Raw genomic sequence first — 122,180 nt, forward strand, 5'->3', positions numbered from 1 at the left:
TTCCACCATAGCTGGCAGAACTCTGTGTGCACCACTGTAAATCTTCAAGTTTCTGTAGAACTAACAATGCTCTGGGGAGCACTTGTAGACTTGAAGGAAGTCTGTAAGTAGCTCCGGAAGCTGGGTGGAGTTGGCAGCTCTATGTTCTCGTGGTGCTACAAGTTCCTCAGATCCTTTTGCCAGATGATCAGAAGATTTTTCCATGGATTCTCACTTTAAAAAAAAAAAATTTTAGACTAAAAATCTAGACTTGAGATTTCATTAACTCCAGATGTAGGAATTCTCTCCATTAACACGTCAGAAACTTCTCTGTAACTCATAGTCTGGGTGACCTGCTCCAGGGCCTGAGAGGTAGAGGCATTTGGCCCAAGAAACCACTAAACCAAGGACTAAACCTAGTCCAAATGAATGCTCGGAAGGACCTATTTGTACAAAAATATAGCAGCTCTTTTTGTGGTAGCAAAGAATCGGAAATTGAGGGGATGTCCATCAGTTGTAGAACTGATAAACAAGTTGTGGCATATGATTATAATGGAATACTATTATGCTATAAGAAATGATAAGCAGGATGATTTCAGAAAAGACTAGAAAGACTAACACAAACTGATGCAAAGTGAGCAGAACCAGGAGAACACTGTATACAGTAACAGCAATATTGTATGATGATCAGCTGTAAATGACTTAGCTATTCTCAGCAATACAATGATCCCAGACAATTTCAAAGAACTCATGATAAAGAATGCTATCTGCCTCCAGAGAAAGAACTGATGGAATCTGAATGCAGATTGAAGCATAGTATTTTTCACTTTCTTCATTTTTTCATATATTTTTTTCTTTTTGTACGTTTTCTTTTGCAACATGACTAATATGGAAATATGTTTTACATGACTACATATGTATAACATATCAAATTGTTTACTGTTTCAAGGAGGGGGGAGGTGAGGGAAGGAGGGAGAAAATTTGGAACTCAAAATGAAAAAAAAGAATGCTAAAAATTGTCTTTATATATAGTTGAAAAAAATTATTAAACCTCTTTGCCTCAGAAGAAAAAGAAATCCTCAGATAGGGCCACAAAGAATCAAACATGACTGAACAACAACAAATTCAATTTTCCAAATTTTAAATTCAGTTCCCCCTTGCACTCATTATGTGTGCAATAGTCATTTCAGGTGGTGACTACCTGGGCAAGTTAGAGGCTGCCAAAGACAATCTGTGAAATATTTTATGAGCACACAAACCTGTATATAAATGGGATGTTAGCTGTCATCTTATCCCTGTGGAATACTCAGAGGAAATATGTCTGGTTATATGCCTGTTACGTCTGTGCCACGGCTCTCACAAATATGTATTACCTGGCTTTAGTTTTTAAAAATATTCTGAATACCAAGTGAAATGAGCATTTCCATACACATATACACAATGGAACAGAATAAGAACATGGTACATGGAGCTGATGATCATTATATTGTGTGGCTTGCCCTTCTTTGAAAATATATAATATATTTAACCTTTAGCTTTTCCAGCTTTTCTGTGGTTCTTTCTGGTCTTCATTCAGTTTTTCTTTTCTGCATTTTTTTAAAAGTTGCCTCCATGACCCTCTTTTCTTTTCCCTACACTGTCTCTATGAATCTTTCCCTTTCCACCCCCAGTCTTCCAAATGGAGAAAAAGTTTTTTATAATAGCCCTTGTTATAAATATTCATAATCAAGCAGAACAAATTCTGTCTTACTTTACAAATGCATGTAGATGATATTGTGATTAAAAATATAAATTTATTCAAAAGTGTTACCAGATACATAATCACTTTTGTCAAGCATTTTCTCTATCAATTCATGCTAATAGTTCTACAACTATAAGAGGGGGAGGGGTCGCAATTCAGTTTATTTTTTTATGTTAAAAAGGACCTAAACTAAACATTTATCAGCACACTCACCCTGGGGTGTTCTAGGAAATGTTTTATCACCTGGCTCCTCAAAGTAAAAAAGATATTCAGGGAACACTTTTAAATTTAATTGACATGAAGATTTCTTTCATTATTTTCTTCAGTCTAGACAATTCACAAAACAGGCCTTGATTTGCAGCTGTTGCTGGTTTTTGCTATGTAAATATTCGCAAGAAACATTTCTGGGTCCAGAATGTCCCAGGACAATAAGTACCACCCATCTGTAAGAATTGTCAGGTTCTTTCCTGCTCTGAATACTAAAATGCAAGGTTTTAAACCTGTGTGTGTGTGTGTGTGTGTGTGTGTGTGTGTGTGTGTGTGTGTGTGTGAAAGACCTCTTTACAGTCTAGTAAAACTTATATGGACCTGTTCTCAGAATAATAATTTTAGATAATTGAAGGAAATATTACATTTTAGTGATGAGTGAAAATAAAGATGTAATTTTTCTTCCATACAAGTTTATAGATTCCCTGAAATCTATCCAATGGGGACCAGATTAAGAGTTTTTGCTATCCTATGACCAATAATTAATTTTATACATTATGACACTAAAAATTAATTATTATAAAATATCATATGTTAATGTTAAATATGTATGATAATATATAATTTTAGTTCAGCTATTTTTTTTGGTGGTCATGACTCCATTTGGGGTTTCTTGGCAAAGATACTGGTTTGTCACTTCCTTCTCCAGCTCATTTTACAGATAAGGAAACTGAGGCAAATGGATTTAAGTAACTTGCCCAGGGTCACACCAAGTGTCTGGGGCCAGATTTGAATTCAGGAAGACGAGTCTTCTGATTCCAGGCGCAGCACTCCATACACTGGGCCACCTAACTGATCATATATAATATTATAGTATAGGTCCTATGATCCCGATTCCTTTAGAGAGAGTAATGAGTTTCATCACTGAATAATAATAATAATAATAGCTAGTTTTTATATGGTTCTGAAGCCCTCTACAATATATATGTAATATATATTGTAATATACAATATACATCGTGTATATAATATATATTATGTATAATATACAATACCATATACAATACATAACATTATAAAGCAAAGTGCTTTATGTCTATGGGGTATCCCGAAAGTTTCAGTGCAGTTTTAAACGTCAAAACTTCTGGGACACTTTGTATCATTCCATTTGATGACTGACCTAGAACTAGAAGGAAACTTACAAAGTTATCCAGAACCATCTTATTTTAAGAGGAGGAAACCCGGCGGAGTGGGGCGGTGAATAGTGCTGGATCCCTGACATGAAGTCAGGAGGGAGACCTAAGTTCAGATCCTGCCTCTGACCCCCCTTAGCCCGGTGACCTTCTCTGTAAAAATGGGGATGATAACAACAGCGTTGTGAGGCTCTAATAAGCGAAGGCTTGGAAAGCTCCACTGCACCGCGTGGAGGAGGAGGCTGAGGAGGGGGAGGGGGAATAGGTGAGGCGGATGACGTCATGGGGCGCTGCGGAGGCAGGTGTGGCTCTCCCCCCTCCCTCTCCGCACAGCTGGAATGCGGCTTAGAGCTCAGGCCTGGGGAGCTCGGGGCCTACCCGAAGCCCCGACCCAGGGGAGCCCCGGGGAGGGCTGGGGGTGGGGCCGGTAAGTGTTTAACCACTGTCTCTCCCCGGAAAAAGTAGGGAGGGTGCGCTTTGAAGTTTCTTCTGCATTACGTAAAGCTCCAAGGTGGTAATTAATTTGGTAATATTTGTGGAGCGCTTCATAAACGCCGGTACCCCTCTCCACCATTAGTAACATTTCCTCCATCATCAGCCTCGAGCCCCGCTCGGTGGATTTGCCGCGCCCGCCAATTTCCGAGGGGTAAACGCTCGCACTTTAAATTTAACCACGGGCTCCCCAGAGCCCCCACCCCCAACCCCAGGGGGCGCAGGCGCGGGTTGCGGAAGGCCGGGTCGCCCCCGAGGCATCATAAAGTCAGGCGGAGAAAGCAAAGCCAGGAGAGTGGGCGGACAGAGCCGAGCAAGTTTGGGATGGCTCATCCGCCGTAAGCAGCGCCGCAGCCCATAGAGGGCGGGGGAAGGGAGGTGTGGGCGGGGCTTCTCGGGCCCCGCCTCCTCCGTCGGCCTCCACCTTCTCCCCCTCCCTCCCCCTACGGCTGCGGGTTCGGGGCGGGGCCGCGGGCGCGGGCGCGGGCACGGTCACACCCAGCGCGCCTCCGCCGCTGTCGCTGCCCCTGCCGCGCCCGGGAAGCGCTACGCCGCCTGCCTCTTCCCTCCGAGGCTTCGCCGCGCACGTCTCGCTCTTGCAGCCATGTCCGCCGCGGACGAAGTTGACGGACTGGCGGTGGTCCGGCCGCACTATGGCTGTGAGTCCGGGGTCGGGCGGGGCCGGGAGGGCGAGCCCGGGGAGGCCCAGCCGGCCCAAGGCGGAGGTGGCTCCGGTTCCCCTTGGGGCCGCGCCGCGCCGACCCGGAAGGGCAGGGCGCGCCCGTTGTCCGGGCTCTGGGGCCGCGGCCTCGGCCCCCTCCCCGATCACGCCGGGAGCTGGCCGTCCTGGCACTTCTGTCTGTCAGCTGGAGCCGGGCTGGCCGGGCTCGGGGAGGGGGTTGGCGGGGGTGGTGAGGGTGTGGATGGCCCCCAGCCCCTCGGACCCCCCGGAGGAAACACCCATCCTCCGGTGGAGGAAACTGAGGCTGAGGAGGCCCGCTCGGCAGCGCAGCCCCGTGTCCCGCGCTGGGCGGCTCCGAAGAGCGCTCCCTGCCAGTCCCGGACTGGGGGGCCCGTGAACTTACCTTTTTTAAACCATCTTGCTAAATGTTTCAGTGCATTTATTTCCTTTGTCATCTCACGTATTTTATACATTTAAAAGCAATTTGAAGAAGGGTGTCCACAGGCTCCCCACACCGACGTAGGAGTCCCTAACACCAAAAATACAAATAAACATGAGGGAGAATTGAGAATTTATGGGAGGCACGTTTTGTTGAGTGGAAAAGAGCTCTGGCCGCGTGGAGTTTAGAGACGGGGCATCTTGGTGTGGTGAAGGAATGGGGCACTCTTGGAATCAGGAGACCCAGGGCTCTAACCCACTTCTGCTAACTGTGGAACCCCAGTTGGGCAAGTCAGTTTTACTTAGGCCTCTGTTTCCCTTTTTTTCTAAAATGAGAGAATTGGAGCAGACGATCTCTAGATCACAGGAGCTGTCTCTATTCTGTGTTCTAGGTCTTTAGGAAAGATAAAATGTTATTGATTTATGTCCCCTCTCTCCTTCTGAGGGCCATCACTTCAATCAAAAAATAACAAAGCCAGGGGAAAAAAATCAGTTCAGCAAAACCAGCCAATATATGAAGAGTTTTATGTTATATGCAGTGTTCTGCACCATAGTTTCCCTCCCCTCCTTTCTGCAAAGTGGGGAGATTGCCTTCTCAAAGCTCTCATAGATCCAAGCTTTGTTCTGAAGTGTCCTGAGCCTTTCAGGGCTATAGTTTTCTTTTTACCAGGATCTTGAAAGTAATGAAGGGGAAGGGAAGGAACTTGCTTCCTTATTCAATCTGTCAAGTAATTCTGCTTTCTTAGGGTTTTGGACATTGTTACATCTGTTCTACCAGGGAAAAGGGAGACCCAGCCCAGTTCCCTTTTTTTTCCTCCTGAAAGAGGCCCTGCCCTTTGATGATGTAGGGGTTTTAGTTTCAAGTTATGCACTGGAAATAAGGTTCTTATAGATTAGCTTGTTTCATTAACAACAGTAAGATGCAAAGTCAGATATATGCTTATGTTACTACGTTTTGATAAAAATAATATAGGTGGGGCCCAAAGTCCTTGCAAGAATAAGGTCATTATATTATACCTGGCAACACTTGTTGCCAAGGGGAGTGGGAAGTTACCAAACTGAGTCAGGATCAACTGATCTGGCTTTCTTACATCTCTATAGATGTAAGCTACAGATTTCCATATTTATATAATTTCTCTTATTTTGTAGCTGTCTTGGATAATGAAAGGCTCACTGCAGAGGAGATGGATGAGAGGAGACATCAGAATGTGGCTTATGAGTACCTTTGTCACCTAGAGGAAGCAAAGAGGTAAGGAAAAGGTGGTTGGCAATAAATGGAGACAAGGATCTTGGTTTGTGTGAATTTCTCTTTGGTACTTGTGTCCGTGGGAGCTTAGGTTTGTAGTGAGGGCAAATGAGCTTAGGGCTAATTTGAAGGAACTTGGAAAATCATTTAGTTCAGGCTCCCACCCCTTACAGGACATCTAGATAACTAGTTAAGGGCAGAATTAGGGCTATATTCCAAGTCTCCTCCCTCTGAGATCTGTGCTTTTCAATGCTTAACCATACTTTATTCCCTTCAGAACATTTTCTTTTCTATCCGGTCTTGAACTTTTAGCATAAGAGGTAGCCCTTTTTCTTCTTTTTTCTGTCTTTTTTTTTAGTTTTTAGTGTAAACTTTTATAAGATTTTGAATTCTAAATTTTTTCTATCTCCATTCCCCTTTCCCCAAGACAGCAAGCAATCTGATATAGGTTATTCCTGTGCAATCATATTAAACATATTTCCACATTAGTCATGTTCTAAAAGAAGAATCAGAACAAAAGGGGAAAACCACAAGAAAGAAAAAGACATTAAAATAATATGCTTCAATCTGCATTCAGACTCCATAGTTCTTTCTCTGGATGTGGATGGCATTTTCTATCATGAGTCTTTTGGAATTGTGTTGTATCATTGTATTGCTGAGAAAAACTAAGTTATTCACAGTTAGTTGATCTTCACACAATATTGCTGTTACTATGTACAACATTCTCCTGGTTCTGCTCGCTTCACTCAGCATTAGTTTATATAAATCTTTCCAGGTTTTTCTGAAATCAGCCTGCTTATCATTATTTATAGTACAATAATATTCCTTTACATTCATATATCACAACTAATTGAGACATTCACAAATTGATGGGCATCTCCTCAATTTCCAATTCTTTGCTGAGGTGGACCTTTTTCTATGAAGTCGCTCTTATGTGTGGTCCTTCAGAGGTTTACTCCTTTCAAATTGAGCTATTTTACAAAGCTGTTATAAAAATGTTTCCTAATGCTTACCTATAAGCAGTCACCTCATTCTGGAAGCTATCACTGCTTATGAACAAATTCTCTTTTGTGCATAAATCCATCCATTCACTAAGGCTGTATTATTTGCAGGGCACAGGGGATGCCAAAACAGATTATGACTTAACCCCTCTTTCAGACTTAAAATCGAAGTGGGGAAGGAGAGCCACACAAATAATTGTTGTAAGGGAAAGTAAGGTAAATTCACAGTGCTATGAGAAATTTGAGGAGGATGAAATCACCTTTACTTCAGTGGATATGGAGTTGGTGAGGCAGTAGCTGAATTGAGCATTGAAGAGAGGAATTTTAGAATGTGGAAATGCTCCAGGGAATCTTTTTGGTGCATAGGGGAAAGCATGAGCAAAGCCATGAAGACTGGAGGTGGCTAGAGAAGAATGGAGAATAATAGTCTCCTTTGGTTGGAAGAGGAGAGAGGCAGGATGAGCAGGTTGAACTCAGATTGTGAAAGTACTTGATCAGGATTGTTGATTTCATTTTGTAAGCAAGGGAAAACTATTTAAGGTTTTTGTGTAGAGGAGTAACATTAGCACAGTTGGGCTTTCCCAAAACAGTTGTGTTCATACTTGGGAGAGAAGTCCAGGTAGACCTGCTAGGCAGCACCAAGGACAGAGTTTTTTTCATTCTTACTTGGTGGTCCAGCCCCTACCCAGAACTAGGAACTGCTTTGTGAGACACTGAGTTTTGCAGATCTGAGAAAAGCAGGGTCTCTCTAGGACTAATTTTTGGAGGGCCTGTGGTCTCTGAGTATCCTGTCTTCTTGAATGAATCTATAGTAACATCTAGAAATCTTCAAGTGGAAGTTTGTAAGATGGCTTACGGTGGTGGTCATCGAAGTCAGGCTCCATGAAAATAAGAGTTAAATTACTTAAAGATTGAAGTCTGTGATACCATGAAGGTATGGGTAAAATAAACTAACTCATTCGTTTGTATACTATCAGAAGTGGTGAGTGTCCCATAACATTTGGAGTAGGAGAGGCTTCTTTACACAGTAGGGAGTAAGTGACCCAGGTATAGGCTTATAAAGCTGGAAGTGACCTTTGAGGTAATCTGATCCACAATCTCTTAATTTCATCTTGGAGGAAATTGGGGATCAGAGAGATGAAGTACTTGCCCAAGAAAACTCTCAGGTTAATGACACAGTTGGGACTGGGATGCAGGCTGAAAATATAGCCAGGCCCAGAAGCGTTTCCATAAGTTCGTCTGTTCATGGCAATGAAGGAGAAGCATAGGAACAGATTTCTAACCTTGTAGGCTGGTGTCACTGAGAGAGGCTGCCGTCTTCTCCTGTGAAAACGTATCTTGGTGCCCTGGCTGGTCAGAGCCGGTATAGATTGCTCTTACCTGCAAATAGAAGCTTCAAGTTCATTTGCTGTAGAAACAGTGTTTTTAATAAGAGTTATTAAATGTTGTGTCATTCTTGATAATTACAAGGCATTTTACAGTTATCTTAATTCTTACAACATCTGGGTGAGGGAGGCTGAACAAATACCATTATCCCTATTTTACAGATGAAGAGACTGAAGCTTTAAGGAGTTCCATTACCTACCCAAAGTCACATAGCTGAGAGCCACTGTTTGGGTCCCCAGGTGGTTAGGTTCCCAAGCTAGTTCAAAAAAGCCTGTTTAATTCAGTATAGCTGAAATAGTTTTTCAGTAGACAGTAGTAAAAAATTTTATTTATTGCAATACTAGTAATTCTACTAAAGGCTTGTTTCCATGCCTCATCATGACTGGAGGTGACCGTGGGTTCTCAAAGGTAAAGCCAGTGAGGTACATGCTCTGGCAGAGCCTATCTGTCTGGAAAGGATTTTAATGTGGGTCTAGTGACAGACTGTCATCTAAGAACCAGCCGAGTTAAGTTTGGAGAGATTCAACTCAGAATACTGGCCATCGATACGGAATTTTTTTGTCATTGTTGTAACAACTTGTGAAGCTATCTGTCAAGGAATGGAGGGATTGGAATCAACTTTGGTGGAAGTTAAATCATAGAATTTTACTTACCTTGCATACTGGTGGTTAAAGAAAAGCAGGGTTAATTAGAGGACAGTTAGGAGGTAGATAGAAGTTTTTATAGAGAATCCAAAGGGCATTTCTGGGTATTCAAAGGTGTTTATAGGTTGATTGTGAGGGTTTGGTGTCGTAGGAACATAAAATAAGGTATAGTGGTGGGAGGTACTTTGGAGAACATGTAGTCTAACACCGTTATTTTACAAGGGGAAAAACTGAGGCCTGGAGAGGTAAAGTGATTTGTTCAAGTGTCAAGCTCTTAAAACAAGGTTTCAAAACAAGGCTTTTTTACTCCACGTTCATTACCCTCAAATTTAATTTAAAATTTACGACTTTTTTTGCAAGAAGGCTTATGTGAACTGAGGCAGAGTGAAGTAAACAGCATTATGGAAGCATATCTCCAGTATAGCAAGAACCAAAACAAATGAAACTGAATTCTTGTATTTATTATGATTATGCAGAAGAGAAAATTTCCTTCCTTCTCTCTTTTCCTTCCTCCCTCCCTCTGTCCCTTCTTTCTTCATTCCTTTTCCCCCCCAGAGAAGGTGGATAATGAGGCAGCATTATACTTTGATGTCAGACTCTGTTAATGTGTTGTTTAGTTTTTCTGTAGCATTTTTTCTTTTCTGTTCTTTGTTACAAGGGATACCTCACTTTTTAGGGGAGGGGAAAGGGATATCTTCTGAGATGAGGATGTTATAAAGTCAAAGGTTATCAATAAAAATTTAAAATGTTAAAACTATCTTTCCTATAGTGGAGGCATATTACTACCACTTTTCTTATGTCTGGTAGCGGTGATCACTTATTTTGTAAATGGAACAAAGAGAGGGAGAGATTTTTCCTAGGGTAACTGGGGAAGAGAGAAAGAAGAAAGGAGTCGGGGTATGGGGTATGTGTGTATGTGAATGAGAAAGAGAGACCAACATACACACAAGATCCTGTAACTTACTTAGACCCTCATTAAACACAGGGGAAAAGGATATATGCTTCATCTACTTGAGGGAGAAGGAAGGAGGAGATAGTTCCCATGTATTAGTCATGAGGTGACACAGACAACCCAAGGCAGCTTGATGACTCTGGAGTAGCTTTGGAGTGGGTAAGGGTAGAGAGGTGGGTTGTATTTAATAGGCTTTGGGATATATGAGATGTTAACATCCCATATCTAATGTGCCTATACTAGGTTTGACCTAGAATTCTATGATATTTCTAGTGCACTGATAAGGCCCAGACACTTGACTAGGAATTGGATTTGTGTTTCTTTGAAAATCTGCACTGTTGATTCGTTTTTCTCCAGTAGGCTGTGGTTCTTTAAGATAAGGATATAAATGTGTTTATCAGAGCTGTTGTTGAGAGTACTTCGGTTTTCCCTTGTAGAATTTTATTGTCTTTCCTGTTTGATTCCTGCTTCTCTAAGATGGGGTGTTTTTTGGGTACTGGTACCTCGTTCGGTTTGGTGATGTACCTGTTGTGTCTGACCTTTGACAAATTCCTAATTGTTTCAAGTTGAGGCTGCTTCCTGAACTCCCTGACAGGAAGTGTTTATGCCAGATAGAGTTGGTCCGCAAAGTGAGTCTGGCTGGAGGTGACTCATGATGGTTGGTGTTCGTTTGTTTTGAGTCTTTGTTGCTTAGAAACCATATCTGTAGCTGATTTGCAGGTTGTGCCACTTGGAGAAGAGCAGCATGACGCTTTTGCCTGGCCAGATCGGGGCCCTTCACTGTGGCTTCTGCTTTTACAAAGCCCCTCCAGTAGGGTGAATCTGTGGTTTTGCAGAATGCAAATTAAGGAAACTTTAAAAACTTAAAGTAAAGAATTTGGTTAGTGGTTTGTTTTGAAGAAGAAAAGTTAATTTTCTTAACTTTGGAGCTCACTGTACTTTTATTAATACCAAAAACTGATGATAATTTGCCTTGTGCTATTTGACAGTAGCCTAACTACTAACATATTTGTACATTTTATCTCTGATTTATATTACCAAGAAGCAGTAAAAAGTGATTACCGATTTGTGCAACTATGGATTGTTTGTATCTTGCTGTCAGAGCCATCAAATTGCTGTATAGTTTCATTGATTTTTGTCCATGAGGTTATACTATTGAAATAAAAAAGTGAGAATTTTAGAGTTTTGTGTTAAAAAGCCCTTTTAGCACACTTTGCTCAACCTTCCTGTGAAGAACTGATTAATTTCTTCCAGGTTAAACACTTTCTAGCTTGATGATAACCAAAACTTTTAAAGCTGTTAGAAGTTTTCAGTGTGGTTTCTATATACAAGGTCTCATTTGAGACTCATACCAGCTCTGTGAGGGAAGCTCTACATTTATTTATTCCCTCAGTTTCACAGAGGAGGAAACAGCTATTCAAGAACTGAATGACTTGCATAAATGTTGACTGACAAGACTTGTTTTGTCAAAGGTGGTTTTGGGAATTAGGCCTTCCTGGCTCCCAGGCCGATCCTTGAGCCAGTTCATTGCTCTGTTTGTGAGTTCTTAAATGATATGACTGGGGAATTGGCTTTGAAGGAATGTTGAGTCCTACCCTCTTCTCTTTATCTAGCCTTATTTTATCCATTTATCAGAGCTTCACCAATTCTGTCAGGCCTTTGAGCCTTTTCCTAGCAAACCCTATTCACAGGGATGTTATCTTTCTTCTCATTCCTTTTGTACTCATCCATATCATATGATTCTATGTTTTAAGAGTTGGAATGGACCTTAAAAGTTGACTTCATGGCCTGAGTGGCCTTATCTGCATTTTCTTGTGAAGCACCAGAAGCCTAGAGATGCCAGGTGTCCTTCTAGAATTCATACAGCTACAGTTTTAGTGGTGGAGAGGGTATTGAAATGTAGAGTTCTTGTTTATTTCCACCACATTATGCCTTCAATATTCTTTCCCCTATGTTGTACTCATTTTGTGCTTTTTTTCCTCTAATTTGTCACAAAGGGAGTTGTGTTAAATTGTAAGTTTCTTGTGGACACTGATCATGTTTCCTTTTTTTATGCCCTAAAGTGCCCAACAGTACCAACCATAAACAAAGCATAAAGGTACTTAATTAAAACTTAATACATTGTTCAAGTTTATAGCATGTTTTTATAGTACTTTCTGATTGACTGGGAAAAGATTGTGGGAAGTGGTGGCTATAGGGACCCTAGTACAGAGACACCTTGTCTTTGAATGAGATGTTAGAAGGGGATTTAGAGGTCATCTTGTATCTGAACAAGAATTCTCTCTTAGGTCATCCACCAAATGGTTATCCAGCATTTTCGTGAAAACCTCCTTTGGGGGGGATCTAATATATCCTAAGGCAACCCATTCCCTTTTGGACAGTTTTAATGACCAGGAGATTTTTTCTCACATCAAGCTCATATTGGCCTCTTTGCTACTTCTACCATTGTTTCTCTGTGGCCAATCAGAACATATCTAAACCCTTTTTGACATGAATGCAATTCAGATGCTTGAAGATAGCTATCAAGTATTCCTTGAATCTTCTCATTTCCGGTTTCCGAGCTGGTTCTGAGATGTATTTGAAGAGTTAACTTCCTTTCTCCTTGCTTCTCCTGTTCAACAAGTATCTCTCTGGAAGTAGCTGTAGTGGTTGCTTTTTTCTGTGGCAGGTAAGAGGGGCCCCTAATTGCTTTGAATAGTCTGGGGTTTTTTGGCTCCTCTCCTTTAGCAGAAAGATTCTTCTCTAGCTTCTTGTTCTTTGTTAACTGGTGACCTCATACAGACGGGAGTGGCAATTTGGATGGGAAACTGTTGGATCATGTGGCAAAAAACTATATTTTGGGGTTGTGGGTAGAGGAAAAGCCTTGTCTAAAGGGCTCTATTTCTCCTTTACTCTGAATACCTTCCTGTTGAGTCACTGGAAAGAGTAACTAAAAGCAGGAGGAGTGATGGAGAGAGGCAGCTGCCAACAAAGGGTTTGGCTTTTGCCAGTGGCAGATGTTTGGGCCCTGAGAAAAGCTCTAGTCCTTTCACAAGCATCATGGAGTTTGATGTAGAGGAATTTGATACTATTGAGATATGTAATTGTTCTCAAAGTAAGGAGAGTTGTCAGTAATTCTGTTAGAGGTCATGAATTTTGTTTATGTAAAAGGTTTCCTACTAAGTTTCATGTGGAAAACAACTGAGCAATGAAAGAAGGGATTAGGGGAAAATTAGAGAAGAAAGATGGGAAACAGAAAAAACACATGGCATGTTAACTTCAGAGATGGAAAAGTAATGTAAAAATCCAAATCCACATATTAAATGGATCTATATACATAGCTATTACACACCAAGACATAAAGGACTGGAGGTACACTTGAAATAGACCCTGTAAACCGTTGCATGGTTGCTGTGAGGAAAACATTTTATAAATCTTAACATACTGTCTCCATTTGAATGATTATAATTGCTTCAAAAAATGAGAATGACACTCCTGAAGTTTTCTGGGAAGATCCTTGGTTTTTAGGTATCAGGGAGGGTTTCTTATAGCCTCTGTTTCTGCCTTGTAGCAGAAGGAGAGCTGAGCTTGGAAGTAGGAGCCCTGGGTTTGAATCCTGCTTCTAAAATGACTGTAGGCAAGTCTCTTCATCCCCTTGAATCTGAGTTTCCCCTTCTGTAAAATGAGGATTATAGTATTTGCACTTCCTTTTAGGTTTATTGTGAATAAAGTGTTTTGTAAACTTTAAAGTGTTCTATGAGAATTGTTGATTTTCTGTGCTGAGCTTGAAGAATTTCTTGCAGAACAAGGTGGCAGTCACTTTTTAAATTGTTTTAGAAATGTAAGGCTTAAGTATTCCTTAGTGACATTAATTGGAATTTGCCAGACCCCTTTTTTTTAAAACATTTTGCAAAGCGCATTAATGTGGCATCTAATTTAACACCGTCAATAACCACATGTGGTAGGCACTGTAGATTTTTTCTTTTTTGGTAAATAGTACTTTATTTTTTCCATTTACATGTAAAGATAGTTTTCAACATTCTTTTTTAATAAGATTTTGAGTTTTGAATTTTTTCTTCCTAGTGTCCTTTCCCCCTCCCCAACATGGCAAGCAGATATAGTTTATACATGTGCAATCATGTAAATATATTTCCACATTAGTCATGTTGTGAAAGAAGAAACAGAACAAAAAGGAAAAGCCACAAAAAAACATAGGTGAAAATAATATACTTCGATTTGCATTCAGGTTCCATAGTTCTTTCTGTGGATGTGGATGGCATTTTCCATCATGAGTCTTTTGGAATTGCCTTGGATCATTGTATTGCTGAGAAGAGCTAAATCAGTCATAGGTGATCATCACACAATATTGCTGTTACTGTGTGTAATAGTCTCCTGGTTCTGCTCCCTTCACTTAGCATCAGTTTATGTAAGTCTTTCCAGGTTTTTCTGAAATCAACCTGTTCATCATTTTTTTAATAGCAAAGTAGTATTTCATTACATTCATATACCACAACTTGTTCAGCCATTCCCCAATTGATGGGCATTCTCTCAATTTTCAATTCTTTGCCATCACATGAAAAACTGCTATAAATGTTTTTCCCTGTTTTATGATCTCTCTGGGATGAAGACCTAGTAATGGTATTGCTAGATCAAAGGGTATGCACAGTTTGATTGCTCTTTGGGCATAGTTCCAAAATACTCTCCAGAATGGTTGAATCAGTTCACAACTCCACCAGCAATGTATTAGTGTCCCAGTTTTCCCAAATTTTCTCCAACATTTATCATTTTCGTTTTTTGTCGTGTTAGCCAGTCTGATAAGTGTGAGGTGTTACCTCAGAGTTGTTTTAATTTGCACTTAAAAAAAATTTTTTTTTATTATTTTATTTGTTTTCAGTGTTCTACAATCACTTCCATATAACTTAGATTTTTTTTCCCCTCTCTTCCCCTTCTTACCCCCTACCTCCCCCCCAAGACAGAATATAATTTTATATAGGTTCTACACATACATTCCTATTAAATACATTTTCACCTTAGTCATGTTGCATAGAAGAATTAAAATGGATGGGAGAAATCATAAAACAAACTGAAACATAATACAAAAGAAAATGATCTGCTTCATTCTGTGATTGGATTCCATAGTTCTTTCTCTGGATGTGGAAGGCATTTTGCCTTAAGAGACCATTGGGAATTTTTTAAGTCCTTGCATTGCAATGAAGTACTAAGTCTACTAGAAAAAATCCTTGCACACTGTGGTTGTTGCTGTGTACAAAGTTCTCCTGGTTCTGCTCCTTTCACTCAGCATCAGATCATATAAGTCTTTCCAGGCCTCTCTGAAGTCTTCCTGTTCATCATTTCTTATAGCACAATAGTATTCCATTACATTCATATACCACAATTTATTCAGTCATTCCCCAATTGATGGGCATCTTCTTGATTTACAGTTTTTGACCACCACAAAGAGAGCTGCTATAAATATTTTTGTACATGTGGGATCTTTTCCCATTTTCATGATCTCTTGGGGATACAGTCCTAGAAGTGGTATTGCTGGTCAAAGGGTATGCACATTTTTGTAGCCGTTTGGGCACAGTTCCAAATTGGTCTCCAGATGGTTGGATCACAGCTCCACCAACAATGAATTAGTGTTACAACTCTCCCACATCTTCTCCAACATTTATCATCATCCTGTTTTGTCATGGTAGCCAATCTGATAGGTGTGATGTGTTATCTCAGAGTTGTTTTGATTTGCATCTCTCTAATGAATGGTGATTTAGAGCATTTTTTCATATGACTATGGATAGCTTTAATTTCTTCATCTGAAAACTTCCTGTTCATATCCTGTGACCATTTATCGGCTTAGGAATGTCTTATATCCTTACAAGTTTGACTCAGTTCTCTCTTTTTATATTTGAGAAATGATTGCCAGGCCCTTCTTAACCTATTCAAGGATGATTTGAAATAAGAGGTTCATAATGTTTGGTAAAGTTGGCATTGAGGAAGCAGCTGTGTTTATATTGAACAGATTCTGGCAGCTTTCTTGGGAGGCGTACTGTAAGGAGAGTGATAGTTGCTGCTTGTCTTAAAGGAGAGTCAGGGTTTGAAGTCTGAAAACCTTGTAGCTTGCTATGTAACAGAGTAGTGGATTTGGGGGAGCATTTCCTTTTTGTTGGGGCTGAGGGGTGGGCTGTTGTTGGGCAAATTACAACGAGGAACACATACTTTTCACAATCACTTTTTATTTATCCACTTTGTTGATTATCTGTAGCCTCTACTCTCCCACAACTCAGACTGCAGGTTAATTGACCTGGTCCTAAAGGAAATTGGTTATAGAGTGCTTAAGTTGGTAAAGGCATTCTGAAGCAAAATATAAATGATTTTGAATAATCTTGTTCTTGAATTACCTAGTTTCTTCTCTCCTGTAGTGTAGATAATTGAGAGTTGACTCTGAATGTTGATCGTTCAGATGTTTTTACTGGCCTTTCTTAACAGTGAAGTTTATTCATGTTTCTTTTGCAAAAGTGCATTATTGTGTGATTTTTTTTTTTTTTTTTGGCAAATGCCTTTGCTCATTTGCCTGCTACCTCTTGTGAGAGATTTGGTAATCAAGAAATAATTGTTGAGCACCTACTAATGCTCATCATTATGTTAGGGCCGTGAGCGATAGAGTAGTGTCTGAAATGTGTTTTTTGTTTCTAAAATTTACATTATTTTTGAGGAGGCAAGCCTCAGAAGAAGTAGGAAGAGAACAAAAAATGAGACAATCAGGTGCTCAGTTGTGCAGTAAACATAATAAATTCATTATGAGTTTAGAAGAGAGAAAAATCAAGGTGTGATTGGTTGGTTGATGAGGGGGCAGCATTAGCAATAACAGAGAGATGATAATGAATGTGGAATGAGTCTGCAGTGAAAGACTTGTTAAGAGAAAAAAGAGCCGAGGACCCAGCACTGGCCTTCGAGCAGGGCCACATTTAGGAAGAGGAAGCAGAGGAGGAGCCAGCAAAGCAGGCAGAAGAATGGTGGAGGTAGGAAGAAAGCCTGGTTGGTGCAGTGTGATGAAAGGTGGAGGAATGCCACAGAGATATCCAGGAAGATCAGAACTGATAAAAGACTGGGTGTTGGATTAAAAGCAAGCGCTGTAGTGATGGAGAAGAGAGCTGCTTCAGTCAATGGAAGCCAGGTTGGAAGAGTTGAAGTGGGGATGGAGAGTGGGGCAGGGAAGGCTTTTTCATTGGGAAGGAGAGAAATGAAGTGATGATTAGAAGAGGCAACAAAGTCAAGATTTTTAAGGTAGAATAGACTTAAATGCATTTAAATATAGAAGAGAAGGAGCCATTTAGAGATAAAAGAGATTGGAGCCAAGGGAGGTCCTAGTGACAGAAGATGGGAGGCGTTCTAGATTTCGGATGAGTTAGAACACAGATGTAACATTTATGGAACTTCTGCTTTGTCGATAATGAGATGCGTTGATGAACAAGACAGAGTTCCTGTGGGTCCAGAGGCTTTCACATGTAAAGCATGTGTACCAAAGTGTTGTGAAGCAGGAGGTGATGATTGTGATAGGAGGGCTGTTGATGGCGGGGTTGGAGGTTGGAGTGGTGGGAATGATTTTGACAGGTAGAAATTTATCAGAAGCATGAGAGAAGCTGGTATAGAGGACCGTATGTATGAGCTAACGTATTAAAACAGTGATGCAAACCTTAAGTAGTTTTATAAATGCTAACTATGGTTACCATCATTATCATCATCATCTGTTCTGGCGAGCCTGGCCTGATCATAGGGTGTGTGAAGGGAAGTAATGGGAGATAAGATCTGCCAGATAAGGTATGATAGGCCTGCTGGTGAATGTTAGGCTAACAAATTTAGAATTATTTCTGTAAGTAGTGGAGAACCTTGGAAAACTTGAAGAAAAAGGTGCTGTAATCAGTGTTGCATTTTACTTACTTAGATTACTCTAGTAGAGTGTAGCGTGTATTTTCAGATTTCTGCAGGGGTGTTTGGGGAAACAGAGAATTCCTCTCAGAGGTTGGGGGTTTTGGTTTGCCCCAACACATAGATTGAAGTGCTTTAGATGCATTCTGTCTTCTGACCTTTCCAGGACCCCTGTGATTTCCGCAATAAAGGTGTTAATAGCCCCATTTTGTAATAATGAAACTGGTTGAGATAGGTGAGGAGTCTTTGCTTGGGGAGGGTCACTCAGGAAGTATCAGAGGAGGTGAGATCAAAGCCCAGGCCTTGTGAAACCTCAAAGCTTCATGTAAATGTGAGTTGTTGCTAACAAAGACCCCAATAATAATCAGAAATCAACTGATGAGTTAAATAACTGATATACAATACTGAGGGCTCAGCTGAGGGACCTAGCATGGAACCCAGTGGAATCAGTTGATGAATTTCTTTTTTTTAACCTATTGGTTAAAATAGTAGATAGCATAGATGTTGGACTTGGAGTTGAGGATTAACATTGGAGGAGGGGGCAAGGAAGAGTTTGGAAGGGAATATCCCAGGGAAGGGATTCTAGGATGATTCCATCCTTGAAATGGCTGTCCATAGGGTCCAGCCGAGTGGGGAGGTGACTAAAATCTGAAGCATGGTGATAAAAGAGGAAAGAATGAAAGTCTGTAGTAGAGTCATAGATTTAGGACTGGAAAGAACCTTATGTTTTAACCCCCTCATTTTATAGACCAGGAAATGTAAGCATGAGGAGGTTAAAAGACCTCTCTACTGACCACCTCCTAATAGAGACCCTTATTTCTGTGCTCCTGGAGTATTTTTTTTTAAATTTATTTATTTGACATTCATTTTAACAAAATTTTGGGTTCCAAATTTTCTCCCCTTTTGTCCCCTCCCCCCCCAAACACCGAGCTTTCTAATTGCCCCTATCACCAATCTGCTCTCTCTTCTATCATCCCTCTCTGCCCTTGTCTCCATCTTCCCTTTTGTCCTGTAGGGCCAGATAACTTTCTATACCCCTTTACCTGTATTTCTTATTTCCTAGTGGCAAGAACATTACTCGACAGTTGTTCCTAAGACTTTGAGTTCCAACTTCTTTACCTCCCTCCCTCCCCACCCCTTCCCTTTGGAGGGCAAGCAATTCAATATAGGCCAAATCTGTGTCGTTTTGCAAATGACTTCCATAATAGTTTTGTTGTATAAGACTGACTATATTTCCCTGCATCCTATCCTGTCCCCCATTACTTCTGTTCTCTTTTGATCCTGTCCCTCCCCATGAGTGTTGACCTCAAATAGCTCCCTCCTCCCTTTGCCCTCCCTTCCATCATCCACCCCACCCTGCTTATGCCCTATCCCCCACTTTCCTGTATTGTAAGATAGGTTTTCATACCAAAATGAGTGTGCATTTTATTCCTTCCTTTAGTGGGATGTGATGAGAGTAAACTTCATGTTTTTCTCTCACCTCCCCTCTTTATCCCTCCACTAATAAGTCTTTTGCTTGCCTCTTTTATGAGAGATAATTTGCCCCATTCCATTTCTCCCTTTCTCCTCCCAGTATATTTCTCTCTCACAGCTTGATTTCATTTTTTTAAGATATGATCCCATCCTCTTCAATTCACTCTGTGCACTCTGTCTCTATGTGTGTGTGTGTGTGTGCATGTGTGTGTGTGTAATCCCACCCAGTACCCAGATACTGAAAAGTTTCAAGAGTTACAAATATTGTCTTTCCATGTAGGAATGTAAACAGTTCAACTTTAGTAAGTCCTTTATGACTTCTCTTTGCTGTTCACGTTTTCATGCTTCTCTTCATTCTTGTGTTTGAAAGTCATGTTTTCTTTTCAGCTCTGGTCTTTTCATCACGAATGCTTGAAAGTCCCCAATTTCATTGAAAGACTAATTTTTCCCCTGAAGTACTATACTCAGTTTTGCTGGGTAGGTGATTCTTGGTTTTAGTCCTAGTTCCTTTGACTTCTGGAATATCCTATTCCATGCCCTTCGATCCCTTAATGTAGAAGCTGCTAGATCTTGTGTTATCCTGATTGTATTTCCACAATACTTGAATTGTTTCTTTCTAGCTGCTTGCAATATTTTCTCCTTGACCTGGGAACTCTGGAATTTGGCCACAATGTTCCTAGGAGTTTCTCTTTTTGGATCTCTTTCAGGCGGTGATTGGTGGATTCCTTGAATATTTATTTTGCCCTCTGGTTCTAGAAACTCAGGGCAGTTTTCCTTGATAATTTCATGAAAGATGATGTCTAGGCTCTTTTTTTGATCATGGCTTTCAGGTAGTCCCATAATTTTTAAATTGTCTCTCCTGGATCTATTTTCCAGGTCAGTTGTTTTTCCAATGAGATATTTCACATTATCTTCCATTTTTTCATTCTTTTGGTTTTATTTTGTGATTTCTTGGTTTCTCATAAAGTCATTAGCCTCCATCTGTTCCATTCTAATTTTGAAAGAACTATTTTCTTCAGTGAGCTTTTGAATCTCCTTTTCCATTTGGCTAATTCTGCTTTTGAAAGCATTCTTCTCCTCATTGGCTTTTTGAACCTCTTTTGCCAATTGAGTTAGCCTGTTTTTCAAGGTGTTATTTTCTTCAGCATTTTTTTGGGTCTCCTTTAGCAGGGTGCTGACCTGCTGTTCATGCTTTGACTGCATATCTCTCATTTCTCTTCCCAGCTTTTCCTCCACCTCTCTAACTTGATTTTCAAAATCCTTTTTGAGCTCTTCCATGGCTTGAGCCCACAGAATATTTAGTCTGGATGTTTGGGATACAGAGGCCTTGACTTCTATGTCTTTGCCTGATGGTAAGCATTGTTCTTCCTCATCAGAAGGGAAGGGAGGAGATGCCTGTTCACCAAGAAAGTAACCTTCTATAGTCTTATTTCTTTTCCCTTTTCTGGGCATTTTCCCAGCCAGTGACTTGACCTCTGAATATTCTCCTCACACCCACCTCGCCTCTTGATCCTCCCAGCCAGAGCTTGGGGTCTGAGATTCAAATGCTGCTTCCCAGCCTCATGGTTTCCGCAGGGGCGGGGCTGCTATTCAGTGTGAGATTAAGTTCAAGTACTCAGGTCAGGGCAGGGCCGCCTCTCGGGCTCAGTTCCCTCAGGGGGTTTATGCAGAGACCTTCAACAGTGGATCTGAGCTCCTGCCTGCTTGGGGAGCCCTGGTCTGCTGCTACCTCAGCTACTGCCTCCCAAGGGGGCCTGAGTTATGGGGGCACCCCACTCCCCTCTCGACCTGCCAAGAAGACCCTCTCACTGACCCCCGTCACCTGTGGGTGGAGGGACCCGTGCGGCCGCTGGAGATCCCGTCCCTGAAGCCTGCTCAGATCCACTCCTCTCCGTGCTGCGGCTGCGGCAGGGCTGGGCTGGGCTCCGCATCCGCAGCGCGACGGACCTTTTGCGAGAGATTTGCAGGTCCCTCTGGAACAGAAATCTCCTTTGCTCCACTGTGCTGTGGCCTCTACTACTCCCGAATTTACCGTGAGTTCCTTTTTGCTCCTGGAGTATTTTGATGGTTTTTAACAAACCAGTGAAAAGAAGTCGGAGGGAAAATGATCTTTTAGAAAACTTGATATGAGATTGAACCAAACCAGGATGAAACTGGAAGGTGGACAAGGGACAGATGTGAAATGGAACAGATTTGCCAGCATTTCTCTAGCAAGCTATTCTCATCATTGATGACAGTGGAATTTGGTCTTTCCAAAGCATAGTACCTAATATGAGGAAGTGAAAGTGACATTTAAAAAGATAGTCAAGAATGTTAGTTGGACCTGACAAAATACATAAAAAAGAAATAGATGCTGAAGGTGAGAAGGTTTTAAAATCATCCAGGGATCAATTTTTAAGATATTTTATGGAGGGGAACATTTCCTAAGAAATGGAAAAGATTACATGGTAATATCATTAAGAATGGTCATTTCAAAGACTTGTGAATGGAAGTTGCAGCAAATTTCCAATAATGACTTGAACATAAGTCATGCAATAGATAATATTGAGGAAGTGGATGATGGGAAAAGGAGGTGGGCCAGTCAAGATTGGGAATGAGGGTTTAATCAATGGACCAACAGCCTTTGTGTTACCCTGGTATCTGTAGGAACTAGAGGAATATATTTAATTATCTGAGTGGATCTTCTATGGAAGATTTTTCTACAAGGATGTAGACAGTTCAGTTCAGCAAACACTTCAGTACTATCTGTGTGCAAGGCAAGGTCAGCAGGAGTAGTGAAGAGAGGCAGAGTCCAACGTGAGGAAGACCATTGGGTCAAGTCCTGCCTGTGGCAGATAGGTCCTTTATGTTGTCAGCCTTCCAGGTGATTCTCTGAGTGGCACATGGTTTTCTGACATGCTTTGGCAGAGGGAGTTTTCGCACATGATATTCTTTACTTTCATGGAATCACAGGTCTTTGAAAATGTGCTAGGTGCTTGTGATATAGAGACAACTGAAACAGTCACTGTTTTCAAGGAGCTTTTATTCTACCTTTATATCCAGCTGATAACACAAGGATGTAAGGGCAAGGTAATTTAAAGAAGGGAGAGAGGGAGGACAACTGAGGGGCATCAGGGGATTCTGTGAAAGAGATGACACTTGGTCTGAGTCTTGAGGGTAAGAGGTAAGGATAGAGAGCATTCCAGGCCGGGAGGAGAATGCATCCTATTTACATGTAGGGGGTGAGGAATGGAATGTTGAGTAGCCAGTTTACCTGGAACGTAGAGTACTTGAAGGGAAATAATGTGAAATGGGGCTGAAAAAGTAGTTTGGGACCAGATTGTGGAGGGCTTTAAATGTCAGGCTGAGGAATTTGTACTTCATCCTAGGTTGCCCTTTGAGCAAAAGAAATATGTATATTTTGGGGAATAGAGGATTAAAGATGGGATAGAGTTGTTGCTTTGGGATGATGAGATACTGGCAGAAAAGTGGCTCAATTCTTAGCTTAATTCTGTGCTTTTTTTTTTCTGCCAAGGAGAATGCCTTGGGTCTGGGAAGGACGGAACAAAAAAAGACTAGCTGGCCAAGCAGCGATTAAGAGAACATCTTGCTTCCCTTGATGCCTCATCCCCTTATCCAGATAAACTACATCATCAGCTGTTGGGAGAACTGGTTTGGGATTGCTGAACCATTCTCAGTAACATATGAAAGATTGTAGAGAACAAGAGAGATCAAAGGACTAGGAAAGAAAAAATATTGTGCTTTTTTTTTTTTTTAAAGTAAGTGAAATGGAGATAGGTAATTCTTGGCCAATGACCTTGGCTTTGATTCCTGACACAATTCTAGAATATGTTATTAAAGAGATGGTTAGTGAACATCTAGAAAAGGAAATTGCTTTCACAAAGATTTAGAATGGATTTACCAAAAAATAGCTAGACTAACCTTGCTTCCTTTTTTGATAGAGTTATTAATAAGCTGATAGATCAGGGGAATGTTGTAGTTTACCTAGATTTTCTCAAAGCATTTCTCAAAGTCTGTCATGCTGTTCTTGTGGAAGAAATAGCAAGATGTGGACTAGATATTGGTTTAGTGGATAGAACTGAAGAGTAATCATTGATGTTGACTTTAGTTTGGAAGGAACTTTTTAGTGGAGTGCCCAGTAGATTTGTGATTGACTCTTGTGATACTTAACATTTTTTAGTGATGGTTTGGATAAAGGCATGTGTATCAGAGTTGCATGTGATACAGAGGAGAGAGCAGTAACTAAATGTGCTGGTTGACAGACCAGTTTGGGTCAAATGGAATAAGATAAAATTTAATAGGAATAAAGTCTTATTACTTGGGAAGTTGATTATAACATTGAGAGTATAGTTATTTAGTAGTCTTTCTGAAAAAAACTTTGGTGTTTCAGTGGATTTTAAACTCAATATAAGTTAATAACATGGTATCACAGCTCCAGAGACTAATGTAGTCTTGGACTCCATTGAAAGGCTTAGCCTCTGGGATTAAGGAGACAGTAATCTGCCCTACTCAGGCCGTTTCAATTTGGGCACCATATTTTAGAAAGAACATTGACAAGATGGAGAGAGGAGACTATACAGGATTGTGAAGGACTTGGAGTTTATGACATTGGGGATTGGTTGGAGGAACTGTAGGTGTTTAATCTGGAGAAGGGAAGACTCAGAGGGATGTTCCATGTATTTGAAGGGTTAAGGTACCCCAGAAGGCATAATTAGGAATGGGTTGAAGTTGCAAAGATACAAATATAGGCTTGATACGAGGAACCATTTCCTAACAATTAGAACTATCCAGAAGTGGAATGGACTGCTTTGGAAGACAGTGGGTGCTTAGCTCTTCACGAAAAGATTAGATGCTTTTTATGGCGAAAGGGATATTTTCTTTTGCTGGCATTGGTTGGACTAGAGATCCCTTCTTACTTGGAAATTCAATGACCTTGCAGGATTAATGTGGGGATCAGATGAGATAATTATGTGGAGTATTTTGTAAACTTCCATCAGGATGAAAATGTGAGAAGGTATTTTCTGTAAAGCTCAGACTTTCTCTCCCATTTTTTCTTCTTATAGTGTATTTTGTCACTTGAGCGTCATTTGAATATGTTAGAAGATTTGGAGAATAATAGCTTCCCTCATCTGCATGCTAGAATGATTTAAATCATCTCACCCAGTAGTCGTTAGGGATTCTTCAGCTTTTTTGAGCAATAATTTGGGAGAAATTGGTGTGCTGGATTGACTGCTGATGAGGAGGGTGCCTCTTGGGTAAGTGACAGCCTCTTGCAGGTGTCACAGAGAGAGAGAAAAACATTGATTGTAGTCACTCTCTCCGAACCTGAAATGAATACCAGGGACCTGCCTTGAAGTTGGAGATGGTTCTTCTGTTCCTTGGTTAAGCATTTGAGAAGCTGCAGTTTTCCAGCAATCATGGCTGTGGGACGTAGCCCCTAGGAGAGGTAGTCCCTAATCTGGAGCTCTGTCATCAGACGGTTGAAATAACAGAAATGCATTTGGGTTTTGTCTTTGCCTGAAAGCAGTGCTTGCTTATTGCTGCTCAGTTGTCTCAGGAGCCAGTGGATGACTGCAGGAGGGAACTCTGGAAGGGAATGGGCGCTGGGGATCTCAGGAAAGGGTGATAAATGGCTGAGGAGCCCTTTGGATCTTGGGAGGTAGTTGCTGTCTTCTAAGGAGTCTGGTTTCCAATTTATTTTCGGTCTAGTAACACTTTCTTCTTTTATTTTGTGAAATCTATACTTGCAAGGAAAGGTGCTATCAGAGTATGAGGTGTTCACGTTAGCATTAAGGGAGATCAGGAAAGGCTTTTTTTTTTTTTTTTAAAGATGGGCTTTTATCTGGGATGTGAAGGAGGTCAGGGGAGTCAGGAGATGGAGGAGAGAATTCCAGGTAGAGGAGACAGTAGTAAAAATAGCTGAGGCAAGCCTCAGAGCATCTTGAGAAACAGCAAGGATGCCACTGTCCCTGGATCTGAGGCCTGGTGGGAGTAAGGTGTAAGAATGTTGGAAAGGGAGGGGAGGGACCAGTTTGCGAAGGACTTTGAATACCAAAAAGAGCAATTTCCTTATGATCCTGGAGGGCTTAGGGAACCACTGCAGTTGATTAAATGGGAGAGTGCTGTGCTAAGAAGTGTGCTGATGTTAGGAAGATCAGCTGGACTGCTGAATGGAGGATGGCCTGCAGTGGGGAGAGAGGCTGGAGGCAGGCAGAGCCCCCAGAAGGTGATTGCATCAGTTCAGATCAGAGGAGAGAGGCACCTGCACCAGGGTGGGGACAGTGTCCAAGGAGAGAAGGAGGCCCTTGAGGACCTCATTGTGGTGTTCTCCATGTGTGTTTGTTCCTTATTGCTGAAGAATACCATGCCATCAGAGAAATAATGACATGACTTGCACTTGACTTTATTTTGAGTGAGGGAGGGCTGTACAGGTCACCAGCCTCACTTCTCCTCCAGAGCCATCTGAATCCAGTGACCAGATATTCATCAGGATGACTGGAGATGACCCAGGATGAGACAATTGAGCTTAAGTATCTTGCCCAAGGTCACACAGCTAGTGAGTATCAAGTGAGATTTGAACTCAGGTCCTCCTGACTTCTGCATTGGTGCTCTATCCACTGTACCACCTAGTTGTTCTCCATGTACTCTAAAAATGTATCGATACTTTACTTTTAACCCCATTTCTGTCACTTTCCAATATTGGTCTGCATATAGCCCTCTCTTCACAAGGAACCAGCCCTGAGGAGACTGTTCGTAGCAATCCCTACTCATACAGGTCATAGATTTCCACCTGGAAGGGACCTCAGACATCATCTAGTCCAGTTCTCTCATTTTACAGTTGAGAAAATAAAGACTATAGAGGTGAAAGAATTTATCCTAAGTCGAAGGCACTAAAGGGCAGGTTCAAATGCTGCTTCTCTGACTCTGAACTGGTCAGCCTTTCCATGATAGGAGGGTAGGAAAGTGTTACCTTATCAGTCCTCCTGCTGTCCAGTAGGAGAGGAGGGATACAGCAGCCTTCATCTCTTAACAGAAATGTTCCTAAATGCTTTGCGCTGAGAGTGTTTTTAGGATGCTTCTTATACTTCTCTTCCTCTGCCATCCCTTCTTGCTACTCCATGTCCACTTCTGATCTGCTTGCTGCCTTTGTATGCAGTGAGTTTGGGTATGGGCCTTAGATGTCTAGTCTCATCTAGGTTTCAGAATCTTGAATTTATGGCTGATCTGTCTATGTGCCTGCCCATGCACAGGGTGCATATACTTCTTAGTTCTTGACTATATTGCTAATCATTGAACTTGCAAGCAGTGTTTGATCTCTGAATAAGTGGGACCCGGTTATTTTTTTTAAGGCCATGACAAATTTTTTGTTTTGGATAAATTATTTGGTTATATTGAATCTTCCTGTCTAGGAAGATTCCTTCCTGCTTTAAAACAGATTAACCCTTGTAAACATACAGTGTATTAAGTTCGGAGATAAAAATGCGGTATGGGGAAGTAGGACCCCTATTCGTCTTTTTAGGATAGAGAGAAAGCAGAGGGCTTTTGTTTTTTTTTAATCTTGAAGGAATGTGATCCAATGTATAAATGAGAATGATGTATACTATTGACTCAAGATGGGATAGGAACGTTGTTCATTGTATTTGACCCAGGTATGGATTAACTGTTGCTTGTGTGTGTGCACACACACATTTAAAAAGATTACAGTATTTTTACCCTGGGAAGGATTTACTAAATAAGCTACAACATTTATTTGTAGGCTAGGGAGCAGAGGATTTAGCTTGATGAAATAGATTTTTATACTTTTACAGAGGTAGGAGAAATATTAGAATAATGATAAAGGGAAAGGGGTGGGGAGGTGTCAAGAAATGTCATCTTTCTAAAAGGGGGTCAGTTTCTGGGAACTCACTTGTTAAAATACCTCATAAGATTTTGGGGCTATCGAAATGACATCTTACAGAGTAGTTAGTTAAGGAGATCTGAACTGGGATTTTGATGGTACTGTCAATCAGTTGTCACTCAACCAGCATTTATTAAACACTGTGTGCTAGGCACTTTACTAAGTGCTGGGTATACAAAGAAAGACAATCCTTCTTCCTTTCTTCTCTCCTCTACCCTTCTCCCCCAACCAACCAATCAACCAAACAATAGAAATCTGGATTATAAATGCTTTGAGGGCTGTAGCTGAAATTTTCTTTGTCTCTGCCTCAACCTGGGCTTTTTGTGCATCGAAAGCAGTCAGTAAATGTTTGTAGAAGTGAATGAATAGTCTTTGCTTCTTATTGATTGTTTTTTTCAGTTTGGGAAACTGTTAAGAATCAGGATTTTAGGTGCACAGTAAGTCAGCTGTGCTAGGTGGCACAGTGGGTCAAGCACTGCCCCTGGAGTCAGGAAGACCTGGTTTCAGATTTGGCCTCAAAACTTGAGTTGTCACTTCATCTCTGCCTGCCTCAGTTTCCTTAACTGTAGAATGAGGATAATAGCACCTAACTCCCAGGGTGGTTGTGAGGATCAAATGAGATATTTTTGCAAACCTTAAAGCATTATAAAAAAGCTAGCTTTCATCACCATTATTATTAAATAATAGTATTAGAAAAACAGAAAACTTTTATTATATGTAAGATCATAGATGTAGAACTAGAAGGGAATTTAGAGGTCAGTTTAGGCCAATCCACTCATTTTACATATGAGGAAACTGAGACCTAAAGAAGTTGTGATTTAACCAAAGTTAGATAAGTAGTAAGTAGCAGAAGGAAGATTTAAACTGCGGCCCCTCTACTACAAATCCATGTTTTTTTTACGTTGTACTGTCCTAACTGTGGCTTGGGCTTAAGTCTGACTGAGGACTTTGACGTGTAATTGTCTGTAAAAATTTAGATTTTGACCAGCACTGGTGTATGGGCTGCTCCTTGTGGAATGAATTATATGGCCATTTCCCCAGCGTAGCAAGTTCACCTATTGCCACACCCTTGTGGTTCACAATTTCTGTCTCCTCCCTTCCAATCCTCGCCTCCCCAAATCCAATAAAAACTACTCATTGCTAGCTATTTAGTAGGTTATAGCTGTAGAGAGCTCAGGGAGGGAGGATTGATAGACTTAAGTCCAATATAGTTTGGGAGAGTTTTTCTTTAATGGTTAAAAGTTTATTGTATGCTCTGCAATATACTACTTTAGCTACTGGCAAACATAAAATGGATTCAGTTACGAATGCTGTGTATTTGAAGCTATCGCTTCCTTTCCCAGACTCTTAAATTTGAGGATCTAGAAAATGCTGGTTGAAATTAATAGATATTTATGGAACCATAATCACCCTTTTTGGAACTTGGTTATGCTTAATCAGATTTAGTGCAAATGGATTGATAAATCCTATCCAGTTTAGTTTATACAGGAGTGTGTCTGTATTTGGGTAAATCTGTTAGGGAGGAAGGAAGATGAATTTTTCCTACTTCTTTGATATTTCTCTTCTTCAGACTGAAAATTTAGGTTGGTTATGTTTAAACATAGATAATAGCTTCTTTTAAAGAATTGCTAACAAATTACTCAGGCTGTATAGTATAGGAAATTGGGCCAAACAGGAAACTTAAAGATCTCAAGATGTTCCATTATTCATTCACCCTAGATGAGAGAAAAGGCAAGCAGCAGGATTGTTGCAGGAGGAACTGAATCTTAGTGGTTTGGAATGGGCATTTCCGGCATTGGTCCGTTCCCTTTCTGGATTGCATGAAACTGGGAAACCACTTTCATTCATCACATGTTTTTCAGAACTTGTTACACTGGTTTCTTCTCCTTAGCCCCCAGTTCACATTCCAGTCCTTCATTTTTGAGTTTCTGCTTCTGGGCTTGGCTTGTTTTCTCTCTTCACTGGTAGCTTTCTCTGATCAGTCATTTCTTTGTCTTGCTGAAGGTTAGGATGGGCGGGGCTAAGCCTTTACTTTCTTAAAAATTTTATTTTTGATCAGTTGAACAAAGAAGGAAAATCTTGCCTAAGCCATTTGATTTGAGTATCAGTGCTTTGACAAGGATTTCTACCTGGGGATGCAGGAGAAGAAATATTAGTTGTGACGCATGTGGCCATCTGGGTAGAGAAAAGCAGAGTCCTTTTTGTGTTTTGGAAAAAGAAACCCATATGCAGATAATTTTTAAGATATATCAAGGTTTAAAGAGCTCAGGCAAAAAAGGTTACAATTTCTGTTTATGTTTAGTGTTAAGTACAGTTATGAGCGCTTTGAAGCTAAGAACTATTTTAATTTCATTTTTGTATCTTCAGGTACTAACCAAGACTAATAATTTGGAATCAGTTGATCAACAAGTATTTATTAGGCACCTGTTCTGCGTCAGACCCTATGCTAGGCCCAGAGGTCACAAAGACTCTCATGCCTTGAAAGCAGCCTGTATCTCTACAAATCAGTGTAGAATATATTTCTGTAAATAAATACAAGGGAGTTTAGGGAGGAAGCACATGGGCTTCGGGGAAGGTCAGGGGAGACCTCATGTAGATGGCTGCTGTGGTACTAAATGCGGAAATGAGATAGGGATCCCAAGAGAGGGCTTCGGGCTGTTGTGTGGTTCAGGCAGTACAGAGGCCTGGAGACTGGAAGTGGAGAGTTGTATGTAAGGGATGGGAGGGAGAAGGAAGTCACAGCAAAACTTTGAATGCCAAACAGAGAACTGAACATTTAATCCTAAACAAGCCATGACATGGTCAAACCTGCACTTTAGGAACATGGCTTTGACAGCTTTGGATGGTGAATTGGAGTGGGGAGAGATTTGAGACAAATTAGGAGGCTGCTACAGTAGTCCAAGCTAGAGGTGATGGAGGCCTGATGTCAGTGATGGGGTAAGTGGAGTGATAGAGATGTTTATGAGGGGGAAGGCAAGGAAATAAGCATTTATTAAATGTGCAGACTGTGTGTGAGGCATGTACTAAGCACTTCACAAATATCTGATTTGGTCCCCCAAAACAGGTGAGGTAGGCAGTATTATGGTCCCTATTTTACAGTTGAGGAAACTGAGGCAGACAGAGGTTAAATGACTTGCCCAGGGTTATACTGCTAGTAAGAGACTGAATGCAGATTTTAGCTCTGGTCTTCCTGACTCCAGGCCCAGAGCCCTATCCATTGTGTCACCCAGCTGCCTGAACTTAGGTATATGAGAAGTGCTGTGAAGGTAGAAATGATAAGATTTGACATTGAGATTGTGAGCCTGGGTAGTTAGGAAGCTGTTGGTACTCTGGATAGTAATAGGAAAGGTGGGAGATGAGAGGAGGGTTTGGAGCAAATAATGAATTCAGTTTGAATGTGTTGAGTTTGAAATGCCCAGGGGACATCCAGTTTGAAATAGCTCAAAGATAGTTGATGATACAGGATGGGTACTCAGGAGAGGAGTTAGGGCTGGATATGCACATAGATCTGGTTATCTTCTGAATCTAGATGATAACTGAACTAGGAATGGATAAGATTACCTAGGACAATAGCATAAAGGGAAAAGAGAAGGGGCCCAGGACAAAGTTTTGGGAGATGCCCCTGGATAGAACATAGATGATAATCCTGCAAAGGAATCTAAGAAGGGGCTCACAGACCAAGAGATCAAGCAGGAAGATGATCCAGAGGAAAATGGTGTGGGAGGAGAGCTGACTACTGATGGTCAGTACAGTATTGAGTGAGTACTGAGAAAAAGTCATGGCATTTGGCAGTTGGGATGAGGACTTTCTTACTACCTTCTGCATTTCAGCTGTAACAGTTAACTTTTCATTTATTCTTTTAACCAAAAAGAGAAAAAGAAAGTAACTTTAAAACACAAGTTCAGAAAAACACTGTATTTTTAACCTCAGCAACATCTTTAATCTTTAATTATTACTTGGACTAATCCTAACCTTTCCCGTGAAATAATGAAATGATCCTTAAAATCTTAAAGAAAAACTCAAAAGTTCATCTTTTATTTTATGTCCTTTTTTTTTTTTTTGTGCAGGTGGATGGAGGCTTGTCTCAATGAAGAGCTGCCTCCTACTACAGAATTAGAGGAGGGTCTAAGGAATGGAGTTTACCTGGCCAAACTTGGAAACTTCTTTTCACCCAAAGTGGTGTCCCTGAAGAAGATTTATGATCGGGAGCAGACCAGATACAAGGTGTGAATTTCTTATTTTCTAGGCTTAAAAATGCCTATAGACTTGATAAAGAGAAGGCTAGAGTGACTGATGGTAATCTGAATTGAGAAATGTGGATATTCATTTGTAAGGGAGTTAATTTTGACCAATGACCTTCTGGAGTTGGAGGGGAATGTTACCATGTAATTACATGCTATTAAGTTGTTAAACTAACTAAAGAACTATCTGTGTCCTGATATGTTAAGATTCCTTCTTTGAAGGAATTAAAGAGTAATCTTACTGGAGTAGCAGAACTTAAAATAGCTAAGCTTTAGGGACAGAGTTACAATTTTAGAAGAGTCCAGGCTGGGAAGTAGCTAATGGAAAAAGTTAGGCTTTCAAACCAGTTCTCTCTATCAGCAACTTGCATAGAGGAAAATACTCTATTGAACAGTTGGAGAATCATTTAGTGAAAGAATTTGAGTTGAGGTAGCAGAGAAATATATAGTTATCCCTTCCATATTGATATACTGTGAGTTGGCATAAGAAATGGGATTTTTTTTGCAGAAGCCACAGACAATATGTGCAGGCCAGCAGATGACACAGAAAAAGTTTAGAAACTCAGAAATGCATAAAACGTATGTACAATAAGATATTGTAAACATCTCATAAAAGAAAAAATATTCAGACTTCTCTGATATGAAAAGAGGGCTAAAAAATTTTATGAAGATTTTCCACATTGCGGGGGCACTGGGTTCCTAAACCCTGAGATATGGAAGGGACAGGATAATGGTACTTTGTCAGTCACAGATAATGAGTGACACAGTCACTTGAGGAAAGAAGCAGTTTGCTGTCCATGTAAATGTCTTTCTAATAGCTAATGGTGTCTACTGGCAGATTATTAATGGGAAGAACACTGGTAGGGGCTTATGAGTCTTATTGTAAGGAGCATAGACCCATAGAGTTACCCATAAAATCCAAAGGAAACTCAGTCTAGGAGGGCACTCCAACGGGGATGCACTAGCTCCTGAAGCCCTTCCTGATACAGAGCACTGTGCTGGGTTCTTCAGGAAGATGGGAAAAATGCTTGAGGCAGGCAGCAGAAGGTGGGGGAAAGAGCTCTTGATTCTTCAGTAAGAACCTAGATTCAAATGCGAACTCTGCCAAGAAAGAGAATTGTGACCTTAGGCTGATCACTTCACCTCTTGTGGCCTCCTTTTCCTTATCTGTAAAATGGGGGGATTGGCCCAGATGACCTCTCTAGTTCTAAGTCTGGGGTACAAGGTCTACTACAGAAGAATTGCTGAACTGCCGTCTATACCAGAGGCGTCAAACACATGACCCAAGATGCTCCCAAGTGTAGCTGGAGCCAGATTAAAATGTAGTTGGGAAATATCTAACAAAACATTACATTTGAAAGCTAAGTCAGTCTGTGACCTGCAAGGTAGCATTCTGTGGAATGTATTGCCTCCTTTTCTATTTGCGTTTGACTTCACTGCTCTCTACTATCTTCCTCTCTTGAGTCTCTTATTTCCTTATCAGTATTACTGATCACACCTTGCCAAGCCTCAGCCTTATATCACCTGTACCATCTCCCTCTTTTGCTCCTACACACATGCTTCTGAAAAAAAGTGGATCAAATCATGAAATTATGCTGACTGGATCCATTGAAAATATATAGGTATCCCTACTTTACAGATCAGAAAAATGAGACTTTGGAACATGAAGTGACTTCAGGGTTTTAATCTCCTTAGCTTCAAATGTAGCCCTTTCTTCACTGCTGCTCACTCCTCTACTTTAATGGTCCCTAGTCTGGTGGAGTTCATGATCTCCTTGGGAACATAAAATGCAGAGGCAAGAGGGAAGTAAAAGTACCAAGTGCTAAATAAGTAGTTGTAGTAGCAGGAGATGAGGGCTACTAAGAGGTAGAGGGAAGGGAAGGATATAATGTGCTGTTGTATATACATAATAATAGCACATGTAAAAAGGCTTTTACTGACTAAATGTATATGAGAAAACCAACTACTTGTGTTGTGACCAAATGGAATTAAGACTTTCTGGTTTGTTTTCCTTGAAATGTAAACGAGACTATAGACTGGAGAGAGTTAATGTGTAATGTTGCACTTTGAAATTAAATTGAAGTAGGCCTTGGGGTGCTCTTAACTGAGATTTTGGAAGGAACAGCGTTTATTTGGAATTTGTCTTGGTGTAGCTTCATTATGTTTAATGTGTTTTGTTTTGTTTGTTTCAGGCAACTGGCCTTCACTTTCGGCATACCGATAATGTGATTCAGTGGCTGAATGCAATGTCTGAGATTGGGCTGCCTAAGGTAGATATTCCTGAGTGTTTGCACAGTTTTTTATCTTAGAACTTGAGTGTGTTTCACTTGGTAAAGCACTTCATGAAATTTCTTATCCTGCTTTAAGTCTTTAAAAAAAGATTTCTAAAGTCTTTTCAAGTTAACATTTTGTTTTATTTCCATTACTTTCATTTCCAAATATATTCCTCTTCCCATCTTTGACCTGTTGAGCTTCTCTTGAAACAGAGAATAAAAAAAGAGGAAAAAGCATCTAGTCTGAAAGGATGTACAGTGGTACACATCTGTAATCTGTCACCTCTGCCAACCAGAGAAGGAAGTTTCTTTTCTCAACTCTTTTCTTGGTCAAACTTGTTTGTTAAATTGAGCATATAGTTTTTTCTTAAAAATAATTTCCTTGATCTTTTAAAAAAAATTGCTGTCACTTTCCAGTGACTATCCATTCCAATAGCACTGTCTCCTGGAATGAAGAGGTATGATTAAGCATAGTAAAGAAACCCATTGACTATGTTTTGTACTTGTAGCCTGCTGAGAGGGAAAAGATGTCCTTTGCCATCGGTGTTCTGAAGTTATGCTTGGTCACTGTATTGATCGGCATGCTGATGAAGTCTTTTACTATTGTTTTCCTTCTTACCTTTCCTGTTACTGTTGAGGGTACCATCATCCTCCCAGTCACCCAGGCTCCCAACAACGTGTTGTCCTTGACTCTTCACTCACACCTCCCTATGCCCCATCCAATCACTTTTCAGGTTCTTGTTGTTTTTACCTTTTTTCTATCTCTTGTATATGATACCTTTTCTCCTCTGACACTGTTGCCACCCTGGTATAGAACTTTATCATCTCAAACTTGAACTACTGCTGCTTGGGGCAGGGGGAGGGGCAGGCTTTCTTCAAATCTCTCCTCATTCCAGTCCATCCTCAAAAGCACAGGTCAGACCATGTCACTGCACCCTCCTCTCCTGCTCCATCTCCAACTCCATCTGTTCCCCAACCCTGGTCATCTCCAGGGTTCACTCCATCAGTAAGCATTTATTAATTACCTACTATATAACAGGCATTGTGCTAAATGAGGAGGTATAGCAAAAAGCAAAAAAAAAGTTCCTGCCCTCAGGAAGCTCACATTCCAATGGGAAGAATATGTACAAAAAGCTATGTACGGGATAAATAAGTAATTAACAAAGGGAAAGCACTACCATTAGGAGTGATTGGGAAATGCTTCCAGTAGGAGGTAGAATTTTGTCTGGGACTTGATGTACATTTAGGGAAACCAAGAGGTAATGAGGAGGCAGAACATTCCAGGCATTGGGACAGCCAGAGAATATGCCTGGACATAAGAGAATGCAGTATTTTGTTTGGGGGAACAGTCAGGAGGCCAGTGTCACTGGGTTGAAAAGTATGCAGTGGGATATAAGAAGACTAGAAAGGTGTGGAAGGCTTCGGTTGTGAATGGCTTTGACTTCCAGTCAGAAGATTCTGTAATTGATCCTGGAGGTGATGGGGAGCCACTGGAATTTATTGAGTAAGAGAATGAGATGGTTGGGCTGGCACCCTCGGAAAATCTCTTTGGTGACTGAATGGAGAATTGACCGGTTTGGGGAGAGACTTGTGTCAAGAAGATGCCCTCCAAGCAGGTTATTGCAATAGTCCAGATAAGGGAAGATGAGCACCTGCAGCCTGAATGGTGGCAGAATCATGGAGAAGGGAAAATATGTCAGAGGTGTTGCAGAGGTGAAATCACCTGGCCTTGGCAAGAGATTGGATATCAAGGGTTGAGAGAGAGCCAGGAGTCAGAGCGAACTTAGGCGCCTTGGAGCCAGGATGTCCCTGATTCGAGATGGCGAGAAAAGATGAGTTGAGTTCAAGCTGTCTCCAGAACATTGAGATGTGAGAAGGGAAGGTAAAATCTTAAGTTAGATTTCTAAAGCACTTCATAGTCCAACCCCTTCCTACCTTTCCAGGCTTCTTATCCCATACTCCTGTCCAGGTGCTCTGACCCAGCAACGCTGTCATCCTGGCTGTTCCTCAAACAAGATACTCTTATCTTCTGACTCCAGTCACTTTTCCTGACTGCTCCCCATTCCTGAAATGCTTTCCTTTCTCAGTTCTGCCTCTTATCTTTCTTCAAGTCCTTCCTTCTGCTAGATGCCTTTCTCAGTTCTTTGTAATCTTCATGCCTTCTCTCTGCGATTATCTCCAGTTTATTATATATTTGTTAGTTCACAGTGGGTGGCATATTGTCTCCCCCATTTAGACTCTGAGTTCCTTGAGAACAGAAACTGTTTTATTGCTTTTCTTTGTATCCCCAGTGCTTAGTATAGTGCCTGACCCATAGTAGGAGCTTAAATAAATTCTAGGTGTCTGAATGGTTATTATCTAATTTAAGTCTTCTAAAATTATTAGATACATCTGAAATATTTTATGAAATATTATTTAAACAGTACATTATCTACTAATTTGCCTCAGTTTTTCCTTTCTTTTATTCTGTATTCCTCATCTTAATGACCCAGTAATAAATCTCTGCTGTCCACCTTCATTATCTTACACCACAGATGCATGTGTAAGTTTGGTTTTAACAAGTGTAAGGACAATTTTGGAGACCTTCCAATGTAACACTTAAATCTGGAGGTAGAAAATGTTTTTCCTGTTGGATTCCCTTTCCCCCCTTCCTCCTCCTCAGGCAGTTCTATGATGACCTTTGCTGTGAATTCTCTTAGCTTGGTGATAATATTACTGAATTGCCTGTGTTTTATGTGTGGTATTAGGGAAATGACACTTAACTTCCCTAGTTTCCCCTGAAATCCTCAAATGCCATGTTGTGTAACTTAAAATGCAAATATAGGTTGCAGAGTATCACTGAAACTAAGAGCTTTATATTTCCAGTATGGTAGAAGTGAGAAATTTAAATAGACATGAGCAAATACTTAGGGCCTTGTTTCGTGCTGAGCTTTGGGTTTTCTGAATCCCTCTGCTGCTGCTGCCTTTCTCCCTAAGGTTACCTTTTGTCTCTTTTCTGTTTATCTCTCATAACCCTATTTATGCACATATTGTTTCCCTCATTAGAATCAAAGCTTCTCCAGGGTAGGAATTATTTTTGTTTTATTTTGTATCCAGTATGCTTGGTACAGCTCCTCACATGGTCAGTGCCTTATAAGTATTTAATTGATGTTCTTGTGGCATTAAAATTGTAGTTGTGAACCTTTGCACTTTCCACAATTGTATCAAGGTTCCTTTCTGTGCAGTTGTTTGAGGGAGAATTAAGAGAATTGAGCCCCACAAAAGCCAGGAAATGCAAGCGTTGTAATTTTTACAGCAATGCTAGCTTGGCCTTGTTAAGTACCTGTAATTTCCTGTTCCTCTTTTTTTCTTGTTTCCTATATAGTGTCCCCATTGGGCAAAGATTTGCTAGCTCTTCGTGGAGTGACATGAAGAGCACTGTTAATACTTGCGATAGCTATAAAATACTATGATTTAATTGTGCTCCTGAGCTTTTATTGACAGCAGAATACTCTCTTGAGTCACATACATGATTTCTTGAGAGCATTCATTGTCAGTTATATAAGAATTCATATGTTTACAGTGAGATGTTAGGCAGGCAAGAACTTTGAATTATTTGGATTAAAAGTACTTTCTTGTGGTGCTTCAAAAAATAATTCCGTAGTGTCATAGATTTAGAGTAGAAAGAGACCTTGGCAGTTATCAAATCCAATCCCATCATTTTACAGATGAAGAAATCATGATACACAGAGTTTATGTCATTTTTCCAGTGTCATACAGCTTCCGAGGCAGGATTTGAACCAAGATCTTCCTGATACCAAATCAAATGCCATATTTGCTATGCCGGACTGACACATCATTTTGAAGTATAATAATAATTCTTGATTTTAAAAATTTTTTCATCAGACTTACACAGTGTATGCATGTATACATATGTGAATGTTGTGTTTTTACATTTATGCATATGTATACATATGTACCTGTAAATAATCATTTTTATTGGATTCTAATAGACCTCTCAAGTTGCTCAGCTTAGACTGTTAACTCTTATGTAAATGAGCCAGTTGTAGAAATAGCCCAGTCACTTTTATCTGTTCTTGTTTTCCTTCATCTCTCAGATACATTCAATAAATACTGTTTAAAACTCCTTCTATGACACTCTTTCATTCTGTTTTCTGATACTATATTATAGTATCTCTCCTCGTAAATACTCAACCATTTCTTTTTTTTATTTGATGGTATCTTTTCCATCTCTTACTTTATAATTGTGTATATTCCACAAATCTTTACTTTTTAATCTAGTCTATCTTCATTTTTTATCCTAAGTCAGCAAGAATGTATGAAGTGCCTCCTATATGCTAAGCATTGTGCTAAGTGCTGGGAATACAAAACAAGACCCCTCCTCACCTCCTATCCCCAATTCCATCTTCTCAAAGAGCTTACAGTCTGATTGGAGAGACAGCATGCAGACAATTGTGGAAAAACAGGCTGTGTACAGTATAAATTGAAGATATTCTCAGAGGGAAGGCACTAAGATTAAGAACTAGGAAGGTCTGCTAGCAGAAGATGGTACTTGAAGGAAACTGAGATAAAGTGAGAGACTGTTCTAGGCATGGAGGACAGTCAGTGAAAATGATAGTCAGAAGATGGAATGTCTTGCTTGAGGAACAGCAAGAAGGGTGTGCGAAGATTTTGCATTTGATACTGCAATTGATTGAACGGGAGGGAGGGTGGAAAAGGAGGAGGAAATGTGCCATGGTCTGAGCTGTGCTTTAGGAACATGACTTTGACAGCTCCTGGAGGGTGGACTGGAGTTCAGAGAGATTTGTGGCAGGGAGACCAACCAGCAAGTTATTCCAGTAGACTAGTATTGAGGGGATAGAGGCCTGCACTAGGGCAGTGTCAGTGTTGTAGGAAACATGGGGCACATTCAAGAGGTAGAAATGTCTCCTGATGAAGGTAGAAATGACAAGGACTCGCTCTTTCTGTCTTAGATTCATTGAGACCTGGTTTTCTCTTGAAAACCCAGTTTCCCTGGCCACCCTTTCCATCTTTGATTGTACTTTCGTTCATATCATTTTCTCCTCTGTTTTTTTGCCAAGAGGGGAGAAGGAAGGAGTATTTAAGGGGTGGAAAGGTTTAGAAAAACAACTGCAGTGAGTGGAACAGTGAATCAATACGGTGGTATAAAAGGATTGCCTGGGCACACACAGTGAGGACACGGTTGATGTTATGTAACACAGATTTGTAGTGCACTCAGCACAGTTATGTGATTTTCTCCATCTTATTTCCGGAGCACATGAATATAAATAAGTTGAGGAATTGAGAGATTAAAGTATTGAGGGGCTGTCAGTATGTGTGTTGAGCAAGAAAGGGAAAGACTTAAGATAGAAGCCAGCTTGAGCTTGTTATCTGTTGAGCAGGCATTCTAGAGAGCACAGTTGAAGGGGTGGTGCGTAGCTTCAGAGTGGTGTGGATTGAGGCAGATAGGGTAAGGAAATATCAAGGGCAGAACACAGGGTTTAGTCAGTGGCATTTGGGATTTCATGATTATTAGGATGGGTAGGGAGGATATGATTGGAATGTGGAAGTATGTTAATCATTAAAGATTTCATTCATGTGGATTATCATTGTCTGTAGAAATTTGGCCTCCTAGTGCAGTTGTCTCAGGGCAAACAGCCAAGGGTGAGGAGAGATATGGTGAGGAGCAGAGGGTGCCCAGATGGGGAGCAGGCTGCTGCTGTGGAGTTTTAAGTGTCCAGAGAAGGTGTCTAGAGCCTGATAGCATCAGGGGAAAATAGGCAACTCCCCTCCTTTCAAGGTAGGTGGGGGCAAGAGTGTCGATTTTTTTAATGACTTCTGGCTTTTAACCATGTTGACGATTCTTTCATTTTTATCCTCAGTTCTCTTCACTCATTGAAACGTAAAGTTTTTCATTTTCATTTAGGTATCTTGATTTCACTTCAAGCTCATCATGCCTGAAATTGAATTTAACTTTTTATCGATTATAGCCTCTATGTTTGTGAGTGGCTGTACTCTTTGACTAGTGACACCCATCTGCACACCTTGGAGTTCTTTTTAAGGCCTTTATGGCCTTCTTTTTTTCTTTATGATTATTGGGCTTCCTTTTGGCTTATGATCTTGATGGTTTATGTTGTTAGGCCTTCATGATCTTATGCCTTAATTATTTTAATAGACTCTTGGTTTGCCTTCTTTTCTTACCTCTGTTCTCTTCTCCTTCCACTATTTCTTGTCAGTTACTATCAGACCAGTTTTCCTGAAAATTATTCTCATGTCACTCCTCATTTTTTTTTTTAGAGCAGAGATAGGCAGCCTGTGACTTTGAGGCCACATGTGGTTTTCTAGGTCCTTGGGTATGGCCTTTTGACTGAGTCCAAGTTTTACAAAACAAATCCTTTTAGTAAGGGGATTTATTCTGTGAAGTTTGAATTTAGTTGAAGAGCCACACTTGAGGATCTAGAGGGCTACATTGACCTCAAGGCCACAGGTTTTCCACCTATTTTATATAGTCTCCCAAAACAAACCAAAAAAAAGGCCTACAGTGATGTCTTCTGACCTTTTGTATCAAGTTAAACTCTTGTCTGACTTTGAAAGTTATCCATAGTGTGATTATATGCTCCCCATCCATCCTGTATTACAGTTACAATGTGTTCATTACTGTTTCTTTGTATTTCCTTATGTTATTTCTTTTTTCAGTAATATCTTTTCCCCTCCTTTCCCTCCTGAATAGTGCTTCAGGGTCCCAGTTAAGTCAAATTTTACTTTTTTTCCTGAGCACTGTCTTGATTACTTCCGCCCTCATTGATTTTCCTTTCTTCCAGCACTTATAGACCATACTACAGTTTAATATGTAATGACATTGATTCTTATGGTTTATTGTTTTCCTGTATTTTATTCCTATCCCATTAGGTGATCAGTTCTTAGGAACCATGTCTTATATTTCTCTTTAACACTTACAGTGGTATGTGAATTAATTAGGACAAGCAGTAATGTTGATAGAATTTCATTTTGCAACAGAGGTGGTCATTTGTGTGTTTCTTGGTACATTAGGCTAATTGAGGTCTGACCTCAATCAAATGGAACCACATTCCAAAAGACAAAGTACGGTGGACAGATATGATTTGGTGTGGTAAGGGTGAGGGTTTGGCCAGAGACTCGTGGACCCTTAGCTTACATCTAAGTCAGTGAAACTAGATGACTAAGAATGAGGACCCTGCATGATACAGGTAGATTGGGCATGTTCCATTTGTATTACTTAGAGAATAGAAGACAAGCAGAGTTTACGTGCTCCAGAAGTCAAGATTTAATCTGGAATTCTGGTCTTTTAGAACAGAAGTTGAGAACAAACTTGTGGCTGAAAAACTCCTGAGTATGGGCCTGAAACAGATTAAAATATAATTGGGAAATGTTTAACGAAATAAAGTGTAGTGCAACACAGATAAATCTTAATTTGATTTTCTAAGTCAGTGTGCAACCTGCAGGGATCCTTTTCTATTTGAGGTTGATACCTCCTGTTTAGAATGTTAGCACAGTCTTACCCTAAGGTCTTCTGGCCTTTGATAGGTCTGTGGGGCTTCTAACACTGATATCAGGGAAGGGGAGGCCAGACAAAGAGGAAGATGACTCAGAATCTCCCTTGCTATGAGATGATGATAGAGGTAGGCAAGACACATCGATACTATGAATAAAATGACTGGGAGGGATATTTAGAATATCTAGAAAACTTTGCTGTTGTTATCCCACATAGGAAATGTGGGTACATTTTGTATTATTGTTGGATGTTATAAGATGAAATGACTACTGATTTATATCTTACTCTGCTTTTATTTCTGGGCAGATTTTTTACCCTGAAACCACAGACATCTATGATCGAAAGAACATGCCGCGCTGTATCTACTGTATCCATGCACTCAGGTAACCAGTCTTCTTGAAAAAAAGAATGCAGTGGTATCTTAGAGCCTAAATGAAATAAGCACATTATGTTCCATGAATGTAGAACCAAGGAGCATGAAGCATCAGCTTTAAAATTGGGAAATGAGTAGAAATTGACTTGGCAGGAGAAAGTTCTTGTAAATCTTTTCTGTCACTTGTTACCGTTCTCTGTCTGTCTCTGTTTTTCTCTGATTCCTGCTTCTCTCTCTCCTCCTCTCCACTCCTTTCTTTTTCCCCTTCCTTTCCTCCCACCTTAGCCAAAGTTGCAATTTCATTAAGTCTCTTTTTAAAAATGATTTGTCCGTTTGAAAACTTTTATAGATACTATTTTGTTATAACATGGCAAATTGAATCATAAATTCAGAATTTTTTGCTGATTCTTTAGTATTATACTAAATTTCGCCAGAAACATATAACTTTCTTTGAAATATTTGTGGAAGAACCAGTTGAATGTATGGATGTAAAGTATCAAAGCAGTCAAGTTGAAACAACTTGGTTTCACTTTGGTTAGCTCAGTAATTTTGGTCTAATTTTGTGCTCGTTAGTTGACTCAACGCACACAGTACAAAGTGGTGGCATCAGGTCATTTCTTTATTAGTTAACACTTATGCCAACCCAGGCAGCCATTTGGTGGCAGCATCTTTATCCCTTGTGTGACAGATAGTATGACTGAGCTACTCCATATCCTCCCGAGTCAGTGAAAGATGACCTGCTTCCATTTTCTAGCCCTAAGCCAAATTTAAGATGATAAATAACTGATGAGGGAAGGAGCGGTGTAGCAGTGACTCTCCCATTGTGGGACATATGTTTCACTTATTTGATGGTTAGTTTGGTTAGAGAGCACAGAGCTGTGATTGAAACGAATGAGGTAGAAAAATGGAGCATCACTGTCTTATTCTCATGTCTGTTCTAGAAATGTTAGTGGAAATAGGTGTGTGATTTTAATCCACACATTTCTCTCATTTTCTCTTATTGATCTGATGAGAATATGTAGCACAGAAATCTAGTGGTGAAGACACATAAGGAAGAATAATGCAGATGCATGAGTAGAGCACATAGTCTCCTTTAAAATCATGGATGTTTCCCCTTTAAAGACAACTTGCTTGTGACTTGTGATTGGAAGGAAGAGATGCTTGGTTGAGGTGTTGTTCATGTGCTTTTCTCTTTATGAGCTGTCCTCTCTGTCTTCTCCACCTGTTCAGATCACACCCACCTTTCCAGACTCAAGCTCAAATCTTGCCTTGTTTATGGACACTGGCTATTCTGGTACGCTCTCATCTGTGCCTTTTCTGAATGCCTGTGGTACTTATTGGCTATAAAACAGTCATGGTAGCTAGCATGGCCCTTATATAGCACCTTTAGGATTGCAAAGCACTTTGTGTAAACTGTATACATACGAGTGTGTGTGTGTATGTATGTATGTGTGTATGTATAACCTCCATATTCTAGATGGAGGCCTATTTGAGACAGGATTCCCGCCCAGGTCTTTCTGTCTTCATCTTGTCTTTCTGTCCACTGCTGCCTAACATGTTTTAGCATTTAATAATGGAATGTTCTTTATTTCATGGGTCTTTGTCTTTAAAAAATAATTTTTTTTTTTGCTTATGAACTTAACACCAAATAAAATGGGCACATTTATGTAGTTCCCCCCCTCACCCACACGCAGTTAGGTTGTTATTTCCTTAAGGAGAGGGATTTTATTCTTAGCTTTCTTGTCTTCCTTTGTAATTCTCAGAGCTCCTGGCACAGTGTTACACCAGAGATCGAATGAGATGATGTGCATGAAGCACTTTAAAAAACCTTAAAGTGCGTGCTCTCTACATAAATGTTTGCTATTATTATTAGTAGTAAGTGTTTAGGAAACTCTTTGAGTTAGTGTGTAGGGCAGGAGTTGCAGCTCCTGAAATACCTCCATAGAGGAGAATTTCCAGATGGACTGGGTCTGGGTCCAGATTGGACAAATTCTTGGTTACATGATTCAGGTTAGGGATACACCCAGGCCTCCCTGGACTGATAAGCTGGTGGTGGCTGTGCCTGAGGAAAAGCCAGCAGAGGGTCACTTTGCTTCTCTGGGCTTGTCCTTTCTGCAAGGTAGACTGAAGTTCAGGCCCTGCTGTGTTTAGGTAAAGCTCACTTCCCAAAGCAGTGTCTCAAGATGAGATTTTTTTCTCATTGCTTGGCAGCTCTAGGCAGTTCTAAGAAAATCTCTCTAGAGTTGTGTTCTCCAGTGTGTGAATTGTGGTCCCTTTTCTTACGTCGCATTTTTATGGAAAGTGAGCTGACCATGGCCAGTAGTGTGTCAACTGAAAGGAAGCAAGTGTTAGAAACTCTTGCCCTCATCTAAAATAAACTAGGGCACAGAGAATCTAAGCAGTTCTTGTATGTAGTGAGGACTTTGTTTGGGAATGAGACATTTTTTTTCCTCTTGCTGTCACCTCTGTTTTTTTTTCAATGTCTGACATTGGTGTAGCTCTTCTGACAATAATGAGGGAGTGGTTTGTAGTCTGCTTCCTGAGGGCCTATTGTTGATTTTATTAGATGGACTTGAATAGCTCCCTTTTCTCTGCAAGAGAGCACATGAGTTGAGTGCTGGGCCTGGAAGCAGGAAGGCCTGACCCTAGACACTTATTAGCTGTGTGTCTCTAGGCATGTCACTTACTCTCTGTCTGCCTCAGTTTCCTCAGTCATAAAATGGAGATAAGAATAGCACCTCCCTGCCAGGGTTGTTGCGAAGATCAGATGAGAAAATATTTGTAAAGTGCTTAGCTAAAGGCCTGGCATATGATAGGCCTTTAAAAATGCATGTTTTTTCCCTCCCTTCCTCCCTTCTTCATTTTATCATTTTCTCATCTCTTTTCTAAAGGAAGTTGTGAGCAGGTTATGCTCCCATGTCCTGGTTACCTGCCACTTTCTTGCCTTGTATTTTTATTTATCTTTATCCCTTCCTTAAAGCATAGTTATTCCTGACCTATATAGCAAACACCTCAGTTAATTTGGATTCAGATCTCTAAAAATTTTATCATATTTGTGTAATTACCTCTGTTGTTGAAAACTTAGACACTTCAACAAATTATGATTTCATTGGTGTGTAATGGCATTGTAGAAAATGAGTGTGAGGTGGGTAAGAAAGTCTTAATTGATGATGTAAAACACAGACTGAAAGCATTTAACATTAGTATGCCTTCTCTGAGGTTGCTAATGCTTCTCCCCAACAAAATTATCTTGAATTTATTTTGTATATACTTATAATGTATGTTATTTCACCAAATAGAATGCGAGCCTCAGGACAGGGACTGTTTTATTTTTGTCTTTTTGTCCTCACTGTGCCTAGCATGATGCTTGGCATATAGGTACTTAACAAATACTTAATGATTGAACAAACTGTTGATCAAACCAGAGTGATGTCATTCGATTGCTTAAAGTCATGTTCTAGAAGACAGAGTTAAGCCAACTGACTGGCGAGAGAGGGGAAATTGAGCATTGGAGCCTGACTCTTTAGGTGTGGACCTGAGTGACTTAAAGGACCATTGTACTCTCAGCAGATAGACAGGAAGTTTGGAGGAGAGAGAGACCACAGTAGAAGGGAAGAAGATAATGGGAATTCCATTTTGATTTGGGGATGCTGATGGGGCACATCATGGTATTGGATCTCTGGATCTAATAGGCAGTTGATGATGCAGCATGGATGTTGAGGATATTAGGGCTACATGTAAAAGTAATATTTGATCTCATCAGAGAAAATGTAGAGGAAGAAGAGAAGGTGGCGTTGGATAATACTCATGTATAGGATAGGAGATGGATAATGATTCAGCCCAAGAGTTTGAGAGAGCCAGGAAGTGAAGAGAATCAGGAGGTGAGCAGTGTCATAGAAGTTAGGGGTACAAAGAGTATCCAGGAGGAAGTCGTTAACCATACCAGAAGGGTCAGATTGCAAGTAGGATGAGGATTGAAAAAAAACCAAGAACTCAAAAACCACAGCAACATGGAAGCCTTTGAAGTATAGCGAGAAAAAACTCCACATACTTCAGGCTTGAAGACTTCACCATAGTATAGTCCTGTACCATTATGTTGACCTTCAATCAGTAAGAAAAGTTTGTTGTTTTTTTTTTTATTCAGTAGCCTTTATTTAAGAAGAGAGAGAAATTTATAACTCATTTCAGAAAGATTTTCTTCTAAAACAGTTTAAACAAAAACCAACATTTTTGGATAGCTAAAGTTTTACTGTATGTGACTTTAATAATAAGCTTCTTTTTTGAGCAGGTAAAGATACAGTCCAGAAATAAATTGTACTTTCAAAAAGCCATGACATAGGGAACTTGAATTTTTAAAGGTTACCTAGTTCTTTTTCTAATTTCCCCTTATCCTTTAATGCTTCTAAGAAAAGCAGGTAGCAGCTGCATGTTAATAGCAATGTACAGGTTAGAGCAAAGAGTTCTAATTTTTCCTCATGTTTTGTCTTCTAGCTTGTACTTGTTCAAACTGGGGCTGGCTCCCCAGATTCAAGACCTATATGGCAAAGTTGACTTCACAGGTAAAGAGTTTTACTTTTGTGTGTGGATTTGGTTGATTTATGGAATAAAGGAAGTATAGAAATCATCTCAGCAGTCAGCTGTGCCCATAGTCATGTACCTGGAATTTAAATGGTTCTGATGTGGGGTGAGATTGGAGTGGGGCTGGAAAAAAAGGCAAAAAAAATTTGCCTTTTATTTATATTCCTACTTAATGTTTATGGAAATGTATGTTTATGTGGTATTCTGAATATATTTACTTTGGGCAAATATATGCTCATGTTTACTCAGCGCAACAAGTTATATGAAAGCAAGAAAGAAGAGACAGGATTAGCAAAGAGGTTGTGTGTGGGGGGGAATTGTATATGTGTATTGGAACTGTAGATCTGTTGTAAGGAATGACTCATTGTTATTCTATATAGGGGATTTTTTTATCAGAGGTAAGTGAGGATATCTCACCATTAAACATTGCTTCATTTTTTAATCTTTTGACTTATTATATTACCCTAGAAGTAGGTCATAATTACAGAATCTTAAAAAATCCTTCCCTCCAAACTGATACCTGAAAGTAATGCTTTTTATAGCACACCTAAGAAGTGATCATTCAGTCTTTCCTCAGATTTCTAGCTATCTCCCAAGGTAGCTGATCCATTTTTGGATAACTTCACTTGTTAAACAGGTCTCCCTAAAACACCCAAATTTTCCTCTTTTCCATTTCTATCTGTTGTCTCTAGTTTTTTCTTCTTAGATGAGGGGAATAAGTCTAATTTCTTTTCTTCTACATGGCTGTCCTTTGATAATTGAAGATAGCTGTTATGTCCCTGTCCATTCTTTTCTTCAGGCTAGAAAGCCCCAACTCTTTAAATTCTAACATGGCATGATCACTTCCTGATTACACTTCTCTGGACAGTGTCCACCTTATAAATGTTATGTCAAGATGGGGGCCCCTACTTGAACACAGTGGTTAGGGTGTTGCTAGAGAAGGCAGAATGCAAGGGATCTCTGGCTTCACTAGGTTTGCTTTGGCTTTTGCACCTGCCAAATCACATTGGTGACTCACTGTACTGCTACCAAGAGCCTTCTTTTCCCAAGAGCCCTTAGATCTTTTGTAGATAAACTGAGTTTTAGCCATGGTGGATCTTAGACTTTCGAAGTTGCTTTGTTGAAATCAGGTATAAGACTTAACTTTATCCCTTTTAAAATTCATCCTATTAGATTTAGTCCAACATGCTATCTTATCAAGACATTCTTGGATTTTGACCCTATTATTGATGACTTCGCTATCCCTCCCAGCTTTGTGCCATCTGCAGATTTTATAATCTCAGTTCTACATGACAAAATAATGTCATCTATAACTTAATATTTAAGTCATTGACAAGAATATTTTATAGTACAGAGCCAAATATGGCTCCCTTGTGTATATTCCATTGGAAATTTCTTTTCAGGTTGACATCAAACCTTTTGGTAGGGTCATTCAACCAATTTGGATACATCTCGTCTAGCCCCTTCCTATCTTCAATTTTTTCACATCGTGATAGATAGACTTTGTCAAATACTTAACAAAAATCTATGTAAACTATATCTGCAGAATTTCCTTTATCATCTATCATTCTAGTCACCCTACCAAAAAGGAAATAAAGTTGTGATCTCTGCTACATTTTTTAGATAATCACCAGCCATTCCTTTAATAGTGTTACAGACTTTTGCCAGATATTAAAATCAAGTTCGTTGGCTATGCTTTGCATTTGTCATTCTCTGTTTTTGATGCTATTTTCCCTTTATAATTCAGTGGTAGTTCTCTCATTCTCGATTCTCTTTCCCAGAGTTCTGACAGAAGTTGAGCAGTCCCAGCTGCTTGTTCATTGCCTCTTCAACTGCCTGCCAGTACATTGGGCTGTAATTTTTTGTTCGACCTGGTGACTTAAATTAACTAAGGTCAACTGTATGCTTTCTTCCTTTTGTTGTTCTTATTGGTTCTCTGCTGGCCATTTTTATTCTGTTCTTTGTAGTCCAGAAATCGCTTTCTTCAACCAGAAGAAAATCAGAGGAAGAGTCAGGAATCTTCACTTTTTCTCCATCATTTTTATTATAGTGTTACTCATCTCAGGCAGAAGCCCTATCCTTTCCTTGAGCCTTCTCTCTTCCACAGAGTGGTTTAAAAAAAGACAACAGACCTTTTTGCCTTTACCCTGTGAGTCTTAGCTTATTCTGAGCTTTTTCACTCCCAACGGGACCATGCCACACATTTGTCATTATACTGTGGCCCTCCTTTGCTTTCCCTCTTCTGTGTATTTGTTTTAAAAATCTATGTTGGTCAGTCAGTTCAATTTGTATTCATGTTGGTTTCCACAGTTATTTCCCTTCTTGTTTTCACATTGGAATTGTTTTCCTTTTGTGTCTTTTAAGCCATTCACCTCAAGTCATATAGCTAGTCTTATCAGATGTGGGAATCAAACCCAAGTCCCTTGACTGTAAGCCTAGGATTCTCTCCACCATAGCAGATGAGAAATAGTAACTTGGGCTGAAAAAGTCCAAGAGATGAGATATGTAATTTGTCATTTGGTGTTTGATGTATCTCCCCTTCTCCCTTTTCCCCTCCTCCATCTGCCCCATTCCTGCAATTTTTTGTCTATGGCAAACTTTGTTGCATGTCTTCTTTTTAGACTAACCTCAGTTGTTATTAGGATTTTTTGATGTTCTTGAATAGGTGAAGATTTGGTGAATGCCCACTACCTTTATTTCCTGAAGTTTTTTATTGGCTTTTTTATAGAAAAGGGTGTGAATCAACTTTTTCCTTCCATCTTACAGAGGAAGAGATCAACAATATGAAGAGTGAACTGGAGAAATATGGGATTCAGATGCCTGCCTTCAGTAAAATAGGGGGAATTCTGGCAAATGAGCTGTCTGTGGATGAAGCAGCATGTAAGGACAAGGGATTTTATGTATTCTGGTGGGATTATCAAAACACATTCAGATAGTTCAGATTGTTGTGATAATCATAGAGTTTAGGATTTTGAAAGGATCTGGTGAGTATTTCAAATTCATTAAGCAATTGGATAGAGCAAAAGGCTGCCTTAAAGATTCTCTTTAGAAAAGTATTTCCTACCCATGAATCAAAATCATCCAAGATTTCTTGGGAGAGGTAGCAGTAGAAATAACCTCTGAATCATGAACATCAGGTGAGGCATCACATCAATTGATGTTTGCCTAAGGTCTTTTCCATCCTGATGGAAAAGATCCTGCCTGGGGATGGTGGGTTGGTCTTGATGTTTCTGTTGGTGGATGATATTGTATTGGTGGCCTCAAGCTGTGGGCATTGGAAAGATTTTTAGATGAGATTTTTAACTATCAGAAAGTTTGGCTTCATTTTTCCCATGTGAAAGATGAAAGTGGATGATATCTGTTACTCCAATTATGATATGCATTTGTAGGGGCAGCTAGTAAAGCTTCTCCTTCAGTCCATATCTGAACCAGACTATATAGGATAGTGCTTTGGCCCAGATTTGAACAGGAGGAGAATGGCGTGGTACCTTCAGGAAGTTACTGAGCTCCTTCAAGGAGCTGCAGTACCTCTCCATATAAACTTAACATTCTGCACTTTTATTTTTCCAGTGCATGCTGCTGTTATTGCCATCAATGAAGCCATTGAACGTAGAGTTCCTGCTGATACGTTTAGTGCTTTGAAAAACCCCAATGCTATGCTGGTGAATCTTGAAGAGCCATTGGCCTCCACTTATCAGGATATTCTTTATCAGGCCAAGCATGACAAGATGGCAAATGCAAAAAACAGGGTAAGAACGAAGCGTCTCTATTTAAGGACTGATCTCTCCACTTTAGGCTTAGGGATTGACTGTTGGTTATTAACATTTCACCTAGCCCTTGTTTAGAAAATTTTGCTACAAAACTGTATTTAGGCTCTGAATGAAGGTCTTGAATCTGTTTTATTAACTGTGAAAGGGCATTTCTGGGGAAAATTAAATTTTAATATACCTTTTCTTCTTTTTTAGCCTTTTAAAAGTTTGAGATGACTGTGCATTGTGGTTATGCCAAGGCATGTTAATTCTATAATTAACTTTGTTTTTAAAATTTTTGGTGTGGATATTTGGTGGACTGTACAAAATGTATGAAAACTCAGTGAGGAGTTTTTGTATTTACTCTCCATGTTGGGAGTCTGTAATTTGAAACTTTTCAACTTTGTGGACTAGTTTCTAGATCATGACAAAATGAAGCTAATTCTAATTCTAGAATTTTCCTCATATGTGTTCTCCTACAGTAACGGTTAGTGACTCCCAGCATAGGTGCAAAAGATGGAATACAGATTGGTTACTGCTACCAAGAGCCTTTCCTACTGCTTTTGGGTTACTGTCAGCAGTTAGAAGGAGGCAGGGTGTGTTAACCTTCTTACTCACTTGTCTGCACCTGAGGTGAAGGAGAGGAGATGTCCCCATCTTGCAAGTTTTGTGCCGTCTGTTGCTCAGGGGCCCCATCTCACCAACAGCAAGCTGACGACATAGTGGGAGATAGAATAGCTAACCTGTCCTCTAAGCTTGTTCCTACAAGCCCCCTCTACTCTCTTATTCCTATTAAGTCATTTTAAATATGGAGTTGGTTATAGATTGCTCTTTTTAGTCCATGTGTTTATTATAAATGAGTTTCACCTTTGTTTTTAATTTCTTCTGGGTGTTCTTGGTAGAGTTTAAAAATGGTGTTTTTCTTAGCAGAAGTACTTTTGTACTTGAGAAATCAAATGTATGTAATCATTTTTAGAGTAAATCTAGGCACATGCATAAGCCATATTTATAGCCCCAAGAGGGGTAACGGTACTTTGTAACCAAGGAGGGAAGAACCTGGGCTGATTTTGCTTTGTCTCATCCTCAGACAGAAGACTCTGAAAGAGAAAGGGATGTTTATGAGGAGTTGTTGACTCAGGCAGAAATTCAGGGAAATATAAATAAAGTCAATAGTAAGTATATCGCTTTGACTCCTTCCTGGCTTGGGGTAGAAAGGGGTTAATTGGTTCTGTATCTTGTACTCCTTTTCTGGTCAGGAGTCCTTGTTTTCTTAATATCTTACATTACCTTCTGTCTTTCTTGCACTCTCAGTCAGGCCTCCTTACCTCACACCACATGACTGCAGTTGCTTCCTGATTGGCCTCTTGGTCTCCCATCTGTCTCTCTTCTAGTTTGCCCCGTACATCATTACCAAGTTAGTTTTTCGTAGGCACTTTAGACTTCAGTTATGTCATTTCTCTGCTTCTCCTATCCAGACTTCTTAGTTTGGCTTGAAAGGATTTATCCCTGGTGCTGTCATTGCTATTCCTCCATTACACCTTCACAGAAACTCTACTCTCGTCAGGCCCATCTCTTTACTTTCCTGTGAGGGGCTTGCTGCTCCTCACTGAGATGTCCTTTCATGCTCCTTTCCTCCAGGCCAAACCTTATTATCTCAAGTCCACTGCTGTGAAGTCTGCCTTGATTCACAGTGTTCTTTGCTTTATTTCTTAGAACAGCTTGAAGTAGAAAGTTAGAGGAAGATAATTAATGTTATTGTAAAACCTTTCTGCCTAGTTCAGTGCTTTGTATTTAAATATTTGCTGAGCAGTTGAACTGAACATACGTAGCAATGTTAAATACCTTGAAATTATATATAACATGTTGGCTGAGAACATGGTGATATAATACACATACACATACACTCATTTTAATTCTCATGTTAGTCTTTTGTACTGGGGATGGCCAGGTATAGCCTCATTTTGAATAGAGAAACTGAGGCATTGGGTAGCGATTTTTTTTCATGGTGTCAGAAAATGGCAGTAAAGAAGCCATATCTTATGACTGCGAGCTTAGTCTTTTTTCTATCAAGTTTTCCTGAGGATGTGTACCCATCATTTTATATTACATTAGAGTGAGATGGTGTATAGACTAGATTTCAGGGGTCTTAGACTGGTATCATTTTGTCATGGAGATAAGTGATCATCTCTTCCTCTTCTCCCTTCTAGCGTATTCCTCATTAGCCAACGTTGACCTGGCTTTAGAGCAGGGAGACCCATTGGCCTTGTATCAGGCACTGGTGGCCCCAGCTTTGGGCCTTCGAGCATTGCAGCAGGATAACTGTGATTGGTACTTCAAGCAGCTCCTAAATGAGAAGCAGCAGAAGAAACAGGTAAGAATCCTTTAGCATGGGGAGAGTCTCTCTGTCTGTTTGAATCCTTCATTTTAAGGGGGTTCCATTTTGAGGGTTTTCCCCTTTACACATTTCTTTGGCTGGAGGGTGACTAGAAGCTCTCAGCTCCGAGCTTCAGAGCCAGAAATGACCTTTGAAGCCTAACCTCTTCATCTTTGAGGTGAGGAAGCCAAGGCTTAGATAGGTGAATGTCACACAGGTAGTATGTAACAAAGGCTGGATTTGAATCCAGGGCTTCTGATTCCAGGCCCTACATCTTTTCTGTATACCAGATTATTGTACATGTAACTCTGTGCTTATGAAGCATGTGGGTCATGGACTGAGAAGGTTCCTGTTTTAATTCATGTATTAAACTTTTTGAAATCCCAGTATTTGGGTAACTGTGGATCATTGGTTGAGAAGAGCCCCTAAAAGAAGCTTGGGTTGAGTTTTTTCCTAGGAGTTAACACTCAAAAACTTTAGATAACTCCATTTTTACTGTTCAGGTTGTCTTATTCAACAGTAGGCTCAAGTGTTCAGATGATGTCATTATCTTTGATTGTTGGATCTTTGTGGATTCTCGCTGAGAATACAGGGTCCATGGAAGACTTACGTGAATGTTAATTTACTTTCTTCAGAGTGGAGTGATTGGTCCTTTGCAGAAGGAGGACCTGCAGGCTGGAGTGGATGCTGCTAACCGTGCTGCCCTGCAATATCAGAGAAGTAGGTGCCTTCATTTAGGCATTGGTGTAGGGAGCTGGGGGTGGGGAGACAAACTGTTGCACCAAAATGCCATAGGACAGTTTCAGGTCATTGTATCCTCCCGAGAGGTGTTGGAGCCAGATGGCACATGGCAAAGCAGTGAGTGTCCTTCAGGGGTCCTGGAGATATTCCTGGATCTGGAGAGTAGGCTGGAATTAGATGAAGGGCTGCATGATGGCCTGCAGCCACTCCGTGGTCGGTCTTTGTGCCCTCCTACTCTGGAGGTAGGGAAGCTAGCTGGATTCTAGACTCCTTTGTTTGTTATGTTTGACATTTTTGTACTAACTTGGAGGTTCTCTGAACTAATGAGATTCTGATGGGTATCTAATAGTAATAACAATAGCTAATATTTGTATAGTGGTTACTATGTGGCAGACGCTGTGCTAATAAGCAGTTTACGATTATTATTTCATTTAATCCTCACAATAACCTTGAGGGGTAGGTGCTATTATTACTCCCATTATACAGATGAGATTACTCCTATTATACAGATGAGAAAACTGAGGCAAACAGAGGTTGAGTGATTTGCTCAGGGTTATGTAGCAAGTAAGTTTCTGAGGCCAGATTTGAATTCAAGTCTTCCTGACTCTAGGCGCAGTGCTCCATACATTGTTGCACGTAGCTGCCTCTAATCTAGGATTAGGCCATAATCTGTTGTTGGGATAGCCTTGTAGTCTTAACAGAGCTAAATATATTTCACTATTGTTGATGCTGTGATAAAGTGAACATTTATGTGTTAGGTTCTCCACAGGAGATTCTCCTTTTTTCCTCTGTATGACTGTCTTAATTTTTCCCAAGAGGTATTTTAGATTGTTCTTGGAGGTGAATTTCAGAGAGGTAAACTGGGTGAACTGATTTAGTAGATCCTTAAATCTTCTTTCATGCAAGCTTTCCATTTTATACCTGGCCTGAATTTATCCTCTCTCTATTTAAAGTATTTTCTTTAGTGAACAAATATTCCTTTCCTTGGGCACTGTCTCAGGAAAGTGGAGCTAATTAGCCAAAATGAGCTGGAACCTACAGATTTATGGTCCCTCTGAAATCTAGGTAATTTTCCAGAATATGAACACACCCAACATACGTAGGTCTGTTCCTTTGCCAGATTGTACACTGCTCCCCTCTTCTGGCCCTCCCTACCTGGAGTACTCCTTTGTGAATTCTTTTCTTTCGTTACTGCATCACAACCAAGCTGTCCTCTTGGCTGCTGTTGCCACCTGATGGCAGAGCAGGGGATATGCCTCACCACACACCTTCCTTCCTCCGTGCACCTCTGCCCCCCATAGGTTTCTGCAAATGTTATGTATCTTCCTTTTCCTCTTGTCTTTCATAGCTCAGTTAATTCTTTTGGCAGTCTCTTCGGTATAATAAATGATTCTTATGCACCTACTATGTGCTAGGTGGGGGCCAGGCGCTGGGACAACAAAGACAAAAGCAAATTAGCCCTTGCTCTCAATGATCTTATGTTCTGTTAAGTAAAATAAAGAAGCAAATAGAAAATATTTTGAGGAGAGAAAGGTATCATTAAGCTTAGTTACTGTGGGGAAGATATGTCTCTTTAGTGAGCCATGAAGAAAGATGAGGGTTTTGAGGGTTACACATGAAGAAGGAGTATATTCTACACAGGAGGAATAATTTGTGCAAATGAAGAAATGGGAAATGGAATGTTAGATGTGATAAATAACTAGTGGTCCAGTGTGGCTGACTTGTATAATACATGAAGAGAGCTAATGTGATGTAAGTCCAGGAAAGGTAACTGAGTCAGATTACGTAGGGCCTTAAGTGTCAGGCTGAGTGCTTTGTATTTTATCTTACAGACAATAGGAAGTTTTTTAAGTTTGTAAAGTAAGAGAGTGATGTGGACTCATTCTTATATAAAGGTGCCTTTAAAACTGCAAGACATTATACAACTATAAGGGGATATATTATGTTGAATATTTTGAGCAAGAGAATGGAAGTGGTATTTTAGAAATTTTAACCTGGTGTTGGGGATAGTGGATTGATTGAAGGGTGAAAAGAGTGTTCATAGGGAGACTTATTAGAAAGCCAAACTTCAACAGTTAAAGAGTCTGCCCTACAGTTTATCAGCTCATTTTATCTATTGACTTTAGACAGTTAATAAGTATGTATTAAGTCCCTATTCTGTGCTAAATTATGGAGATACAGAGAGTGGCAAACAGAAAGGAGAAAGGAAAGCAAATGGCCTGAATTTCTGTAACCCAGATTGGGCATTTTTATTCTTTTAAAGTTGCAAGCCTAGCTTTTCTCCTCTTTTGTTTATTTCCCAGGGTTGGCAGCAGTGACTTCAATTAATGCTGCAATCCGCAGGGGCATTGCTGAGAAGACTGTGTCAGAGCTGATGAATCCGGAGGCTCAGTTACCTCAGGTGTATCCTTTTGCTGCTGAGCTTTACCAGAAGGAGCTGGCTACTCTGCAACAGCAGAGCCCTGATGTAAGTCACTGAACCTGTGCACTTGGTGAGGAACAAAGCATAGAAGTGGTCTTCAGAATCATTAGGCTAATTCAATATTGTTCCTCAGTGTAGCTGGACAGCCTGTTCTTGACAAGTAATAAATGACTTCCATGTTGATTCTATCAAATACATCCCTCCCTTGATAATATGTAATATTCTTCACAGCTGTTTTCCCCTCTCTTTGTTTGGTTTAGCATAACCTCACCCATCCTGAACTCTCAGTTGCAGTCGAGATGTTGTCATCAGTGGCCTTAATCAATAGGGCTTTGGAATCAGGAGATAGAAACACTGTCTGGAAACAGCTGAGCAGTTCAGTTACAGGCCTTACTAACATTGAAGAAGAAAATTCCCAGAGGTGAGTGACCAAAGAAGGAAGAAATTTAGAAACTTGTTGTAAATATGAATTTTGTATTGACATCTTTTATTTGGAAATCTTCTAAATTTCCCCATACATTTATTCCCCTTACCTCTCCCAAAGAGCCATCCCATGTAACAAAGAATATGTTTTAATGAAGAAGAAAAAAATTAGCCAGTAGCTCAGTATATAAAAACAAATCTGAAAATACATGCAGTGTTTCACACCTGGGGACCTCTCACCTCTGCCAGGGAGTAGTGGGATGTGTTTTCTCATATCTCTTCTTTAGGGCCAAAGAACATGTTTTTTCTTTTTAATTTGCAGCATTCACTTTTAATTGTTTTGTGGTTCTTTCCTTTTACATAGTTGTAGTCTTTGTTTATGTTGTTTTCTTGACTGCTTTGCTCTTCATTTTTTCATGTGAATCTTCCCATGCTTCTCTGTATTCCTCTTTGTCATTTCTTACAGCACAGGAATATTTTTATTATATTCATATACCACAGTTTGTTTGATCGTTTGCCATTTAAAAGGCATCTGCTTGGTTTCCAGTTCTTTTCTCCTACAAAAAGTGCTACTTTAAATATTTTGGTGAATTTGGACTTTTTTAATCTATGATCTCTTTGGGGTCTGTGCTTTGTAGTGTAATATGGATCAAAGGGTATGGCCATTTAATCATTTTATTTGCGTAATTCCAAATTACTTTCCAAAATGATGGGGGCACTTCACAGCTCCACTGACAGTGGTATGCCTAACTTCCCTTGTGGCCCTTAGAACATTGATTATTGCTTTCTTTGCCACTTGTGAGGTGAAACTTCAAGGTTGTTCTTTATTTCGATTTCTCTCATTATTAGTGATTTGGAGGATTTTCTCATGGTTAATAGTTTGCAGTTCTTCTTTGGAGAGCTGTTTGTTCATATCCTTTGATCACTTATCAGGAAATGGCTTTTGGTCTTACATAGACATAGACAGACGGACACTTACATACACAAATATGTACATATATAACTTGCATACCAACCCTTTTCAGAGAAATATACAAATCTTTTGATAAAAAGAATTTTTCCCTCATTCTGCCTCTTCCCTTTGTATCTTAGATTTGTCTGTGCAGAAGCTTTTCAGTTTTGTGTAATCAGAATCTACTGTCTCTTTGTTATTGTCTCTTACCCTCCTTTGGTTAAGGTGACATCTCCTACCTGTTGTTGTGAAGTGTGTGGTCTGGTTTGGAGAAATGAGATCTAAAATATCAAGGGAAATAATTACAGAAGAAGGAATGAAGGGGGAATAGCAGTTCCAGACCTCCAACTCTGTGACACAGCTGTCATCACTCCTTCTGGTGCTGGCCAAAAAGAGAAGTGGGTCAGTGGAGCAGATTAGACAAAGGAAAATCAGAAATAATATCCTCAGTATTCCAGTGTTTGATTAACCCAGATGCACCAGTTACTTAGGAGAACTCCCTCTATCGTGAGAACTACTGAGTGAACTAGAAAACAGACTGGCAGAAATCAAGCTTCTATTACAATCTTACATAGAATTCCACACGAAATTCCAGTGACCTAATCATTAAAGATCATGAAAAAATTAAGAGAGAAGATTATGTACTATTCCTAGTTTTGAGTAGATATATCTTTAACCAAAGGATGGGGCAATTACAAAAGAAAAACTTTCATTTGTTAGCTCCTTTTTGTAACTCCTTTTCAGTCTTATATGGAGACATTGTGATTTATGGATTGTCTCTTTTCCTCTTCTCAGAAGAGTTGCTAAGTGGGGCTTTTGGTCCCACTGTTTTGTCTTCTGGGGAACCTGTACTGTTGTATTTTGGCATTTGATCTGCTTTATAGTTTACTTTGCATTTTTACACATTTTTCAAGGTCCCAGCGAGCTCTTTAAAAAGAATAAGCTTAGCTTCACATTTGTTGTTTGGGAATGCAGGACTTAATTAATGATCTCTTATCTCTCATAAATCTTTGTCCCCGTCTCCCTTTATTGTCTCTTCTATGTTATTTCTGAGGTCTTGCTTCTGCTTACACTAGGACTTTCAATTTCATTTGCGGGACAGGTATATTGATGAACTGATGAAGCTGAAAGCCCAGGCACATGCAGAGAATAATGAATTCATTACATGGAATGACATTCAGGCTTCTGTGGACCTTGTGAACATGGTGGTACAAGAGGAAAATGAGCGTAAGTGTGCTTGTATCCTCCCAAATCTGAAAGAAAGTGCTGGTGCCATCACAGAATTATCCTTAAGTACTGTTTTTAGAAAGGTTTTTGGTGAAAAATGAATGCGATAAAGCCCAAGAATCAATCAGTCAATCTCTTCCCCCCCTTTCCTTCCTCCTTCCCTCTCTTTCTCTCCCCTTTGCTTCCCTCTTTCACTCCCCTCATCTCCCCTCAGATGACTGAAGAAAGGGAAATGGAGGCATCTTAATGGTACTGTTTGCCTAAGAAAGAGGAAATAGTTTTGTGCTCTCTTTCAACAGACTGCTAATTATTATTATTTTTAAAGGAATTTAATTTTGAAATATGTAATAGTAAAGAAAGATTCTGAAATAGGACAAATTCATCATTCATTCAAAAATTGCTTGGAGTAAAGAGACAAAATTTAATTGATGATGATACATCTTTTTTATTTGGTGGTGATTATTTGACCTGCAGATTTGTTTAGGCTTTTAAAAAATTATATTTTTTGCTGAGCATAGAAGTAATTGAATTGTATTTTCTGTATTCTAAAGTACCTTTGGAAAAAAATGACTGTTGTATAGAAAGAGCTTTGGATGTGGTTTTGTCTTTGACTTAATCTCTCTGAGTCTCTATTTATTCATCTATAAAATAAGGGGATTGGACTAGGAGGACCTTTTGTGGTCCTTTCAGCTGTCAGTCTGTGATCCGGGGATCACTCTAAACTTTTGGTTGGATTACACCCTCCCTCCTACCCCCCAACAATTAAGGAGTTAGTTCAATTTAGTAGTCTTGATGAAATACTATTGTGGGTAGAGCACTGTGATAGGAGTAAGGAGATAAGATACTGTATTTCATGAAAAGTACATTGGAGAATCATAGAACAAGGCCAGTCCATTAGTGTCTAAAAGGGTGATGATCACTGATCAGGGATGTCAGGGAGAGCTTTGTGGAGGGAGTTAGCATTTTTCAAAATCTTTAATTTTTTCCAATTACATGTAAAAACAATTTTTAGTATTCATTTGGGACTTAGCATTTGTATTGGCTGCACACAGCAAGTACTTAAGAAATCAATCAGCAAACATTTAGTAAGCACAGCTACTGTGCTAGGTGTTGGTGGATGCTACAAAGAAAAAGCAAAAACAGTCCCAGCCTTTACAGAGCTTACATTCTAGTTGGGGAGACAATGTAGTAAAGCTGTGCACACAAGTCTAGAATATATGGAATGGAACCTTACAGGGGTGGTCCCCAGCAGGTCAAAAGACTGGGAAAGGCCTCCTGGAGGAAGTGATACTTCAGGTGAGTCTTTTTTTTTTTTTAAACATATTTCCATATTAGTCATGTTGTGAAAGAAAAATTAGAACAAAAGGGAAAAACCACAAGAAAGAAAAAAAGAAGATTGTATGCTTTAATATGCATTCAGACTCCATTGTTCTTTCTCTGGCTGTGGATAGTATTTTGTCTCAAGAGAGTTTTGGAATAGTCTTAGATCATTGCATTGCTCAGAAGAGCTGAGTCTATCAGAGTTGGTCATCGCATCACGTTCAGTTAAGTCTTAAAAGAACCCAAAGATTTTAAGTCAGAGGTTGAGAGGGAGGGAGGAAGAAGAGTGAGAGAGGGAACATATCAGGCTTTGGGAAGAGCTAGTGCAAAGGTATAGCTAACTACTGAATTAGATTAACTTTATACTGCCCTTAAGGCAAAGGCACATAATGTATTTGACTTCTTTTTCTTTTTTGAATAAAACTTTTTCTTCTACACATTGGAACATAACTGAAGCTCATGACAAAAAGCCATTTTTCTCCAGTGTCACATGAGATTTAAAACAAAACAAAGAAAAAACAGTTTGGAGTCTTGTAAAAGTAACTTTTTGTTCATTGATAAATGAAAAATGCATATATTATGTAAGATTTAATTTTTTCTTTTAAAAATGGTTATTAATATATTTTATTTCCTTCATTTTCGTATATACATCCCTCCCCCTTCCCCGATCAGTCATCCTTATATAAAAAAAACAGCTACATAAAACTACTTAAAAAAAGAGGGAGGGAAGAGTTTCATAAAACTCACCTGTTTAATAAAACCATGTATCAGCCAAGTTTGACGGTATATGCAGTGTTTCATACTCATAGTGTCCTACCTCTTTAAGGAAGTGAGGGATAGGTAAGGGATGAGGAGAGAGGGAGACAATTCAGAGCCGAAAATAAAATTGAATTAAGCACAAAAAATAAAGAATTGCGGGAGACATTTTTGTTATCTCTTCTTTGGGACCAAGTTTGGTCATTCTAATGACCCAATTCATGTCCTTTATTTCTTTTTAACTTCCCTTCCTCCCTCTCTCCTTGGTTCTTTTCCATTTCCATTGTTGTCATTGTGTATGTTGTCTTTCTGGTTCTGCTTACTTTACTTCACATCAGTTTCATATATGTGTTTCTATGCTTCTGCGTGTTATTCTTATTTCTTTTGGAGCAATAATATCACACTAGATCTATGTGCTACAGTTTGTTTTACCATTCCTCAACTGATAGGCATATACTTTGTTACTGGTTCTTTTCTATTATATAAGTGCTACTGACAAGTATTTTGGGTTATATTAGGCCTTTCTATCTTTGACCTTCTTGGGAGATAAGCCCAACTGCATTATCTTTGAGTCACATTTTAGTCATTTAGCATAATTCCCAATTGCTCTTCATAACAGTGGGATCATGTATAATTTAATTTAGATTAAGTAAATCAAGAAATATCTGAACTGAATTACAAATATTATAATGTAGTAACTGCTAAAAACTGAAGTTTCAGTTTTGATTGGTTTATTTTTGTGAATGCTGGTTTTATATGGAAGAAATCTTTGAGCTTGGAGTGTGGTTGGTCCATTCTGAACTGGAACCTGGCTGAGTCAGAATTTGGTCTATTCATAATTTTTCTCCTCTTTCATTGATGTTTCATTACTTCCTTTTTAGGAATTTTAGCAATTGGGTTAATTAATGAAGCACTGGATGAAGGAGATGCCAGAAAGACCCTGAAGGCCTTGCAGCTTCCTTCAGTCAAACTGGAGGGAGTGAATGCTCACGTTGCCCAGCATTACCAAGATACACTGATTAGAGCGAAGCGGGAGAAAGCTCAGGTGAGTTACTGGGCTGAGGGCCTCTGTGAGTCACCAGACTTTGGTTGTGTTAGTGAGAGACTGTAAGTTTGTCTTAAAAGTTTATTCAGTGGTTAGCTGACTGCCTCGTCACATGTAAGGTGCTTAATAAATGTTTGCATTAGATTCAGTAATAAACACCCACCAACTTTCTAGACTGGGCAAGGTATTATCCTAGGCTTTGTGGAGGTTATAAAAATATATGAAATGCAGCCCTTGTCCTACTAAGTACAAAACCTTACTCAAGCAGTGAGCAGCTTAGAAAGTAGAATACACCAAATTGAGGTTAATGACTCCATAAAAAAATACACCAAAATACCAAGAAATGTTACAAGTCAAAAGACTGAAAAAATAGAAGAAAATATAAGCTATCATATCAAAAACAGCTGACATTAAGGAGAGAGAATTTGAAAATGACTGGATTATCTGAAAGTCATGACCAAAAAAAGTCTAGACATTGCATTTTAAGAAATCATAAAAGAAAACTTCCCGTATCTCTTTGAACCAAGGGGCAGAGTAAGAATAGGAAGAATCTCTCCATTAACTTCTGGAAAAAAACTTTCAAATGAAAACTCTCAGGAGCCTTATAGCCAAAATCTAGAGCTTTTAGGTCAAAGAAAAAAATACTGCAAGCAGTAAGAAAGATTTCATATGCTGAGTTACCATAGTCAGGGCAGTCACCACTACAAATCTGTTCCACACAGTGACCGCTGTAGTTCCAAAGGACACCTGTTGAAACTCTGCCCCCTGCTGACAGAGAGTGAATGGACTTTGACACTTTTGCAAGGAGGCGGGGAACGACACAGCCAATGCTAGAATTTATTTTGCTTGATGACACATTTATGATAAGGGTAGGGGGCGGAGACAGAAAAGAGACATTTTTTTCATCAATTGAAAAAACAAAATTTAATTTAAAAAATACACTCTTCTTTTACTCTTGCAAAGTAGGTAGTCCAAATTAGCATTACCGTATAGTTTCCCTGTAGCATACCTTGAGGAAGAAAATGATGTTTAAACACTGAAAATTCGCATTCTTAACAGTTTTATTTTCAGAATGTCTTTCTAAAGAAAGACATGGCATATGCAGACACTGTTACTACTTCCTAGGAATAAGGTTGATTTACAGTCTTTGTGTGCCAGCAATGGCATTAGGAGAGTCAGTTCACCAATTTGAGAATAAGTGGTGTTGTGAGGCAATAAGAACTAAGTCTTACATGTGCAATCCAAGTCTGTTAATCCATGTTACTGTTTTGTGGGCAAGTATGTAGTTGTATGCTTTGGCTGTCAGAAAAGTTCTCTGTGGAATTTTAGGTCTCTGACCAGAAGGAGATTGAATTCTAGTCTTAGCATTCTGAAACTCAGGAGATTCAAGGAGTAATTATTCTCATGCACAGAATCCTAGAATTTCATAGTTGGAAGGGTCCTGAGAGACTGCCTAATCCAGCTTGTATCTAAACAGTCATTCTCTCTCCAGAATTAGTTTGGCTCAGTTTAGAGGGTATTCTCTTTTATTTGGACAAAATGAGTTGAAACTTCTAGTGGAACTGACTGGAGGTGAAATCACTTCCTTTAAATCTGTGAAAGAATGAACTTTTTCAGAAATTCACAAAATAGGTTAAAGAGATAGTGGTGAGCACCAGGCTTAGGTGGGTGACTGTAGATGAGGCTAAATTGCCTTTTTTAGACATGAGCTTAAGCTTTGAACCCCCCTTAGTCGTATTGGGAGTAGTTTTAGGAATCAGAGTCAGTTACCAAAGTTAGCCACAAAAAAAGGATCTTAACTGGGACTTAGTGAAATTCTGATCTCTCTGGTAGTTATTAAAGCAAATTGCTGATGGCTGTTGGGTGTTAGTCCCAATGTGCAAATATGGATACCATTGGTCTGCCAAGAAACACATTATATAACTGTTATTTATCTTTTTAGTTAACAGAATTTAAAATGTTAAGGCAATTGTTATCATATGTGCCCTATTCTCTCCCTTCTTCCCTCCTTCTTTCCAGTCAAAACAGAACTGAACCAAATGGAACCAGTGATCCCTAGATTAAAGATAGGAATAGCCAAGAGGACAAACAACTTTTAGAAACTTTTTGTGAAGAAGAGATTTGTCCGCGGAACCTTTCAAAATAAGAAAATAAGCAAATAGGCCAGTTTAGGCTTAATGGCAGAATCATTCAGTCTAGTCTTTATTACTCCCACTGGGGTACAAAAACGCTGTGCTAGCTGCTAGAGGAGATCACAAAGCTTCGCAAAGATATCATCTTTGCTCTTGTGTGATTCACACAGTTCAGTAAGCAAGTTACATGCACAGATAGCTATAAGATTTAATATGTGATTAATTCATGAGAGGAACAGTGAGGTGGTTTAGTGGATACACCACCAGGTCTGCAGTCAGGAAGACCTGAGTTAAATCTGGCCTTGGACACTGACTAGCCACATAACTCTGGGCAAGTCACTTAACCTGTTTGCCTCAGTTTCCTCATCTGTAAAATGAGCTGCAGAAGGAAATGGTAAAGTACCTTGCAAGGAAAACCCCAAATAGAGTCATAAAAAGTCTGACACAACTGAAGTGACTCAACAACAACATGTATTGTTGTTGTTCAGTGCAAATGTTGTAACAGTGTGTTAGAGACATGCAGATTTGAATGCTGCGAGTTTTCAGGTTGACTTTCTGGAGGAGAGTGCCTTTTGATGGGCTTTAAAGGGACAGATAGGAAATTCAACATATATATGCACAAACATTTTCTACAGTGTAGTGTAGAAAGAAGGAAATGATTGGGGATCAGGAGTGAAGGAAGATAGATAGGTTGAATAGACCTCTCCTCACGATTTGAATGTGTGTATACACATAAAACACATATGCATACACCCACACATTTTCCTCTCTTATCTTTTTCCCTTTTTTGACCATTTTCTTTCATTTTTCTTGGACACTCCTTTTTGCCTACCCACTTTCCTCTCCTTCTTATCTTCTTTTATTCTTGTCCTCTAATTCATTCTCTTTCTTAGTCCTTCTTATGATGAATTGAATGTATCAGTCTATTAGCACAATATTTATACATATACGTTTATGTAGGTGCTTAATAAGTATTAGCAGATGAAGGCTTTCTTATTCAGATTATCATTCATTACTCTGTAATTCATGTGCCTCTAAGTACTAATCACATTTAATGTTTCTTAGAGTTAATTTGAGGTGGTTGAGAATTAGATTTTTTTTTTCTGTCATTGAACATTTTCTATCATTGAGCTCAGAAAATGAATGTTTGTTACTTCTCTCCATTGGTTCTAACCCTACCCTCTTGAATCAGGCAGAACAAGTCTGATTTCTCTTCCCTATTATAGCCTCACCATATGTCACTCTCTTTTCTTCAAGTACCTGCCACATGGTAGGTATTTAATGAGTTTTGGTTAAATTGAATTAAGCAACCTCTTCTTCTTCAAGTCATTTTGGTGTGAAATTATTTCCAAGCTACCACCGTCCTGGTCTTCTTCCTCTGAAAGTTTTCTAATTTGTCAATATCCTTCTGAAAATTTGGTACCTAGAACTAAACACAATATTTGAAACGTGATCTAATCAGGGCTAAGGACAGGGCTAACAGGGTCAGACTAGCACCTCTCTGGTACTGGATACCATTCTTCAAATCAGTCCATTCTACTGTTGCGTTAGTTTTCTAGCTGCATTGACTTATTGAGTTTTCTGTATACTAAAGTCTTTTTTTTCCCACATGGTTCATTGCTCAGTCATATCTTCCCCATCCCTTATTTGTGCATTTGATTGTTTAAACTCCAAATGTAGAACTTTACATTTATTCTCCTTAAATTTCATATTCATATATTTGGCTCCATATTCTGTCTGATGAATAAATGAATGAAAAGAAATTTCTTCAGTGTTCGCTATTTGTGCAAGGTTTCCACTGTTTTTTGAATTCTCTTTACAACTGTGGCCTAAAAAGGCAATGCCTCTCCATCCTACCTCTAAGGGTGTTGGGGAACTTTGTCGTGTGTCTTATTGAAAAGCACATACACTGTGTCAGTGATTCTCCTCTGATAGATCATTTAACCCAGTCAGAAAAAAGGAAGTAAGGTTATGGTTGGTAAGGTTATTCCACCAACGTTTGTTCTAGTTGAAATCATGCTAGTTTATCATAATCACTGCTTCCCAAGCCTTCTTTATTTTCAAGTTTTCTTTGGCAGCAAGAGAGATATATGGAAATTATGCTATTGGGAGGCTACACTGAAGTCAATGGAAATCTTTAGCTTAGAGAAATGAAGGCATAGGAAGGGATATGATAGCTGGCAAGTGCTTTGGGGAGGAAGAATAAATCCTTGTTCTCCTTGATCCGAAGGGATAGAAGTAGGAGCAGTGGATGGAAGGTTTCTGAAAGGCGGATTTCATTGTGATGGAAGAAACTTTTAGTTTCCATCCACAAGCACTTTTTTTTCCTTCCTGGTACCCCACATTGAAAAAATAGGAAAAGAAAAACCAAACCCTTGTAACAAATATACATAGTAAAGCAAAACATATTCCTTCATCAGCATGTCCAAAAACATTTGTATCATTCTGCATTTTGAGTCTTTTCACCTCTCCGTTAGAAGGTGGGTAGAGTAATTCATTGTTGGTATCATGAAATTGTGCTCAGTCATTGCATCAATCAGAGTTCTTAAAGCTTTCGTAGTTGTTTTTGCAGTGTTGTGTAAATTGTTCTCTTACTCTTCTTATTTCACTTTGCATCAGTTCATAAGTCTTAGGTTTTTTCTTTGCCTTTTATCATTTCCTAAAACACTGTTTTGTATATTGACGTATCATACTTTGTTCAGTCATTTTCCAATTGATGGATGCTCCCTTCATTTCCATTTCTTTGCTGTTACAAAAAGAGCTGCCATGAATATTTTTGTATGTATGGGTCCTTTTCTTCTTTCTTCAGTCTTTTTGGAATATAGGTTTAGTAGCATCACTGGGTTAAAGTGCATACATAATTTAGTGATTTTTTTGGGTCATAGTTACAAATTGTTTTACAAAATGACTGGATCACTTCATAGCTCTACTAACAGTGCATTAACGTGCCTGTTTTTCCATGGAACCACCATTGTTTATAATTTTGCTTTTTTTTTTTTTGTCATCTTTGCCAATTTGATGGGTGAGAGGTGGAATTTCAGAGTTGCTTTAATTTGCACTCTTAATTTCAAATGTTTTGGAGCTTTTTTTTTCATATATAGCTTGGATGTTTTCCCTTGTGAACTATTTACATCCTTTATCAGTTTACTTTTTGGGGGATGACTCTTGTTCTTATAAATTTAAATCACCTTATTTGATATCTTTTTTTTTTTTTTTTATGGTGCCAATTTTAAATAATTTTTATTCTCCAGGACAAGAATTGCATTTCCACTTGTTTACAGTACTGATAAAGTACAGTGTTGTTCACTTCTCTCCCCTCTGCACACATTCAGGTATTCAGAATGCCCAGATTTACACAGTAGCTTAAATGTTACTTTTAAACTGCTACTGCCTTGGCTACAAATTTTGAGTCCTTCAATTTTTGGAAAAGCTGTGTGGAATGCTCTTTCTTCTGTTGTTTAGTCCACCTCTTCAATGGTGGGTCCAGAAGAAGCACCTCCAGATGGGGCTGCTCCACCCCCTGGGAATCCACCAGGCATTCCTCCTGGCATGCCCCCTGCACTCTGGTACAGCTTAGTGATGATGGGGTCGCAGACCTTCTCCAACTCTTTCTGCTGATGCTCAAATTCTTCCTTCTCAGCAGTCTAGTTCTTATCCAGCCAGTTGATTATTTCATTACATTTGTCAAGGATCTTCTGTTTGTCTTCATCACCAATTTTGCCTTGCAGTTTTTCATCCTCCACTGTAGCCTTCATGTTGAAACCTTATTTGATATCTTGGAAAGAAGATTTTTATGAGAGATGTTTGCTCTAAAGATTTTTCCCTCAGTTGTTTTCCTTTTAATTTAGCTGCCTTGATTTTGTTTATGCAAGAACTTTTAAATTTTATGTGATCAGAATTGTCTTTTGTCTTCTGTATTCTGTCTCTTGTTTGGTCATGAACTTTTCCCTGTTCATAGATTCAAAAGGAAATTTTCTTGCTTGTCTAATTTGTTTATGATTTGATCTTTTCTAAGTCATGTGTTAGCTTGGAGCTTATATTGGATTGTGGTGTGAGGTGTTTTTCTAAACCTAATTTCCAGTTAGGAAACATATCTTAGCAGTTGAGTATTTCCCCATAGTGGAGTGGGATGCCTCAGAACAGCATTGCATGTCTTCAGACAGAGTGTTTATTACTGTTTATTACCATTATGGAGGCTGTTGTAGAGGGGGTTCTTCAGTTCAAGTCAGGAAACATTTATTAAATTCCTGATATTTGTTTACAAGGCTCTCTATGAGGTCCTGGAGATTTAAGGAAAAAAATAAAAGTTTCTGCCCTGAAGGAGCTTACTTTGTACTATGAGGCACAGTGGGTACTCAGACTGGTAAATACAAAGTCTATTCAGAATAATACAAAGTGACCCAAAGAGGAAGAGCTAGGCAGTAACTCAGGGATCAGTAAGGGCCTTTTGTTAATGAATGCTACCTGAGCTGTGTTTGCTTATCAGAGGAAGAATGGAGGAAGTGTCTCTTCTTTTCATCAGCGGCTAGTGAAGGTAGAGAATCCCCAGGTGTATCCCACTCTTATTTAATGTTGCCTTTTCCTCCTAGCCTTCCTCTTTGTTGAGGAAGGAATTTTATTGAGGGCCAGTCCCCACACCTTTGCTTACAGCTGTTTCATTTGAAAAACAAACAAGACCTGAAATATGATTGAGGATGCATTCAAAACCCTCAGCCTTTAGGGGGAAAATTGTTATTTGTGACAGATTTTGTTTTATACCTCATTTGGAGCCTTTCATTTTATCACTCCCTCTGAACTCCTAGATTTCTTTTCATTTCATAACTAATATTGAAAGCATGGAGGTGATTCAGTGCATAGTTTGGAATTGAGACTTGTTGATCATTTTCTGTATTTAGTTTACACAGCTGGGGGTGGGAGAGATGTTACTTAATGCATTTTCTATTATTTTTCTATTATATTAATCATTTCAGTAATTAGCTTAATTAGTAATTAGGAAGTGACTGACTGAGAAGAAACAAGTTGCCATTGCTCCACCCTGCTTTGTTGGGGGTTCTGTCTATAGGAATCTAGGCCATTCATATCAGGGGACCCGCCAGAGAACTGTGGGAGCAGGCAGCAGCAGAGGAGCCCTTCCTGTCAATCAGACACAAGGAGTGGGCATTATTGGGGTCAGATGGCAGAGAATTAAATGTCTTAGTTTCCTGAGTTGAGGCAAAAAAGACTGCTTTGAACCTCTTATTCTTTTGTCCAATTTCTAGCCTTCCCATTAATTGGTTATGTTATTAAAAATGATGAAGCAAGCATGGGGAGTGTAGGGGAGAGAAAAACATTTATGAATGTCCTACTAGGTGCCAGGCACCTAATGCTAAGCACTTGACAAATCTGGTCTTGTTTTAGGAGAAAAGGACTTTAGAGATCCTTTAGTCCCCCTTCTCTTCCTTCAGATGAGGAGATGGACACCACAGAGATTGCACCTAGCTCAAAGTCATCCAGGGAGTGTTTTTAGCAGAGAAAGTTCCTATTCAAATCCACGTTTTCTGACTACGTTCAGCTTCCATATGCTCCCATCTCACTGCTTCTTTGAAAGTCAAATCCTTTTGGAATGTCTGCTATTGAGGTGACTTCTGTGTGCCAGGCACTGTGGTTGTCACTGGGGACGCAAAGACAGAAAAAACGAGCCCCTCAGACAGCTGTATTGTTCATGTGGAAGGAACTCTAGCAGGGATTCAAGGGTGTGCGTACACCAGGAAGCTTGAAGAGTACACAGACCACTACAAATATGAGAAGAAACGCAAACACTGTTGGGCAGGTGAGGGGGCTAGGGGAGGTTTCAGAGTTCTCGGGGAGCTCAGCAGTCTTTGAAGGACTAAGAATATTTTGACATTTGGTAATTTAGGGGAAGACACTCCAGATGCAGGGGAAAATGGAACAAAAGTGTACAGGTTGAAAAATCTTGTCTTTTTGGAGAATGGTAAACAGTCATCATTTTTGCAACACATTATTCATTAGAATGTAGCAAAAGACTGGGCAGTAAATAGAGAGTGAAGCCATACATCCAGTGTTACTAGTTTCCTTTATGCCCTTACCCTTTCACATTTGGACAGTTGAAACAGCCTTAGTTTCTTCTCTTTGGTCTTTTCCCCTCAATCCACTTTGTGTCATCCATGTTGTCAGATAAATTTCACTAAAATGTTTTGTGTCCCTGGTGCAATTTAGAGGTGCTGAGACCCCCAAAGTTTCAGGGTACAGGGCTGGAATGAATTCACTCATGTTCATCTTCCAAGTCTAGTGGCAAAGTTTATTGTGTTATCAACAGAAGCAGGTGAAGGTTCTTAGGGAACTTGTAACTTAATGAGGATGATGCTAATGCTTATATGGAAAAGGGATGGGGAAAGGAATGCTGAGTATGTTAATTAGATGATTTGGGAAAAGATTAGGGAGTGGTCAGTATATGCAAGTAGTCTGGGTGTTGGGCTGCTGGAAATTGGGGGAGAAGGGACAAAAGAATTCTGTTCCAGGTGCCCGGTAAAGAGTCCTTGGGCCAGCACCCCTGTGTCTATACTGATATCAAAGGAATTATAGGGTCAGGTCTGCAACAGGGAAAGATTTTCTCACAGAGGGGCTTGCTGGGATTAGATGTACTTCCAGAGACATGGTCTTTGCCTTTTGAGGTCCAGGTCCCATCACTCCATCATCCCTACTCTTCTCATAAATATCTTCAGAGGCTCCTTATCGGTAGAATAAATTCTGAACCCTGTAACCTGGCATGCAAGCTCTTTTTTAATTTGCTAGGAAGAGGGTTTTTATTATTATTCTTTTAACAGATTAAAAAACAAATGCAACAAGCTTTCTTCCAATGCTCTTTTTAAAAAAATTTATTTATATATTTTAAGTTTTCAGCATTCATTTCCACAGAATTTTGAGTTCCAAATTTTCTCCCCATTTCTCCCCTCCCCCCACCCCAAAACGCCAAGCATTCTAATTACCCCTACCACCAATCTGCCCTCCATTCTAACGTACCTCCCTTCCCTTATCCCCATCTTCTTTTTTATCCTATAGGGCAAGATAAATTTCTATACCCCATTACCTGTATTTCTTATTTCCCAGATGTATGCAAGAATAATGCTCAAAAATTGTTTTGAGTACCAGCTTCTCTTCCTTCCTCCCTCCCCACCCATCCCCGTTGAAAAGGCAGACAATTCAATATAGGCTATATGTGTGTAGTTTTGCAAATGACTTCCATAATAGTCATGTTGTGTAAGACTGACTATATTTCCATCTATCCTATCCTGCCCCCCATTTTTTCTCTTCTCTCTTTTGACCTTGTCCCTCCCCAAGAGTGTTGACTTCTAATTGTTCCCTCCTCTCATTGGCCTCCCTTCCATCATCCCCCCCACCCTGCTTATCCTCTTCTCCCCCACCTTCCTATAATGTAAGATAGATTTTCATACCAAAATGAGTGTGCATTTTATTCCTTCCTTGAACCAAATATGATGAGAGTAAGCTTCACATTTTCCCTCTTACCTCCCTACTTTTTCCCTCCACTGAAAAGTCTTTTTCTTGCCTCTTTTATGAGAAATAATTTGCCCCAGTCCATTTCTCCCTTTCTCCTCCCAATATATTCCTCCCTCACCCCTGAATTTTATGTTTTTAGATATGATCCCTTCCTATTCAACTCACCCTGTGCGTGTTCTCTCTCTCTCTCTCTTCCCCCCCATATATATGTATATATACACACACGTATATGTGTGTGTGTGTGTGTGTGTGTGTGTGTGTGTGTGTAATCCCACCAACTACTCAGATACTGAAAAAAGTTTCAAGAGTTACAAATACTGTCTTTCCATAAGGAATGTAAACAGTTCAACTTTAGGAAGTCTCTTGTGATTTCTCTTTCCTGTTTACCTTTTCATGCTTCTCTTGATTCTTGTGTTTGAAAGTTAGATTTTCTTTTCAGTTTTGGTCTTTTCATCAAGAATGCTTGAAAGTCTTCTATTTCATTGAAAGACCATTTTTTCCCCTGAAGTATTATACTCAGTTTTGCTGGGTAGGTGATTCTTGGTTTTAATCCTACTTTCTTTGACTTCTGGAATATCATATTCTACACCCTTCGATCCCCTAATGTGAAAGCTGCTAGATCTTGTGATATCCTGATTGTATTTCCACAATACTCAAATTGTTTCTTTCTAGCTGCTTGCAATATTTTCTCTTTGACCTGGTAACTCTGGAATTTGACTGCAATGTTCCTAGGGGTTTCTCTTTTTGGATCTCTTTCAGGAGATGATCAGTGGATTCTTTCAATACTTATTTTGCCCTCTGGTTCTAGAATCTCAGGGCAGTTTTCCTTGATAATTTAATGAAAGATGATGTCTAGGCTCTTTTTTGATCATGGCTTTCAGGTAGTCCCATAATTTTTCATTTGTATGTCCTGGATCTATTTCCCAGGTCAGTTGTTTATCCAATGAGATATTTCACAGTCTTCGATTTTTTCATTCTTTTGGGGTTTTTTTGTGATTTCTTGGTTTCTTATAAAGTCATTAGCCTCCATCTGTTCCATTCTAATTTTTAAAGAACTATTTTCTTCAGTGAGCTTTTGAACCTCCTTTTCCATTTGACTAATTCTGCTTTTTAAAGCATTCTTCTCCTCATTGGCTTTTTGGACGTCTTTTGCCAATTGAGTTAGCCTATTTTTCAAGGTGTTATTTTCTTCAGCATTTTTTTGGGTCTCCTTTAGCATGCTTTTCTTGCATCTCTTTCATTTCTCTTCCCAGTTTTTCCTCCACCTCTCTTACTTGATTTTCAAAATCCTTTTTGTGCTCTTCCATGCCCTGACACCACTGAATATTTATTTTGGATGTTTGGGATACAGAAGCCTTGACTTTTATGTCTTTCCCTGATAGTAAGCATTGTTCTTCCTTATCTGAAAGGATGGGAGAAGATATCTGTTCACCAAGAAAGTAGCCTTCTATAATCTTATTTTTTTCCTTTTTTTGGGCATTTTTCCAACCAGTTACTTGACTTTTGGATTCTTTGTCAAGAGTAGGGTATGCTCTGGGGATCTATAAGATCTCAGTTCCTCCAAGGTGGCACAATCAAACATGTACACTGGTCTGGGAGTAGCCAGAAACTTTTGTGGTCAGAATCTGGGAGGAGTAGAGTTTCTTCTCCACAACCACCTGGCCTCCAGTTCCATCAAGCCAGCACTGGGGACTGAGAATCTGATCAGCTGCTCAACTCCCTCAGGAGCTTTAGGGGGGGCGGGGCCAACACACAGGGCTCAGTTCCCCCAGGGTCTTTACAATAATGCCTTCATCAGATGTGGGCTGCTGCCTGCCTTGAGAGCCCCTGCCTGCTGCTGCCTCTGCTGCTGCCCCCCTGAGGCCAGAGCTATGGGGACACCCTGCTCCCTTCTTGGCCAGCTGAAAAAATCCCTCTCACTGACCTTTGGCACCTGTGGGTTGAGGGATCTGCACTGCTGCTGGGATTCTGTCCCTGACGCTTTCTCTTTCCTGCTCTTCCTGGTGCGGTGTGGTCAAAGCTTGGCTGGGCTCTCTGCTCCATGTCCAGTACAACAGACCTTTCCTGTCGGCCTTTCAGGTCGCCCTGGGCTAGAAATCTCCTTCACTCTGTTGTTCTGTGGCTTCTGCTGCTCTAGAATTTGTTGAAAGTCTTTCTTTACAGGTATTTTATGGGTTGTGGAAAAAGAGCTAGTATATGTGTGCCTTTCCACCCTTCTAATACTCTTTTAACAGAATTAGGTACCACCATTTGGGGTCACCTTTAGGTACAGTTAGAATCATTTGCCATCTAATCCTGAGTTCAGGTAATACAGTGCACGGTACACTAAACTATTCCATGATATAAGGCACAAATACATGATCACAAACAGTAAATGCAACACAAATTAAGAAATCAAAAATCACATAAAAAATCCATCCAAACCCATCTACAGATGGGTATGATCCAGTTTCCAGAAGTACTTATCATGTACACATCTGCATCATGTTACCAGTCTGTACTCGGCAAGAACTTAGTTAATTCCAATTATATTTTATATATGTTTACATAAATTGCATAGATTTATGTGCAATGTTCACATTTTCAGTGATATGAAAAATTAGAATCTAGGCAAATGGCAATTAAAACATGATAATGTGTACAATCTTAGGTCTAAGAATGCTTAGCAAAAGATTTTTACCTTGGGGTTTGTTAACATTTTAAAAATATATTTGGTAACTTTATTTTAATACAGATTGATTCCTTTTGTGATACTCATGTTGTCATATGCACTTAAAAATATTCTGAGAAGTGGTCCATCAGCTTCTGCAGAGTGCTAAGAAAGTCCATGACACGAAAGAAATTTAAGAACCCTTGCTTTAGACCTTACCTCCACCCTATGGGAACCTCTCAGTTCTGCCAAACTACTTGGTGTTCTGGACATGTGTTTTACTTCCTCACATCTGTGTTATGATAATGTCATTTCCCTAGTCACCTTTTTTTCCTTCAGTTTTTCTGTTGTGTCTGACTCTTCATGACCCCATTTGGGATTTTCTTGGCAGAAATGCTGGAATGGTTTGCCATTTCTTTCTCCAAGTCATTTTACAGATGAGAAACTGAGGCAAAAAGGGTGAAGTGACTTGCTCAGGGTCACACAGCTAGTGAGTGTCTAAGGGCAGATTTGAACTCAGAAAGATGAGTCTTGACTTCAGATTCAGTGCTCTGTGGAGTATGGCTCCACCTAATCCTTTCTGGCCCCAAAATGGCCTCCAAATCCTTTGTGGTTCCCTATTGTCTTGTTCAGTCTTGTCTGACTCTTCATGACCTTATGAACTATACTGTCTGTAGGGTTTGCTTGGCAAAGATGCTGAACTGCTTTGCCATTTCCTCCTCCCATGAACTAAAGCAAACAGAAGTTAAGTGACTTTTCTAGGGTCACACAGCTAATAAGTGAGGCTGGCTTTGAACTCAGGTCTTCTTGACTCCAGGTCCAGTGCTCTATCCACTGAGCCATCTAGCTGCCCCCTAGTCACTAAATATCCACATTTTATCTGTCCTGAAGACTGAGTTCAACTCCCATCTTCTGAGGAAAATTCTTTCTAACCATCTTAGCCTGAAGAATTCTTTTTTCAAAACCAATTGCACAAAACAAAACCCAAAAACCAAATAACCAAAGTTTCTTTTTCTCATGAACTATATAGATATTTTAAGGACAGTTTCACTTTTGATCACCAGATTACACTTGTGCCTTCTTAAGGCAGACTTTGATTGAGTTGAATGAGGACTGAATTAAGGGCTCAAGGGATGGCTGAGATGTTCTTTAAGATTCACCAAACCCTGTCTCACATCAAACTTAGGAAGTTAGATAGTATAACTGTTTTTGTACTTATTTTATAGGTGAAGAAACTTATACACAGTGAGGATCAGTGATTAGTTTAGGATTAGAAAGCTGCTTTGTGCCAGAATCTCAGCTTGAACCCTAGTTTTCTAACTCTAAAACCTTGCTTTCTCAAGATAAGCTGGCTGTGAAATATGGATGGTTTGGCTTTTAGGCCCAGGATTGGACGGTTAGAAAGGGTCAGTCACACTTTTACTGCTTTGTCATTACCCTTTAGTCAGCCCTTGTTGTTTTGAATCATTTTAAGTCTCACATTTGATTTTTGTATGTGTATGTTAATGTAGCCAACTAGATTTTAAGTGCCTTCAGGATAAAGATCTTGTCTCATTCTTTTTCATTTCTTCCATGGAATAGGTGTTCATTCTATATTTACTGGTTTTATTTGATATCTCTGTTTGTAATTTGACCCTAAGGAAGATTATGGAACGTATAGTTGCCCTTAAGGGCCTTTCCTAACCTCTTGCATCTCTTCTTCCCCGCCCCCCCCCCCCCCCCCCACCTGCCCTGGCCTTTTCTCATCTAGTAGGAAAGCCATCTGATAAAAATCATATCTTTGTTCTGTTTTAAGGACATGATGTGCTCTCCTTTCAGTAGAATGTTTGGAATTCTTTGAGTGAATTGCTTTTTGTATAGTTTGAAGCAATGATTAGGGGGAATATATGTTCCTAGATGTATATAAAGCTCTAGACAAACCCATGCTCTGGTCAGCTTTTGTTAAATTGCTCTATTGTTTCCTCTTACATAGGCATATTGTGTGATTATATATTATTTTCTCCGTTGGTGTAAATTGCAACTCATTAATTCCTTCTCATTCTCTATGAGTCTTATCCTTATCTTTTCTTTAATCCTTCATAAGAGACATACCCAATATGCTGGAAGTGCTCCCTTGGTTCTTCTCATGTTTTGGGATACCATTGTAACAGTAGGGTCATCCATTTGTTGTCTCTTATTCGTTCTGAAAAGTCTCAGAGCACCATATATTTAGATATGGATGTGGTGTCACCAGGTGTTCACTGTTAGTAAAGTGACTTTTTCCTCCTGTTAAATTCTGGGTGTAACATATTATCTTACTTGTAACAGCTGTCAAAGATAAATGTACAGATGGTTGGGTGCTTGTACAACTTGGATGGCATAATGTGACCATTTTGCGTTCTGTATCTACTTATGTTTTTCATTGTGGGTTATTAAACTAATCTCTTTGGAGTAATCATGAATTTAATGGAGGAGGAACAATATCATGTTTGAATAGAAGCTTCTGTAGAGTTCGCCATCTTTAGGGAATCCCTTGTCTTTTTGGACCTTGCACAGTTCATGACATTGTCAAACAGCTTTAGTCAATGCTTCTTCACCTTGCTTGGTACTAATTTAACAGATTACTGAGCAAAGTTAATTCTGTGATTTCATCTGTCACAGAATCTTGTGTGACCTTAATATATGCATAAGAAATAATTAGTCTTCAAAGCTTCATGTTTCTCTACCAAGTCAAATGCTGTAAAAAAAAATCCAGCAAACATACCAGGAAGCCTTATATTCTCTATAGCTCCTAGTCAGTTGTATAGTTGACTATTAAATGTTAGCTGTATAAAACAGTCTTAGAAAACTTGCCTATTCCTTTTCATATACATGTTATCAAAGATATTATCAATGATCCATTTTTACTTCTGCAAGATTAATTTAATAATATGTACAGAAAACAGAAGTGGATGAAAAATTCACCTTGGTCAAATTATGAAATTCAGTTGGAGAACTGAATATTGACATATGAGGTTGGTAGTTACTGATGTCATCTTTTTCAGGGTTACAAATCTTTGCCTGTTAAAGATTTTTTGAACATTGATCACTGAATATCTTTCAAACTGTGGTTCCCTGAGCATGAATTTCTCTTCTATGTTTTTGGTTAGTTCCAGCCACCTTTTCTGACTTTTGCATCTTAACTGTCAATCCATGTAATGAGTTCCAGATGTAGGCATTTCACTGTCATTGCTAATGAGAATAGATCTCTGTGAAAACACTGGGGGAGCTGTTCTATTTCATATCTATTTGTTAACCTCCTTCCAGTTTTATCTACACATCCTCAAAGAATGATCTGCCTCAGCTGGTCTCACATCAAATTCTGAGTCTGAATTTCCCAAAACTTTTCCCCTCACTCTCCTAAATTACTTTTCAGTGTTTTTTGAGGCATTATAGATGGCAGCTTTTTTCATCCTCCTTTGTAATGTTTTACGAATGAACTTTTGGTTAACCAGTGTTGTCCATAGTTTTTATGTTTTTTTGCTTGTCAAGAACATCAAGCATTTCTAGGCTCTTTTCTGCCTTACTGTGGTTGAATTTCACATCTGTTTGAAATGGTGATAGGCTCCAAGTGATTTATGGTCAAAGGATATGAATAAGCAGTTTTCAGAGGAAGAAATTAAAGCTACTTATAATCATATGAAAAAAATGCTCTAAATCACTATTGATTAGAGAAATGCAAATCAAAACAACTCTGAGGTATCATACCTATCAGATTGGCTAACATGACAGAACAGGAAAATGATACATGTTGGAGAAGATGTTGAGAGAGTTGGAACACTAATTTGTTGTGGGTGGAGCTGTGAGCTGATCCAACCATCTGGAGAACAATTTGGAGCTATAATCAAAATGGGCTACAAAAATGTGCATAGCTTTTGACCCAGCAATACCGCTTCTAGGACTGTATCCCAAAGAGATCATAAAAATGGGAAAAGGACCCACATGTACAAAAATATTTATAGTAGCTCTTTATGTGGTGGCTAAGAACTGGAAATTGAGGGGATGCCCATCAATTGGGGAATGGCTGAACCAAGTTGTGGTATATGAGTGTAACGGAATACTATTGTGCCGTAAGAAATAACCAACAGGAGGATTTCAGAAAAAACCTGGAAAGACTTATATGAACTGATGCTGAATGAAGTAAGCAGAACCAGGACGACTTTATACGTATTTAGGGCCACAGTGTTTGAGGACTGTTTCTGATAGACTTAGCCCTTCACAGCAATGCAAGGCCCTAAAACATTTCCAAAGGATTTATGATGCAAAATGCCATCCACATCCAGAGAAAGAACTGTAGAGTTGGAACGCAGAATGAGGCAGACTATTTTCTCTTGTATTATTTTGTGTTTTGGTTTTATTTTTCTCATGGTTTCTCTCATCTGTTTTAATTCTTCTGTGCAACATGACTAATGTGAAAATGTGTTTAATAAGAATATATGTGTAGAACCCATATAAGATTGCATGCCATTTTGGGGGAGAGAGGGGGAGAAAATTCAAAAGTTCTAGAAGTAATTGTTGAAAACTGAGAACAAATTAATTTTTAAAAAAAGAAATAATGATAGACATTTCCCATTACACAAATGGTTAAAGGATAGGAACAGAAAGTTTTCAAAAGAGCTGCAAAGTATTCACAACTACACGAAAGAATGCTTCAAAACTAAACCCTTCACCCCTTGCAAGTTGACAAAAATGGCAACAGTTAGTGTTGGATGTATTGTGGGTGGAATTATGAAATGGTACATTTTGGAAAACAGTTTGGATTTATGCAAATAAAGTGATTAAATAATCATCCATACCATTTGAACTAGAGACTCCATTATTTGGTTTATACTCCAAGCAAAACATGTATTTAAAAAAAAAAAAGACCCCATATATTCCAAAGTATTTATAACAGCACTTTTTGTGATAGCCTAGAATTGTAAACAAAGGTGCCTGTGAAATAGGAGTAGCTAAACAAATTATGGTACATGAATGTAATGGAATAATACTGTGCTGTAAGAAAGATGTGATGAATTCATAGAGGATTGGAAAGATTGATATGGAATGAAATGGAGTGAAATGCATATTCACAGTGACTTTACAATATTCATAGGAACTATATCAAATGGAAATGATACACCAAAAAATCAAAAGTAAATGTTACCAAATTAGAACAGTTTAGCATGACTCAAATGAAGAGAGATGAGAATACACCCCCATGTGCCTTCTCCTGGAGGTGAGGAGTCTGCAGGTGTTGCGCATTGCACATGTTTCCAGACTTTTTCAGTGCATCAGTCAGTTGTGCTGACTTTTTCAAACTCTAAAAATGACTGTTTTTCATATGGGATGGCTCCCTGGGAGGAGAAGGGGAGAGATACATGGAGATGCTGTGGTGAGGTAAGAAACAGAAATATCAATAAAAAAATTTACAAATGATGATAGGATTCATATCTTTACTTTTTTCAGTTTCCCATCTCTTAGAGTTGACAGTTTGCTCAAGAGTTGGGTTGGAGCTTCTATAATTACGTGTCGTCTCCTTTTTTATCTTTCTAAATTGGTATTACTTTATTTTTTATATTTTCTGTCATCAGTTGATGATATGAATTGCCACAATTTATTCTGAAATGACTCCCACATACGTAGTTAGTTATTTCTTGTCTGGCAAAATGTAGTTGGCCTCATTTTAGAGGCAAATATTGGTTGTGTGCCTTGGCAAAGCCTTACAACTCTCTTCTTGAAAAGAACATTTATGATACACAGATGCGAGTAGCATATAAACATTGGACTTTTTCCCCTTTAATTCAGTGGAATGTGTTGATACTTTTGGGTACAATATGAAACAACTTTCTCTTTTGCCACTTTGAGGAGATCTTGTGAGATATCTTTCTATGGAGCTTTAGCACAGAGCACTAAAAATTCAGTGTTAGAAAAGTTTAAAAATAAGTCATTTTTAGCACCTTTTTCCTTCTTTCAGCTACTGTCACTGTACTAAGGGGCCAGAGAGGTTGGAAAGTTGTTTTTTATTTTCCAGTGCCTGAAAACCAAAGATTGGTCACTTGGCAGTCCAGGCTTACTGTGCTGAGAAGCCTCGTGGCAGTCAGCTGGTCTGGGCCTTAGTGGCAGTTGCAGTCTATGCCTGGCATTGTCTTTAGAACTTTTCCGCTTGGGAGAACCTACTAGAGCATGTGCTTTTTGAGAACAAAGAGGGCCTCAGCTGCATGAGGAATCAGTGATGATGAGAGTTTTTTTAAGAGCATATGTCCCCCATATATTTTGATCACCTGTTTTTTTTTTAGTCTTATCTTGAGTAACTCTTGCTGACCAAGAGTATGCAATGTTAAATTATGTTTTTTCTTTCAAACCAAGGTAACTTCATTCTATTTTGTTTTGGAACAACCCTTTAGACACATGGTCACTTAAAACCTTCTCCTTCAGTTTGCCACTCGTTTGGGTATTTAATATTGGTCTATTTTTTTTTTTTTTATTTACCAATTCTTAGGAAATTCAGGATGAATCAGCTGTGCTGTGGCTGGATGAAATTCAGGGTGGGATCTGGCAGGCAAACAAAGACACAGAAGAGGCACAAAAATGTATGTACCAATTTCTGATTTTGTTCTTGCTGTCATTTGTCTTTAATACTCTTAAAAGAATGCTGAAATGGGGTTGTGCCAATTTCTAGTATGACCTTATTGTGAGATATATTGTATGTCAAAACAATTATGTAGATGAATTTACAAATCTAGATTTTCTTTAATGTGTTTTTTATTGATAATTCTTTTACATGGCAGACAAGCCTAAATCAGCACACAAATTATCAGCACATATTCCCTAACAGTTAAGCAAAAAACATAATGGAATGATTGTGGCTAGGAGAAGGCTTATTGTTCAGACTTATTACCCATTTGTGATTTGTTTATGTGCTTTAATTTTAACAAGTTGGTACCAACATTGCCATTGACCAGAGTTTGGTTGCTGTGTAATATCTTACCTTAGTTGTAGTCAATATTTGTATTCTTTTGGTTCTGTTTTTGTCTTTCTGTATCACTTTAGATATGCCTTTGTGTGTTTTTTGAATTCTTTGTGTAAACAGTCTTTAATAATCTGTCCTGCTTGTGTCAGTTGCCTTAGGAGTCTTGGCTATCAATGAAGCAGTGGATGCTGCTGATGTTGGCCAGACCCTCATCACCCTTCGTTCTCCTGATGTTGGCTTGTATGGAGTTACTCCTGAATGCGCGGAGTCTTATCAGAGAGACCTTGAAGATCTGAAGAAGAAGAAACTTGCAGAGGGTGAGTAGGGGAGAAATAAGAATATGTGTTCTAGTTGCAAGGGAAATTAATGTGTAAGAGAGTTAGTGTGGTGGGAAGAGGGCGACTGGTTGTGGGGGAAGGGACTCAATGATCACAGCATACCTCATTAGAAAGACTGTAGGAAAACTCTCCCTGCTCTGGAGAAGGTATTTCTTTTGGGCTTCAGGTGTTCCATTTGTTGTTGCCAATAAAGACCCTTGATCGACAACTATATTGGCTACATCAGCAAGGTGGGTTCAAAAGGAAGGCCATATACTTCATTAAAATGAAATAACATTCATCTTTCCTTACTCTCAGGCGACAATAACAGCAAGTGGGTGAAGCACTGGGTGAAGGGCGGGTATCATTATTACCATAACTTGGAGACCAGAGAAGGAGGATGGGATGAGCCCCCAGGCTTCGTGCAAAATTCAACCCATCTTTCTCGGGAAGAGATCCAGGTATGTGACTTTACTCAGAAGTAAGGAATATTTGCTCAGCAGTTGCTTAGATAATGCTTTTGGGTTCAGATCTAATGTTAATGCATGGTGGTAAAAACCTTAAAGGAAAATCTAGAATATGTGAGCTATATATTAAAGCTCCTCAGCCTAGACTAAATTACAAAGAAGGCTATTTGGAATCCTTAAAAATATGTGTTATGTAGTTTCTAAAGAAATGTAATTATGTAACTTGTTCCTTATGGTTCAATTTAAGTGGAATATGGCAAAATGACCAGCCTATTGGTGGTCAAAAAAAGAACATGCTCTTGGCCAGAATGTAGGCAGGAGAATAGTGTCCTAATGTAGCGATTCTAGTCCTATTTCTGTTCTGGTTGATTGTAAGAAACTTCCCTAGGCCTCAGTCTCCTTGTTAGTAAAGTAAGGGAGTTGGGTACTACAAAGTCTTTTTAGGCTTTCCCTTAATGTGATTCTAGGATTAAATAAATACATAATTAAATACATACATAGTAACAGCCTGAGAAAATAAAGTAGCTCATTTAATAGAAGTAAATAACATCAACAAGGTTGTACAGAGGTGTTCAAGGAATTCAGTGCAGACTTTTAAAAGCACTTTGTAAGCATCTGTTTACACAAACCGTTTGATAATCTACTTACATATTATTCAGAGTATACCCACTGAAGTGTTTCTTTAAGAATATGCTACCTAAATTGAACTAGAAAGCATTAAAATGAGGATCAGTTGAAGAAATTGAGATGTTTAACCTTGAGAAGAGAAGACATAAGAGAAAAAGGATAACTGGGTTGTCATTTGTGTATGTGTTTGTCCTTCGTTGCTGAAGAAGACCGTGCCATCAGAGAAATGAGGACATGACTTGTACTTGACTTTGTTTTGAGTGAGGGAGGGCTGTGCAGGTCACCAGCCTCACTTCTCCTCCAGAGCCATCTGAATCCAGTGACCAGATATACATCAGGATGACTGGAGATGACCCAGGATGAGGCAGTTAGGGTTAAGTGACTTGCCCAAGGTCACGCAGCTAGTGAGTGTCAAGTGTGAGGTGAGATTTGAAGTCAGGTCCTCCTGACTCCTGCACTGGTGCTCTCTCCCCTGCACCGGTCATAGCGATAGGTGGAATAGTCATTAAAGTTGTTTGGCTCAGCCCCAGGGAGAAGAACTAGGAGTTAAGGGTAGCAGTTGTAGAGAGGCAGATTTAGGTTTTGAAGTAAGGTGATAACTGTTCTGCAGAACTATCCACAAGTGGAATGGGCTGCTTTAAAAGGTAGTAGGCTTCTCTACTGGAAGTCTTCCAGCAGAGATAGGATGACCAATGGTCAGGTTTGATAGAGAGAGGATCCTTGTGAAGAGTTATGCGTTGGACTAAGTAACCTCTGGTGTTCCTTCCAACACTGTGAATACATCAGAGGTCATTCCTTTGCCCTGTGGAGAGGTGTAGATTAGTAGATTAAAGATGCCAAACTCACTCCACAAAATTCCTGTGTAATCTGAACCAGATCAAAATTAAGAAATGTTTAGTAAAAGAAATAAAAATAAAATACAGCATAGATAATATCAGTTTGTGGTTTTCTAAGTCAATATATGGCCTGAAGGGTTATGATTCTATTTGACCTTGTGACATCACTGTTGTAGATGACATAAAACTGTAGATGATAAGTAACTTTTTTTGTTGTTAGATGCATGATCCAAAAACTTCTCAACATGTCAGAATGATAGGCTGAATCTAATAAAATTAAGTTAATAAGATGAGGTCCAACATGCAGTTTGAAAAAAAGTCACCTGTAATTAGAGCTTGCCAAAAGTGGAATGGATTTCTTGGAAGACAGATTTTTTTTCATGGGCAGTCTTCAAATAATGAGATTCTGTATGTAGAAGGAATTCTTCCCAAGATGCAAATTGGAGTAGATAATTCTCGGAAGTCCCTTCTGAATTTCTGTGAATCCTATCAGTTGCAGAGAAGGATATACCTGGTAAAAAAGTCAAGATTCCATATATTTTTAAAAGAATCTTTGAAAAAGAGGCCCAGGGAAGACCCCCAAGAGGTTATCCAGTTTGCCTCATCAGAACTTACCCATCCCATATGAATAGAATTTTTTTTCCAAAGGAGATCCTGCAAGATCTCTGTGGTTGAGAATTTCCTGATAGTAAATTGGATTCCATTTTAATAGTGCTGAGGCCTACTTTATCCTGTTGGAGGTAAGCAACAGAGAAGGCTATATCTTGGTATGAAGTCAATTGTTAGGTAGTATTAGAGTAACCTGTAATAGAAAATGAAGGGAAAGTTTAGAATGGATTTGTCCTCCACAAAGACCTAATGGAAAAGTGTACTTGAGAACCTTTTTAAATAATGAAACATATTTATGCATAGTCCTTGTCCATAGAGAGTTAAATGTTAAAGGATCAAGTTATGAGTAATTGTGAATTGTTATATTTGTTTCCTAGGTATAGCTTGAAATTTTTATCTTTGTGGCTTAATTAAAAACTGCACAGGACTAATTAATGACTGTTAAATGTCAGGAAAATTCTGTAGATTCTGGCTCTTAGAATCAGAGGAAGGAATAGATGAATCTGGTGGTTTGAAATTAGGGAAGATAAACATTAAATGTGAGGATAAAAATTAATAGGATTCTGATAATGAAATCTTTTAAATAAAGGAGGAAAATTCTCAAATTGGCTTGGAGTTGGCCATGGAAAATGGACATTGGAAAATATTGCTGTGGTCCTTCAAGGAAGTACTAGAATGAATTTATGTTATACTTTGTGAAACTGGACTTCTTTCTTATGGATGATGTTTTTATGTCATTTATATCTTTGTGTTCTCTTATTTTTAATGTGATAACTCATTGTCTTTTGATGGTATTCAACGTTTTTGTTGAAGAGTTCCATCTCTGGGGTGACAGCTGCCTATAACCGGGAACAATTGTGGCTGGCCAACGAGAGCCTAATCACCAAGCTTCAGGCTGCTTGTCGTGGGTACTTAGTTCGTCAGGATTTCAGATCCCGGATGAATTTCCTCAAGAAACAAGTGCCTGCCATCATTTGCATCCAGGTACTTTGTTTAGGTCTATGTACATTTAGACAGAGAATTGGCTTTTAATGCCCACAGGTTGAAAGTTCAACTTTTAGAATTGATTTTCTCAGATGATTCTTTTGTGTACCAAACTCTGTGATGCTCATTAGTCTGACCTTTTTGATAACATACACAATCATTCTCTTAACTATAGTTCTGATCCATTATTATGTGCTTGATAATAGACCTTCACACCATCAATAGAACTGCTGGCCACCAGGTGTGCAGGTCTACTATCAAGCAAAAAGAGACCTGGAATTTTTATTGCTTTAAAGAGTACTGAATGTAGACTAAGAGGACCTGGGTTCTAGGCTCACATCTGCTGCTTACTACCTAAGTGATCTTCGTCAAATGACTTAACCTCTCGGAAAACCTGTTTGTTCTCATGTAAAATGGAAGTAGTAATGTTTATACTACCTTTCTTACAGGCCTGTTGTGAAGGTCAAATGAGATGATGTCTAGAAAATGCTTTGTACTGTTAAAAGGGAGGGCACATTGGTGGAAGGGGCAATCAGATTGCAAGGCGTTTTGGGGTGGGGGGTGGGGAGAGAGGGAGAGAAAATTTGGAACTCAAAATTTTGTGGAAATGAATGTTGAAAACTTAAAAAAAAATGCTTTGTAAAATTGCAAAGCCCCACATATTTATATTTCTATTATTAGATATTTCTATTATTATTCCTTGCTTTGTGTTGAAGGAGACTAAGTCAGAGGGTATCAGTTATTTTGTTTTAAAACTTTAATGACTCTAAATGAGAAAGTAGTGGAACATATTAGAAAGAGCATGGGATATGGAATCATGTAGTCTTGGCTCCATTATTAATGTGCGGTCTTGTCCAGTCAAGACACCCTCTCTGATGTGCAGTTCCTTCATCTGTAAAAATAGAAGTAAATAATAGCTACCTCTACCTGATTTTTGTAAATTCCAAATTAAATGAGAGTGCATATGAAAGGACTTTGAAAGTTCTAATTCTAAACGTGAGGTGGTATGGGCATAGAAAAATGGAAATTGGATGCTGATGCTGCATCAGCACCTACATTCCAACACCAAATCAGGATAGGAATTAGGTTCTATTCCAATGATTAGAAAAAAACAATCACATTTTGATTTTTGATCGTTTCAGTCTCAGTGGCGAGGGTACAAACAAAAGAAGGCATATCAAGATCGTTTAGAATACCTACGCTCTCACAAAGATGAAGTTATAAAGGTACGTTGGCTTGAGCTGTGCTTAGAATGAGTGATATTCCCAGGGATGGCAAGGCTCAGGATGTAAGATATTATCTGATTTTCTTTATTACTTTTTCAGATTCAGTCCCTGGCAAGAATGCATCAGGCTAGAAAACGCTATAAAGACAGGTTACAGTATTTCAAAGACCACGTAAGAACCCACCTGTGACCTCCTAGTGTAATATTTGTGCTCTTTTTTGTTGGCTTAATGAGAACAAGAATTTTTTTTCTTCTTAATTCTTTAGATAAAAGACATAATAAAAATTCAGGCCTTTATTCGGGCAAACAAAGCTCGGGATGACTACAAAACACTCAGTAAGTTAACTGTAAATTGTGGTGGTGATAGGGAATCTGCTGTGTAGATTAGGTTTGTGTTATTCTTCAGTATTTTAATTTTGGTTGGAGGTTATGGTGCTGTCTAAAAGCAAGGCTTGTTGGAATTTCAGTTCTGCTTTCCATCTTTGACTTATGGTCTTGTTTTTGCTGGTTATATAGCCCTCATTCTTGGATGTGTACCTCCCCTCTCCTGTACCCAGAGAACCATCCCTTGTAACAAATATTTAAAAAGAGAAAAGAAAAAAAGCACTTCAAAACCAACCAACACACCAGCTGTGTTTCACAGTAAATATAATAATATTTCATGCCCTTGTCCTCTGCAAAGAAGGGACAGAGGTGCATTTTCTCATCTTTTCTTTGGGGCCAGTATTGGTCATTGGATTGTGTAGTGTTCAGTTTTGTTTTGAGTCTGTTTTCATTTTAGCTTTGGGTTATTTGTGTTTTCCTAGTAACACTTATTTCGTAAGTCTTTTGTTTCTCCTGGTGCTGTAGTATTCCATTACATTCACATACCGATTCATTTGATATTTTCCATTCTGTGGACCCTTCATTCCAGTTTTTGGCTACTACAAAATGTGTTGCTAGGACTATTTTGGTGTCCCACTGTATGTGGGACCTTTCTGTCATTGACTTCCTTGGCACGTACATACCTCCCAGTGATTTCTGTGGGTCAAAGAGTATGGACACTTTTTCAAAAAATCATAATTCCAAATTGCTTCCCAGAATGGCCAGTTCAAAGCTGAACCTACTGTGTATGTGTCTTTATACAAATGACATTATAAGTATATTATCTTTAATTTTTTCAGTGTGAGATGAAATCTTATAGTTAGTTTGATTCTCGTTTCTCTCTCTTTTAGTGGTTTGGACTAATCTTCCATATAGTTATTAATGGTTTGTAATTCTTCATTTGAAAAGTTTGTTCATATTCTTTGACCATTTATCCATTTGGAAGAGTTTTTAGTCTTAGATATATGTACACACATATATGATATATCTTGGATATAAGACTTTTTTCAGACATGACTGATGTGGGGAAAAAAATTTCCCCAGTCAAGAAATGACAGGGTTTTATGCCTGTTTTTCTAATTCTTGGCACAATGTCTGTTTTTACTGGCCATGGTTATTCTGTGCCTGGAAATGTTCAGGAGACCAAATTTTTCTTTCTCTGTTGGTAAATCTCAAAACAGATGCCTCCATGTCTTGGGTCTAAATCTCTATAGAGAGCTCTGTTTCTATATGATTGTGTTGATATTTTCTGAGTCTTAGCATTTTCTGTCATGTTTTTTTTTCTGTGTTTGATGCACTTCTTTCTGGCAGTCAGTGCTGAGGATCCGCCTATGGTAGTTGTCCGAAAGTTTGTCCATCTTCTGGATCAAAATGACCAAGATTTTCAAGAGGAACTTGATCTCATGAAGATGAGGGAAGAGGTTGTGACCCTCATCCGATCCAATCAACAGCTGGAAAATGACCTGAATCTCATGGATATTAAGATTGGACTACTAGTGAAAAACAAAATTACATTACAGGTATGAGCATAACATGAGGGATATTGAGCCTTAATGGAAGACACTCCTGTTCAGTCACTTTTCTCTTTCACGTCCTCAGGGGTTTTGCTCTCCCCTCTGTTAACTATTCTTTCTAGGCAGTTTTTAAATGCTTTGGACATTATCCTTTGAGAATTGCTTTGAAGTACTGTTGAATTGGAGAAGGGATTAGAATGGAGTTCAGATTCTGGGGCCTAAGTCTCTATTAAGTTAGAAGGGAATTCATAACATTGGATTTGGTTGAGAATACATTTGTGGAATGGGCAGTGTGCAATTTGGAAGGTATCTGAGTTAGGTATTGGTTGTTTTTTAGGATGTTGTTTCCCATAGCAAAAAACTTACCAAGAAGAATAAAGAGCAGTTATCTGACATGATGATGTTGAACAAGCAGAAGGGTGGTCTTAAGGCTCTGAGCAAAGAGAAGAGAGAGAAATTGGAAGCTTATCAGCATCTGTTTTATCTGTTGCAGGTAAGTGGTGTTTTTCATTCACATAAGGGATTACTAGTAAGAGTAGGTAGCAGGTATTAGGCGTATCTGACCTTAGGGTTACTATCCTCAGCAGTGGAAAGCAGTACCATGAGACGAGAGGGGTAAAGGTCCTGATTTTTTTTTTTTTAATTGGAGACAATGGAGTTTTAAAATGATAGGTCTGTGAGCTTAACTTGGATTCCTAGCAGAACTCTGCAATGTATTACTAAAGGGACATTTGGTGGACATCTAAGAAGGAAGTAATGGTCACAGAAAGCTAACATGGATTAATTAATCACAGGCCATGCTTGACTAGCCTTTTTTCTTTTTTTCTTACCTTTTATTCTTTGGATAGAATTAATGAAGTAGTAGATCAGGGAAAGGGTATTAATAGAGTTTACTTAGATTTCAGGAGAGCATTTGGCAAAATTTCTCAAGAAAGTTTTGTGGACAAGATGGAGAGATACAAACACAATGATAGTATATTTAGGTGAGTTTAGAACTGATTGAATGGCCAGATTCAGAGTAGTGTTTAACAGGTTGGCCAGCTTGTAAGAGAGCTGTAGTGGAATTTCTCTGATACCTGTGCTTAGCCCTGTGCTGTGTCTCATTTTTATCAGTGATGACCAGGATAAAAGCTTGGTAATATGCTTGTGAAATTTACTTGATGATACAAAGCTGGAAGGGACAGCTAATATAGTGGATAATAGAATTAGTATTCAAAAAGATTATGACAGGCTAGAGCATCAGACTGAACTGAAAAAATTTTTTTTCATAGGGATAAATCTACAATTTTAAATTTAGGTTGAAAGAATGACTTCTTAAGTCTAACTTGGGAGGCAAAGCTCGATGGCAGTTTGTTCTCAAAGGAGTTTTAGTGGCATGCTCACTCAGCCTGAGTGAATAGTTCTGTGGGTAGAGCCTTTAAGAGCCCAGGTTGCTTTTATGCCAGGAAGAGGCATCTTTGTTGCCTCTGATGGTTGGAGGAGCTGATCTCTGCAGACCCTTGCATTGCAGAGATGGCACAAAGCTGAACCTTGTCCAGAGCTCAACCATAGATCTTTCTCTCTGAAATTACTGTTAACTTCTTGGATTCACTGAGAGAGGTGGATGCTATGATTGTTCATATAGAGCTGGGAAGGAACTTTAGAGGTTATCAAATTGTTCCCCTTCATTTTCAAAATGAGGAAATGGAGACGTAGAAAGGTAAATTGACTTTCCTTGTGACATTCAAATAAAAGTGTCATGCCTGTGATCTGACTGCAGAGCCAAGACCTCTCTGCTATGCCTGACTGCCTATGGTTTCACTTTAGTTTCCAAAGTTCCCCGAGACTTTGTTGTCTACTTGAGTCCTTTTTATCCCTTGCTTGCTTTGATCACAGACCAACCCTACCTATCTGGCCAAGCTGATTTTCCAGATGCCCCAGAACAAGTCCACGAAATTCATGGATTCTGTGATCTTCACGTTGTACAACTATGCCTCCAACCAGCGAGAGGAGTACCTGTTGCTACGTCTCTTTAAGACAGCCCTCCAGGAGGAGATCAAGTATGTGTGCGCCTTCTTGTCAGGCAGGGGTGGGCAGCCAGGGTGTGTCATGCCAGGCCTTGATGTCCTCTCTCAATGCTTTGAGGGGAAATTCACCTGTCTCATGGATTGATTAGGCATGGAGGACATGTCTCACTTAACTGTCACCAGTGTGGCTCTAGCATTCCCTGGGGTTGAGAAGGAGGCTCTCTTAAGTCAGCCTGCATTTGAGGAGCAGGGGTTGCAGATGCTCACAAAAGTACCCTGTTAAAGCTTACCTCCTGACTATCTGTAGATGCTGTGCTGGGTACTGGGGATACAAGGACAAAAATGAAGCTGTCCTTCACCTCAAGGAACTTATCTTGTGTGGAGGGAGGCATCCTGCAAAGTTTTGTGCAGTGTGAAACTGTTGAAGCCCTATGCTTAGAATGAAGACTTTTGGGAGACCCTGTACATAATTAGAGATACATTTGGAGTAGGGACTGAATTTGTGATTTCAGTGGTTTAGGGAACTCCTCCCAAGTAAGGAAACTCCCTCTATCAACTCTGATTGTCATGTACAAAATAAATACATGGAATACATGGTGATCAGGGAATGGAAGGCAGAGATAGGGAGGAAGATCCAGAAATGCCTCCTATAGAAACTGGCCCTTGAACTCAGCTTTGAGGGAAGTGAAGAGGCAAAAGTGAGGGAAGACAGGTTGTAAAGCATAGCCTGTCTGAAGGCACGGAGGCAGGATATGGAATCACATTTCTTATATTGTAATAATATTCCATTGTATTTACGTGTCCTAATTTGCTCATTCCCCAATGAATGAACAATTTATTTCCAGTTATTTGGCATAACATATAGTATTTTTTCTTTATAAACATTACTGTTGTCACAAGGTACTCCTCTAGGAATTGTGTGTGTGTATGTATAGATGGAATATATCTTCAGATTATTTTTGCTTCATATCTTCTCTCTTCTAGATCAAAGGTGGATCAGATTCAGGAGATTGTGACTGGAAATCCTACCGTTATTAAAATGGTTGTGAGTTTCAACCGGGGTGCTCGGGGCCAGAATGCCTTGCGACAGATCCTGGCCCCTGTCGTCAAGGAGATTATGGATGACAAATCCCTCAACATCAAAACTGACCCTGTGGATATTTACAAGTCTTGGGTCAATCAGATGGAGTCTCAGACAGGAGAAGCAAGGTCTGGTCATTTCAACTGACTTTTCTCTTAGATCTCTGTTGTCTTTTGCTGTCTTTTATTTAGCTTTTCCAATACTTCAGTTCCTTGAGTAACACATTAGTGTTAGCTCAGATTGTTTTCCATAAGAACCTGTTATTGCAGTGAGGAGGTCGTGATATTGGAACACTTTTCTTTCCTTTATCCAAGTGAAAGAAAGGAAGGATGAGACGTTCTCTTGTGAGCAGTCAGCCATTTAGCCAGAGAAACTAAAATAGTCATTCATCTTGTAGTCCTGACTCTTCAGAACTAAGGGATATTCTAAAAGAAGGCATTTTACATGAAAAAGACCTGACAACTTTAATGGTCTGTATTGTGAGTGTGAGTCAGTGGTGTGATGTTGTAGCCAAAAAGCTCTTGCCCTTTTGGTCTGCCTTCGGAGCAGTGTCATGTTAGGGAGGACTGAGGTCACAGTCTGTAGAACTCTGCTATAGGAATAAAATGCCCAAAAGATTCTGTTTGGGCTTCCACATTTAAAAAGGATATTGGTGGTAGTAATTATATTTCACTTGACTGTGTTCCACGATTCACTGATGGTATAAATGATTTCATTTGAACAGATAGTCATTGTGCGTTTACAATGCATGAGGTGATGTTAGTCTCACAGGTAGCACTTGAAGCTGTTTTTTTTTTTTTATTAATTTTAGTGATTTTCAGCATTCTACAATCACTACCATATAACTTAGATTTTTTTTCCCCCTCCCTGAGATGGCATGCAATTTTATATAGGTTCTACACCTACATTCCTATTACATAAATTTTCACCGTAGTCGTGCTGTATAGAAGAATTAAAATGAATAGGAGAAATTATATAACAAACCAAAACATAATACAGAAGAAAATGATCTGCTACATTCTGCGATTGAATTCCATAGTTCTTTCTCTGGATGTTGAAGGCATTTTGCCTTAAAAGACTATTGGGAATTTTTTTAAGTCCTTACATTGCAATGAAGTTCCAAGTCTACCAGAAAAAACTCTTCACACACTGTGGTCATTGCTGTGCACAAAATTCTCCTGGTTCTCCTCCTTTCTCTCAGCGTCAGATCATTATAAGTCTTTCCAGGCCTCTCTGAAGTCTTCCTGTTCATCATTCCTTATAGCGTAATAGTATTCCATTACATTCATATACCATAATTTATTCAGCCATTCCCCAATTGATGGACATCCCCTTGATTTGTAGTCTTTGGCCACCACAAAGAGAGCTGCTATAAATATTTTTGTACATGTGGGACCCTTTCCCATTTTTATGATCTCTTGGGGATACAAGCCCTAGAAGAGATATTGCTGGGTCAAAGGGTATGCATATTTTTGTAACCCTTAGGGCATAGTTCCAAACTGCCCTCCAGAATGGTTGGATCAGCTCACAGCTCCACCAACAATGAATTAGTGTTCCAACTCTCCCACATTCTCTCCAACATTTATCATCTTCCTATTCTGTCATATTTGCCAATCTGATAGGTGTGATGTGGTACCTCAGAGTTGTTTTGATTTGCATCTCTCTAGTCAATAGTGATTTAGAGCATTTTTTCATGTGACCGTGGATAGCTTTAATTTCTTCCTCTGAAAACTGCCTGTTCATTTCCTTTGACCATTTATCAATTGGGGATTGACTTCAATTTTTGTACATTTGACTCAGTTCTCTATATATTCTAGAAATGAGGCCTTTATCACAGACACTAGTTGCAAAAATTCTTTCCTAGTTTTTTGGATCCCTCCAAATCTTGGTTGCATTGGGTTTGGTTGTACAAAAACTTTTCAGTTCAATGTAATCAAAATTATCCATCTTGCACTTCATAATGTTTTCTATCTCTTCTTTAGTCAAAAATTCTTCCTTTCTCCATAAATCTGATAAATACACTATTCCTTGCTCCACCAGTTTGTCCATAGTAACTATCTTTATATCTAGATCGTGTACCCATTTGGACTTTATTCTTGTGTACAATGTCAGGCATTGGTCTATGCCTAGTTTCCACCACGCTGTTATCCAGTTTTCCCAGCAGTTTTTGTTGAACAGTGAATTCTTATCCGAGAAGTTGGGGTCCTTGGGTTTATCAAACAGTAGATTGCTATATTTATTGCCTAGTAACTGTGTCTTGAGTACCTAGCATATTCCACTTGTCTACCCTTCTGTTTCTTAGGCAATACCAAGTGGTTTTGATAATTGCTGCTTTATAATACAATTTGAGATCTGGTAATGCTAGGCCACTATCCCTAGCATTTCTTTTCATTAGTCCCCTTGGTACTCTGGACCTCTTGTTCTTCCAGATGAATTTTGATATTATTTTTTCCAGCTCTAGAAAATAATTATCTGATAGTTTGATTGGTATGGCACTAAATAAGTAAATTAATTTAGGTAGAATTGTCATTTTTATTATATTGACTCAGTCTACCCACGATCAACTGATGTTTTTCCACTTACTTAGATCTGACTTTATTTGTGCGAAAAGTGTCTTGTAATTGCGTTCATATAGTCCCTGGGTTTGTTTTGGCAGGTAAATTACCAAATATTTTATAGTGTCTACCCTAGCTTTAAGTAGGGATTTCTCTATCTCTTGCTATTGGGCTTTGTTATTAATATATAGAAATTCAGAAGATTTGTGCAGGTTTATTTTGTAACCTGCAACTTTGCCAAAGTTGTTTATTATTTCCAGTAGTTTTTTACTTGAATCTCTGGGATTGTCTAAGTATATCATCATATCACCTGCAAAGAGTGATAACTTACTTTCTTCTTTGCCTATTCTAATTTCTACAATTTCTTTTTCCTCTCTTATTGCTACAGCTAACATTTCTAGTACCATATTGAATAATAGTGGCGATAATGGACATCCTTGTTTCACCCCTGATCTAATTGGAAATGCATCTAGCTTATCTCCATTGCATATAATGCTTACTGAAGGTTTTAGGTAGATACTTCTTATTACTGCACTTGAAGCTTTTTGCACAGATTGTATTGATACCTTCTATTTTTGCATCCCTTCTATTTCCAAAGAGGCTCCCCCAGGAGCCCTTTTTTTGTAGCAAAGAAAAACAGTTAAGCAAAATCAAACAACAGACAAGTGACTGTGTGTGACAGTGTATACAACATTCCTCCCCTGCAGTCCCCTTTTACCTCACTTTGGAATGCTGGAGATGTACTTTATTGTCTCTTTCCAGGGGGCAGGATTGATCGTTACATTTCCCTGTAGCTTAGTTGCTCTTTAGTGTTCTTTTCATTTACATTGTTCTAGTTGTATATATTGTCCTCCTGTTTCTGCTTATTTTTCTCTGTAGCAGCATATTTAGGTCTTCCCATATTTCTGTGAGTTCCCCATGTTTGTTTTTTTCTTATGGTTTCAGTATATTGCGTTCCATTCACATACCAAAGTTTGTTCATCTATTCCCTGATCAATTGACACCCAAGTTGTTTCCAATTTTTTTTCCTACTACAAGGAGCACTTTTGCTTTTTCCTTAGAACAATCCTCCCATTTTATAACTGTGCCAACTTATGCTCAAAGAAGAGGTGGCCGGCCTGGGGTTATAAAAGCAGGAGAGACTTTGAACCCAAGTATTTGGTTTCTTTCTGCTTCATGACCTCAAAGGGTCGGGGGGTGGCCAGGAAGGTGAGAGAACTTGGAATCATATTCTGTAATGCACAGTTGAAGGAACTGGGGTTAGCCTGGACAAGAGATGAATTGTCCTTGGGAAGGATATAATAAATTTTTTTCATTGATTTAGGGTCAAAATGGACCTTAGGAATCATGTAGACTTGTCATTTTATAAATTATAAATTTCAGCTCAGCATAAGGAATAACTTTCCCCTAATTATCATCAGATCGTATATGATTACATAACCATAATCTATGGTTACGTAAGTAGGAAACATCAGATCACACCTAGGCTTTTTGATTCCAAATCTAATAATTTTTCTACATAGCACTACATTGTTTGAGTGAGCTCCTCATCACAGGAAGTGTTCAAGCAGAGGACAGTTTTCTCCTTTCTATTTGATAGAGTAGATTAGGTAATGAGTTACTCCAGATGACCTAGTATTGTTGCCTACTCTGAGGTTCTTTCATTCTGGGACTGTCCTCCTGAGGAGCCATTTTGTATGTATCTTTAGTTATGATTATCCAGGTGTAGTCAGTTCTATAAATGTGTTGCATCTCCTGGAACTAAAGTGCCATTGAGTATTTTAAAAACTTTGTTCGGTTGAGCAAACATGAAGTGTTTACTGTGCTGGGTGCTAGGGAATCCTGTAACAGTCTTGCTGTTGTGATTGCAAGAGTACTTGATGTTATATTTACATTTGATAAAAGGGATACTTTCAGAAGTTTAAAATGTTCTTTGACACTAGCAAACTTGAAGTTTGTGTTAGCATGTTCATATTTTACAGTTGTCTGACGAGAAGTCATAATTGTCATTTAATAGAAGCTGTAGGATTTTTCTACTCACATATAAATTACCTGATTACTCACTTTCTGTGGACACTCAGAAGCAAATACCATCAGCTTCGAATGAAGATGGCCAGTGCCCCTTGGTCTAGCACATAGCAGATCATCCTAATACTCTGCACTTGCAGATAACTCTCCAAAGACTCTCACATCCATCCTCCTGTTTGAGAGTGGATTAAAATTAGAAGTTTGACATTTTTATTTCCTAGTGCTTGAAATTGAAGTGTGCCACATGGCTCACAAAGAGTACTAGCTTCTGATCTGGGCTGCTTCTGAATGTTGACCTGACATAGTTCTCTGTGGTTTCATTTTCAACAGCAAACTGCCGTATGACGTGACCCCTGAGCAGGCACTGTCTCATGAAGAGGTAAAGACTCGTCTTGACTCCTCCATTAGGAACATGAGGGCAGTGACTGACAAATTCCTCTCTGCTATAGTTGGCTCTGTGGACAAAATCCCGTGAGTGCAGTAAACTGCCTAGCCCTTAAGTTTTACCCATCCATTGTCTTCTTTCTCTTTGTCAATTTACCGAATATTGTCTCTCCTATAGTTATGGGATGCGCTTCATTGCTAAAGTCTTGAAGGATTCACTGCATGAAAAGTTCCCGGATGCTGGTGAGGATGAGCTCCTAAAGGTAAGAACCTGGTAAATATGGACTTCTGTCTTTGTAGAGAAATATACAAAATTAGACTGGACTGTAGGACCCATAGCAGGTGTTTTCATCTAGATGTAATAAAACATCTAAATACTGAATGTGAATCTTACTGATAATCTCTGAGTACAGTGATTTTAGCCAGTATGGATGTAGGCAGAAACTTTACCTTAAGGCAACTTCCTGTCTTGCAATAAATTTCTTTGAGCCCTGTCTTTTCTCTGTTGGATCCTTCCTTCTGCTGGTTGCTGGTGGAAGAGCTGCAAACGTTTGTTTCTACTGAGACAGTGGCTACTCTTTTTGCCTTATACTGCTGTGCTCTTACTTTATTTTTTTTAAAACCTGAATGCTGTTTTCTCCTCTCTCCTAGTTCTGTGCTTTCCTTCAATGAGGCATCGATTCTAGACTTTCTCTTCAGGTGAATTAATTTTTTTTTCTGACTGGAACTTTAGGGGAAAAGCTGAGAGTTTGCTTGAATCCTTCAGTGAAGGGAATGTATGTTGAGTTAATGCTCCATTTCATGAGAATCCTATGCTATTAGGAGCAGGGTTGAACCAGGATGCAGACTTTAATGACATAGCTTGCTAATTGGATCATCCAGAAGAATTCATATTAGACATTTATGGTAGTAATTCTTTAGGTTGTATGTTCTTTTTTGATTCTTATAAAGAATATAAAGATTCTTATAAAGAATAAGGAAAATGTGTTACATTTTGATTCATGTAACAATTTTATGAAGTAGGCAGGGGGAACATTATGAGGAACCTGAGTCTCCAGTTCTGATGCCCCAGGCCACAGGGATGATGTTTGACCTCAAGTCAAGTCAGTCAGCATTTATTAAGTTCTTCCTGTGGGCCAGGCACTGTGCTGCAAGACTGTGAGTCCAAGTTAACCATTCTTTCTACTTACTAGATCAGCTTCCTCATTGACACGAACTAACATTGTTCAGTGTGAAAGATACACAAGTGAGAATAGCCTTCCTCTTTTTAACTTTAGTGTTGAGAAAGATGTTCCAACAGACTAGACTTTAAACCTGCCACTTTTTATGTTCCACATCTGTTCCTTCAGTAGGTAGTTTGTTTTTTTTTTCATTTCTGCTCTCTTCCTTTTTCTGCATCTGCTAGAGTAACAAGATAGTTGATCAGTTTGGTTAATCCCAACACTGAAGGCTGCTTAAGAGAGAAACTGGACTTTTTCGGCAGTTACCCCAATAGTTGACTTTGAAATATTGTCTTGTTTTCAATTATCCTATCAAGTGATATTTGCCTCCCATGGACTTCTCTCCTGAACTTTTCCCTAGATTATTGGTAACCTGCTATACTACCGGTATATGAATCCAGCCATTGTGGCTCCTGATGCTTTTGACATCATTGACTTGTCAGCAGGAGGCCAACTCACCACAGACCAACGAAGAAACCTTGGTTCTATTGCAAAGATGCTCCAACATGCAGCCTCCAATAAGATGTTTTTGGGAGATAATTCTCACCTAAGCATAATTAATGAATATCTCTCTCATTCCTACCAGAAGTTCAGGTACAGAGGATGTTTCTGAGGGGGTGAAACAATTATGCAAAGATAAAATTAATAACCAAGTGTTTTCACTGTTTTCTGGGTTGGTATGTGAATTAATTTTTCAGATATGTTCAGTTTTGTCTTTGAACTCAGGAAATTTGGGAGAGGGCTGGTGGGCTTTGGGGGAAAGATAACATTTAATTTTGGATCTGTTGAATTGGAGATGTCTGGTATATCCATTCTGAAATATCCAATAGGCATTAGGTGATGCAGGATTGAAGCTCATGGGAGAAATGGGCTGGACGCATATATCTGGGAGTCAACAAATCATATCGTAGAGATGATAATTAAAATCATGAGAGCTCTGCAATAGTATAGAAAGAGAAGAGTAGGTGGCCCAGGATAGAGCCTTGCAGAACACCTACAGTGAGGGGACATTATCTGGATGATGAAATAGCAAAAGGTAGGATTAGAAGGGGGTAGTTAGGTTGCAGAACACCAGGAGGGACTAGCATCAAAAAGGCCTGTAGAGGATCAAGTATACAGGGTAACAGAGTGGTTAGCAATGTCAAATGCAGCTTCTTGGGTTGCAAAAAATGAGAGCTGAGAAAAAGTAATTATATTTGACAGTTAAAGAAATTGTTGGTAATTTTGAAGAGAGCAGTTTTAATTGAGTGACAAAGTGTGAAACCAGATTGCACAGAGCTGAAAAGTTAATGAGAGGAGAACCAGCGACAATGATTATAGACACCTTTTTTGAGGAATTTGACTGATAAGAGAACACAGATAAAGGGTGATATTTGGAGAGGGTGGTGGGATCTAGTGAATGTTTTTTAAAGATGTTAAGACTTGGACATGTGGAAAGACAATAGAATAGGAACTAACATATAGGGAAAGGATGAAGATTAAGGAGTGGAGGGATAGTTGAGTGTCCAGTGTGCTACAGAAAAGGAAAGAGGATATTAACAAAAACAGAGAGAGGAAGAAGGACCACTTCATTATCTGAGAGAATGGTTTCACTGTAAAGTTTGAGTCTTAGCAAATACCTTTTTCTTAGTAAAGTTAGAGTCAGTATACTAGGTTGCTATTTATTCTTCATCCCCCTCACTTCCCTTCACCTCCTAAAGTTGCTGTAGAAAGGTTAGGACAGAGACAGTAACCATATCTAGCAAAATAAAAGACTATTGGGTCAGTCCCTAACTTTTAAGCTTTTAGTTAACTTAAGCTTAAGGCTCTGTATGGCCTGTGTACAAGGGATTAAATTGTATGGGCCAGTAAACCTGGGGGATCCGCGAGAAACCTAACCTATGGCCTGGTTGCATTGTGCTTTCAGTGAGGATGCGGAATGGTGGAGAGAGGGTTATTAGGGAGAACGTATATGGAGAGGGAATATGATAGCAGTGTCTGTGGACTTAGCAATTATATGTAGATTCATTTCTTCCATGCTTTGAGGAGATTTAGTGGTGGTATTTGTGAACTTCTGATTGGGAGAATTATAAAGTGTTCTCTCAACCTTTTTCTTATCTGTTAAATCATTTATTTTGTGTGTGTGCCTTTTCTAGACGCTTTTTTCAAACTGCATGTGATGTGCCAGAGTTGCAGGATAAATTTAATGTGGATGAGTATTCTGACTTAGTGACTGTCACCAAACCAGTTATCTACATTTCTATTGGTGAAATCATCAATACCCACACAGTAAGTATTTCTTTTTCTGCTAGTCCCTGGATTCCATCCTTCTATCTTTAAATGCTTCCTGGACGTTGGGATAATGCAATGTGTGGAAGGGGAGAAGTATAAAATTCTGTCTTCCCATCTTTGGAAGGCTCCCTCCTCCATCCTTGATACCAACAAGAGGAGTGGTTGATTTTGCTCATATTTGTGCAGGAGGGCTTAGCCATACCAAAGGGCAGAAATGAAGCTGATGAACAGTCTGATGATAATGATGAGACCAACAACTCACATTTCTGTATTTTTTAAGGTTTTTCAAAGCACTTGATAGGCATTCGATTATTTGGTCCCTCACAACCTCACTGTGATGTGGATGATATTATTACCCTATTTTATGGCTGGGGAAACAGAAATTCAGAAATGACTTACTGAGAGTAATGCAGCAGTTATCCAGTTTGAATTTCGGTCTCTCTGAGCCCCAGGGCCAGTTCTGTCTGTCCTGTAAGCATGATTTGAGAGAATGTTACTTGGATCAGAAAGAGCATATGGTTCTGATCAGAAGAGCCTGAAGATCTCTTCTTCTGTGTGCTCCTGCCTAGTTAGCTACGTGGCATAGTGTGGAGAGTGCTGGACTTGGAGTTAGAAGGACATGCTGGCTGTGGGACTCTCAGCAAGTCTCTGAACCTCTCTGAAACTTGATTTATTTCCTCTTCTATAGAATGGGGATAATAATAGCATCTGTTTCATAGAGTAAGGATCAAATGAGATCATGCCTGTGAATGCTTTCCCAGCCTTAAAATGTTATACATGCTGCTATCATCATTTATCATCATCATGTCATTATTATTATCAATCTGCCTGTTTGGAATGTCTCCACTGATCTTGTTTCTGATTGCTGCCCTGGGTATTGTTATGCCAGCAACTCTCTCAGGAATTCGTAAAAGTAGTAACTACAGATACAACTTTGCCACCCTGGAAATCAAAGTATATACACTTTTCCATCTCCTGGTGCCTCAGCATTATAATCTTTTAACAGGGGTGTTTTCTGGCCGATTCTTGATCTTTTTGGAATTGAAACACCTTGACTCTATCATTCTGTATCTGTCCTGTTGTTTCAGTTTTGTTATTCTTAATCTTACTATTTTTAATAGTGTCTTAAAAGCTTCCTATTCCTCTTGCTCCCTCTTTTTTTTGTCTGGATCTTCTGCATTCTTTCATCCATTTTCCTTACCTTGGAGTGATCTTTGTTACCAATTTATTTTCGTTTATTATTACCTCTAGATCTTAACTGTCTACCTTGAATAGCACTAACTTAAGCAGAAGAGTCAACAAGCAGAAATTAACTGACATTTTCAGCAGTCCTTCTACTAAAAGGTTGTCCTGTTTTCCCACCCGACAGTGGCGTCTTGTATCTTTATCTACTTTTCCTATAAACAGTATTCTAGATCTCATGTATTTTCCCCTAGCCGTGATGTAATATGAATTTCATTGGTAAATACTTAGAATCAAGTAAGTATTCATATGTAATTCCATTTAATGCAGGTGGAGATGCCTGGTAAACTGCTAGACATGTAGTTGCAGAACACAGGGAGGAGGTCTGGGCCATAGGTTCAGATTAGGGAGTTACCCCCCCTCACCATAGTTGAAGACATAGGAGTGAATGAGATCACTAAATTGAGTATAGTGTTGGAAGATAAGGCAGCCAAGGACAGAATCTTGTGAAGTACTCAGGGCACAGGAAGTGGAAGACAGAATCAGTAAATTAGATGCAGCACAAGTCAAGGAGTCAGAAGAGCCAAGGGCATGGAGGAACACAGAGAGTGGCAGGAAGGAGAGCGTGCACAGCATTTACAGATGATCATCCCTGGTGAAAGGGCATCATGCTGTAACTGGTAAGTTTGCTTTGGACAGCTAACTAGGTACAGTGATGACTTTATTCCTTAAAATCTAGAATGATTTTTTAATATTCCTTTTGCGGTACCCTTTTCTCTCTCTTATGTCACCTGAGAAGATAATATAAACACTTGAAATTCTCCATTGTTGCCAGTGAGGTATCCGAAGGCTATCATTGTTTCTCCTACTCACACTGAAATCTGGTAAACTAGACCAGGTTACTGTCTTCCTTGACAGATTTGGCTTTTTTAACATATGCACTTCTTTGGGATGGTCTTTTCTGTTTCATCATAAACTCAGTGAAGGCAGGGATTGTACCCTTTTGTCTTTCTTTATAAAATACAATGCTTGCAAACATGGACTGTTACAGAGTGGGTTACCCACAAATTTTTGACAATAATGTTTTCTTCAGTTGCTTTTAGATCACCAGGATGCCATTGCTCCTGAACATAATGATCCCATTCATGAACTACTAGATGATCTTGGGGAAGTACCTACTATTGAGTCCCTCATCGGTGAGTCTTGTCTTCTGCCTCAGAAAAAAAAATCTCAGAGAGCAGAAAAAAGAATTATAATCTTAAAGTGCATTTCAGATCTTGGGGGTGGAGGGGAAGTCATTGAGATGGAGTAGAAATCATATTTGTTATGAATTCCTTGGTGCCTTTCATTTGAATGGCACAGTTGTGCTTTTTGTTACTAGTGGTGATTGTTCTTGGCCCACCTGAGGGATTTTTTTTGTATTCTAGAGGTAGGAAAAAGATATTTTATCTTCAGTCTTCTCATATTCTTTCTTTACCAGTCTTATTCCATTAATTATTTCCCTGCAAATCTAGGGGAAGGGTCTGGCAATTTAAATGACCCAAATAAGGAGGGTCTGGCTAAGACAGAAGTATCTCTCACACTGACAAACAAGTTTGATGTGCCTGGAGATGAAAATTCAGAAATGGATGCTCGGACTATCTTGCTTAAGTGAGTATTGAGTTTAGTAATTAGTAGGAGTGATAGAGCTAAATTAATCTCATGGTTTTAGTAAATGAGGAAGTTTGACTTGTACCTCATACTTGGGCTTTGACTTGCCTTGATCCTGCCTGGCATTTAGCAGGACTTCGTTCTCATTAAATGACTGAAATGAAATGAATTTCATGGAATTCCTTTGTCACACACATTCCATTTTCTTGAAAGCTATATAAATAGCTGTGAGGATCCTTGAAGGCCTGGCATCAGCAGCATTTGAATTGTTGTCACACTGGTCTAATTAAGAAGATCTTTGAAACATTTTTTTCTTTTCCTTTAGTACAAAGCATTTAATTGTGGATGTCATCCGATTCCAGCCAGGAGAGACGCTAACTGAGATCCTTGAAACACCTACCACCAATGAACAGGTACAGCTGAGAATACTGGCTTCATTCTGAGCTTTTTTTAAATTAAAGTAGGCTCACAAAGAGCGTAGGTAGTGACAAGGATGCTGAGTGCACCATCCTTATGAGGAGAGGATGAAAACCAGTGAGAAGATGGGCACTGAGTTGATCAGAGGTGAAAGCATCCAGCTGGTCACTGGTATGACATGGATGGGTAGGGAGGGGTAAAATATTTAAAATATGCTCATAGAAAAAGGAGTCCATTTTTGGAAACCATAGAGAGGTAAACTTTGGTATGAGTATAGAATGTATGTGTGCACCTGGGTAATAAGGTGCTGCGTAGATGTGAAAAGTTAGAAGGTTTTTGTAAAAATCTGAGGTTAACTGACTTTATTTGATTTGATATAGGACTGGTCAGTTAGCCAGCTGTGGATTCTGATCACTGTGCACGTGTAAAAGGTGAATCAGGCATGGTTCGTGTCCCCAAGTGGCTCATGATTCAGATGGATTTAGTTAAATTATAGATCAGAACAGATCATGAAGGGCCAGGAAAGATAAAGGGATTTGAATTTGATGTGCTAGCAAATAGGTTTATGAAAAGAGGAATAAGATGAAAATGGTGTTTAAGAAAGATTAATCTGGGAGCCATATGGAGGATGAATTGTAGAGAGAAGGGATCGTAGGAAGAAACTGTTTAAGTGGTTTGAGCATGAAATAAGAATCAGGGCTAGAGTGGTAGTAATATGAATGGTGAGGAACATTGCAAAGCCATGTTGCTAGGGCCTGGCAGTGTCTTGGAGTCCACAGTGCATTGAGCTGGGGAGGCTAGACTTCTAGGAAGTGGTGCTGCCATTTTCCTTCACTGACTTTGTGACTTTGATCAAGGTTCTTAACCTTTGTGGGCCTCATTTTTCTCATCTGCAAGGTAAGGAGGTTGGATTAGATGATTTCTTACAGTTTCTTCTAGTCTTAATGAATTAGTCTGATATAAGTCTTTGAATATGTGCATCGAGAGAACAGATTGTAGCTAAAGGTGACTGCCACGGTTTTTTAGCCTAGATAACTAGGTTTAAGTAGTATTTGTATAACAGAATGGTGAAGTTGGAAAGACAAACCAGTTCTATGTTATATATGAAGTAATGATGGGATATTAAAAGTAACTTCTGTAGGTAGCTCAAATTCTGGGACTGGGGCTTTGGCTAAGAGGTCTGGGCTACAGATGCCGATTTGGGAATCAGTATTTTAGAAGTGATAACTTGAGCCAAAAGAGTGGGTGAGCTCACTGTTGAGGATTGGAGGGTGGTGGATAGAAACGTTCTCTCTGACAAAATATGTATATTGTATGGACAGGTATAATAGCTAGCATCTTTACATAGTGCTCAGAGTTTTCAAAGTGCTTTTACAAATATTGTCTTTCTCGCAGGAAGTAGATGCTGTTAATTATCCCTATTTTAGAGATGAAGAAACTGAGGCAGAAGTTAAGTGATGTGCCTAGGGTCATATAGCTAATAGATGTCTGAGGCCCTCTTTAAACTTAGATCCAGTGCTCTTTCAACTGCATCACCTAGCTGCCTCATAAGAATAAGAAGAAGAACTAGCAAACCTTATCAGAAGAGAGATTTTAAAAGTAGGAAGAGAACCAGGGAACTGGAGGGTCAGAGAAGTCAAGGGAGGCAAATGTTTCAGAGAGGATAATTTACAGTGGTTAATAATGCTGAGAAATAGAAATGAATGAGAGCTGAGTAAAGGCATTGGTTTTGGCTTGAAGGAAGTTACCTTTGAGGAAAGAAGTTGGCGTAGAATGGTGGGGGCAGAAAGCCCATTACCTTTGAATTTTAAAGGAGAATGGGTGACTGGGAAGTAGAAATAGCAAGTCTGTGTTTAGTTAAAAAATGCAGTGAGCATGGAGAGTCTCTAGGAGGAATAGTAAGTCTTGGCAATTTTGCACCATGGCATAAAATTAGGGAGATTTATGACTGACCATTTTCAGTCCCATGATTCTGTTAGTGTATCAGAAAGGGACTTATATGGGAGTAGGCAGTGCAGTGGAGGAGAAAGAACCTGATTTCCAATCCCATGCCTTTCCCTGATTTTTGCTTTAAGCAAGGGTGCTTAATTTCTCTTTGCCTTATCTGTAAATTGGAGTAAAAAAAAAAACTTGGTTTCCATTCTTTGTTCTGTTCCAATGGTGTGATATGTGGAAGATGCTGGATGTAATACACTATCTCGATTTTTAATATTAGCATGAACCAGTATGGAACTTTTCTTTTGATTTCTTTAGGAAACAGAACATCAAAGAGCCATGCAGAAGCGAGCCATCCGTGATGCTAAAACTCCTGACAAGATGAAAAAAGCCAAATCTGTCAAGGAAGACAGTAACCTGAGCCTCCAGGAGAAGAAGGATAAGATCCAGTCGGGTTTGAAGAAGCTGGTAGAGCTTGGGACAGTGAATCCAAAGAACAAATACCAGGAACTGATAAATGATATTGCCAAGGTAGGACCCCAGGGAAACCATAGTGTTCTGCCTTTCTTTGGCAGTTTGCATTTCAGATCCCTTCACAGAGGTGGGAGCTCTTGAGTCAGCAACCTGCCTTCAGATTATGAAAGGACTATGGTGTTCTCTCACATGGAAGAAAGAATTCCCATCCCAGCCCTTTATGTGGAACAATGCACTTTTGCGTATTTCCAGGGGCAATGCTGAAAAATTCTTTATCAGCTTAACATACTTGCAAGGCATGCATGCAAAATAAAACCACTGAAATGAGAATTTTTTTATTTCCCAATAGAATGTTGTTTGGCCATTTTCAAAGTAAAAGGTAAATGTTCAGGTGCAGAATTTTGTGAGGAAGACTTAAGAAAACCTTAGGACCTACTTTTTATTTTTCCTCTGGCCAGTCAGTCTTGATCTTCTGTTTTCCATAGGACATCCGGAATCAGCGGAGGTATCGACAGAGGAGAAAAGCTGAGCTGGTCAAACTGCAGCAGACTTACAATGCTCTGAACTCCAAGGCCACGTTTTACGGTGAGCAAGTGGACTATTATAAAAGCTACATCAAAACCTGCTTGGATAACTTGGCCAGCAAGGGCAAGTAAGTATTTTTCAAAAATTTCTGCGTCAGGGTGTAGAGCTAGAAAAGAGGTGGAAGAAGGAAGGGAAAGATAAGGGCTGGAGAATTGTGCTTGTTGATATCCTTCCCTGAAGTGCTTGGCTGGCTGGTTGCTTTTTTCCTTTTTTGTGTTCCCATCAATCTCTAGCTATTCTTCGGTTAGTTGATGAGAGCATTATGATAAGGTGTTCAAGCATGGCCTGCATTACAGATTAATGTAATAGATAACTTTTTTTTAATATGATTTTGAGGGTTCTGGGAAATGCTTCTTTATTCCTAAACATCTTACTTTTTACTGAAAATGACAGTTGGAAATTTGAGATGGAAGTGATTTGAGAGAATATCTCATTGGGACAACCCTTCATTTGACACCTGAGGCAGTTGAAAGTCAGAAAGGGATAAATGTCATGACCAGATTATACCATTACAGATTAAATATTTTTGGATTGAGGTAATTTGGGTTTTTAAGAGTCCTTGGTCATGATATAGATACTTTGGGGAAAGTCTTTTCTTAGACCTCTTGTCTTCTTTGACCTGTTTGTTATATTCAAAACTCTTTACCACACTCACTTCCTGAAGCTCTCCCATTGACTTCCTCTGCCATTTACACACTCTTAACCATTTCTCTAGATGTTCCTGCCTCTCTCTCTTTCCTTCCTTGGCTCTTTTCCTCTGGAACTGTTGTTGCCTACTTCTCTATCTCCCCGTTTGCTCTCCTACACCTAGAAATTTGCTTGGCTACTTCTCTTTTTTTCTCCACTTGTTGGTTCATTTAGCACAGCTATAAAAAGACCTTGAATCCCAGTCTAAGACACCATGGACTTCATTTCATAAAGAAAAAAGAACCATTCTAAATTGTTGAACAAGAGCATGACATAATGATGGCTGTTTTAGCAAGGACAACCAAGCTGAGGAGCACAGCAAAGCCTGGGATTCCAGCCAGGAAGCGCCCCAAGTCCTGATTTTCCCCATAGAATTTGTTGTTTTTTGTTCAGGTGTTGTTTATTTGTATCTGACTCTTTGTGACCCCATTTGGGATTTTCTTGGCAAAGATACTGAAGTGGTTTGCCATTTCCTTCTTCAGCTCATTTTACAGATGAGGAAACAGAGGCAAACAAGGTTAAGTGATTTACCCAGGGTCACACAGCTAGTAAGTGTCTGATGGCAGATTTGAACTCAGGCCTTCCTGCCTCCAGGCCTGGTGCTCTATCCCCTGCACTACCTAGCTTCCTTCTCTTCAAAATAGAGTTGCTTAAATTTTGTCTTTTTGTCTCCCATTTCCATCACTGCCACTATAGTCCAGCCCCTTATCATCCTTGCCTCACTAGTTTCCCTGTCTTCTGCTGTCTGTTCATTCCAGTTCCAGAACTATGAATGAAGGACAGATATTCTCACCAGAGGCGCTTCCTGGCTGGAATCCCAAGCTTTGCTGTGTTCCTCAGCTTGGTTGTCCTTGCTAAAACAGCCATCATTATGTCATGCTCTTGTTCAACAATTTAGAATGGTTCTTTTTTCTTTATGAAATGAAGTCCATGGTGTCTTAGACTGGGATTCAAGGTCTTTTTATAGCTGTGCTAAATGAACCAACAAGTATTTTTTTAAACCTGTACTATGTGTGTACACTCCTCTTAGAGGTGGTGGGGAATACAAGGGAGAGATGTTAGTTGTGCATGGGAATTTTGTATCAGTAATTCTGTTTTGAAGATGAGTCCTAGATAGTGAATGAATTATTCAAAATTAATTTGAATATGAGTTGCAAAACTGGAAGTAGAACACATAGCCAAGAGTAAGCAGTTGGTGGTGCGGAACACTGAGCCATTTTGACCCCTTGTGGGTATTGGTTATTACTTTTAAAGACAAACTTCTTTGACCCATGACCTCCTATTCCCAGACTATTTGCTGAGATTAAGCATGGGATATGTAGCTGTGGACATTAAATGCTCCTCTTCTATTTCCGCAGGGTGTCTAAGAAGCCAAGAGAGATGAAAGGAAAGAAAAGTAAAAAGATTTCCCTGAAATACACAGCCGCACGACTACATGAGAAGGGAGTCCTTCTGGAAATTGAGGACCTTCAAGTGAATCAGTGAGTGTCCAGTTAGCTGTCTAACTTTGTTTACAAGGAGCTGATCTGTGTACAGAAATTCCTCTTTTGTGTCATACTGTCTTTACATCTCATGTAAGTGATTCTTGAAATGTCATTTTAAACTGCCTGTCTTATCACAAGCTAACCCATTCCCAGAACCTACCTTCCTAGGGACGCCAATGGGCCTACAGTACCTTTCTTTGAAAGCAACATGTGTCCATTATTAGATTAACCATACCTCATTATGCTACTTGTGCCAGAACTGTTTCAAGATTTATGGAGAGTTCGCTTTTTGGCTGCCACCCAAATCTGTGAGCGGCAGTCTTGTGTTATTTCCATAGAAGTCATCAGTCTTTCTTTTTCAAGCATGGCACTCCCTCCTGTAGTTCTTACTGGATCTGGACAGAGAGAATTAGAGCTAGATGAACCAGAGGTGGGACTGTAGGGACACTGCATTCCCATCCCACCCCCACCTTAGCCTAAGAACCTGCAGCTTATTTAATATATTTTTTTACTTGGCAAGAATTTATCCAGCTTCCATCTTTAGAGATGTGGCTCTTTTGTCTGGGCTGCCTCTCTTATTTTCTCATTGTTATCTGCAACAGCACATACTTATTGAACACCTCTTGTGTTCTAAGACTCTGTACTGGTTTCCCCAGTGCTTCTGACCCATTAAAGAAGGAGGAAGTAACCTATTACAGATAACTACAGAAATTAATGATCACCCCAAAGTTTAGTGGTTAGCAGAGTACCTTCCCCTGCAGCTTTAGCCCCTCTATAGATGGGAACTCTCCTGTTCCAGACAAAAAAAAGGGAGAGTCCTGAGACCTTCAGAAAGGTGTGAATGCTTCTCAGAAGTACAGAGGCCTGTAAGCAGTGAGTATCAAACAGTTTTAAGGTCTCCATGCTATGCCTTCCATCTACCCCCAGCTCACTAGCTAGCTTTGGAGCACAGACAACTCAGTCTCTCAGTTACAGTGTACTGGTATCTTGTGAGTGACCTAACATCTCTTTACTATTCTTAGAGAATCATGGGCAGCTTGGTGGGGACTTCCCTGGGACACAGTTCATCAGAATTTGGTAAAATTAACAAGTAACATCATTGTAGTGAGAAAGTGGAAACCATGGGGTGTGATCCACATATTCTCCTCAGAGCCATCCTCTGCTATTATCTCTCTGCTCTGTCCTTGCCTGTCCACTCCAAGTGCCACAGCTAGCCACATGGCTGTTTTTTCAGGGCATATCAACATAACCAGTGAATAAGAATCCTTTATCCTAAAAATGTAGGAATCAGGTAGCAGAGCCTACTCTATTTAAGCTACTCAAATCCTACCAGTGATCAATCTACCCTTAAAATTTGTTGTTGTTCAATCAGTTTTCAGTTGTGTCCAAATCTTTGTGATCCCATTTGGGGGTTTTCTTGGCAAGATACTGAAAGTGGTTTGCCATTTCCTTTTTCAGCTTATCTTACAGATGAGCAACTGAGGAAAACAGGGTTAATGACTTGCCCAGGGTCACGCAGTTAGTAAGCGTCTGAGGGTAGATTTGAACTCAGGAAGATGAGTCTTCCTGACTTCAGACCTGGTGCTCAATTCACTGTATCACCTAACTCACCACCCTCAAATTGAGGAATAACAAATTGAGATTTTGACACTCTCTAGAAGAAATACTTTTTAGTGTTTGACCTTTATTGAATGATAGGATTGTCCTTAGCTTCAAGGATGTGGTAAAAGTATAAAATGCTCTTTCTACCAATCCAAAGGCTACATTTTAATTGGGAAAAGTGAGCACATTTATATGAAGTAATTAGTGAACAAGGGGTTGTCGGTTGTATACATATACATACAGATTTATAGACATATACATGTATAAGTATGCATACATATGTACATGATATGTATGTGTCTGTATATGCACATACATGTGTGTGTCCTGAAATGATAGGTGATATAGTACAGATTGGGAGTCTAAGACAGTGCTCAGTGTGCATTACAGATAATAAATATGAGAAGAATTAAAGAAGGCATATATTAGTTGTAAGCCAGATAAAGGAGTTTAGACTTATGGCTGAGAGCAGGGAGCTATTGAAGATTCTTAAAGGCAATGACCTTCTGAAATGATGTAAAGATGTTCAGCTATCACCAAGAAATGACAAATCTAATATCCTTGGAAAATAGAGTCAGGGATATGGCACCAAATTTTGTATTGATGTAAAGAAGGAAAAGAGAAATGAAGTCTCTCATGTCTGTATGTCGGTAGCCTTCCCCCAGGATATGTGGGTGGTAATTATTTTGGGAGGAAGGAGGAAAGGGAACAAACATTTATGAAGAACCTACTATGTGCCAGGCAATAGCCCTGGGAGATGGGTGCTATTATTATCCCCATTTTCCAGTTGTGGAAACTGATTTAGACAGAAGTTAAGTGACTTGCCCAAGGTCATATAACTAGGAACTGTCTGAGGTTGGATTTCAACTTCTGGCCCAGCATTCTATGTACTGGACCTACCTGCGTGTTTAAAGGACATGTAGCTTATGAGCCTGGTTTGTATGTTTGTACAAATCTTTTCATTGGTCACAAAGGAGGTGTCTGACTTTCAGATCTTCTTGTCCTGGGGATCTATGCTAAAGCATTTTCCTTTCTCTACCTCTAGGATCTGGGCTGTGGCCATTTTCTCTCACATATCTTAGCCTATGGACAATATTTATTGCATTCACTTAATTTTTACCTTTTTTGAATTCTTTACTGTCCTTCGTGAAAAGTTACTGACTGACTGCTCCAGGTAGGATGTGTTGAAACTTGTCTTTTATGATCATGATTCTGACTAACTCCCTTCAGGCAGGTGTTTGAACCCAGGGGAGGCAGCCGTAGGCACCTCACAGGTTTCTATGATTATTTAGAGCCATTTGGAACAAGTTTCAGTTCTGTGTGCTTTAAAGGTGTGGGCCAGCCACGCTGAAAAACTGATTTTCTGATTGTCTTTTTTTTTAACTGAAGTGTATGATTTCATCAGCATAGGCAACTTTCTGGTGATGAAATTTGTTCTCCACCTTACAGTGAAAAGCAGGCTGTCCGGGACTTTTAGAGGTCATGTGTATGGCTTCTACCTGGGTCCCATACCACACTACCTGCTGAACCGATGCTGGTTGTTCTTCAATTGTGACTACCATTCCTTGAGCTATGATTTTAAAAAAATAACCCTATTGGTGAAATAAATAAGAAAGGAAGTATTAATTGGCTCTAGTATTGTCTTACTTGTATACATTCTCTCTCTCTCTCATATATATATATATATATATATATATGTATATATATATATATATAAAATCTTCTCTCACAATAGGGTTTCCTCTCCAAAATCCAAATGGGGGCAGATCACCCATTTAGTGACATTTGATGCACTTTGCTCTCAAAGAAAAGCTATCCTATGACACTTTTTACTTGAGTATGCGAAGATCAGATGTCACGCCGTACCTAACTGGTTCTGTTAGCAAAATTCTGGTTTCTGTGCTGTTTAGGAAATCATAGACTGACCTCTTACAGGACTGGCACTAGAGGGCACCAGGGTACATGGTAGAGCACATACGTAAAAGTTTAGCTTCCTGAAAATCAGTCAGGTAAGAAGGAATACCTTTTGTCATACCTGATATTTTCATTGCCAAAGAAAGATAAATTCAAGGAAACAAGTCATTTCTTACGAGAATTTTTTCTCCTTCTACAAATTCTCTCTTCATACACACATTTTTTTAAGTTCCCCTGTTATTAGAATAATTAGAGTAAGAATGGATAATAGGAACACCTACAGTACATTCTAGACAATCTGTTTTGGATTGTGTACACAGTCTCACTGTGGTAGGTGTCCTTCCTTATAAGTTTGTAATAATAACAACACATATTATGCTTTAAGTCTACAAAGTGCTTCACATACATTAATGCTCAATTTGAGAACCCGAGATGGAATTTGAACCTAGATCTTCCTGACTCCCAAGTCTAGGGCCCTAGAATCTTTTGCAGTCCTCTGGGAATGAATTATTCCGGATACGCAGCTTTCCCAAGTAATTAAGAATTTACTATTTTTGAGCATTGAAACTCAATATGTTTGAAGTAGAAATATTTCCATCTATGACACACTTCTGTGCCTTATTCAAAGGCTACTGAATGTAATTTGACCACTTATTGATGATTCAGGTGTACAAATATAAACGTTGATTATTTTGTTGGGCTATAGTGGGGGTCCTCTTCCTCCCCCTCTTCCTCTCCTTCCCCCTCTTCCTCTTCTTCATCCTCATCTTCTACACACACACACACACACATATACACACATCCCATAATATGGTTTTATAATAAATATAAGACTTTTGTGGTGTGTTTAATTCAACATTTGTTAAGAACCTATTATCTGCCAGATACTAGGGACATCAAGGTAAAAATGATAAATAGTTTTTATTGTCAAGTTTACATGCTAGGAGGGCAGTAGCATGGATATGCACAGAGGTACATGACACACATACACATGTACCCAGGGGAGAAGGAGAGATGGGGAGGATGACAGCAAGGGAGAGATATGGCCAACATACTTTAAGAAGATTCCCACAGAGGAAAAAAACTTCTTGCTTGGGGGGGTGGGAGGGGTCAGGAAAATCCTGGTGCAGGAAGTGACTCCAAAATGAAGCCTTGAAGGAAGAAAAAGATTTTGAATGATGGAGATGAAGAGGGTGTTTATTATAGATATGGAGATGGCCTCCACAAATGTGTAGATGCAAAAGATATTATTTTGGGACAGCTCATAATCTTATCTGACTGGAGTCGAGTTCATGAAGGGGAATAATGTGAAAAAAAAGGGCTATGAAAAGGTGGATTAAAGCCAGATGATGGTGGATTTTTTGATGCTAGTTTATAATTTATCCTAGAAGCAATAAGGTACCACTGAATATTTTCGAGAAGGAGAATGATATGATTTGACAACCCATGCTTTTAAGATAACTACTTGGGCAGTTGAATGTAGGATGAATATGGGGGAGGGGTTTCTTGAGGAGGGACTAGAGGCAAAGAAATGAGGGCCTAAGCCTATATGGTAGTCTTGTAAGTGGACAGGAGAAAGACACAAAAGATGTGATGGAGATTGGAACCAAGCAAAGTTGGCAGTTGATTGGATATGGGAGGAGGAGAGGGCATGATAAGGAGGAACTGAATTGAGGATGAATCCAAAATTATGAATAGAGGGAAATTTGAAGGATAGGTGAGTTTAGAGAAGAAAGGTATGACTACCATCTTACATACGATGAGTTTGAAGTACCAGCCAGGGATATCTGGTAGGCATTTGGAAATGTAGAGACAGTTCAGGAGACAGATTCTGGCTGTTATACTTAGATATACTACATGTCTGTTAAATACAGATGTGAGAGTCATTAGTGATCATTGAACCCATGATGAGATCTCTCAAGGGACAGAGTAGAGGGAGAATGGAGGAGTGTTTGTCTATCAGTTCCCATACTATATGTTTCCAGAATGTCATGCTTTTTTCAGTATTTTTAGCACATGGTAAATTCTAGTTGACTCTGTGTATGTATGTATAGCCATATACATACACACACACACACACACACACACACACACACACACACATATATATATACACAAATATTAAAAATAATATTTGTCTCCTCTCTTGTTGCCAGTGTGCCTACCTCAGCAGTTACTCTCTTTTCCTTCTGATTGACTGTTTATAATATGTTGTAGGCTTGGAAACTAACCGTCCAGGATTGTTAGAATTGTGCATCAAGTAGAAGTATGTAGATGTTGAGTAAGGATCTGGGGTGCCAGTGACCTCTTTAGGATAGTGGATTTATATTTGGAAAGGAGTTGAGGTATGAGTAAAGTACATGAGCTTTAATGCATTGACTGTCAGGACGTCTATTTGGAATCCAAAGCCCTTTGAATATTCTCTTTGGTTCTCACTGTGTCACAAATAGGAGAGGTTGTTGAGTACTTGGTTTCCAGATAGTGTCCCAGCACTACACAAAAACTTCCATGTAGGAATGTCTGTGATCATCTTCATTGTAATGTAACATCAGCCTTCCTCTTTTTCCACAGTAAGTAGTTTGCCTGTAGTCATGAAACTGAGATACTTTGTGTTTTAAAAATTTACCCAGCATGATGTCCAGAGACTGTGTTCACTCCTTTGTGCTCAGGCCTTAAGCATCTGACCAGCCAAATCCTTCTCTTGCCTCTCCTCTTTCTCCCTCCTTTCCTACCTTCTGCTAATTCCCAACCCAACTTTTTTTTATTGCTACCCTTTTTCTCTGCTACATGGTGGGTAGATACTGCTTTAATTGATTGCCTAAAGACTTCCTTTGATACTGTCTTGGGGTCTTTGATTATTCCTGCTTGAGTAAAGCGGGGATGCTAGATTAGGGACAGCATCTCATCTTTTCTTTAAGTTCCAAAGCAAATATTTGCAGTTTCATTGATTGAAAATAAGGTGATAGCTAAAACAAACAATTCACTACATTCTCACCTTCCTGTTCATGGACTCTAAGCAATTTCCTCATTTCACAGCCTTCCCCTTCCCTCCCTCATCCTCCTTTTTTTACAAGACATGCAGGCTATGGTCTCTTGGTAATTTATTGGTTTTTCTAAACAGGTTCAAAAATGTGATATTTGAAATCACCCCAACGGAGGAAGTTGGAGACTTTGAAGTAAAAGCCAAATTCATGGGGGTTCAGATGGAGACTTTTATGTTACATTATCAGGTGAGTGTTTTTTTCATAGAGGGCCCTACATAGAGAAGTTCACTTAAATAATAACAGTAGTTCATGTCGATAGAGTGCTTTTCATGGTTACAAAGCACTTTCATGCAGAGTATTTCTTTTAATTGTTACGACTCTGAGAGTCCCTATAAATACTATTATTCAGTTTTGCAGATGAGGAAACTGAGGCATAGGTTATGTGATATAACCAACATCTCACAACTTGTAAGTGGCAGAGCTGGGGCCTTTGAGTGGTCTTTGGAGTGGATATTCATTGGTCTTTCCATTATCCCAGTCTTCCTCTAAAGAAACAGAAGAATAAACTTTTGAGAAAATTCTTTTCAGAGGTTTAAATAATGACAGCTCCTCATTGGGAAAAAACAGTGAGCGAGTGCTTATCTAAGCGCGGGTCCTGAGGTTATGTGGGGACTTTGAGAGTGGATGAGAGCACTAAAAGGAGAGGAACTAAACCAAACCAGCAATAGCTACTGAGAATTTTCCTAGTGCTTTATTGTTTGCAAAGGGCTTTATTTGATCTCATTTCAACCCTGACCTGTGGAGGTATCTGCTGTTGTCCCCATTTTACAGAGGAGGAAACTGAGGCTGAAGTGATGTGATTCCTCAGGTTCACTCAGTCATTTGATAGCCAAGATAGAATCTGAACACCTGGTGCTGGGTGCTGTCACTCAGCCACCCCAGGAATGGGGCTACTGTGAGCTGGCCCCATGCAACTTTCTTGGCTGCTGCCTGAGGTACTTTGGCAGGACAGAGCCTTGCAAGAAGCAGGAGGGCTGATGATTTGGGTTCTCATCCTGGCTCTGACCCATAACCTCTCAGGTTGCAGTTTCTTTTCTGTGAAATGCGGTGCTGAAGTGGATAACAGACCTCAAAAGGTCCCTCCCAGTCTAAGTCTGCAAGCTTCTGTAGTTCTGTCAGTCAGAAAGTGTTTGTGAGCACTTACCTTGTGTTCCACACTGGGGTGAGCACAGGGATGCAAAGGGAGGTGAAGTCATTCCTGCCTACAAGGAGCTTATTCTAATGCAGGAGCAATATGGAAATAAATAAACATCTACTTTTCCCTTACGTTTCTAAGAGAGACGTGTGGACTTTGAATCTGTGATTTCTTTATTTTGGTTAATGGAGTAATAATTGATGTTTCAGTGTTTTAAAGTTTATAGAATGCTTTGTGCGTGTTTTCTCATTTTGTCCTCAAAACAGTTCTGTGAAAGAGGTATTATTTGGTATCACTGTCCCCATTTTACAGATGAGGAAACTAAGACTAAAAGGTTAAGTGACTTGTCCCAGGTCACAGCTAACAGATATCCCAGGATCTTTCTGTGTCTTAATATGCCACTCCTCCAGACCAGTCTCTTGTTGGGTGTTGCCTTTTCCCTAATGTAGCTCCATCAATAACTCTTACTTCCTCCTTCTCCCTTGCAGTTCTAACACATTTTCCACATCTTCCCCATGGATTATCCACCAGTAGTCCTTAGGCCTTCCTCTTGTCCGTCTGCTATCTCTTGTTACTTTACTTGACTGAGATGACTCTTATCACTTGTACATGTCCCTCAATAATGTCTTTTACCCTACTTCTCACACACAGATCATTTGGGGTAACATACTTTACCAGGTAGCTTTCCATTATCTCATGTCATTGATAATTTTTGTTTTTCCTAGTTGGGCATGATTGGGCAAGGACATTATGTGCAAGGATTAGTAGAAAGGGGAGTGTTTAGGCACCTCCAGTTTGTTACTGATAGGAGTGTCTCTCCTTACCAGCTAAGAACTTTCCCTTAAAATGTCTTCTGGGAAAGAGTGTAAACTGATGTAAAAATATAGGAATATCTCAATGTTCATGGGAAGGAAAATGATGGAGTATGTTTTTAGATTTTAAAGCATATTTTATTATGTATATAAATGAAAAATACAAAAATATGCTTGGTATATTTATCTTGTGTGTGGGAAGAGGCTTTGATTTAAATGATAGGTCCTTTAATTTTTATCCTTAACAGTAATTTGTACATCATACACTACTCTAAATGCACCAGTGGAGATCTCTTTATAAAAACCCTTCAGTGTCTAATGGGAGTAATTCATTATCCCTAATGTTTTTTTTTAAAATAGATTTTCGTGTAAGGGAGAGTGACTAAAGTTTTCTTTTTTTTCCCTTAGACATTTACTTTTAATGCAGATTCTCACTATTTTCTCTGAATCAATTGTACTCATAACTAATGTGGTAGAAACTTGTTACTGTCTTTTGTTCATGTTTCTGAAATATATTTGCCAGGTACTGAACTTCCCTTCTACAACTATTTAAAAACACATAGGATACAATTTTGTAAATAGGTTCCTATGTAAAATGTGAACCTCTGACACTTGACACTTATTAGTGTGTGACCTTGGGCAAATCACTTAAACCCCAGTTGTCTTGTGTAAAAAAAAAAAAAAAAAAAAAGAAAAGGAGAAAATTTATTTGACATATGATGATATGAAAAACATAAGACATGAATTAACCAGATAAATACATTCACCAAAGTACTCTATTTCATAAGTAGTCTGGTTATCAGTGTTTTATTATACAATCTGATAAGGAATTTATTTCTGTTTGACGTATGCTAACCAGATTTCATATTTCCTGTTCACTTTCGTCATATAGTAGCTTTCACCTAAGCAGGCTGCAACATAAGCTAACATTAACTTTGATGTCAGAATTGATGTAAGGATTATTATTATCATCCATGAAATGTATGAGTCAGTTACCTTGTGAAAAATAGCAGATACACTGCATGGTTGCTACACTGTCAGGCATGAAATGTTAAAAAATCAGACCAACCCAGAGGTCACCCTCCAGGGGCTTGTATGTCTCCTCTGTGGACAGGAATGATCCAGAATGAGATGAAATCACAAATTCTCTTTAAGATCTCTGTTTGTGCTGAGTCCATGACTGCCCTCCTTTCTTCCCTGGACAGGATCTGTTACAGCTACAGTATGAAGGGGTCGCTGTCATGAAACTGTTTGACAGAGCAAAAGTCAATGTCAACCTCCTGATTTTCCTGCTCAACAAGAAGTTTTACGGGAAGTAATTGACGGCTGGCCACATGCGCCAAGGGCGAGAGACCACGGGAGGCAGGAGCACCGTGTGACGGCCAGACACGCCCAATGCCAACCTGCATCTCCTCCCACTTTGGGACCTTCTGTCACTCCCTTTTCACAGTGAATAACTCAGGCTTCAGCTGACCTTTTGGGTTACTTCATTTTCTTCTCTGTCATTTGACACGCAAAGAAAAAGTGGAAACTCAGTCACTATAAACCTTTTCCTATAGGCTGTTACAGGCTCAGTGGTTACTTGGATATGTTTTGAGTTTTGGGATCTTGCTTTAATTAGAAATGTGAATGGTGGGTTTCTTATCACTTATGTAGATGGACGATATTGGCACCAATTAGAAAAAACTTATAACTCTTTATGGACGTGTACACATGTAGCCTTGCCCATTTTAGAATGTATCAGCAGAGACCAGTTAATGGTTCAGATTGTAATTGTTAAGAGTCTGGTTTGAAGCTAAATTGGGTCTTTTGACCTCTAAATAAGACATAATGCTATGGGAAATGTGTTTGCATTTGATCTTTTCCATCTTGATTCCCTGTGTGCAGTAGCCATGGGAGACATTGTTCTGCCCAGGGAGAAGAGCTTCTGAGTTGAGCATTTGGGGAAGGGGGGGACGGGAAACTCTGTTTAGGTATTCTACTCATATTTGGACAACTTGATCAGTTTTGTTGTCTGAGTTTTAGTAGCATCATTATATATAAATATATGTCCATTTTCATGAAAGGATTCAGTTGATGGAATACTTGTGTATTCAGGAATGGACCACGTTCACCCCCTGTTAGGTCACCTGCCCTCTTTTTCTGTGCTGGTACCCACCTAGGGACATAGGATTAGGCCAGTTTAGGAAGGCATCCCACCCTGTCACTTAATGAGTGGTTTTAGATCTAAAATTAAACATCCTAATTAGATTCATTATGTTGGTTTGTTGCTTTAAGGTGCCTTATTAATATAGATTAATCTATCTCAATTCTTAAGGAATTTCTTTATGGTTGCTTGCCTGCAGATAAAAATATACTTTGTGGTTTTTTTTATTAATAAAATAAAGGGAATAGGGTATTTTAAAGATTTATATAATGCTTCAGAAGAAGCCTTTAGAGTGCTATAAGAAAAGGAATTTTTTAATAATAAAATAAAACTAGCTTATCTGTATATCTGAATTCTAAGAAGTTTCTTATAGCCACAACACTATAAAGACTCTTCTGCAGTTGCAGAGGGACAGCCCTGCCTTACTGTAAATTGAACCAAAATGGAAAAATCAGCATATACTGTATTCTAAGCCCTCATTCTTGTACCTGTTTCTCATTTGTCTGTTTTTTTGCTGACTCCATTATTATCTTTAACTAGGAACCCTGCTTTTAAGAGGCTTTATTTGGTCCTAAAAATTAAGCCTTGACAAAAAGTATGGATGTATGAGACATCTATTTGAGAATAATACATGTCATATACTTAAAAACATCCTTACTAAAATCATGCCATTTTCTCCTGTTGTATTGGTACAGTATTCCTTGAGAATAAAACTCTTTCCAGTCCAATTTAAACAACATTTTTAAGCACACATAACCCTCCACTGAAACCATTTATATCAGCATCAATAGAAATTGGCTGATATATTTTTCCAGTGAAACACATAAGAAATAGATATTGGTAACTAGCTGTGTATTATATTCTTGTTGCAGTTGTAAATACCAGAGAATTATTTTTTAGTATGGACTCTCTACTCAATCGGTTACACAGGATTGATGTCATGTATGCTACTCAGTGCTTTATACATTCCAGGACATCAAAGAGGTGGAAGATTTAGGTGAGGAAAAATTTAACCATAGAACCAGAGAAGGAATAAAGTGTGATAACTAATGGAAATTCTCCACTGCCATGACTTAGGGACTATCTTGAATTAATTTTTTTTTCTGCAAATGCATTTTTCTTGGGAAACAAAGTAAACTAGAGGTTGCAGTAATAGTTTCAAAAACTGGGACCAAAGGAAAGGGATACCACTCACTTTTGAGATGCATTGATTGCAGTGATGACCAAAGTCTACAAGGGACTCTAACAGGGACACTTGGGTTATTTGTAAAAATTACCTGTTCGCTGAATATAATCTCTGATGCAAGACATTAAGCATGAAATTAAAGAATTTTTATGTGGATAATGTTTAAGCAATTTTTTTTAATACATTGGAGAATAAATTTTTGGGTCTGGATATTGTAACTTTGTAGCTTTTACTACTGTTTTATTTATTAGTAGTAGGATTCTTCTAGCTGCTTTCTCCCTCTTAGGCCACCTCACCTTGCCAGCCATTATGACATTTGTTGCAGACTTATTTACTCCCAGGAATTTGGGCTGCTTGTTCCATTTACTGGTACAAAAAATTGTCTTTTGTATCTCTCAACGAAATAAAAGGTCATTTGTTCATGTTTCTCTCTGTTGCAGTTTAATCAGTTCCTGATCGCTACTACTTTGCCTGCTTTGTAAGAGCAGATTACACAATCTTTGTTGAATATGAGAATGAGTAACTGAAAAAATGCAACAACTCCATTTCCTGTAATATTGAGAAGCAGATTGAAGCAAAAAAAAGAACTCCTAGAAATCTGCCTCAAAACTACTTTAAAATATATTTATAATTTTACATACAAAATATTTGTTGAATTGACCTTACTTTTTTCCTTACAAGAGTCTGATTTCATTTTAACTGTTGAATGCTGAAAGGTTTAAATTGTACCAGCAGCTGTTACTGGAGGGACAGTAGTGTAGTACTGTGGAGATTGTACATAATGTGGGAGTAAGTCTGGTGTCTATTGTCACTAGTCACAGAGAATGACTAGTGACCTGTTCTTAGGGGAAAGGTATAGATAGATGAAGCAGAGGGCAGTGAAAAGTGATACCCTATTGAGGAGCCTGGGTTAGTCATCCTGCAGATGAGAGCATAATAAAACTAGCAAAAGATAATAAAGACTATCTGAAGTAGAGCTAAATTTAATCTAGCCAGTTTGTGCTGTTGTGGGAGGGACAGGTTGGAAAGCATGACCTTGTCTAAACATTTTAGAACACTTAACATTTTTTTTTTTAGGTAACAGTTAAGGAGTGCCTCAACTTTTGCTTTTACAAGGAAGATACTGTCCCTTTCTGAACTTTGTCTACATATGTCAATTGTTAGAATTTTGGAATTTGAATTTCAGAAACTGGTAATAATTCCTTTTGGTAACTGCTAACCTGTGTTCTCTGGTGAGAATTCTGGAAATCTATAAGACCGAAAGGGAGGTCTAAAATGTTGACATGGAAAACTGAATGATCAGGGAAGGGACAGAGTAGAGAGTGATGGTGGAGATAGTGGATACCAAAACAACCAACCTGAAGACCAAGAAATCCGTAAGCAACAATATGATGTCACTAAAAACTTCATTATTTTAAATAATATTCATGTAGTGTTTGAACTGGCCCAGAGTAGTATTGGGTATATCCTCCTGAGCTGAAATAGAAAGGAAAGACACTAGAAGACTGGGAAGCTGTGATATTGGTCAAAGAACAGGGATAAGAGGACTAACCCAGCGGGGAGAGAAAGCCACCTGTGGAGGATGAAGTGACCGTTGTGGGGTAAGAAGGAAGGAGGGCCAGAGAAAAGGGGATAATGACTTGTGCAGTTTTTCCGGTTTGCTCACAACAGGATACAGTAGTTGGTGAGGTTTGTTTGGACTAAGATCTCATCTCATGAGATAATCATGAAGTGCTCAGCAAAATGCCTGCTCATAGAAAGCCCTACATAAATGGGAGCTGTTCTTAAAGTTGTTACATCCGGTCACCACATGAAGGGACACTGGGCATGTTGGACACTGGGATCTGGGCTCTGGGTTGCCGCCATTCAGGTTAGGCCTGCTGGGACTTCAGAAGCGAGACTCCTACATACATCCTTAGCCAGAAAGGACCTTGGGGATATGACACTTGGCATCCATCCAGCACTGCAAAGTTTGCCAAGTGGTTTGCATACATTGTTGCACGATCTGATGTGATCCCACCCCCTCACTTAAGAGGGAACAGGCCCAGGGAGGTTGGGACTTGTCTCCGTTTCTTGGCCAGGTCTTGATATATACATACATATGTATACGTACATGGAAACAGGTCTTGGTGGATGTAATCTTTTCTGAGTTACTCTGATGATTACAGGCTTGCATATGTATGATTGCATATATGTATATATGTACATATATACATAAAATTTGGACAGGACCTGTGACTTCTTTGGCTTAGGATTCTCCTCCCGAGGAAACTCTTCCAAAGCAGATCAGCTGCTGCCCGGGGCACAGAGAAGTTGCGACTTTGTTCCCAGTCCCGGAGACTAGGACTGCACTTGGGATCTTAGGTGCAGGCTCCCTGCAGCCGGTGTGGGGGTGGTGGTTGTTGAGTCCGTGCGACACTTGGTGACCCCTTTTGGGGTCTTCTTGACATATCGCAGTGGTTTGCCATTCCCTTCTCCAGCTCGTTTTATAGATGAGGAAACTGAGGCAAGAAGGGTTAAGTGACCTACCCAAGGTCACCAAGCTAGGCCGGATTTGAGCTCTTGAGGTCTCCCTAGCGCCGAGCCCTGCCCTCTCTCCATGCCACCACTGAGCCAAAGGCAGCCCCTGCCCTCAAAGGGCTCCCGGTCTAACTGTGGGAGCCCACACGCCGGCCGGAGCCGGAGCCGACGGGAACGGAGGCATCCCCTCTCGGTGGGCGCACGATGCTCCAAGCCCGCAGCTCCGGGGCACTGCGGGCGGAGGCGGGGCGGAGGCGGGGCGGGGCCCGCCCGGAAGCGAGGCTACGACGCAGCCTCCCCGCTGGGGGCCCCAGCCGGGCGGGCCTGGCAGCTTCAGAGATGCCGCGCGCCAGAGGCGGAGTCTCGATGGGCGGGGCCCCGGGCTCCTTCGCCCTCTCCCTTTCTCCCTCCTCCCC

At 39.4% G+C, this 122,180-nt stretch overlaps 1 protein-coding gene across 1 annotated transcript; it reads left to right on the top strand.

Annotated features, from left to right (window-relative positions):
* The first annotated feature begins 3,976 nt into the window (after positions 1-3,976).
* On the top strand, positions 3,977-119,666 carry IQGAP1 (IQ motif containing GTPase activating protein 1). The gene is made up of 38 exons (XM_072628492.1): positions 3,977-4,270; positions 5,881-5,980; positions 31,303-31,459; positions 33,669-33,746; positions 41,587-41,663; positions 46,145-46,212; positions 48,998-49,111; positions 49,802-49,980; positions 51,068-51,152; positions 52,188-52,351; positions 52,990-53,074; positions 55,399-55,562; positions 55,778-55,938; positions 57,995-58,119; positions 61,077-61,240; positions 80,034-80,124; positions 80,654-80,821; positions 81,140-81,282; positions 84,174-84,344; positions 85,487-85,570; positions 85,670-85,741; positions 85,836-85,905; positions 87,244-87,452; positions 87,784-87,939; positions 89,322-89,485; positions 90,437-90,661; positions 95,447-95,587; positions 95,679-95,763; positions 97,082-97,314; positions 98,856-98,988; positions 101,267-101,369; positions 101,688-101,823; positions 102,149-102,236; positions 104,494-104,706; positions 105,135-105,301; positions 107,280-107,402; positions 114,043-114,151; positions 117,118-119,666. Exons 1-38 carry the CDS (start codon positions 4,216-4,218, stop codon positions 117,229-117,231), a joined length of 4,974 nt encoding a protein of 1,657 aa, XP_072484593.1. The 5' UTR covers positions 3,977-4,215; the 3' UTR covers positions 117,232-119,666.
* The last annotated feature ends 2,514 nt before the right edge of the window (positions 119,667-122,180 follow it).

Source organism: Notamacropus eugenii, chromosome 1 (genome assembly GCF_028372415.1).
Source record: "Notamacropus eugenii isolate mMacEug1 chromosome 1, mMacEug1.pri_v2, whole genome shotgun sequence".
NCBI classification, from domain to species: domain Eukaryota; kingdom Metazoa; phylum Chordata; class Mammalia; order Diprotodontia; family Macropodidae; genus Notamacropus; species Notamacropus eugenii.

Excerpts from the sequence above, each read along its gene's own strand:
- IQGAP1 (XM_072628492.1), top strand. The coding sequence starts at position 4,216 with ATGTCCGCCGCGGACGAAGTTGACGGACTGGCGGTGGTCCGGCCGCAC. Across the intron at positions 4,271-5,880 it reads GGTCCGGCCGCACTATGGCT|CTGTCTTGGATAATGAAAGG; the intron begins GTGAGTCCGGGG and ends CTTATTTTGTAG. Across the intron at positions 55,939-57,994 it reads GAAGAAGAAAATTCCCAGAG|GTATATTGATGAACTGATGA; the intron begins GTGAGTGACCAA and ends TTTGCGGGACAG.